Source organism: Oenanthe melanoleuca, chromosome 1, assembly GCF_029582105.1.
Source record: "Oenanthe melanoleuca isolate GR-GAL-2019-014 chromosome 1, OMel1.0, whole genome shotgun sequence".
NCBI lineage: Eukaryota > Metazoa > Chordata > Aves > Passeriformes > Muscicapidae > Oenanthe > Oenanthe melanoleuca.
Genome location: NC_079333.1, coordinates 78,497,184 through 78,633,939, shown reverse-complemented (window position 1 = coordinate 78,633,939; position 136,756 = coordinate 78,497,184). Strand labels below are relative to the sequence as shown.

The window sequence follows — 136,756 nt, the reverse complement described above, 5'->3', positions numbered from 1 at the left end:
AAATCAGGAAAATCTGTGGTCAGCAGGTCAATAAAGAAGGCTGCTAAACCTGAAAAGGGCATGTCAATGTGGAGAAGATGGACTGCAGTCAGACATGGGATCTTTTCTGCTTCCTTTACAGCTAAAATCAGAGTTTCTTTAATAGAGTGACTGCCCTCGATATGGGTGGAAAGCACACTAAGAGCTATTCAATATTAAGGGTTTTTAAAGCACTGTATCTTTTCTAAATATCTCATAGGAAAAATTACAGCTTGAAAAATACTGGGCAAATAGTTGTTTAAAAGGCTTGGAAAAAAAAGAGAAGCAGAATTTGCTTGCATCTCATGAACTTTGACAATGAGTCAATGAATGTGGTACATAGAAGAATAAAATAGGTCAAATACAAAGCTTCACTGTTAGAATGTGATAAGCCCAAGCCTTCTACGAAATACAGAAAGGCAGAGGAAGCACATAATTGATTTACTTCCTTAATATTTTCTCACACAAAACTCAGAGTAGCCTAGACAGGAAGTGACTTTAACACAATTCTCAATGTGAGAGAGTACAGGACTGGGTGGGAAAGAAATGCAAGTACTTATGTGCTGTAGAACCCCAATTTCATATGATGCATACCACCTTTCTAGGAATAAGCAGGTAAATGTCACTGCAACTTGAAAGGCAAAGGAATTCTTAATAAAGAATTTTCAATCTTTTCTGTCAAGATATTTTTTTTTATTTTCAGTGAAAATACATACACTCTAATAAAACAGCACCCTCCTCACCTGGTTCATTTTCATCCAGAAATAATCCATTTCTGTTCACAGAGTTTAAAATTAGCACAGAAGAGGTGAATAAAATATGCAGTTTTAATCCACACTTTAGAAATTAATCCCATTTTTGTTTTATATCCACTGTATGGAGCCTTAATTCTCGGGGAAAAAAGTACTAAATATTAAAATAAAATAAATTATTAAAATAAAATCTAGGACCAGATCTGTAGCTAAAACCTTTACCTAATCTGATACAGAAATGGGCTGGACAGAAACCTTCTAGCACAGTTTTGAGTATTAGAAAGCAGGTATTGTTTATTGCAGCACGCTGGTCACCCCAAGGGTATTTCCTCTAATCAAGTGTGCTGAGCATCAGGTGAACGGAATTATACACACTGATTATGTATTCATTAGATATCTCCACCTCCTTGGTTTTATTTTACATAATCACACCCCTCATTGGAAGCCCTGACGTGGTTCTTTGGGCTCTGTCTTCAATCCCCAGTGTCCTTTTTAGGTGGCTGTTCCTCAATCCATGTGTTTGAGTAAGCACAGTAACATTGCTCTGCATAACTTCTGCTTTGTCAGCCTTGCAGAGCTGAGCTGGCATCCTGCTTGCATGTTGCCTGATTTCTGTCTGCCTAAGTTACATCTTTATCTATTTCTTCAAGGCTATTGTTCTGTTCTACTGTCCTTGATAAGAGTAAGATCATGTTCTGTTCTGTTCTAATCCTTATCAAGTGAGGAAACTGCTGTTCTGCCCTACTGTCCTTATCAAAACTATTTCAAATTTTCCACTTTTTAAACAATTTGTTGTACGTTGACAAAAAGACTAAGGTGAAATGTTAACACCACAATAAATACTCATTTGGTTAGAGACTGGATTTAGGTTTCAAACTGTGGTGGACTCCAAATCCAATGTGGATTATTGCCCGATAAAATGCTCTGACAAATAAACCAGTTTGGCCCTCCAATGAATATATTAACTATCTAGTTTCTTTTAAGTTGCTATTTCTATAATTGCATGAATAAAAATCAGTCTAGTATAGCACCTTTACTTGGTGCCAAGTTTTCATTCACTGTATAGCCTTGTGTGACCTGGAGATCTCTGTTCCTACCCAGACAGCTGCAAATATGATGTGTCCATATCTGAATCACAGTCATAGCTCAGATGCATGAGGTTTGGAGAGAGTTTTCTGCAATCATATTTTATAGAGTAACAAAATCAAAGAAAGGTTCAGAGGGAATTAGAAGGAATTTTTAGAGAATTAGCAGGAATATTCAAACATTGTCTGGTGCAACTCAGCCCCCAACCTGATCTTGAGCAATTCCAATGAAGGAGCATCCACATCTTCTCTGAGCAACTTGTTCACAGAGATTGGGGATTGCCCCAACCTGGGAGCAGGACCTTGTTAATTCCATTGAGTTTACATGAGCCCATTCCTCAAGGCTGTCGAGCCTCAAATCTCCCTCTGGATGACACCACCTCCCTCTAATGCAACAACTGCACCACTCAGCATGGAGTCACCCACAAACTCACTGAAGGGTGCCCTTGATCCCACTGGCCATGGCACTGCTGAGGAGGAAAAATAGTGCTCAACCACACATGGACCTTTGTGGGACACCACTTGTTATGATTCCCACTTGGGCATTGAGGCACTGGCTCTGAGTCTTTGGATGAGCCCATCCAGCCATCTAACCATCCCTCTGTCAAACTGGCATCTCTCCAATTGGGGGGGAACCATATCAGAGGACTTACAGAAGGGATTTACATGGGGATGATTCAAAACTGAGTTTGAAATATGTGGGTAGAAATGTGTTTTAGGGTTTAATGCATAGAGTGACCCGAGGCTGCTACTTACAGAAAAATTTTCCTTCTGAAACTGTGTTTTTTCAGTATTTACAAGGGGGGAGAATGAAAGCAGAATAAAAAAAGACACAAACCAACGAACAGAATGTCTAAATAAGGGATGGCTGAGTGCCATCAAGAAGCAAAATTCTGCCCTCAGAAATCTCCAAGTGGCCCTCATCTTGTGTGCTCATCTTTCCTTGCTGCTTTCCAGGCTCAGTGAGCAATCAGCCTTTGTTTCTGTAACTTGGGAAGATTCTCAAAGTGGCCACATGATGGTAGCCTAGGATCAGGTACAAACAAGCTAAATCATGATAGTAAAGGAACTAAGGAGGAAAATTAATCCTTGTAAACTGAAATAAATGTGTGGATGAGTCATTGCCACACAGTGAGGACCTGAGCTGTATTTCAGCTTTCAGGTATTGCAATATCCAGAACAGAACTGCCAAGTGCATCTACTGGACAGCCCTATATTGAGACATGCTGTGTTTGGAGCTCTGCCCTCTTACAGACAAATTCATATCTAGTGAAGTTCTGCATACACTTTCCTTCCTGTTTCTTGATACCTCACATAAAAGGTCACTGGTTTAAAAAGATTAAACCACAGCAAGAGAATCAGAAATGTATGAAAGACTGTCTTTTGATTACTAGCCTCTTGATTACTGTTACTGCAATGTTCACTCATGGTGTTACCTGTGAAGAAAACTAAATGCAAATTGTAGAATTCTTATGTTTATTAAAGGCTACAAAGCTATTAATATAAAAGTTATAAAACTATTCTGGTTTTAAGAAGGATACAGATTGACCCCAGAAATCTGTGGTAAAATGTGCTGGTCTTGAAAAGGACTACTCTGGCATGCAACTTCCCTCCCTTTCATTAAGCAAATCAAATCATCCTTCAGTCTGCATAGCACCTAAGGAGAACTTCATCATCAGGTTGTCTGCTTGGTGAAAACATCCATGTCTAGGGCAAACACTGATTATGAGACTCTGACAAGGCTGGGGTGCTTGTGTAGTACCACAAATCCACTGCAGAGGTGGTCTTGGGTATAATCCTGACATCTTACATTCCATACAACTAATTAAATTGTCTATACTGAAACAGAGAGAGTATTGTTTACTCTGCATAAATATCAAATATTCCAATTTTTCCAATCTATATGAAAAATTTTATTAAGAAAAATTAGTTGAAAATTAATCAAGACTTCTATTCCAGCTCAGTTTCCCGTAACCTAATTCACTGGAACAGTTACACCATCACCCAACTTCTCTAGTGCTGAGACTCAGGGTTCCAAGAACAATTCTTTTCTGAGAACAGAACAGGGTCCAGTTTCAAGAATTACAGACACTGAGTAGTTACAAAAGTCTCAGCATTATCACACTCCTCCAGCAGACCTCTTTCAATTCCTCTACAGAGCAGCAATCATAGGTCCCTATTTCTGCAGGTCCTGGAATGAAATGTCACAGCAGGGTACATTACAGTGTCCTGCTGTTTACTGCTGTATGAATAAAACTGAGGAATTGAGACCTAGAAAGAGGAAATATCTCAAGAACCATCCCCTACCTATTCCTCTGTCCAGAAGAGCAACAAGAACTAAGACTGACGGGAATGAAGATGTACAAGGTACAGACAAAAAGAAGGAGGACAGATTTTATATGATTTATCACTCATCCAGTGAGATATAACACCAAAGAGTAGTACACTCATTGAACACTATAAATAATCAGATTTAAATGTTAAAATGACTTAGTTTTCCTGTTTAAATTATTTAAAGATGAAGAAGACTGAGGTTTCTGTATAGACTGTACTATGGAGTACATTAAAAGGTTCTGTGCCTCTCAGTTCCAGGAGACCAGCACAGACAAGTGACATACTGTTGATTTGGCAGACTCAGGAACATTTCATACATACAGAAATTTTCCTGATCTGTGCATTGAATTTAGCCAACCCAGAAAAATGTGTAAGCAGGAAGGTTGTTGAGACATGACATGGTTTGTTACCCACCTACAGGGAGTGAGGCTGGCTGGTGCAAAGCTGGGAGCAGCTGTCCTGCAGAACAAAGCAGTGGGCTGGTACTGCTGTACAGGGCACATCCCTGAGCAATAAGCAGAAAACAGTGGCAAGGCTTGTAGCAAGGATACCTGACCTACACCTGAGCCAGAGGGAACACCATGTTCATCTGCCTGTCAGGTGGTGCCCTGTTCAAACCTCTACGTGAAAAATGTGTGACAGAAAAGACGGAAAAATTACATAATTCAAGCAATGAAGAGGGTGTCCCTGTGCTCTGACCTACTTGTCTCCCAAGGCCGAGAGTGACCCTGCTTCTCCCCATGGTTTAAAGGAAGTAAGGGGAAAGGAAATGAGGCAATGAAATCACATTCACAAGAATATACCAAGGCAAAGTCATAGTTTCTATCCTTTTTGTTCTCCATTGCAGTGAGCACCACAGGGAAACAGGTTTTCAAGGAGGAGGTAGGTTTAATTTTGTTTGTTTTTCCTTTCTATTTTCTTTTCTGTTTCTCTTTTATTTTACTCCAAAGAAGCTAGGCAAAGAAATACTGAGTTTTGTCATTTCTGCTAGTTTTAATGTTAAAATAACTGTGATACACACTATCTGATAGCAAATGCCTGCTTTCCTCTGATGAATTTCTTAGCCAATATTTTGATGGCATAATTTTTTCAACAGTCTGAAAATAATTGTATAATTGTATTTTAAAATTTGCTGAGTTTCCAGTATAACTGGCCTCATCCACATAGCAGTATTTTGTTTGTTAAATTAAACCTGAATTACAGAATTGAGGAGCCTGTGTCACTTTCTCTTGAAAACACAGTCAAATTGGAAATGTTTGGATTTTAGGTCTTTGCATCCATAGAATAAAATCACTAAATGGAGTGAACTCTTTTAGAAGTACTGTATTTAGGCACCAGTGTCCTTTCTCTTTCATGATTTTAATGCTTCAGAAGATTTCATATACAGAGCTCCCTGAAAATGCTGCAGGAATGCAGGAATGATTTTACCCTCACAGCACATCCAACATGGAAGCAGTAATTTCATTTCATATTTTCCAACTGGCAAAAATGTCTTCTAAAATCTTTCAGAGACAAAGCTGGGAAATGAACTCAGAGGTCTAGTTTAATGTACTGTACTCAACACAGACTTCCCCTTAACAAAAATAGTCATATTAAAAACAAATAAGTTTTGGGGTTTTTTTTCAGTTACAAACCTTCCTTTTCATTGACTATAAAAATTATAGTGGGATGAAAATATGATAAAATAGATTGTTATGTGTTACTCATAATCAGCAGGATTATGGACAGTTTTTATTCTCATCTAATCAGGACAGTTTTTATTCTCATCTAATCACCTCTCCAATCAACCTAGAGGAGATTAGACACTGCAGTAGTATTTCAGCTTCTGAATTCCTAACATGACTATCCCTGTGGAAGGGTTTTAGGGTTCAGGCTTCTCTGAGAAATAACTTGTGCTGTAGCACAGTCTAGAAGTAGCCAATTTTCATAGAAACTTTATAAAATACAGTACAGGAAGGAAAAAACTTCACATAGAAATACAATTCCTAAAGATTTTAGTCAATAGTCTGCACAGGACTTATTTAAGATGTGGAAGGAAGTTTGAAAAATCTCTGGGGAAAATATTACTGTTCTTCTACTGCCACAGTTTTTCTGAAGAGAAGCAGCACATGATATCTGCACTGGTATAAAAATCAAGAGAAAAAGACATTTTCAATAATAAATTTTCAGTTGGGAAAATAATATTGGCAGTATTTTTGTTTAGTAATTACATGTGAGTTCCAGATGATGTAAGAAAGGAAAGGAATATAGAATAGCATAGAATTACAGAGTCCCCTACGAGCATCTATACAGCTTTTCAGTAAGTTTAGGTAAGACAAACTCCACCCCACACCTAACAGCATCTTCAGAATTAAGTTGAAAGTTAAAGTAATTTAATTACTTTTTAATTTTTTTTTTAACTTTCAATATCAAGTAAGTTATTTAACATCTTTTATAAAGTATCTAGCCAATTATGTCTAAGACTCAACAGTTTATGAATTTTTTTAAATTCAAGAATCCCTAAATAAAAGTGAAAATTGTATTGGGCTCAAGACCCAAAGGTGAAATCCTGTCCTTCCCTGCTAGTAATGTACTTGAAATAGTGGATTGTTATGCAGTTGTGTGCAATCATAATTGTCAAATCTCAGTTAAGTATCTTGCCTCTTTCATGAAAAGAATGTCAAAAATTTCAAATATATCTAAAGATCATAAAATATGTGAAAATCGGTTATTTGTCTCTGAAGCAAAGGATGTTTCAGAGGATATTAACATACTTGCATATGTATTTTACTATCATCATCAAATAATACAGATGACAGTTCAGAAGAATGAGTGCAATGCAGAGGAACTAAACTGGTTTTTGCATCACAGCTCACAGAAAAGACTAATAAGAATATGGTCCTACCATTTTTTAAGGAAATAAACATATGCAAGTGACAAATATGGGGCATTTCAGGTAGGAGTGGTTAAGGAAATAAAGACATTAGAAAAATTCAGCTGGTCCTCAGCATAAACTGGAGGAACAAAAATATCCATGTCTCTTTGAAATAATGTGAGATAAAAGCGTCATGAGGACTTAGCTCTATTTCAGGTGTTGCTAAAAATAAAAAGGTAATGCTGACAGTGTTGGATTAATAGACTAGGCTCAAAAATAAACCTTACAGAAAGTGTAGTGGTGTTTGTATATTTTGCTAGATTTTCTTTGGCAGAACCACAGAAATATGAATAAATAAAAAATGAAACATAAATGCCCTAAATATTTGGAAAAACAGTCCAGTCAGAAACAGTTATAGAGAAACTCATACGTATTCACAGCATATGCCTGAATATTTCCTTTGTTGTTGAACACTTTGACAGCTTGTTGGCCCACACAGGAATCAGGCTGTGAACTGATTTTAAATCAGAATAACCCTTTTTTCTTTAGATTACAACATTGCTGTAGGCTTGAGGAAGCCCATCTCTCTAAGACCTTTCCACAGCACCTGTGATCCTACTTCAGACTGCTGCATTTACCCAGCAATTTCTCTGTGGGAAGACAATTTCTCTATTTGTTTTGTAAATGAGGAAGTGAAGTGCACAGACTTGGTTGGCCCTGGGTCATAAAGTGAATCAGTGGCAGACCAGGGAACTGATCCAAGCTCTCCATCTCCTCATCACAGTACTGTAATCACTGAACTCTCTAGTTTGTTAGATATATATAAACTTACACATAAATTGGATGCAAACAACTCTATGCTGAGAGCTTTGGTACCTCTAGTGACTAAGTATGGGTCAGTATTTATTACAGCCAAAGTTCTCTTTGTTGCTAGCCCACACTGTCATCTCAGATGAGCTTGTTCCACTATTTCTGGTAGAGGATGGAAAAAAACCCAACCAAAAGGAAAAAATCTGCTGAGAGGAGCATTAGTTGTAATGATGATCACTTGTTTAAAGCTACTCACTACAGGGCCCCACAAGAAATAACATTAGCACAGCCAGGATGGAATCAGGCAGGATCAATGAAGGATGGGAAAACAGAGGGAGTGCTTAAGCCATTGAAGGAAATGCTGCTGAACCAAGCTCTTGAAAAAGTTTCAACCTTCCTCTTGGAAGAGAGAAAGATTTCCTGAAATCCAGATGTACTTTGATAACTTTCTCGTCTCTTTAAAAATTTCTTCTTATTTCCAAAGATGTGGAATTTTAGGGTAACTAGAGAGGTGCATGCAAAGGTTGTGTGCATGATGCTTAAACTCAATGAATAGTGGTTGGATTAGTCTTGGCAAGCTGTGTCTCAGTCCTTCAGTTCACACTGGTAGCTGTTGAGGTACTGAATGTTCATCATTTCATGTTGGAGATCTCACCTTTTGGTAGGAGAGAAATACACAAGGATTTCATTCAGATTGTCAGCACGGGTTGTGACTTAACTTAAGCAAGCTTCAAATTTCTGCTTCAGCTTTGTCTTGAATTTTGCACTAATTATACAGATATTCAGGCCTGTTTCTATCAAGTTCAGTACTAAGAAGACTCCTCCTATCCTTGAATCCAAAATATTGGAAGAGATCAACAGCCAGGTTCAATTCCTAATTGAGAAAATATATCACTCTTTCTTTGAAATTGCAACACTTCTGCTGGGATTATCTTCAGGAAGCAGCTTCAGGGTTAACCAGCTGTCACACAGAAGAAAGTGATGAACATCTTATTTAAATTATTAGTGCTTATTATAAAGGGTCAGAGCACTTCAGCACAGCAGAGAGAACTTTGCCACCCTGCTCATGGCTGTAGAATTTGCATTCCACTGTAGACTGGGGCTCAGCTAAACAGGGGATCTAAACAAAGGGCACCACAGTAACTGTCTCTGTTATTAACTTCCACTAAATCCCTGTGCTGGAGTTGATTAAAGACTCAGTTAAATCCCAATCACTTCTATGGCTTCTGGAACAATGATGGATAATCCTCATGGCTCAACACAAAATCATTGCTATCTCCAAGTCAGGATGAAATTACAAGACCAAAACAATTTACAGTCAGATTTGCCAAGCAGGTAGCTAAAAAACTGCTAAATGAGTTTGCAAAGATCTGTGTTATTTGAGCAGTTATTCACTCTTTCTGCAGAGTGGACATTGCATATTCTTTCTGTGTTTGCAGAATGAATGGGACAGCCATTGAAAATTTTGTCTGTGTCATTTTTAATGTTTCCTTCATGAACTGCACCTGGCATGTGGGCAGGTCTGCTACAGAAGACACACAATATTTCCTGTACTGGAGGCCCCCAAAGTAAGTAGGTCTGCTTGAATATTGGGAATTCTGATTTGTGGTTGGATGTGTGACATTGCCAATTTTTTATTGATGCAATATTTCATGTCAAGGAAAGAAGATGTCACAGAATGCCAAGATTATATCAAAGATAACTATGGCAGGCACACAGGATGTCGATTTCAAAACGTGGCAATAGAAAATAATGCTTATTTCCTGGTAAATGGGTCCAGCAGTGAAAAAAGCATTCAGCCATATGAGAAGACAATGCAGCTATACAAAATTGGTAAGCATTTTTTGTTTGATTTGATTTCAAGTTATATGATAAAAGAATGAAGAATTCATCACTGGGAAAAATCATACAGTTAAAAAATAGTGCTCCCCATAACAGGTTTTTTTCCCTTTTTCTCAGCCCTAAAGTATAAGAATGGACAAAAACTAATGAATACAGAAACAATCTGGACTCGTAAGTCAGAAAATTTTGAACGTTTCAGTCAAATATTTATTCTCTGAGAGAAAGGTGTCATCATTTAGAATTAACTAGCTATGGATTTCTGAGTGGGACTATCTAGATGCTGGTCTTAATATCTCATAATGCTGTTCATCCACAAAATGAAAAGTTTAATTTGAATATGGTATTTTAAAAAAACCCTTAAAGTCAAGAAATGAAACCAAGCCTTCATAAATCATGTGCTGAATTCAGTAAAATGTAATAAATGGCTTGTGTTTTAGTTTTCCTTATTGCTGCAGCTGGTGCTCCAGGCTCCTCAACTGAAATGTTAAATCAGATGGTCCTGCTTCAGAAAATGGGGACAATATAGAAATTCTGCTAAAGTTGCATTACATCTTTTTAGATCAGTTGCTTGAAGATCTACCTGTATTTTTAAAAGGCAGAGTGAAGAGAGCTATTACTAATCAATAGTATTTCTGATTATATTATTGTAGAAAAACTCACCCCTCCACTAAATGTCACAGTGAATTGTACAGAAGCTTCTCACAGATGTAGTATTTGGTGGCAACCACCTCGCACAAGTCATGTGAAAAGAAAAAGTTGTTTCAAATATGAAATTGTCATAGAAAGCAAGGTAAGAATTATTATGACATTTAATTGAATTTTGTTTGTCTCTGTTTCCTTTTGTAACTATTATGACATTTAATTGAATTTTGTTTGTCTCTGTTTCCTTTTGTAACACCGTATAACCAGCACCCTGTTCTCATCCCCTCCTTTTGAAAGCTTGGATGAATATGGAAAGTAATATCTCATCCTTCAAAAATAAAGTTCAAAATATTTGTCAGAATATTTGTGAGCTTGTTGTTCCAACAGTAAAAAATTTTAAAAAATTAAAAGGAGACATAACTTAGCTAATTAAATGTTTAAGAATGCAAAGATACATAGGCAAAAAAAATCAATGGAAAAAAAATTGTCCAAGTTTATTTGTAAATTTTAGATACTTTATTTTAACAATTAAAATGTAAACATTTTGTCAGCCTGAGCTTTTTTTCTTTGGTTGGTTTTTGTGGGTTTTTTGTTTGTTTGTTTGTTTTGTTCTGGGTTTTTTCTTTTTTTTTTTTTATTTACTGCTTTGATACTCAGTTCTGCAATCAGATTTAAATGGTACAAAATTTCAGAGCATCAATGGAGAGGAAAAAACACTTAGTGGAAGAACAGCTTAAATTTCACAGTTTTTAAAAAGGCATTTAAAATACTACATACACTTCTTCTTTCTGAAAATCAAACATTTATGAGAGAAGACCCTTTACTATATGGAAACAAAAAGAATAATCCTAAAAATTAAGCTTTTTCTCGTTACTAGGCTGATGCTGAGAAAAACACCAAACCCACATCTGAAACAGTAAGTCTGTTTTAATCTAACATTTTTGCTATATTGAAATGTCTTCTGTATCAGCCAGATTGGTTTGTTTCACATTGCCTGTTTCAATGTACTACACATGCTCATTTTTGATAAGTTTTCTAAATCTGAAGTTTTAAACTGTTGTTTATAAAACTTGGTACAAAAACACCTGCACATTGTGGAGTTTTTTACTTCCTAGCAGATTCCTATATATGTAAAAATATGGATCATGATTCTGTGTAACACAAGAAAATGTTGAGAATTTTTTCTTTTTTAGTGCACTCAGGAAAGGATTGAGATGTAAGAGGCAAGAAAATGTTGCCTCAAAGATTAGGCCAATATAAAGACGGCAGAAAAAAAAATCAACTTTTTACTTCTGTATAATCTGGCTATCAAACTCTATTTCACTTTTGAAAATATCCACTGTAACAAGGTGCCATAAATATTTTAAATATTTTTTTTCCTAAAGTCCCATTGCTTAGCACAGTCTAAAGAGCCAGGGAAGCATGTGGCAAATTTCATCTTCATATAACCCATAATAAAAGTGCTCAAACAAGAGGAACCAAGATGAAACAATCTAACTTACCAAGGGATGTTTTTCTACTCATTATGTCCACAGAAAGATTATATAAATGTAAAATATAAAATGTTATCATAATTATATAAAAATAATACAAAAATTCTGATTCTTATTCTCACTCTTATTTTGCATTTAGAAAGCAATCATTGAAAAGAACTCCTACCTATATGAAAGCTTCAGCTCAGGAAAAAGGTACAGCATCAAAATCAGAGCAACAGATGCAGGCTTCTGTTTAGTAAGCCCAAACTGGGGAGAGTGGAGCACACCTGTGGAGTTTGGTAAGATTAAAAATCCATTCCTTGACCTTGTTCAGTTATTATCTGTCTGCCTCATTTTTTACTTCTTGCTTAACACACTGATAATTGCACATGAATTTGTAAGGAAAAGAGAGCTGAAGAATTGCCATGTCTCTTAATACTAGGGGGGTCTCCAGTCATTCTTGGGAGACAGTTCTTGCACAGGGGTAGTGAATGAAGCAGACCTTTTTGAGTCTGCTACCAGCTGTTTTACTTCTTCCATCTTTGCTCCTGACTTTATAAACTCCTTTTTCCTGCTGTTGCTGTCTGCACCTTGGATATTTAAATATTCTGTCGGACTCAGTTCCTCAGGTCTCAAGCTCCTGAGGACAGCTCACGTGCTCTCAGCCATCCTATTCCTTCTCATGCTACAGGGCAGTGTGGTGCTGAGCTAAAGAAATCATTCCTTCACATGTGTTTGACATTCTGACACCAAGCAGATGGCACATAGCTGTGCAACCTTTCATGTCCTGTGATGCTAACCAGCATTTTGATGATTGCTTGATTTTCAGGAACACAACAGTTCACATCCACTTCATCATATATGCTGTTTCTGATACCAGGGCTGGCAGTAGGTCTCATACTTTTCCTCTGCATGACAGTGTAAGCCTTATTTCTTGTGCAAAAATTTTATTCTGTAGTTGAAGTAACCCTTCTTCCCCCAGCAGAAAATGTCTGGCTTCTTTTTATAGGAGACAAGGGAGGGAGAAAATTGACACTGAGCTACACTAGGAGCTGAATGTTCCTCAAGTGTGCTCTATACTTCTGATTCCCAACTTTCTTATCCACTTGATTAACATAACACAATGATTTCCAGTACTGAGACAAGGCCTTATATCAGTACCTCTTTCCTACCATCAGACCCTGCAAAGTAGATTGGTGGCATAGGAAAGTTTTCCCACATTTTGACAACATTTTCTTTTCATATACTTAAAAAAACAACATCCTATGATGTTAGTTTCTATCAAACTATGAGCCTTAGTAGGTCATAAAATAAATTATTGCCATCCAGATTCTGAATGACAAAATTGCAATGATTCAGCCTATGTAATTTTTAGCCACTTTTGAATTAGAAGAATACTACTTATGTCTTAGAGAAAAAAGATATTACCTCAGGAGCATTATTATATAGTACGTGTTTGTGTGTTTGCAAACTAAGTCTTTTCTTCACCAAACCTTTTTGTCACTGTAGAAGGGCTTATTTGAAAAAAACATCTGCTAGAGTACCACAGCCAAGAGACCCATTCCGTGAGCTCTCCCCAGTGGACTTACAGGTATGCTTTCTTTCCATTTGCCTGAAATTTTAAAATTTAGTCTCAAGGGTATGACCTAACTGTCAGAACAAGCAAGAATCAATTGTCTTTCTTGTTCTTGGAATATGGACAGAGAAAGTCCATATGCAAATAACTTGTCTGTTTTACCTTTTCCATTATGAAATAATTGTCATCTGTCCACCTGGAGCATTGGAATAAATACAGTTTCACCCTGCTCTCCCTATAAGCCATATGGTATCACTAAAATAATGCTGAGCATGAGGTTCTCAACACAACAATAATGCAGAATCAGGCAGGGAGAGAAGGGACAAATAAATCTTCAGTAGTTTTGCCATGCTAGTATTTGGCAATGATGGTAAAGGAGGTAAAAGTTTCTAGGGTATGGTAAGCAAGAAAGTAGAGCAGAATGTTGAGAGGTGCTGATTTGTGTGGAACGCTGGAATTTCTTGTGAGAAGGAGCAAACAGACAAACACTGCAGGAACTGCCCTTCCAGAGAGTGTGTTGCAGCTTGCTGCCATTTGCAAAGTCTTTAGTTGACTGCAGGCAGGTCTGGAAGACAAAATTTTTCTACAGGGACACACTGAATTATTGGCAAGCCTTATAAATCCTTTTATTTTCTCTTCCTTCATCATGTTAACTTTTCCATGTTTTAAAAGATTAGTTTTTCCAGCTTTTTAGTTAAAAAGTCTTTGTTCCTCTTTGGGAGCCATATTGAGGAAAGATCTAGACATGTCTACTTTGGTGTTCTAATTGACAGAGCCCTGCTACAGGTTTTATTCAACAAATAACAAATCTGAATGACAGGGGATTTGTAAATCAGGACCTTGTGACTAATCTCATGCATGAAATACTGACAAAATCTTATATTCTTCCTTTAATAGACAGAAGATATGAATCTATTAAAAAAACAAGGAGCTGAAGAAATAATGGATATTGAAGAAGTGATGGAATCCAAGTGAAATGAGCAACTTGATTCTTTTCAAGCTCATATACCTTGTTGGCAAAAATTAACAGATTTTCATATTCTGTCACTCCTGGAAGCAGGAAGAGCATTGACTGTAGAGACAATTGCCCAAAATCTATATAAATATAAAATATAATATAAAATATAATATAAAATATAATATAAAATATAATATAAAATATAATATAAAATATAATATAAAATATAATATAAAATATAAAAGCGTCTTTGTATTTGGTTGCATTTTCTATGAACAGTTAAGTTTGAACTATTTCTGGTTTTTATTACAATGAATATTGCAGTATTTAAGAAAAAAAATATTTCAGTATTGCTTTGGAAGTTATTATACTGTTTTTCAACACCAGGAAAAAGAAAAAGTAAGAACAAGCAAAATTAAGGGGTTTATTCAGGATCTCCATAGGTTTAGTGTCTTGAAAAAATACAGCCATACTGAGATTGTGATCAAGAATAAAATTTGACATCTGTATGAAAGCATGCTGTATGAAGACCAGCCAAGATCAAACCTCTTAAGAAAGATCACTTGCTCATGCAAAGTGAGTACTATTAAAGAGCTCAGGATACAATTTTGCCATAAGTCTATTTGTTGCCTCTCATTTTTCATCTCTTCCTATCTGTGTTAGATGAAAAAATTACTTAATATATGATTGCAGATGTACATGTGTATATGCATTGAGTGGGAAATGGTGGAAATGGAATATTTTAACTCTCCAGCAGGAGTCTGTCACTTACTAATTGCAGATGGCACAAGCCAGTTCTGTGTTTTTACAACACCTGGATGAAGCAGAAGTGTAACTGCCTGAATCCTCTGATGAATAAGGAGGTATGAGAGAAAACACTCAGTCTGGGGCTAATCATGTATCTTGACCTTCCATTTGTGTGAAATTGAATATGAATCAGTCCTATCCTGGCAGCCAGTGTCTTGGGGTTCATCAGGGACAGCATCACAGCTGGGCAAGGGAGGGGATTGTCCTGCTCTGCTCTGAGCTAGGGTGGCCTCACCTCGAGTGCTGGGGACAGGTTTGGGTGCCACATCATAATAAAGATATAAAGCCACTAGAGAGTGTCCAAAGAAGGGCTACAAAGATGGTGACAGCCCTCAAGAGAAGCTGTATGAGATGGGTATTAGGAAAATGTTCCTCACCCAGAGGGTGTTTGGTCACTGGAACAGTTTCCCAGGGCAGTGGTCACAGCACCAGCCTGACAGAGTTTGAGAAGCTTTTGGACAACACTCTCAAGCACATGGTGTGACTCTTGGGGTGTCCTGAGCTAGGCCAAGAGTTGAACTCAATAACCCTTGTGTGTCATTTCCAATTCAGGGTATTCTATGATTCTATAATTCCATCAAGCCTCAAGATGGTTAAAGTCATCTCAAGTAGCTGAAATCCTATTATGGAAAATAAAATCATCTCAGTGACAAAATTCCACTAGACCAGGGTACTGTCAAAAGACCATCTTTGGAACTGAATTTTTCTATGGTTCTGTGTTTCTAAATGTAAAAATTTATTTTTAAAGTAATTTTTAAACATATCCAGAGAAGGATCCTTCTACTTAAGTTATAATTTCCAAAAGATAAAAGCACCTGCATTAAATGGGAAAACTAAAGCCAACACTCACTGTAATCTAAGGACAATTAAACACATCCAGTCCACTGGATCCTCTCCATCCTGCTTTACATGGAGTTGATCATGGCCATTGGTGCACCCCTCACATCCCCACTGCTTTCTCTGTGAAAACTGCTGAGACAGAAAAGTCTTTAAGAAAACTTGTTCACTACCAGCACACTAATGAGAAAACCATAAATCATATCCATGAAACAGTGGAGGTGGCAGTAGGTGTGGGTGGGACTAAGGTATCTCTTTCCCATCCCTGGGCAAAGACCCCAAAAACTAAGTGCCTTGGATGCTCACACAGCAAGAAGTCCTTTATTCTGGTCTCCTGTGGCTATTCCTCTGTTCTGTGCTAAAAACTATAAAGTTCTTGCTGCAAGGAAAAAATTAAGGGTCTTGTCTACCGTTTGTATTTTTGTGACATCTGCAAAAGCTGCAACACACCAGAGCAGCAAAACACCATACAGTTCTCGTGAACACTCCTGGTTTTGTTGTAGCAATAAATTGTTCTTCAGGTTTCTGTGATTTTTAAGAAATGTTGGGTTTGATACTGTTTCTGCAATGATTTCACTCCCAGTAGAGCCAAAAGTCTGTAAACAGCCCTAGTGTGTCTGCCTGGGTTTCTCTTCTCTTCTTCATCCTTTTTTTCTCTTCCTCTTTCTCTTCTTCTCATCTTGCTTCCAGCTCCTGGTCATAGCAAGGCCACTCAAGTTCTCTGGTCTCTGAAAGATGACAGACTTTGGTAGCTCCCTCAGTAGCACTCTCTTTTCTTGGGAATTTTTAAAATATGTTTAATTTGTTTTCATTTTTGAAATTTTGAAATTCCTTAGGTAAGGAATTGCCCTAAATATAGACAAGAAAATAAATCCCCTGGGTAGAAAAGTTCCCTTTTCTGCAAAAACAGCACTGTCCTTCTGGGCTGTTTGGATTGTTCTGCTGTAGTAATTCAAAAACAAAGTAGCCAAATCCCAAAACCTCAAATTCCACTCTTACTCACTGTGTTTCAGAGATACATAATCTGAGAGAACACACAAAACACACTGCTTCCCTGCTGCCTTCTCTGCAGGCTCAAGAGATCTTCAGAGTGGGAGCATGGAAAAGCAGCCAAACGAAAATTCTGACCTCCCTCATTTTCCAAGTCCCGTTTGACTCTCCGTGACATTTCTTACAGCTCTGGTTTTATTCCTTGGCCACTTGTCACTACCCTTCTCCATGAAATGCATGTGTTACCACCACAAAATTGAGTGCTTTCTTTTAAAGATGAGGACACAATAAACAGTGAGGTTTCACAGTTTTGGAGATCAGTCCTTTCTTCTGTCTTTACAGGACAGTCAGTGTTCAAAAAAATACATACATGGTTATGTATTGAATTTATTTAATCTGGAAGTACAAGAGAGACTTCTGAAAATGGACTCTGAATAACTATCCTGGGCTCAGACCTGATGTCCAAGCTTTCATTAGCTTTTTCTGTTGACATCTACAATGTGATAGAGGTCACACTATGGTCATAGTGATTCTTACCAAAATGAGCTGCTTATTTGACTCAATCTGCTTTTTGGTAGAATATCCACCTATACATGTATGGTTGTCATTGCCACCCTTTGTCTCATAGATATGCTTCAGAAAAACTGTCACATTTTTATTCTCTACTAGCATATGAAGAGAGTGAATGTCCTTGGATTGGTCCTTATAGAGCCAACATAGCCTTGGATACTTACCTCTGACCCCACAAAATGTCAGACAAGGCTCTCTTGATTCTCTCATGGTTCTTGATTCCATGGATGACTGCAGTTTTTAAAGTTCTGGATGCTCAAAGTGATATATCCATCTCCTCAGTTAACACCAAGTTATTAAAAGATGTTATTAAATGCATGAATACAGCCATAGATTTCCACTTAATATGTTGACTCTTTTTCCATGTTTTGCTCTTTTTAGTACTGCATGTGAACAGAACTGAGGTAGGTTCTTTTTCCTCTTTTTTTCTTTTTTTTTTGGGGGGGGGTGGCTAGAAAATAATTTTTCAGTCAAAAAGTTTCCAATTTGATGAGTTCACTACATCTGTTCAGTTTATATTACATGAGTTGAGGAGAAGAATGCAAGTTTTCCTACAAGTTTTTAACTCCAAGCAGAAAGGATCTGTGTGGTTGTAAGAGGAAAATATTGACATATCTTGGTGCTTGAAAAATGTCATATTTTCTAATGATGCTTCAATTGCAATGTGAAGAAATTAAATTACTTTACATGGAGTTTACATCTCCATATTAAACAAATTACATTGTCTTCTGTGAAACAAAGCCTTTCAGCACATGGAGAAACCCCGCCTTCCATCCCCCAAAGATGGCTTGTATGGAGAGGTGCTTTCTACTTCTCATTATTTTTTAGAGCTAGAAAGAAATACCTGTAAAAGTAAATATTTTTATGCACTTTCTGGATTCCCAAACACCAGCACACTCTGGTGCAACAAAAGGGGAAATTCAACAAGCTAACTTCTTGTTCATGTTATAAGAAATCCCAAATTGGGCAATTACAAAATTTGCTATGAATCAGGGGGGAAGTGATGAACATTTATTTCGCAACGCTTCCGATGCTAAGATGGTTCCCCAAAAAACAAACAGCAAGGGAGACAGCCCTATTTATAGTTATACAGTCTTTTAAAATACAGTCTTTCCATCTTCTCTGAACCTGAAGACTATGATAGAGAGATAAAAGAAGTAAAGACATTTTGACATTAAAGGTAGGTCCGTCTTTTTCTTTCCAACTGTTTTGTTTACTGAGGTATTTACTGAATCTTTAGGAAGTCCAAGACTGGAGGGGTGTCTGGATGTCCCAGACAAAATCTGAAAAGCTGTCAGAGGAATATATGGAACTGAGATGAATGAAGTTTTTTTTTTTATAAATTAAGTACCTTCTGCATGCTAAGAAAGATCCAAGACACAATTTTGAATTTTTTCTGGGTTTGGTACTGAGTTTTAGAAGTGAGACACTGTTCCTCAATCATAGAATCATATTCACAGAATGATTTGGGTTGGAGAGGGCCTTGAAGATCATAGTCCCAAACCCTCTGGGGACCTGCTCCAGTACACCTGGGTGCTCAATGCCCCAACAAACCCAGCCTCAAATACTTCCAAGGGTGGTGCATCCAAGCTTTTTCTGGGTACCTGTTCCACTGCCTCACTGCCCTCACAGTAAGGGCTTTCTTCCTTGAATCTAATCTACATCCTTGAAAGCACATGAGCTAACACCCTCAGCAAACTTACCACATTCAGCATTGGGTAACTTGAGTTGATAAGACATTGCTGTGACCTATTTTGATATATTCTGCTTGCAGCTATTTACCCACTTGCCTGCCATCTATTCATCCTTAACCTTGTATACAGCAGATAGAAAAACAATCTTTAGACCTTAAAATAGCAGTCATTCAATGAATGTCTATAAAGTTTATGCAGTGCTCCTGAGATCACCTGATTTTTTTGTCACAAAAATTGTTTTGCTGCAGCTATAATTACATCTTTGGAGGATTTATCCATAAAAAATTCTCCATTCCATCAGGGCAAATAACTTTCAGTGTTAGCAAAAAAAAAAAAAAAAAAAAAAAAAAAAAAGTCATTCCTAAACCAAGCAATAACTAGCTGGAATCTAACATACCCAAGTGTGTGCCATGATCCTCCAGCTTGGAGGAGTCACATGATTTTTCCTCATCATGGATATTCCTGTGTTTGCAGGCATGAAAGGGTCAGCCATTGAAAACTTCTCCTGTGTGATTTATAACATCTTCCTCATGAACTGCACGTGGCAGGCAGGAAGGGATGCTCCAGCAGACACACAGTATTTTCTCTACTGGCAGGAGTCAAGGTAAGCAGGTCTGTTTGGTCCAGGGAATTCTGAATTCTCATTCAGCACATCACAGTGCCCATGCCTAACTAAAATACTTTGCTGTATGCAGAGAGGACAATCAGAAGGAATGTGAGCTTTACATTAAAGATGAAAATTTCAGAAATACTGGATGTGTCTTCCAAAATGTGAGAATAGGGAGTGAAAAAGCTTACTTCCTGGTGAATGGGTCTAGCAAAGACTCCCTGATCCAGTCCTATGATGAGCACATTGACCTGTATAAAATTGGTAAGTACATAATTTATTTCAGCTTTATTTTCATTATTGAATGAAAATAATTTAATTATTGTATGAACATAGCAGGGCATTTATCCCAAGAAAGAGCCATGTACCCTGTCTCACCTAGAGTTGAGAGTAAGAGACTGTAGCTTCCTCAAGAAAACCTATTCCCCAAGCAGAAGGCAAAGAGGGGAATTAAAAAGGAAAGCTCCACACTTGTGTTCTGTCTCAGGTTCTTTAGCAACCTACCCTTATGAGTTTTGGGTTTTTCCTCAAAGGTCCATGAGACTTTAAAAAACTGTGCCTTCCCCTGCTGCCCTTTCAGTGATGGCCAAATAACACTCAAAAGAGGAGAAAGGAGACTTATTAAAGTTTATCTGAGCACTGATTTCTGCTTTTCATTGCCAGTGGGGAGGACACACAGGACACCATACCCTGGAGTAAATGAATTAAGTCATGTACAACATACCTTACATGTGGTGCTGTGCCTGAAAGCATCTTGTGCAGTCACTGTTACTGCAGCAAAGTCTCACTGGAAATGTCACACTGGTCCTGGTATTGTGCCAAAAGAGTGAACAAAAAAGGCTTCATTCTATAAGAAGATATTGAGCTGTAATGTCACTCATGGCAGATAAAACAAGATTGTTCTTTGACCAAATAGCCCATCACAAACAGGCCAGGCTGTCCCTAAAGACTGATGTAAAATAACATTCTAGCTGATATTAAACTTTATCAGCCTTTTGTCACCCTTTTTGCCATGAGTGACTGTCTTTTGCTGTTTCAATAATCAAGTGGCAATGGCAATGATCAAAAGATAAAGGCCCTCATACTTTTGCTTACATTTGTGAAGAGAGGGGCAATACATGAAGAAATTGTCTAGGCTATTAAAAATTGAATGTCTTTCTTAAATTTGCCTTTCTTTTGCAAGGAGGAAATAAAGTGCACAGTTCACATTGAAGGCACCACCTTCATGTCACAGAGCATCCTGAGGAGGCTTAGAGAAAAAAAAAGATTTTTTAATTTCTTACTTCAGGGATAGCAGCAGCTAGTTCATCTGCAATAATAAACATTCTCTTAAAAAGAAGGCAGTGTTCTACCTTGTTCCTCTAGAAAAGTAAATGGAGGGGATTGTTTCTTTGTATGCTGCTATATCTTATTCCCTGTCTTAGTCCCTTTTTTTTTCTATGATCCTGTGTACATGATTTATGAAACTTAGTCTTTCAACTATTTCTAATAGACCCTAAGAAAAATAGGTACAAACTAGCATCTTTCTTCATAGAAGTGTTACTTGCAATTTCACTCTCATCAAATCAAAAAGAGATCAAGTGATTTCAATTATTTGAATTTTTGGTTATATCATTTCAGAAAAGCTCTTGCCTCCATCAAATATTACAGTCAACTGTGATGAAATTAAAAATGATTGCATGATTCAATGGCAACAACCCCAAATAAGTCATTCTAACAAAGATAAGTGTTTTAAATATGAAATTAACATAAAGTATAAGGTAAGAAAGTCTTCACTTTAGCTTTAATTAATATATTTACATTTACACATGAGTGAAAAGAAAATAAGTCTTCTTCTATGATGCAGCCTTCCCCACACATAGCACTTTATTCCTTTGTGACTGCACTTTTCAGGTCCATACCAAATCCTGCTATTCCATACTGCTCCATTTTTGTTTTTTAATCCCTGTCTCCTTGAGTAAGACACTGCTGGAGATACACTGGATGTCTGGAACAGTCCTGGAGGAGAAACATGGTTAATCAAGATTTGTCCAAAAGTTGAAGATTTATAATGATAAATAGAAAGAACATAAATGTGAGAGGAAGCAGAAAGGCAGTGTGATTAAGGACAGGTTAGTGGTGGGGTGACCTTGACTTCACAAGTCTTTTGGCAAGAGCAGATGTAAAACACTGCAGCAGAATTGCATTAAAAGGCCACAGGGTGGCAGACAGAGACTACAAAGGAAAAATCTTTCTGAACTACAGCCAGATTTGGCCACCTATTTAGTGGCTGATTGAAGGCGTTCTCTAGGTTTCTGAAATTTGGAATTTCTTGCTCTGTGTTTGGTTTACTATTTCACAGGTGAGTCTTTCTGCAAGCCCAGCTAACTGCCATGGAACATCATTACTTCTCTGAATCCCTTGGCTGTTGCAACAAAGAGACATTATTGAAAACTGATATTGAAATAAAAGTCTGTTGCAATAAAGCAATACATAGTGTTAAAGAAATTTCAATACATGTAATACTCATTTTATAAAGAATACTCAGTTCACATCTTGTCTGAATTTTCTGACTTTTTTTCATCATCATAAGCAGTTTTCACCAAGGTAATTATGGCAAGGTACAGCAATTATTCCAGCAATTGAGCAGTGTAGGCTCTTTTGACAGTTATAAGATGCAACTGTAATCATATGTTTCTAAGATTTACCCATAAAAATTTCTTCTGCCCAATGTATTGCTTTATCACTGACAGGTCTAAACTTGTGGGTTTTTACCAATACACTATGACCAACAAATGTATTATAGTCAGCCTTTAAACTTTACTTGAATTGGGAGTAAAAAAAAAAAAAAAAAAAAAATTGATGAAAATAACACCATGAGTAACATAATTTCAATCACTTTTTCATGTTTGAAAAAGTTTTCTTCTTCAGTGATGTTTTTTGTTAAGGCTTTAAAATCAGGATATCTGAGAAAACCAAAGGCAAAACTTAGCAGGGAAAACTGAGCTAAAAAGGCACCAAATACCTCTACCTCCCTTATGTCTTTTGCTCACCCAATTCAGTAAGCAACAGGCCTGCTTTCTCCATAGCTTCTCTTGCTGTCAATGAACTCATAAAAAACTTTCTTGCATTCACCTTCCTCACTAGTCTTGACTCCAGCTAAGCTTTGTCTTTCCTGACTCCATTCCTCTATGTGCAGATGACATCTTTGTATTCCCCCCAAATCCCTTCTTCTACCTTTTGTGTAATTCCCTTTAGCCTCTGAGATCAGGCCCAATCTTCATGTCCTGCCATGCTCACCTGGAGCACTTGCCTGATTTTCTGCACACCAGACTTCAGATGTGTCCAGAGAAGAGCAACTAAGCTGGTGAAGGGTCTGGAGCACAAGTTTTATGGGGCGTGGCTGATGGAGCTGGGGCTGTCTAGCCTGGAAAAAGAGGCTCGGGGGAGACCTTAATGCTCTACATCCACCTGAAAAGAGGCTGTAGCCAGGTGGGAGTCAGTCTCTTCTCCCAAGAACCAAACCACAGGACAAGAGGAGATGGCCTCAAGTTGCACTAGGGGTGGTCTAAATGGAATATTAGGGTGGTGAGCAAGCTGTTCAGGAAAGTGATGGATTCACCATCCCATGAAGTGCTCAAAAAACCACATGGCTGTGTGTTCAGTCCAGTTGTCAGAACTGGACAAGCCTCCAACAGTTGTGGTGCCTCACCACCAGCACAGTAAAGAATTTCTTCCTAATATTTGATCTAAACCTACTCCCTTCATCTTAAGGCCATCCCCCATGTGCTATCAATGCATACCCTTGTGAAAAATCCCTTTCCAACCTCCTGTAGGACCCTTTATGTGCTGGAAGGTGCTGTAAGCTCTCCCCAGAGCCTTTTCTTCTCCAGGCTAAACTGCCTCATGTTCAGATGCTACATGAGCATGCTTGCAATTATTTGAAAATGTAAGTCTGGATTAATTTGGTTTAATCTGAAATGATGCATTGAAAAATAATTACAAAGATACATAACTAGTTGTCTAATGGAGATTGTATAGTCTGCAGTCATTAGCTGTGTGTGGTCAGTACATTATGTGGTAGTTACTATGGCTAATCAAATAAGATGAGCAAATTTTATTCTATCTATCTATCTATCTATCTATCTATCTATCTATCTATCTAAAATGTAATGGAGAGTAACGTAAAATATCTGTGAATCCATGCCAGTACCAAATATTTTCATCTAAAAGAACACAAAATAATATTTACATTATATTTGCAATTACATATAGTGACACTTGTTGTAATATTAAAGCATTAGACGTGAATTAAAAAGTTTATTTCACAGCTTTTTTTATTTTTTTTTTAATTTCCTGGTGTGTGTAAGATTAAACTTATAGTTTTCATTTAGATCTCATTTGCCTTGTGTTTCAATCTGAAATAAAATTGGTATCTCAACTGTGATGACAGGGAAAACAAATATCTTTCTATAGCAGATTTAATAATTATATAAACTTGGCATTGTAGATGAATTAGATATTAGATACTAAATGTTAGACAAATCACTAGGTCTTCCAAACAAACCATGAGGTACATAAGAAAGAGAATGCAGAAAAAAAATGGGACAATAGATAAAAATTATTTATTATTGAAACATAAAGCAAGCAATGATAAAAATAAAGTTAGCTGTTTTTCTTTTTCCTTTCAATTTACAGGATAATCTTAAAGGAAAACCCATATATACCTCCATACAAGTAAGTCTGTTCTATTAATCAGCAATACATGTTCATTTCATTGTCAACTGTGAAAAGGAAATAGTATGTAAATACCTTTAAATCAGTATGTGCTCAGTGTCCTATGCTTTATGGGAACCTTATTTATGGATTTCATGAATGCATCAAACTGCTAAATCATCGTGGCATAATTAATTTATTATACTTTCAGGGGCAGAACTTCATTGTTTTTCTGTAAGTATTTTGAAAAATCTCCCATTTTTCATTATATTGTCCACACTCCTTCTCAAATATTTGGAACAGACTTTGAAGTTACACATCACTGACAGCAGGGAAAAGATAAACTATCTCCTAGGAATTCCATTTTGTTTATGAAAAACATAGACCACAAAAGCCCTTTTGGGATGGAGGCTGTCATCCAGGTATGCTGCACCTCCTTTTGATCAGTGCTTCTTGCACATCCCACCTCTGTGCAAAAGTCTCCAAGAGCAAGAGTAGAGTAAATTCTGGTAGCACTAAGTACTGCAGTCATCTACTTATTTTGCAGATTTGGCAAGAAAGTTATGCTTTTTCTGAAAATTCATAATGCAGAGACTGAGGCAGGAGCACAGACACCTTATTCCTCAAATCACGCAGTTGTAGCAGTACTAAAATGAGATGGTTCAAGAGGTTTTTCTACCTATGTGGTTAGGGAAATTATCAGTAAATCAAACCATAACACAGGTTATGCTTTTGTAGTGTAAAAGATGAAATGCTTCTAAATGTAAAAAGTTTAATGAGAGTCAGGTTATTTTTGAGATACATATTTGTGTATATATTATATAAATAATAATAATGATTTTCTTTTTCTCTGTAACAGCAGTCTTCTTTAATAAGCAATGCTTTCACAGCCTCTTGAAAGTTCCACTGGTTTCACATGCATATTGTCAACACAGCAATGGAACAAAGAAAAGCCACACAGTCTTTTTGGGGTTTTTGGTGGTTTTGGCTTTTTTGTGTTTTAGGAAGGGAGAAATAGAAATGTATATGTAAGATCCAACACAAGAAAGAAGTATATCTTGAGAATGAGAGCAGCTGGCAGTGCCTGCTTCGTGAACCCAGCCTGGGGGGAATGGAGTGCACCTGTTGAGTTTGGTAAGAACAAATCCATGCCTACTCTTCCCCAGTGATGTCCTGTCTACCTCACACATTGCCCCACACCTACAGATGTATGAAGGACTGGCAAATGTTTTGCTTCACACCACACTAAAGGGAAGAGTAGGAAGAGACTTAATCGACTTCTTAACATTCTAACACTGGAAGAAACATTAAAAATTACACCTTTGCAGCTGTAGTGGGCTCCTGTTACTGCAGAGAGTGAAAAAATAGGATCAATGTTAATTCTTCCCATCAGACATTTCTGCTAAAGTGATAAAAAACAGAATTCATTCTGATGAGGTGTTGAGGCACTGGCACAGGTTGCCCAGAGAGGTTGTGGATGGCCCATCTCTGAAAGTGTTCAAAGCCAGGCTGGGGCTCTAAGCAATCTGCTCTACTGGAAGGCATCCCTGCCTCTGGCAGAGTGGCTGAAATTATATATATGATCTCTTAGGGTCACTTCCAACCCAAACTATTCTATGTCCTGCAATTCTATGATCTGTTCCTTAAATGACTACTACTACTACTACTAATTTGTAATGTTTCCCTTTCAGGAAATGAGGAAATGATATCTTCTTCAGTATGGATTTTACTTGGGGTTGCAACACCCTTATTGGCGATCATCACAATCTTTTTCTGCAAAAGGTAAACTCAGTTTATACACTTATTTTTTCTGTGTGTGTGTAACACAAAGTTTTTAAACAAATAAGGTGGAGATGTCTCTGTAGGATAGGTAAAATAAGCCACATAAGTAGTAAGAAACAGAATTAGAAAGAAAGAGTATATTCTGCTATATGATGAACTTTGCATAGCAATATACAGTAATTCAGAGAAGATACAGCTCTCTCAACTTGTTAACATTTTTACCCCCACTTCTCACTGTTTGTAGTGACACAGCAGGACATTTGTTTTTCTGTCAAAGAAGGAAATTTACTACTAGCAGATCTTTAATGAAAAATGAATCTATTACCATCTGAATTATTAATATTTTCCTGACATCTGTTCATTCTGTGTTGAGTCTTATGTATAAGACTGAAGAGGAAGATAAGAGCTGTTTCAAGGGTGCAATGGTGTTGTCACATTATGATTATTCAATTTTAATTTTGTATTCAATACTTTTTTTATTTCCAGGACTGGTTGTTGGAAGGCAGCATTTCCACAGATCCCAGGACCAAAACCTGCTTTTTTTACACAGGCTGATACAAATCCAGAGGTATATTCACTTTCTTTTTTTATATTAAATTGTGAAACATACACATAACCCTACTGGCTTAATTTTTAAATAATAAGAAATACTATAGAGGATCATTCTTCTCTTTGCCATATTCTGAAGAAGAAAAAAAATAATCAGCAAGTGAGTTCTTTAAGGAAAGTCAAATGCAGTGCTTTTTCAGAACCTCAGGGTTTCTCCCATTCCAGTCTCAGGGGTGCACAGGTGGTCACACACAGCAAAAACAGATTAAATACTCTCAGGATTGTGCATAAGCAGAGGCTAACCTAACATTATGTATAAAACTGATGGAAGTTTCTATTTTCCTTTCAGCTGATGGAGAGCAAAATTCAGTCAATTATATCTGAAAATGAAGAGATAGTATTAGTTGCTGACATGAGGAGATAACCAAGAAAAATGGAAGAGTCTGAAAGTGCATTTCATAGACAACTGTGTATCCCTCTGTAAAGCCTGGAACCATATAATGGGCTTTCTTCAATTTCTGTTTTTTTCTTGTAGAAAACAGTGATGCAGCCAAGAGAGAATGATACCTCACATGCAATCTTTTTGAATGCCATTGTATTTGCTTTTAGTTTTGGCTAATTTTAACTGTTTGGATAAGTTGCCCTTACTGGATATCTTCTCTTTTGTAAATATGATTGAAATATTTTATTCAAGAAGTTTTAGTTACGTTTTAATCTTAAGGAAAAATAATTGGTTTCCTGTCTCGTATTAAAAAGATTAATAATTAATTTATTGAGATGAGTGTAATTTTAAAAATTCTGATGGCTGAATTCCATTGTTCTACTGTCAAAAATGGGCCAATTCATACTAGAAGTTTTTTTGGAGCTCTTCAAGTACATATGGGCAATGAGATAGAAAAATGAGATTCGCTCAGATTTTTACACTAGACATTTGAACGTTGCTACTTGATAGATGTTTTGTTATTAGACTAAACATTCCTGGGACTATTTTCTTGCACAGGGGCCAATTTACACATAAGAGTTCAGACATACTTTCTTAAACCCCTAAATAAGGTGGATACATACAAACTACCTTTAGAAATTAGCCCTGGCCTGAGCTAACCCCTGGACTATGTCCAGGAGCTGTTCAGGACATTCCTTGTAAATCCTGGCCAAACTAATGCTGGGAACAGTTGTTCCTGGACATGTTCCAGTGCTGGGGAGCCTTCCAGAGCTGTACTTTCCCCAGCTTATACCACAGCTGAACACAAACAGCTCTTGGCACACCTACTGCCTTTGACACAGTTAATGATTACCTTTTGGTCAAAGACTCACCTGGGAAGCTTTTTGCAGCAGGTCACAACAACACAGCAAATTTCTAAAAGAGGCTGAATTCGTGCTTGACACACTTGTAAACCATTTTTGTGTTTTTCCCAGTATGCAGCAGTGGTCAGAGTGGAAATTCTCACAATAACTTGTTAAAAGAGTGATGGGGTTGTAACTGCACTGGTTTATAGAACCTTGTGCAGTAATTCTCCTCTGGGGCAAAAACACCAGAGTGAGGCACAGTTTGGCTCCAGTCCACCAAAACCTTGCCATGAGCTGTGAGCAACCATTCAGTGGCTCAGTGTGAGGAAGGGAATAGTGAACTATAATAAAAACAGAATCAAGACACTCAAGAGATGGCACTGGGGTCTTGTTAAACAGAACCTAAACAAGCTCCTCATTTGTTTCCTGCTTTCTCCCAGAAAAGGATAACATACTTAACAGATTCAGGAAAGGTATTACAGACAGAAACCTGTTAAATTAGTCCAGGTTACAGTTCAAAATCATTGAATCACAGAATGATTAAAGTTGAAAAATACCTCAAAAATCATTGAGTCCAACCCTTGACCTAACACTACCATCTCTTCAACTAAGCCGTGCAGCTCAGTGCCACATCCAGTCATTTCTTGGACACTTCCAGGGATGGTGAGCCACTCCTCATACAGCTTACAAAAGGATCAGTTAAAACTAATTCAGCCACTGTTTGGGCAGCCTGGAGGTGCTGGCCAGGTGATACTGTGATAGCACCTTCACATCTCCTAGAACCTCTCCAGACATGCCATCACAACAGCATGCAAATCCTCTCATCAAAATCAGTCAGGCACACTGACACACACTTTGCATCACAAATATCTGTGACATATTTGATGGATGATGCTTTAGGAAAGTTACTCAAGGTGGCAGTGGCCACTGAGGGGGGTGGTGATACTCAAGTAGAGCATATTTGATGGATAGACAATTTCAGATCACACTGAACTGCGACTACACATGTATTGGATGTGTTTCTTTAGGCTACATAGAATAAGTAAATTAAGTCCTTTAGCGAGTAGAACATTTGAAACATACATGTGCTATTCCCAAGGTACTAAAAAGCTGATAAGGACTGAGCTATGTGATTCTAGAGACAAAATTCTGCAGCTGAGCCCTGCCTCACATGTGCTGTGACTAAGCTGTTACTCATTTCATCACCTAGTTTTTTCACCCTAGGATTTGAAAAGGAAAACAATAGTAACATGTTCTTCTAGTAGGCATCACTGGGTAAAGGTGGACAAGACTGAGCAGAGTGGACTGAAAAGCAAAGACATTTAAAATTTGAAGTCTGTGAAGTAGCAGTTGGTGGATCTGAGCACAAACACATTCACCTTCCTGCTATTGTGCCTGTGTTGGCAGTGGAAGGTAGGGGCTAACTAAAATCCTGCTTGCTGAAAACATCCAAGAACAGCAAGAAAAAAAAGAAAAAAAGAAATCTATTACATGCAGATTACATAACTGCATGTCAGATGTCACGTAAAGCAAATGGGGAAGTGACTAAGAGTCAGAGCCACATCTGAAGTTGGTGGAAGTTAAAGCAAACAGAATGGATTATGCCTCTCATATTTGCATGACTGCAAAGATTTTTGCAAATGTGACATTATGTTATTCAGGAAATGCTTTGGAGATTTTCTTTTAATTTCTGCAGACAGACACTTTTTCACCTAACGTGATATTGTAGCCTAAGACAAACCAAACCAAAACAACCTTGGGCAATAAGAAAGCTCAGAAATTTGGGTCTGGTGTTTTCCTTGGCATTTCTTTGCCTGCAAATATACAAGACAGAATTTTTTGGCTGTTTGTATATATCTGCTAAGGACTGATCTTCCTTAAAGGAGAACCTGGGCTAGTGCAGGGCCATAACCAACACATACAGGCAATCACTTTAAACATGGACTAGTCACACAGCAGTGCTATTATCTCCAGAACATATTATTTATGAAAATCTGTTCATTTATAGAAGTGGTATTTCTATGAGCATGTTGACATACTCTGATTCCCCTGAGTATTTATGTATTTTTGGGTAATGTGTTTGCACATTGTGACTATTAATGCTTAGCTCATCTGACATAACAGGAAGGGTTAGTTGCATGATCTCTTCATGTGAAGTTGTTAACATCTGCCAATCAGGAAACTTAAGGAAGCTCAAAAGCAACAAGGGAAATGATAAACTGAGCAGCTTCCTAACTTGCAGCACTTGTTGCTTAATGCTGTCATGCAGTAAAACAAAGCTAACTGGCAGAGCAAAGCACATACAGATTTCTGCATCTGCCTACAAGTGCACATTAAAGAGTCCTTGTTGCTGAGAACCAAAGTAAAACAAGATAAAAGAAGAGAGTTTTTCAAGAGAAGGTATGTCTCTCTCTGTTTTGTGTTGATTTTTTTTTGTTCCACAAAAGATTTCTTGCAGGATACGAGTATTTGCCAGGAATTAAGTTAGGTACAGTCATACTCGCACATGTACAAAATCTGGATTAGTGTCCTTTGAGTTTAAGGAATTCCTGAGAAAATTTTGAGGATTCTTTTGCCTATTTGATTAAAAGTAGAAATGTGTATATGCAAAATTTCTAAAGATTTCTGCAAGATCCAAGCAAGACTATGAAATGTCTATGATATCTATGGCACTATTTTGACATTTTTAACCTGACATCTATTTTTCAAAAATCATGGGATGGTTGAGGCTGGAAGGCACTTCTGGAAATTTTCCTTTCCCAAGCCTTGCTTAGAGCAGGGTCAGCTACAGCAGATTTCTCAGGGCTCTGTCCAGTCAGTATCTACAACACTGGAGACTTCAAAGCTTTCCTGGAAAACCTGTTTAAGTAGTTGACTACCTCACAATAAAAGGTGTTTTCTTGTGTTTAAATCAAATTTCCATTATTTCAGTTTCTGCCCATTGCTTCTTGTCCAGTCACTTGTCACAACTGAGCAGAGTCTGACTTTTTCTCATTCCCCACTGTTGCGTATTTGTGCACATGGATAACTTCCCACTGAGCCCTCATCCCTGTGGGATCAGCAATCCCACATTTCTCAGCCTCTTCTCATATGTCAGAGCCCTTAATCATCTTTGCTGGGCTCCCTCCAGCAGCTCCATATCTTTCTTTTTCTGGGGATCCCAGAACAAGACCCAGCACTCAGGAGCACCTCCCTTGACCCCCTGGCAGCACTCATGCTTCTGATCTTCTGTTCTGCAGGGGCTCATTGCTGGCCCGTGGTCAGCCTGTGCTGTCTCTGCAGAATTGCTTTCCAGGTGGATCTCAGCCTCACCCAGGACAGGTGCCAGTCCCCAAGCACAGGACTCAGCACCTTCCTCTGCTGAATTCCAAAAGATTCCTGTCATCCCATTTCTCCAGCTTCCCCAGCTCCCTCTGAAGCAAAATAGTCACATATCACCCACTTCTCCCAGTTTTGTATCCTCTACAGGAGTCAGAATACTGATCTAAAAACTGAAATAGTTGTATTTAGGCAGCAATTTGATAGCAATATTTCCTTGCTTGGTATGCATTGTGAAGTTCCTCTTTTTATTTTAGTGCTTCCAGGAAGGCTTAGCCAATGTATCAGTTTATCCTCACATTACCCTATGAGTAAAATACAAAGTTTTATTTCTGGAAGTTTGTCATAGGCAGGAGTAATTTTTCCAGAGACCATGAAGCAAATAAGTCAGTGGTCTCAGGTGACATTTTCTGGTACCATTCTGCACTCACAGCCTAAGAGCAAGGACAATAGAGGATAAGAACTGGTAATGCTTAAGTCAGTATTTAGTGCATGCTTTCTGTAGAAACCACTACAGACTACCTGACTGTATTTTACTTCTCACACATTGATAAGGTGGATAGATTGGGCTTATAACAAACTGTCCTGGAGAGAGCTAGGGAGTAAAATAAGAGTTGAAGGATGTGGAAATTGAGTACCCTGGGGCTCTCCCATATGTAGCAGGGCAGAGAAACACTTCTGAGGCTGGCCAGGGGAGACAGAGGAAAGAAGAAAGGCAGAAAAAATAATCCAATTTGGGCACTTTCATCTTAATAAATTCTATGTTACCACCTCCTCTATCACTCATCCTGCCTGCAGGCAGAGAAAAAGAGAGGGCCTGGCTATGCGATGGGGCATTCAGCTGGAATGGCCATTTCTTATGAGGAAGGTGAATGCTTACAGGCCCTGCTATTCCCACTGCATGCCCAAAGACATATCCAGAGTGGGGGGACAATGATGCCAGCAAACACTTCTCTAAGCACACAGGATGATTCCTGAGGCAGTGTCCCAGATGAGCATTTCCATGAGAAAGCTTGAAGGGTACTTGCACTATGGGGCTGCAGTCATGTGTAGGAAACTTGAGGGAGATTTTGAAAGCTCAGGAGCAATCAGAACAGAGAGAGATCTCCAGAAAAATGAAATTAAAATAAAGGTGAGCAGACAATTGCCAAAGAATAGGAAAACAAATGCCTAGAAAAGGAACATAAGATGAGGAAAGGAAGGGGAAAATGTTGAGTGAATGGGCAGAAGGGCCAAAATGGGTAAAAATATGATTAAAAGGCTGACTAGAAGGACAACAGGTCTCAAGGTTCCCATGTGCATTACTGGGGAGGTCCCTGAGAGCATGGGAAAGTGGAAATAACTATTGAGACCAATATCTCACAGAGCATTTGATGGCCAGTTCTCCATACTGTTTGCACTTGAGATTCTTCTGTATCACTTCCCAGCAGCCTTGGCCACATCCTTACTGTAGAATGATGACTTACAAATATGGATGCTGCAAGAGATAAGCAGGTTAAGTGAAGAGTCTCTCTGTCCTGGCCCAGCTGGAGTCCTGGGGACCATGATGGGTATGTCACATCAAGCCAGTTTCCAGGAAATGTGACATGCCTTCTGAAAATATCAAACTACAGAATGATTTGCTTGGAACATCAGGGTCTGTTTTTGCTTTCACCACAAGGGGAGTCAGTTTGATATCAACATTCTGAAGTGACCATTAATTTAGAAGATTTGACTAGCAACAAAATATTAGCACATTTATCTTTTTCCTGAGTTTGTAAGAATTTAATTCAGTTTTAGATTTATGCTTAGTACCACCTGCTAGCAAGACAATGCTAAAGCAAACAAAAATTTAATCAGAGCTGCTTCTTCATGTAGGAAAAAAAAAGAAAAAAAAAAGCTGGGAATAGAGAAATCTTTTCTAAAGAGTTTTAACCTCCTTGGAGAAAAAGAAAATTTTACATAAGATGAGAAATATTTGACAAGGGCTGATACCTGTATTTGACTAGCTTTGCTCAGTCCTCCACACCACATGAATGAACCTCCCCTTTGCAGGTACTCACACTTCCTTAGTAATTTAAATTGCCTGCAGTGATCTGGAACATCTGACTCCTTGTTTTCTGACTCTGAAGCAAGCGAAAATTTGAAGTAGACTGTTCTGTACGGATGCAAACCTCTAACAGTGGGAGTTATGTAGTTTGAAAAGTGGAGACCCAGTTGTGATAGCAAACAGGAAAAAATACTGTGGTGCCCTGAACTTGGATGGCCACCAGCTGCCCACCAAGCTTCTTTTTCACTCCCCCTCTTCCTTATTTTCTACTTCCCCTCAGCAGAAAATATCCAGCCACTCCCTGGGACAGGGGGCTGCAGTACACATTGCTTGGGAAGTCAAATGTCTAGACCAGAAATGCCTCATCCTGCCCCAATCCTTCCTTCCCCCAGGTTTTATTGCTGGACACGACACCATAAGGTATGGGATGTCCCTGTCTGTGGGGACAGCTGTCCTGGCCATGCTCCCTCCCAGCCTCTGCAGGGATGGTGGGATGGGGCTGGAGAGACAGCCCTGATGCTGTGCCAGCTCTGCTCAGCAGCAGCCAAAACACTGGTGTGTGACCAACACCACTCTAGCTACTGACACAAAGCACAGCACTGTGATGTTCACAGGGTGTGTATGATGGTATATGTGGGGAAAAGTAAACCATGGTCTCTGCACTGAATGCAGTGAGTGTGTCTATCATCATGAGAGTCTGTGGCCTCATCTCAAGCCACTTTGTTACAGGCAGTATCATGGTTATTCAGTTCTTTCAAAGAAGAGGTGCCTGCCAGACATCCTGAAACACACCCTCTGCTTGGCTTTTCTAAAGAATATTTTTAAAAATTTAAGTTTTGTAAAACAAAAATACATGTCAACATGAGTTTCCTTTCCTTTTTTTTTTTTTTTCTTATCTTTTCCTTTTTCTTTCTGAAGGTTCCACTATCTCTTTCCAGAGGAGGAAATATGTTTGATACTCTTGGACTCATTTGTATGATTTGGTGGTATATGATGCTATTTCATCCCTTGCATGCTGACTTCCAGTGTACAGAGTGTAAGTATCTTTTTGCAGATATAATCTGAGAAACAAGGTTGAGCTCTTCATGTATCAGAGATACTTGCAATGGAACTGGAAATTGCTATCTTAAGCCTGACAGACACTACCCTCTGCATTCAACAAAAGCAATAGCATATCCTACTGAATTTATGCTGCAACCCTTTCAGCAGATGCACAGGAATCACCTATTACAAATGTGAGTGTGGACTGGAGAAAAATGGAACTGTCCTGGGAGAGCAGCAGGAATTTCTCTGAGTACAGATGTACCATTGTGAACAGCGACATGGAACGTGCAGGCATAGAGGTAAATCTGCTCTTCAGTGGGATAAATAATTGCAACTTTCAGCAATTTCACTTATTTTGAAAAAATTGAATGTCACAGATATCTTAGGGGCTGTGGAAAGCCATCAGCAATGCCAGGGCACATTTGCTGTGAGATAAGTACCCAATGCAAACTAAAGAATTGAAATTCTGACACCAAAGCAGAAAGAAAGTGATAGCCTGAACTGCAGCTATGTTGAATCATGAGTAGGGATGTAGCTGCTGCAAAAGGGGCTGTGAGATTAAGTGACATTAAGTGAGATTAAGTGAGATTTCTAGAGACTTTAAAGAGACAGAGGAAGAGACCCCCCACAAAAAAAAAAAAAAAAAAAAAAAAAAATCCCAGAATCACTGCTGTAGATTATGGTTATCTTAAGTTCTTCACTTGTTTCCTAGTAAAGTGGATCATGCCTGTAGCACAGGTTATGTTATAAACCCACATTATCCAAAGAGAAAAATAGGAAGCTCAACAGAGATAGAGATGGTACATTTAGCCCAGCAAAGTAGGTGCCTTAGAGACACATCACATCTTTATTGAAGATTATATGTATAACACCATGGACACTTTTTAACCCCTGGACAGGTCAGATGAGGAATTTAATTTTGCTTAATATTTTGATTAAATTGCTTTGTGGCTCCCGATGTAACTTCTATCTTCTGTTATGCCACTGAGATACTATTAGTCTCCTAAAATAGTTGCACACTAGTGTAGTATCCAACCCCTGAGCTGCAAAGCTTTTTGTGGAGCTATGTTTTTCACCCCTCAGTTCCATTCTAGATCACCCTTGAGTGCTAAAGGAGAGAGACAGCTCTTGAGCCAAAAACATACACATACATGGAATTGTATTCCTGAGCTGTACTTCCATAGCCAGACTCATCTAACATCAGAAGAGGAAAAGCAGAGCAGTAAAATATCAGCATCTTCTCTTTTCAGGTGGATAGTCCACTGTGCAGCTTTCGAGAGGAGCTACAAAAGCCTCTGCACAAAGGGGTATCCTTCAACATTGAAGTGCCAAACACAAATATCTCAAAACAATGCAGCTTTCTCCCTGCAGGTAATGTATATGGTCAGGCTAAGGTTTTATCCATTTGCAATCTTTCAAAGTTAAACTTTGCTTTAGAAAACAATTACAGAGTAATAACTGCAGTATTTTCTATTAAAAAACTTTTTTTTCTATTCTGTTAAAATTATTAGTTCTCTATTAAATGTGTCCATCACTCTGCAAAAAATGTATTACTACAAATGTGTCCATAATTGCATTATTCTCTTTCATACTAAGGCTCCAAAATGCCAATAAACTACAGTGGATTAAGGGTGGATTCAAATAACTCTTCTGGCTGTTACAGATTAAGATGTTAGCACTTATTTATTTGAGTGCTTTTCTGCCAGGCTGTTGGTGAGTTTGTTGTGACCCATTTTCCCCCTCCTCCTCAGTTCAGAGTTCTCCAGTAAAATTCCCCAGCCCCCAGTGCTGCAGCAGCTGTGTGTAATTGGGGTATTTCAGACATGACAGAGGTGATGGACTAGCAGCTTTCTCCTGTCTGGGCAGAGAAATGCTCACTGCTCTTCTCTTCCTGTACACTTGACAGCAAAAACACTCATGGTGACCCTCAAAAAACAAACCAGGACTCACAAAACTTTGGTGTTCCCCCCTAGCTGGCCCTACCTTCCATGTGTGCAGCTCCCTCAGAGGATTCCCTTGTTCTTCCATAAGGTTGCCCTCTTCACTGGCACTGGAGAGGGCTGGAGTCAGTGGCTGAAAGAGAAGAGGGCAGAGCAAGCCTGCACAGCCCAGCCATGAGGGACCTTCAAAAGAAATGAGGTTCCCATTTCAGTGTGCTCCAGAAAAGCAAAAGAACAAATCACTCTCATCCACATGAACGTGGAAAGATCTAAGGAGGTTTAACAGTTTGACAGGTTTAACAGTTCAGAGGCAGTAAAGGTGGAGTGAGAGTAGAGTTTTCTCTCAGTTGGCATTCCTAAACCAAGCAATAACTAGCTGGGCTTACAAGTGTCTAACATACCCAAGTGTGTGCCATGCAGCTTGGAGGAGTCACATGATTTTTCCTCATCATGGATATTCCTGTGTTTGCAGGCATGAAAGGGTCAGCCATTGAAAACTTCTCCTGTGTGATTTATGACATCTTCCTCATGAACTGCACGTGGCAGGCAGGAAGGGATGCTCCAGCAGACACACAGTATTTTCTCTACTGGCAAGAGTCAAGGTAAGTGGGTCTCTTTGGTCCAGGGAATTCTGAATTCTCATTCAGCACATCACAGTGCCCATGCCTAACTAAAATACTTTGCCGTATGCAGAGATGAAGAAGAGATGGAATGTGAGCTTTACATTAAAGATGAAAATTTCAGAAATACGGGATGTATCTTCCAAAATGTGAGAAAAGGGCTTGAAGAAGCCTACTTCCTGGTGAATGGGTCTAGCAAAGACTCCCTGATCCAGTTCTATGATGAGTACATTGACCTGTATAAAATTGGTAAGCAATTGAACATTTTTTTTTATTACTGTTTTATAAATCAGGAAGTGGGGATTTTTTCTCTGAAAAGCAGATTAAAACAAAGTCTGTAGCTGTTGCAGGACCCTGCACTGCAGGGCAGACTTTGCTTCCAACAGCTGACAGAATATAGCTCCAAAACTTGCCTAAACCAGCCAAAGGCAGAGGCAGGAGGATAAAACTGCTGAGAGAAGAGGTGTGGACATAGTCATTGATTCCAAGTAATGAAACACAATGGTTAGGTTTTCAATGCCACCTTTCTCAAGGCCTTATTTTACCATCCTTTAATCTCTGAGAGCCATGAGAGCTACATGTCCTAAAACCAGAGTGAGGGCTCAGCTTCCAAACTAGGACTGTGCTAGTAAAATGTGTGGGTACCTCTGTGAGCTAGGTGCTCAAACTCCAAGAGAAATCAGGTCACACTGAGCCAACTATATTATAGGCACTGCAATTCCCATGCCTTGAAAGCATCATGAATAATGCCACACATCCAAAACCTTCCTTCCTTTTTCCTGTGGAAACTTGCATTGTCAATGTGCGGTTGGAAAACAGATGCAGAAGAAAATGGCACCCTGCTGATTGCACTGCTGAATTACACAAAATCTTTCCTACCTTTTCTTTACACAAACTTCATTGACTTCAGAGGTCCAAAACCTGCAGTGATAAATTCTCAAGTTTTGGTAAGGGATTTTCCTGCTCTTTACCAGATAAGTTCAGGTAGCACCAGCAGCACACAGTTGTACCTCAGCTGCCTCACCTTCATGCATTTTGTTGTGAAGGCATGAGCTGCAGCTGTTTACTGAATGTCTATATTAATTATTCCATTTTTCCCCAGAAATACTTCCTGCTCCATTAAATGTCATTGCTGATTGTCCCAGAGGTTCAGCAGATTGCATAATTACGTGGCATCCACCCTTTCCAAGTCGTCAGGAAGACGCAGGGTGCTTTCAGTATGAAATTAGCATACAAAATAAGGTAAAAACAATTTCTTGGTTTGCCTTTGGCACTGTACCTATGCTATGCATATCTATAATGGGTAAATTTCTGACTTTTTTATTTGTTAATTTTTCTCTCATAAGCTGCAGTGTCCTCCTGCTACAGTTTTGCTGATCTCATGTGCCACCTCTCATGAACTTTTGCAGCTCAGGAGCTTACCATGGTAGCAACTGCTCAGCCACAAGACCATTACAGGAAAGATCTAAGGCTTAAACATAAATATACAACTGCAGTAAAGCAACACATCATTAAATCTCATTTGTTCATTAAAAGCCATTCTCCACAACGCTGGCTATCCTGATATTACACATGATAGATGTTTCCAGGGCTCCAGCTTTTCAGTGCTCTCTGAGATCATTGCTAAAAGTCTCTGTTGTTGAATTTGTTCACTCATTTTTCAATCTATTCTTTCCTTTAAAATTCTCAGGTTCTTTGATCCAGGTCAATGTTTGACTTCAGTTAATTAAATTTTTGTTGCATAGGATGTGTAAGTAGCTCTTCACAGAAAGCCCCTGGGCATGGATAAGTCTAACAGAGACTTTGACTGGAAGGAGGGCAAATTTCTATCAATTTTCTGCCCCAGGTTATCAAACTATTGTGAAATCACAGCTTCCAGATCTGCTGTGTTTGTAGGATGATGTAATCGCTTGCATAATTTGGATATGGATGAGAATGCATAGTGTGTATAAAAATACCCTTAAGTGGCAAATACAGCTTCTCACATCTACTGCTAAATAACACAAAACTGAATAAAATGCTGTTATTCTGAGACATTACTGGAGAATATCTGACTGATTTTTCAGTTTAAAATAACTTTTTATCCTCAAAAGCAATAAAGTGAGAACAAAATAGAGAAATATTTGATTGATAAGAAAATAATAAAAATGAAGATTTGTCTTTGTTTTGCAGGATGAGCCCAAAGAAGAGAAAAGGCTTCTTCACGTGAGTATTCTTGTCACATAGAAATTTGTGCTTTTGCCTAGTTAATGATATAAATATCATTACAGAAAATACACTTACTTCTAGAACTACAGGTTTTGTAGCAGTGTGGCAGTAAGAACTCAGAAAAATATGTTCCTGTGATATCTTTAAACATAAACTTAATACATCCCTTTTGGATGGGGTATGCAAAATTTTCCATGCATTTCACAAAACCTCATACATTCCATCTATTGCACAAATACATTTTGTTTGTGACAGATGTGACATTTTGCTAAAAATCTGAAGCACTCTTTCTCATTGGAATACTACCATTGATAGCTCAGGACAGCTGGGCAAAGGGAGTTCAACAATCTTCAAAACTTGGGGAATTTAATAAATACTGTCAGTCTTCCCTTGAACAATTAGTGGTCTCCTAAGCCTTGCAAGGGTTTGAAAGATTCCAGACTTTGTATAAAGAATCATGAGGCCAAACATTATATATCTGTTATTGCATTATCTCAAGAACATTAAACCTTTTTAGCAATGACAGACACCATCCATGCCTGTTTAATCCCCATGCAGACTGTAAGGAGTTTACAGGGTAATTCTCAAATTTCTACTTTGTGTCTTTCAGATTTCTTTAGATTTTTCTTCAGATTTCTTCAGATTTTTCTTCCTTGTCCACAAACATGGACACACATACACACACACAAAAAAAAGTGTCCATAAAGCATAATAAAAGAAATCAAAGACAAAATAGACTTAAAAAAAATTTAACCTTAAAAAACCAGAGAGTTTTGCTGGCAAGATAGTAATATCTAAAAAAAAAATCATACAAATATATTTTTTTTTAATAGAAACAGTATTAGGAAATTTATTCTCAAACCTTAATATTTGCCTATGAGGTGAAAGGCAGAGTCTGATCATTTTCCTTTTAGGTGAATAATGAAAGATATGAATTCCAAGATTACAATAAGAAAAAAATATACACTCTGAAAATCAGAGCTCGTGGAAACAACTGTCTTGTGAGCTCAAACTGGGGGGAATGGAGTGAACCCATTGAGTTTGGTAAGACTATGGTTTTTATTTTATTTTTTTTAGTATTAACTTGTTTGCTTGCCTTTCTTCCTCACGGTCACAGAAATGAATAAATTCTTAATTTTTACCCAATTACATGGGAGGAACTGGATTTTATTAATGTGGAGGAGTAGCTGCAATACTGTGGCAGCAGAGCCTTTGATTAGTTGGGATTGTGAAGGCAGCAGGTGCTACAGAAACAGACTGAGACAGAACCACTCTTGTCTTTGGTCTCCTGTGATAAGGCTGCCTCTCAGTTCTCTTAAGCTTTTACCTTGAATATCATCTCCTTCCTTCTGCATCTTTCTTTTCACCTTTTCCACTAATTTTGCTCTATTAATTGTTCTGCAACTGCTTATTCTTCTCTTTTCCCAGATTTTTTAACAAATTCTCTAAATTTTAATTTTCTTAATTTTAAGTATTTGAAAAGGTTTAAAATGTATCAAGTCCATTTGCATTTTTTGGCAAAATTCTATAATGAAATGGAGTTGAAGTCCTCTAGAATATTAAAAAAAATGTAGTGAAATTCACATTCATTTCATCATATAGGCACAAAGGTAACTTTGTAACATGCTAAAATATTTCTCTTGGCTGTTTCAGGTGAAGGGAAAGATTACTTTATTTTTGTGATTTTATTTCTGATTGCACTTGGAACAATCTCAATTACACTTCTCCTGTATTGTCTTTTCAAAAGGTAAATCAACCTCTTTTCAGTAGACACTACTGACAGAGTATTATCTATATGATATCTATAGAGTATATATCTATATGATATATATAGATATATATATCTATATCTATATATATCTATATTCCTCCAGCCTCCTGCTTTCCTACCTGCAAATTTAAATAATCTGATTACTAGTGTTATGAAGAATTATCACCAGGATTGCTCTGGATGTCCCTTTGGCATGCAAAATCACTAAGTGGAAAAGTGTTGAAGTTATCAAGTGATTGATTCTGCCAGACCCTACAAAAGATTGCTTGTTCTTACTTTTAAGCATTTAACATCCAGGTTGCTTTGAAGCCATTGGCTGTATACAGTACAGCAAGAGGGAATCCAAATTAATGTATTGTTATTTGATAAAATTTGTCACTCAGAGGTGAAAATTATGTCACATGATTTACTCAAAGTAATTTATTAATAACATATTTACTGTGATTCTAATCACAGAATAAATTCTAATAACCCAAATGCTAAGTGTAAATGTAATAATAGTTACCCATCAGTTATTCCACTGAAAATATTTTATTTCTCATTTAATTTGTAGAGCAACAGATATTCAATCTTGAAAGTAAAAAAATGTCCTTAAGTTACAAGACAAAATGTTTGTTTAAGTTATATTAGCAGTATTTTCAATTTCTCCACATTCCCCTTTTCTACCCTTTCTACCTTTTCTAAAGGTGCTGCAGTTTCAAGAACCTATTTCCTCCCATACCACAACCAAGAGATAAATTCAAGGCATTAACTGATGAAGATATCCAGGTATGATTTCTTCTCAATTCAGTCAAATTTGTTAAATACAAATCACAACAGGCCAAAGACTAGAACTACTTATAAAAGTAAGAGTTAATATTTGGTCTGAAACAAATTTTGTCATGAAAGCTATGCTGCTTTGAAACCTGAAATGCTCTATGCCAACACCAAAACAAAAGATTGTCCTGGAGGTATTTGCAGACATATTTTAAGACCAGAGTTTTCACTTTTACTGAGACCCATAATTTTTCTGTATACCAGCTTTTTTGCAAGGTTGCTGTTCATATTTTAAAAATAACCTAAGTAAGGATGCATTTTCCCTTAGCATTTTCAAACATCAATGGTCATAATCTAATGTGAATATATATTTCATAAGCCTGACCTATACCCATGTAAAAATCCAGTCACACTCAGTGCAAATCAACAGGGCTGGAAAGACTTAAGTTAAACTAACCTTCCCCTTCTTCAACACAGGGTTAGCAATTTCAGTGTTTTGTGCAAATTGTATAAATATACTGTAGCATCCCTGTGCAGCCTATTCTGTGTGTTTATTTAGAGTTCCTTTTAAAAAGCCTTTTTAATAGCTTGGTTTAGTGCACTTAAAATCCATTACTTTTTACCCCTAATCCTTTTCTGTTTACACTATCTTACACACCTGCATACTGTCAACAGCAAGTAACTCTTGTCTTTTTGCCCACATCATGACAACCAGGCCTCAAACCATTCATGCTTCTCAAATCCATCCATTTGAGCAGTGGTTTGTATGGTGACTGCATAGTGAGAGGATGCTTTCTTTCAGCTGGCTAAAGCAAAGACATACTTGAAGTCAGTAAATCAGGTTAGTCTTTAATTGCCTAAAATTCAGTGGGCAATACCAATGAGGATCACAAAAGTGACACATAAACTTTCCTTCAATCCTTTACAGATTCCCCAAATCTCTGACTAATAAAACTCTCTAGTTTTGGTAATTGAATACCAAAATTAGATATGAGAGCTTGTTGCCCTGATTAATTTGTCTTTGGTCCTAGCACCTTTGGCTTTCATAGAGAGCAGGTAGGATGTGACTTAGGTTTCCTCATACACCTTAAGTCATAAATACCTGGTATGTCACTACCCACCAGGCTGCAGAGCAGCAGCAGCCACAATCCATCACATTAAACAATAATTTCTAGGAAAATAACAAGCAGTTTTTGGAAAATTGCATGCTGATTGCTTGCTTTTCCTACACTTGAGTGGCTTCCAAATTCCTGTGTGTACTACCAAACACAGTGTAACCACCCCACTGCAACCCAGAGGCTTTGTGGGTGAGGTCTGTAAATGTGGCACAGACAATTCCATGCAGGCAGCAGTGCAGCAGCAGTAGCTGCCAGGCTTAAGTGAAGCCCTCATGTTGTTACCTCACACTTGCCAACCAGCTGTGAAGATAATTCTCATGATTCTGGCATGTTTGATCTACTCTTGAAACCTAATTTTATTTTACCTCTTCTCCCAAACTCAGTACTTTTAACACTGATTGAATGTTGTAACTCTTCAAAGTTATTAAAATAATAACAAAGTACAAAAAGTATTTACAAAAGCTCTCCTCCACTGAAAACCAAACAATCTCCCTGACATTTAGAGCTAATGGATTTATTAGCTGTTTTGAAACCTGCAATATCCTTTGGTAATCACACCTTTTTAAAGCTTGCATCACCTCATTTTGCCTCTATTTACTCAGCAACCTTTCACATTTTCTCATCCTTTTCTCCTATTACACAATACTTTTCCCTAGATTGCTGGAAAAGTTCATGATTTAAAAAACCTAACTTTCTGCACTGCATTCTCAAAACACCCATGTTAAAGAATCCCCAATTTTATTTAAGATCCTACCAACCAAATAATTTTGCATCAGGCAACTTGCACTCCTCTAGTCCATTTTATTTTGCTCATCTTACTACAGATCAATGACTTTCATTCTCCCCCCCATAAGCTTTTCTCACCAATACTGAGTTTTATCACCTCTTGCCTGGAGTTAAATATATTCCAAGAACTCGCAAGACACCCTCTGTGAGTTTTTCTTGGAGAACTGTAAAGTAGTCCAAAACACCATGTCAACAAAGCCCTGCAGTGCTTTACCCATTCTTCAGCTTTCCTAGAGAAAAAAATTCCCCAGAAGACACCAGTTTGATGTTCTGCAACACACCCTCAGTACAACAGCAAGCTTGCTTTTTAACCTTTCCCCCCACCAGTACTATCCCCTTTTTTTTTTTTAAATCTAATGCCTATATATGAAAAATTCAGGCAATACTGACTGAATAAATTCCTTCCATTGTCCAGCTTATGTTGTCCAGTGTCTAAATCAGCATCTGTTCTTCCTCCTGCTGACAGCAAGTATTGATCAAACATATTGAAACATTTCTTTTCTGTCCTTTAAACTGTTTTCTCCTGCCTTGCAATCATTTATTAAGTATTAAAGGACCAAGATGGGATGCCTTTGGTACTGCTGAAACTAATGCTCAGAATGACACTAACAGCAACTTGTAACTTACTGCATGGTACAAAATTTTCTTTCTCTTTAGACAGAATATGTACATCTACCAACAAAACATCATGCTGAGGAAATAACTACAATTGAAGAATGACCCAGCTTTCCAAAAACACACCTGATACCCCAACTTGAAAGAAAATTATGGATCCTGCTGACAAGTACTTTAAATCAGCCTGTAAGAAAATATAATCACCTATAAAATTGTCCTCTTAAAGTCCACTTAAAATGGAGCAGATGAAAAAAAAAAAAAAGGAGAAAAATCAATAAAATTTGTTCTTTTCCCTTTGTTCAAACCCACAATGCCTGGCAAGCATCTATTTTGAAGTGCTTAAACCTTGCTAAGAGGTTCTTCACAATGTCAGACAAGCCCTCTTATCCAGAATAAAACTGTTACTTCTTATCATTACTATGGAACTTCTTTCATTATAATGATTTCCTGTAGGCTGACAGGCTTCTTGTATAATGCTACAGTAATTTTACTGTAATTTTTATATGCCCAGTTATTTTACTGTAATTTCTATATGCCCACAAACCAGCTATTGAGAATGTGTTTAAATCTGCACTTTGATCTTCCAATCAGTAACACCAAACTATCCCAATATATACAATTAACCTCATGCAAGACAAAAATGGAAAATAAAATCATAATTGTAAATTATAACTATTAATGTGGTCTGTCAATCAGCCATTTCATGAGCTCAGCACTGCTACTGTAAGTAGACCTCTGCAACATTGTGATCCTGTGCAGTGTTATGTACTTAGTGCACACAAATAGCATCTAAAGCCTTCAAAAAAATCTAATAGTTGTGAGAAACAAAATCTTAAATGTAAAATTTCCTTACAAATGCATTTGTTTCTCCCTTCAAAGGGTGCAAATGTTATTTCCAATGCCTTTTAAAAATAATGTAAGTTTTAGATGCCAGTATTTTCTTTTACAAATGCAGATGTTTTCCTGCCCATACTTTTCAAAATGAATGAATTTCAGAGTGTTTCAATAAGACAGAGAACAAATAGGGGTTTTTTTAAAAGTCTCATTTATTGTTTGCCTCTTACATCCCTAAACTGCATCACATTGGAAATCGCTGCTGCATGACTAAGGGAAGCTGTATATTTAAAAAAACCAAAACTGAACATCACAAATTAGTTCATATTGAATGTACAGCATAGGGAAACTGCAATTCCACTTAAACACCTACACTTGCATTTGTTTCTTTTCCTATTTCTTTTGGTTAAACCTTGTCCTGAAGGGGAGATTGGGTGTAAAAGTCCTGTCCCTGTCAGGGGCTGCTGAATTAACTATCATGTTTGGTTTCTCTTTCAAAGCTTGAGCCATATACTCACAGGGAGGTAGCCCATCATCTCTACCCTTGCAAGGCACTGATACAGAAAGAAACCTGATTAATGTGTTTATATAGACAAAATGTCTTTCCCTGCTCCCCAGCAAATTGATTGGCAGGGTTTACACCAAATGACCTGCCTACACTACAGGGAGCTGCCACTTCCACACAGGATGTAAGAACCACTTGCAGTAGGTATATTAAGTTTGCCATTAGCCTGTGTACAGAGTAGCTGTGTAATGTCCTTACATTCACATAGAGATGTTGAAAGCAGTGCTTGTGCAACAGTGAAAGGAAAAAGGTAAAGTACACTCCAGAGGAAGGTAATAACCAGCCAAAGCCAAGCAGGTAATTTAAATACTTCATCTTGAACAGCAATCTCAGAAGGCACAGAAGAACTCAAGACAGCTCAGTCAGCCTTCACTGAGTCACATAATGACACACTTTTCCTTTCTCAAGATATAGGGAGTTCTTAAAACATGAAGATTAACACCTTGTTTTCCTCTACTGGTCCCTCTACCATGTCTCTGCAGATTACAAAGTACAAAAGATTATATATACATATGAAGAACGGCACATAGGTATTACATTATCTCAAAGAGCAGTTAAAAGAAATTACTCAGTCTGGTCTTCTGACCATCCCTAAACATCAACCAGTTAATACTGAAGGCTGACCTACTTTGATCTATTATTTTACAGCTACACAGAAGCACACACATCCCTTCCCCCACACCCCTTCAACTTCACCTATTAGACTGCAACTCATTTCAGATTAGATTCAACCTTCCAGAGCTACTGACCACTGCTACAGCTGAGGCCACACAGTATCCTGAATGCCACAACCAACATTTCCAATCAGCAGCAACAATACAATACATATGTCACTCAGCAGTTGAAGGCATTTACTGGGTTCCTGGGTTTTTGCATGGATGCCATGATGTTTTCCACACTGATTTAACAAAAAAAAAATTTATTTTAGGCTGTTTTACCAAAAGGGCAAGAGTAACTTTTTGACAGTTGTTACTTTGGGTTTTCCTAGCACTACAATTGAACACCTCCCTCCCCCACCCATTTTAAATCACGTAAGTGTTAAATCAATTTCTAAGAATCATGCAAAAAGCCACTTGCAGCAGCCCATCATATACGATCAGGCACAAAGAATGGGAGTGGTTTCTATTAGTATAATCCATGCTTCCCCACCCCTCCTCTCTAAAGATCTCACATTTAATTAATTTTTAAAAAAGCTTATTTTGTTACAGAATGCAGTGTAAGGGTATCAGAGGACCCATGATCTGAAACAAGTTTTCAAATACAAGAGGCTTTCCCAAAGCTTTTATGTAATAATTTCAACACAGACCGAGTAAGTATGTTTATTGTTTTACAGCAGAATGCCCCAATTTAAGAACATAGTTGCTAGATGTTCAGCTGTGCAAAATGGTACATAGTGCTTCAGTACAAGTGGAAAAGAACATGATTTGTTAGCAAATGCTTTCAAATACAATTTTATGGTCCTAGAAGATAGGACTTGAAACTGGAGACTGATCCATAGGCAAATGATGTTTTTCTGCCTAAACTGGACCTAACAACTTTGGACCCAGAACCAACACCACTCATTCCTTACTGCTGTAAAGAAAAATTGCTACACTGAATTGCCAGATTCAGTGTCTTCATGCATGTTAGAGAGAAGTGGATCAGTCCTCTATGTCAGTTTCTAGCCCCATCTAGAAGTATCATCTGGCTCCGATAAATAAGACTCACAGGAATTTCTTGAAGGTCAATGGTCCATAATGGTAGTTATTCTACATGATCTGCTCAACTTGATTTCCAATTCTATTTAGGCTGTTTAAATTACTTTCTTGAATTCATCGTACAGCACAAGCACGAAAGCACCCCCCATGCCTCTGAGAACATTGGACCATGCACCCTTGAAGAAGGCCTTTCCTCCTTCATCCCTGGCAATCTTCCGCCAGCAGTCAATTGTTCCAGAGTACATGATATCAGCTGCAGGGAAAGAGCAAAGAGTTATTCTTAATTTCTGTTGTATCTCAGATAATTTTAAAAACCGCCCTGTTTCAGTTAACTGCTTTGTGAGGTCTCAAACTACTATTTAAGACTGTAACAATACTTACTAGAAGTATTCTGGGTTCTTTCTAATACCTTTTGATAATGCAAACATTTTTTTTTTTTTTTATTTCATGCTCCATAATGAAAAATCCTCAGCATAAATCCTGACAATTTTAAGTTGAGCCTTATTGCATTTCCTCATCTGAGTACAATGTAGTAAACCAGATTTATGGAACAACGAACTGTAACTGTGAGGATGGCTATTATTAAAAAAGAGCTCCATCGTGTTAATGCTATTTTAACAGCATTAACAGCTCCATGGATTTACAGCCTACCTCCTTTGCGTCCTGACTGCATCATCATTCTACGCCGCACCGTATCAAAAGGATAGGAAACCACGCCAGCCACAGCAGTCACTGTCTGGGCAATCATCCAGCTGATAACAATGTGAGTATTTCTGGGATCTGGGAGCATGCCTGCAATGGAACAAAAAAGTAATTAGCTTTTTACCTTGCAAACCCTCCTCTGGCTCCCTCACTGCATGATGGCTATTTTACTAGATGAATTAGTATGAAACATTGTAGACCCTACTCTAAATAAAATTGTAGCAAAACACTTCACAAACTTTAAACATACTGAAACCATATCTAGAATACTTAATTCTCAGTAATCAAAACAGGTTACCATTTAAGCACAAGCATCCTTTTTAGACTGGCATGAGAAGACTTGACTATTCACTACACTTTTAATAAAAAAATGTCATTAAACAAAGTCACTGTACATGTGGATAATGCTACACCATAAACTAGCATCAATGGCTTATTTGCCCAAATGTCAAGCTGAAAAATTACTTTGCAAAAGCACTGCTTAATCCCATTCTGCTAAACATACTTGGACTGGTCAAAGTGTGGACTGGACCAATGTAACTTCAGCATGCACTGAACAAAAAATAAATTATTCTAATTATGTCTGGTCACCAACATACTCCCCTGGCCTTAGGGGCAACTGTCTGAAGTACAAAACCAGTACTTGCAAGTAGGCTGCTGCCATTAATTCATGCACAAGTTTCCCCTTGTATACAGCAGTGTCACGAATGTGGCACTGATATCCACCTTCACCGATCCAAAACCAGACAGCACAGTTCTAAACACAGGTCCCCTCTGAAATATTACCTTTTGCTGTATCATAGATCCCAAAGTAGGCAGCTCTATAGATGATGATGCCTTGGACAGAGACATTGAATCCCTGGTACAAGCCACGCACACCATCAGACTTGGTGATTTTGACTAGACAGTCCCCAAGACCAGAGAATTCTCTGTCTGCGCCAGCTTTTCCAACATCAGCAGCCAAACGGGTTCTTGCAAAATCCAAGGGGTAGACAAAGCAGAGGGAAGTGGCTCCAGCTGCACCACCAGATGCCAGGTTACCAGCAAAATACCTCCAGAACTGAGTGTGCTTGTCTACACCTCCCAAAAACACCTGCTTATACTTATCCTTGAAGGCAAAATTAAGAGCTTGAGTTGGGAAGTATCTGATGACATTTGCCAGATTTCCTCTCCAGAACGACAGCACTCCTTGTTCCCTTGGAATACGCACTACACAATCGATGATACCCTTGTACTGCTTGTCAGCAGCAATCTGTTTGCTCGCATGTTGCACCTGCAAATAAAAACACAAGTATTGATCACTTGCCTCGACAGGTTTATGCTGCAGCTGAGCTTAAACCTGCATCTAATATAAACTGTTAATCCTCAATGGTCACTGTTGGTATTATTAAGAAAAAGACTTAAAATTGTTTCCAAGCTTTCTCAGAAATCGAGACTTGCCAAAAGAATAGGCAGCTGTGAGCAATTCCTCATATCTGAAAGGAAAATGTAGCAAGGTGGCAGCCAGCCTCTCCTCCCAGGCAACTAGCAACACAGCAAGAGAGCACAGCCTCAAGCTGTGCCAAGGAAGGTTTAGGGCGAATTAGGGGAGGAATTTCTTCAGGCAAAAAGTGATTAGACACTGAAATTGATGGCCCAGGGCGGCGGTGAAGCAGCCATCCCTGGAGGTGTTCAAAACTGGACGTGGCCCTTAGCACCAAATGTCCAATTTAAATGGTGACATTAGGATGGGCTTCATGATCTCTCTGAGGTCTTTACCAACCTAACTGATTCTGTGAGGTACAAGCGCAAGTATAAGACATACATCACGACAAATACACCTACAAAGAGGCGAGAGCCTTTACTGACGGACGGGACTCTCCGGAGAGAGCCGCGTGGGGCGGCAGAGCCGGCAGCCCGAGGGGCAGGGCAGGGCAGGGAGCGAGGAGGCGCCGCCGGCCCCGGGCCGGGCGCGAAGGTCACTCGAGTCACCTTGGGGCGCGCCGGGTCACGCCGGGCCCCGCGCGCCGGCGGCGCCCCGACCCCGCCCCGCCCGCCGCCCAATCGCGGCCCGCGCGCGCGTCACGTGAAGGCCGCCAAGATGGCGGCGGAGAGCGGCGCCCTCCCCTCCCCGCCGTGCCCTCGGCGCCGGCAGCGGGGTGGCAGGAAGTGACACCAGCGGCGGCCGCCTCCATCGGCCCGGCCCGGCCCGGCCCTCTCTCCGCTCCCCGCCCCGCTCGGCGGAACCGGCTCCGGCTTCCCCGCCGCCGCCCACGTGACCTTCCCGCCCGCCGCCGCCGGCTCGCTCGCGCCCTTTGTCCCGCGCTGCCCGCGGCCCCCGCCCCCGTCCGTCCCTCTGTCCTCGCCCGGCGCCGCAGGGGCAGAGACGGGCGCCGCCCGCGCTGCCCGCTCTCGCCCGCGCTGCTGACCTGAAGCAAGAGCTTGACCCGCTCGATGGGGGCCACCGCGGTCTTGCTGATGGCAGCGGCGACGCCGCCCGCCAGAAAGTCCTTGAGGAAGGAGATGGCCTGGTCCGCCATGTTCGCGCCGCGCCGGAGCCGCCGGGAGGGAAACGCTGCTGCCGCTCAAGCCGAAAGGGCGGGAGCGCCCCCGCGCATGGGCTTAATGCCGGGCCGCGCCGGCCACGCCCCCCGCCGTCCCATTGGCCGGACCGCGCCGGGGGCGTGGCTTGCGGCGAAAGGCCCCGCCCCGCGCCTCCCCTCGCACTCCGCCCCGCTGCGGCGCCAGTGTCGCAGCGCCGCGTCACCCGGGCGGCCCGGCCCGGCCCGGCCTGCCCCCGCCCCGCCGCCGCCCCGGCCCGGCCCTGCCGCCAGCCTGCGGGGCAGCGCGCTGCTCACACGATTGTCACCGCCACACCAGCTTTCCCAGGCGCTGCCCGCGATCGCTTGCTGCCGCTGGCAGTAGCGCCCGCAACCAGCCTGCACAGCCCAGCGGGTCCCGCACCGCCCGGCACGCAGGCTCTGCAGAGGCGTCTGCATCGATGGGCGCTAGTTGTGTGAGGTTCAACATGACCCAATGCCAAGTGCACTGGGGTCACAAAAACCCCATGCAGCGCTACGGGATGGTGGCAGACTGGCTGGAAAACTGGCCCGTAAAAGGGACAGCATCGGAAATGAGCCAGGCTGTGCCCAGGCGGCCAGGAAAGTCAGCGCCATCCTGGCTTTGAACCAGGACCAGGACCAGGACAGTAATCCTGCTCCTGCGCTCGGCACTGTGAGGCCACTCCTCGAGTACTGCGCCCATTCTGGGCCCTTTAATCCAGGAAGGACACTGAGGTGTTGGAGTGGATCCAGAGAAGGGCAATGGAGCTGGGGAAGGGTCTGGAGCACAGGTCCTGTGAGGAGCGGCTGAGGGAGATGGGGTCGTTCATCGTGGACAAAGGGAGGCTCAGGAGTGACCTTGTCACTCTAGAACCACCTGGAAGGAGGCTGCAGCCAGGCAGGGTCAGCTCTTCTGCCAGGCAACCAGCCACAGGATCAGAGACACAGTCTTAAGCTGTGCCAGGGGAGGGTTAGGTTGAACATTAGGAGGGGTGGTGAGACATTGGAATGGAGTGTCCAGGGAAGTGGTGGAGTCAGCATCCCTTGGTGTTTCTAAGGAAAGAGTGGATGTGGCACTTGGTGCCATGATCTGCTTGATGTGGTCTTGGGTCAGAGGTTGTACTTGATGATCTGAGGTTTCTTTTCCTATGTGACTGATTCTTTGATTCTGATTCTGTGAAGCTGAGTGTGAACTGGATCTGTGGGCCCACGCAGCAGTCAGTGAGCAGCACAAGCAAGTGAACTGGGAGGCTCCTTCTGTGGCAACTGCTGGAAGCCACTCTAGGAGGGAGACACAGCTTTCTGCATGGGGTCCCTGCGGGTGAGCAGCAGCTCTCAGGTGGAGGGGAGCAGATTTCAGGCACTGTCCAGGCACCAGTTGATTTTGTTCTATGCCCACCACCCTCTGGGTAATGCTGATCGATGGCATATCCTTGTTCCCAAGTTCTGTTCCCACCTTCTCCTTAGCACTGCCAGTGCCAAGGGTCACATCATGGTGCTTTTCTGTATGTCACTGAACTGATCCAAGACAATGGAATAGCAAAGGATTTAGCGGCAGTTTCCTGTGGGACAACAGAGGGACAATAGGATGGGGTGATTCCAGCTTCTTGTAAGGGCACTCCAAGTTAGATGCTGAAAAACCTCCTCTGCAGGCTGTCAGAGCAAGCACTCTGGCACTACCAAGACAGGCCTGGTTTCCATCAGTAACTGCTTATCTTACCTATACTGAAATTGATATTTTGAACCTGTCAAACTTCTATCTGAAATCATATATATTGTTTCTAAAAGTATTGAAATTGTTCTAGCTGGAGGGCATTAGTTCACATCACCTGCTTTCACTTTTAGTGGATGTTTCCAACCAAAGTAAATAAGGCCAAGCCTTTTTTTTGAACAGATGACTGGTGAACCACAAAGTTACAGTAGCTGAGGTGCCAGAAACCACTGCTTACACATGTAAGTCCTTTGTATGATTTCAAAATGAGAGCATGTCTCTCAAGAGGGCATGTTGTGAGAAGAAAATGTGCCAGGCATAGCCTTTGTCTCTCCTCTAGTACAAGATATGTCACTATACTTTTTTTCTGCATACCAGAAGATCAAAAATAAACTGTGTGCTCTCCTAAATCATAATACAGATAGAATGAAGTGACTCCTGTGCTCATAGAGGTTATGCACATAGAGGTTACAAGACCATATTTTGAACATAATTTATGAAATGCTGTGGTACATTCATTTAGATGGAACATTCATACCATACTTAGTGTGGTATTTTTTCCTTTTAAAAAAGCTCATAACTGAATGTTAATACTCTCTTAGCACAGTACCTTGTCTGCAAGACTGAGATTTTTTTTTCACCACACAATTTCCTATTGATTTGAAGAGGACTTTTTATTCTAAGACCCTTGAGTATCGTCAGTGTGAAAAATGAAAGTAAAAGGCACATAACTTGTAACAGGAAACTGTTCAGTCTGTAGTTGTCATCTTCTGTTCACCTTGGGACATCACCTGCATATGACTAGAGGAAATCCTTTTCTCTCTATTACCATGCTTTATCTTCTGTTTTTGCACCTTTTTTTTCCTCCTTATCTCATATTCTGCTATCCACTTTTGTAAGAGCTCACAAATTAAGTAGGGGTAAAAAGGTGGAGGATGATATTCTTGAAACAAACTCAGTGCCCTCACAAATTACGATCTGTGGTGGTAAACTGGCTGAGTTGTTTCTGTACATTGTCAGCAGGAAAGAAAATAAGTTGTAGGGGGAGGAGAAGTGTTCTAAAAGTTTTATTCTGGGCTTTATTATTTTTTCTTATAGTTTCTAGTAATAAAGTTTTTCTTTGTACCTTTTAAAGTTTGGGCCTGATTTGCCTTCCTCCTAATCCTATCTCACAGCAGGAAATGAGTACATAATCGTAGTGGCTGCACTGATGATTTAGCCAATGCCAAAACCTGCGACATAATCATAGAGGAAACTTGTGCTTTTATAGAACTGCCTTTTTTTTGGAAGCCTCTCTCAAAGCAGAGCAGTCTGTCTTGACTCTCTCAGGAAGCTGCTGCTCCAGTTCTTGTTTCCAATCTTACACCATTGCAGTAGCAGTTTCCAGACTTGATTAGGGAGTGTTTATTTACAGTACAGGGTGTAACATAAAATTATATTAAAATGGATGGTGATGGAGCATTAAAATTATACCAACATTAACCTCCTGGAACAGGCAAAGCAATGTGTGCTGGTCTAAAAACTACTGTTCTAATTTCACCAAGTATGAAGAAACTGATTTCTCGGCAGCATGAATACTGCCATTGGGCTGATGACACCATTTGTGTCCTACATGTGTTGTGCAGCCACAGAATCTCCTGGCATCATTCTACTGAAGCCTAAAATAAATGCAGTCTTTTCCCCCTTTTTAAAAGTAACACCACAAAACTGACATTTCTTGTTACATTTCGTGTTTATGGTATTGATGGGAAGTTGAGAATATATTTGGATAATTACAAAACATCAAACACAAGTATAAGACATCCAGACTAATACACTTTTTTCTAGGTCTTAACACAGAGAATGACGTCTAACAAATTTCCTGTTATTCTGATTTTGACATTTGTGAATCCATGTTGTTCCAGCAAGGCTTGATATTCACAGCCACTTCTCTCCTTTCCCTCTGTCTGCACAAGCATGTTCAAGGACTGCAGCAGAGCTGTGCTCCTGTTCTTCTTTTCATCATCCAACACCATTTCAGCCAGCAAAATTGCACAGCCTAATTTAAAAACAAATGCAGGAAAGAAAATTTCTGCATATAGAGGGGTGCAAACTACAAGACTTTGGGTGATTTCCTTTATAATTTATGGATTTGCTCTGCTATTAAATGAGCAATCCACTATTAAATGAATAATTCACTCCTCTCACAAACCCCAGGAAATTCCCTTTCACAGTATGGAGTGATCAAACACTCACAAGTCAAGTCATGTCTCTGTTTTCAGGGGAAAAAGGGATGACTTCTGTAGACTTGGCATGAGCACTATAGAAAACAGTAAGACAGGAATAGAGTTGTATCTCTTTGGGATATACTGCTGCTTCACATTCATACTGAAATGATGCCAAGCAGAGAGAAGAGTGGATGGCAAGCATTACAGGAGCTGAGAAGTCCATGTTTCTGTTCAATACATTCTATACGTTATTTCTGTAGGACTCAAATTCTTTGTGGTGGGACTGACCTAAGGATGAAAGTAGAACTTAAATGATCTGATTTACAGAGTTGTCTTCTCCATATTCAGACCTGTGAGGGGAAACAGAACCCAAGAGAGGGCTACTGATAAAAGCATTGCTATACATACTTGCCTTTTAGCTTTACCAACTCAGATCAAAACAGCAGCAGTTCATAGTGATTTTATTATTAAGTGCAGCATAATATTCATACCTTTCTGACCTTTAAGACAATTTCTTCAGAGCCATTCCAACTTGTACAGCTCAGACATTCAATAATCATCAAAAAGTTTTAAAACTTCACCCCCCTCACTCTTCATGCCAGGAAAATTTTTCTCAGTTATGCATATTGCTTAGAAAATCTTTTCAGTTTTAGACTATTAAATCCATTCCTTCTACCAGTCAGCAAAAGATATTCAAGGAAAGTGAAAAACTCATTTTGTATATTAGTAAGATGAGCTTATAATTCCTCAGATGACTGGGCTGCATCAAGGGATTGCGGAACACTGAGCCTGAAACACATCTCCAGTCCAGCTTCCTACTCAGAGCAGGGCAGCTCTACAATTAGCTCAGCTTCTTCAGGGCTGGCTTCACACACAAAAGCCTCCAAGGACAGACATTCCACAACCTCCCTGGAGTGCCAGCTCCAACACTTAATTATCCTGAGAGTGCAAAGCTGTGGTACATAACCACAGACACCATGCCCAAAGTGCTAATGCTTAGTGTTGTGCCTTAATCACAGGATAGATTTAGGCTGGGTGGTAGCCAAACACATTCTATTCAAATTTTACAGTCAGACATAGTACTTAGGGGCACAGTTTTAAAGTCTGTAACAGTTACAGGTGTGCCAGTTTTAGGATTTGATTGTTTCTAACTCAAACAGCTTAGAGCAGCTTAAAGAACAGCATTATGAACTTCATGAATAACTACGAGATGAGACACATTTGATTGCCAGAACAAGTCTCTCTCAACATACAAAACTTTTAAGTCAAGAGCAAGCTTCATGTTAATGTGGAAAAGAAACATTTTAAATTTATTCCTTTGGCCTTATTTATTTTAAATATCTTTACAGATGAGATCAGTTAAAATTCCACTCATAGAATAATGCACAGAAACCTGCTAAGAATTAAAAACCCCAATGTAGTAAAGTCTGACATTTCCCTGATTTTGTACACCTGAAATGCTCTGCAGGAAGCTTGTTTCTCCTTGAGTCTCCTTGAGTGAGTTGAGTCACTGTGGCACTTTACCCATTGGTCAAGGAGCAAAGTAACTCCTGATTAAGTAACATCCAGGCAGATGCAACTCAGCTTTCCTCATTAACCCTCTCTCTCATTTGCTGAGGTTGGTAATTCAGTATTGGTACAGCCTCTTGAACACTGTTTTATTGGGACTACTGCTGTACAAGTGACAGGCAAGAAACAACAGAGAGAAGAAAGTTTGTTTGAAAGTGTAATTTTGATTTCCAGAGAGGCTTCCACCACACTTTAAAAATAAAAAAATAAATATCAATGAAGTATTGGGAAAGAAGTAAACATTAGGAGAGGTAACATTAGTGAAAAATTACATGAAGAGTCTGGATACAGCATGCACTTCTCCAATTAAGGATTGAAGCATGAAGAAAGTTTTATTTTTAAGTTTTCATACAAGGTTTTATACATAAATCCTAAAACTCCTCTCAATTAATGAGACAAAAAGAATATATGGCCATTCAATCATATTCAGAAAACCTCTGAAGTGATAGTAAACAATATGAACAGCTTTCAGCTGCAGCCTGTGCAGGTACATACTGTGGCTGGAGGCCAGAGGCTGCTGAAATTCCTTCCTCTGTGATGTTACAGCTGTTGTAGGAACAAGTTTAAGGTTTGTTCTGTTTTCATTTTTGCTTATAGAAAAAGTGCTTTAAAAGACTATATATGGGAAGTTTTTCAGTCAACCCCACACAGCAGTGAAAAAGAGGACTAACATCCCCAAATTCAGGCAGATGGTACAATACTAACTTTTAATTTCTGATAAAAATTAGTAATAATCACTGAATACACTGCAGAGGGAGAATTGTCTTTAATTTTAAGGTCCAAGAAAACCAAGGTATTAATGTAGCTCAGTACAAGCTTGCAGTTTTAACTTGACATGCTATACACAGCTATGCCAAGCCTAAGCTTAATATAGTCTGCAGAAGAACTGGACATTAAAGTACTTCACATGCAGGAGTTTCAGCCTGCCCCAGACACTTTTTAAAATGCACAGAATTCACTCTGGCAGAAGCTGCACTCCAACTTGTATCCAAGGCCTGTAACAACTATGCTTCAGAGAAAGGGCCACAATGATTCTCAACTGCCAATACCAGCTGGTTGATGATGGGTATATTGCACAAGGGGTGAAAATTCAGCATCCCAGATTGCTTGTGGGCACACTACTGTGACAGACTCTTCTTGAAGCACAGAACAGCATCTAATAAGTTCCCTGTGATCTTAATTTGTACATCTGTGAATCCGTATTTCTCCAGTAGCTGTTTATATTCTGAGCCGCTTCTCTGCTTGCCTTCAGTCATACTGAGGGATTGTAGCACAGCTACAGAAGGGTGCATCTTCTGTTCATCAAGCACAGTTTCTGCCACTAGCAAGGCACTTCCTGCATTTCCAAAACAACCAAAGTGGTTCTGTGTAAGTGTTTTTAGCTTCAACTTAAATGGTTTTTTTTCAGAGCCAGTTACAGAGGTCCCATCAGATTGATTTTTTAAATGGTGTTCAGGGGAAATCAGTGAAAGGAGTTTACTTTCAGTGATCTCTTCCTGGAAGCAACCATTTAATTGTTAAAAAGAAGGGAGGGTTTAGAGCACTGTCTCTAGAAGTTCAGATCACTTCCTGTCTATGCTCTTAAACTCAGCCTTGTTTTCATTTGAACCAGACAACTCCTGTAAATATCTGTCCTAACCAAACTTTGCATAAGATTAAGACAGTCACCCAAAATTTTCTTTCATAATTTATAATCAGGATTATAGTTTATGGGCTAGGTCTTATTTTGCATGCTCTCCTCTGAAACAAACTTCAGACCTACATTTGCATTAAAGAATCAGATGATCTTAGTGGTCAGGCTTTTCTGCTCTTGGTCTTCTTTGATCTTTAATACTGCCTGAATATGAGTCAACAGTGTGCTCCAGCAGTCCAAAAGGACAACCATGTTCTGGGGTCCATCAAACACAGGATAATAAATCACTACACAGGTGATTGTCTTGTTCTACTCTGTGCTGGTACAGCCTTGCCTTGAGTACTGTGTGCAGTTTTGGGCACTACAATATTAAAAAATAAAATATTAGGCTATTAGAGACCATCCAAAGGAGGGCCACAAAGCTGGTGAAGGGTCTCAAGGGGAAGCCTTATAAGGAGCAGCTGAGTCACTTCATGTGTTCAGCCTGGAGGAGATTCAGGAAAGACCTCATTGTGGTCTTCAGCATCCTCACGAGGGGTAATGGAGGTTCAAGTACTGATGTCTTCAGTCTTGTGACCAGTGACAGAACTCAAGGAAATAACATGAAGCTGGGCCAGGGGAGGTTTAGTTTGCATATCAGGAAAAGTCAGTGCTCATTAAAGGTACATTAATATGCATGTTTAGGCTCACAAGGTGAAAAAAACATACCTGGTCTGCAAACAGCCGATATCTTGCTTAACAGCACATGTATCTTCTCATCAGGCCAGTCATGAAGAACACGAGAAAGGATGTAAAGATCTGCTTCTGGAAGATTATCCTTGAAGAAGTCACCTGTTGGAAAAGAGTTAGTACATTCCTACAGAAACCACAGAGTATATACTGCAAGAACAAGGCACTTCAGCAGAGTACAAAAGCAACAAGAATGAACAGGTACAGGTATGCCCTGATTTGCAGATAAGGAAAGTGTAGTTAAAGAGCAGATCATAGGCAAGAATTCAGTAACAAAAAATAGAAAGTAAATCTAAAGCAAGGAAAGAGACAAAGTTCTTTGAAGTCACCATACTGATCTTGTCTAGAAATGAAATATCTCAGACAAGCACATGCAGCCTCTGCTTCAAGCGGTATTAAAAAAAATTACTAATTCATACCTATTTAGCCACATTTTTTATCCCCACAGTCTTGAAAAATACAATGTCCCCATTTAGCATGGATAAACCTACGTTGCCTTGTACTAAGATACATTTGGGGTTGAAGCAGCAGCAAAAGAGCACATTCTGTGCTCAAGGATAACAGAAATCAGACAAAAGATTACGTGCTACATTTACCTGACACAAATGTCACTGGAGCAGCGTGTTGTCCTGAAGGCTGAAAGTAAGAAGTATTCGAAATGACTTCTGGAAGGTCAAATACTGTGACCTTGAGATTTGGGTATACTTGTACTAATTCATGAGCCAGAGCTCCAGTGCAACCTATTAAAAGTTTAAAGAAGTCAATCAGGTATTTTCTCCCAGAATTTGCAGCAATTTTTAAAGACAAGGCTGTATATAACATTAAAATAGAGACATACAGTTGGAACCAGAGGTAGACTGCTCAACAGCTAACATGGGCAACAGGACTTCCTGGTTGATCCAGAGCGAGGTTTTAAAGCTTGTGGAATGCAGGCATTACAAAGCACTGATACGTGAAATTTGACAAATACTCTCTAGAATAGTAAAGATTGTGAAGTTTTGGAGTCTCTGCAACGGTTGTACCACTACTGGGTTATGAGATGCTGTCTGCCTCCCCAGGCACTAAATAAAGTATTCTTCTTTCAGTGGATCTTTCCCTATGTAATAACACTTCCTCTGTGCAGCTCCAAGCACACGGTGAAAAAAAAGAATGCTAAAAAGCAGAGTTTCTTCATGTATATCATTGGTCTTCAACATTTTGGTGGATATCTTAGATATTAATAACTACAACAATACACAAAACAAACCCATTAGAAACTAATCAAAACTTTTGTTTTAGCAGTGCAGTGTTTCAAGTTGGACACCCCAGTAGTGGTGGCTCACTACTTTCATTACTTTTGAAAATCCTGGATGTGCCTAAGCAGAGCAACAACACTGCTGAAAATGGCACTTCCAGCCCAATGCTGTATCACCTGAGCAATGATCATCTTTTCTGCCTTGAATTGTGTAACTGATTGAGACACACCTTCTCTTTTCTTAAAGTATTCATATACCATTAAGGTAACTCTGCTTTCAATTAGCTGCACTGTTCTTTTATCCTGACATTGCAATATCAGAAAAATAACAGTAGATAATATTATTCAGTTCTAGTAAAAAATACATGTCTTTTAAGTAATAAAATGCAGAACTGAAATCAATCTTTTCACTATAATTTGTATACAAGTTCAATTACAAGCAATACCTCCTAAATCACAAGCAGATTTAAACTGTGAAAGATCAAACGCTGTAGCCACATCTCTTGCTGTCAGGTGAGCAATGCTGTGCATAGCAGCCATAAAACGTTGCTTTACCTCCTGGTTGTGATAATAGTCCTAAAAGGGGGGGAAAGTAGTGTAATTAAAGTTTATTTTCATTAGTTAAACTACGTACAACCAAGGCAATAGGTGAATGTGAGAATTCTCAAACATCAGAACATCAGAATTCCCAAAATGAAAATGTCCATTAAAAGTGCCACTGACTATTTGCTCATCCAAATCTTCTGCTGTAGTGATAAGGAGATTTTTGCATCCCCTCAAGAATTCTGATCACACAGACATCTTGAAAGGACAGATTTAGGAGACTGAAAGAAAAATTCTAGTGCTCCTTCTTGATATCCTCACAAATTGCTTGCATTTCACTCAAACATTTATTCTCCATGATGAGAAAATAATTAGCTAATTGGATCATATAATAAATCAGAAATGTTAAAGATTCTGCTTTTTTTGATTAGGGAAGAATCAAGCATTCAGTAGCAGAACCTCATGCCTTTACCTTTTCAAGGACACATACACACAAATCCCTTTATGTTTCACTTTTATACAGATTTCACCAGTTATGGCTGGCTTTGCAATTACCATGAAATGGAAATATTTCCAGGCTGTTGTGTGCACAGTGCCATAGGCAGCCCACAGATTCTGCTCAGACCATCCTGTACACATATGGAGCCCAGGTCCAAACTGGGCACAAGTATTACCCAAGCAAAGTTGATAATCCAGATGTTTAAGGATGAGCTCCAGTTTACATATATTAAACTACTTAATTTGTATGTAAATTTAGGCATCTACTGCAACAGCTATCCTAAAGCAAAATATCTTAACTCCCTCTAAAGACCCTTTGAATGATTTCCAATGGAGCTCCTGTCCTCCAGTTATTTAAGTGCTAACATGAGGCTAGCAGAGCTTTTAAGTCTCCAGAAGTCCTTATTTTGTTCCATTGACTCTACATGAAGGATACAGAAATCTCCTTCAGGACCTTCATCACCATCTTGAAGTTTAATACAAATTAAGGACCTCAGGATATAGTCTGAAGTACAATTTAAGCCAGCAGTGCTGTCAAAGACATTCTCCTGCTCACACTACCAGCTCTCTGCTTACACAGGCACAAATATTGATGCCTCTCAACCTGCTTCACCAGATGGGTATTTGACAAGTTAGGCTAGTTACAATCCTAAATGATTCTCCAGTCTGATCTCATCCACCTGGGCTAGCATTGGGAAAGGAATGCCACAGAATGCAGCAGACGGCAGGATTACAATTTTATCAGTAATAGGTATCAGCCTGAAGCTTATACAAAACTATAGAACTTCATAAAGGAGATTAGATCCCTTCTCCACTACATCAACACAAACCAGCTTTGACCACACAGCACAGCCTAAACTGGATGCACATCAGTATCAACTGACTGGCATCCAATATGGAAGGAGTACATGTGTGGTAAGGTACAACCTGGTGTTATAAAAAAGACACAAACGTAAATTAAACAGGCCCAGAGGTTGTTCCGAGAGTGTGTCAGTGGGATGAGCACCACTTCACCTGGAGAATTTTTGTCAGCACTCAAATTTCCCACCAGATTCTATGATTGCTCCACTACTTCACAGCCTAAAGTTGAAGGGAACAGAAGTCTTGAGATTGGTAAGTTGCACTGTGTTTCTACCATTTCTGAGACTGATAAACTTTCTTCAGACAGTTCTGTCTCCATCTGCCCCTAGATCAGTTCTGGGCTCCTCAAACTAATTTTGACACTAGTAAGAGTTTATATTACCTTAAATAGATCATCTGCTTTCTTTCCAAAGGCTCGATGATTCTGCCTGCTCCCTTCTTTGATAGCAGACTCCAAGTTTGTGAAGAGAGGCCAAAGGTGATCATTAGAATGGATAATGTAGCCATGAAGTGAGTATTTACCATCTGAGGTCAGGTAGGTATTTGCTGAGTCTGTATTACTGTAACCTTATGGGAAGAACACAGTTGTAACCAGCTTTGTTTCAGTACTTTGCAACTGTTATTTAAAATCTGAAGGCATGTTTCCCTGCATAAATAACTAGTAAATCCTGATCTAATGATCTATTACTAAAAATTTCACACAAAAATAATTAATTCTGCCAGTCTTGTCATTCTTAAAGGAGCAAGTATTTAGTGTCAAAAAAGAATTTAGATGATGGAAAATATAGATACTGATTTTTAAAATTATTATTATTTTAAACAAGACTACCTCTGATACCTAATATTCAAGGGACAGTATTAGAAGTTCCTCATTCTTGACTGTATATTTTTGTTTAGATTATGGTTGCTTGTTCCCTGAATTCAAGTTTTCTCCATTCTGTTTTGTCTTTAGGTCTTTTTCATTTGTCATGTCCTCAAACAGAGCGAAAAAGACTACTTTATTCTCTTTTCTTCACACCTAATCTTTTCAAGTCTTGCTATATAAATGATACACATGGAAACTTGCAACTACACAATGTGGACTGAAATAATCCTAATACTGATTCCCCCATTTACATACACTTTCAAGGACTGCTCCAGTTAGGAGCACAAAGAGGGACACATTGCAGAACTTTTCCCTGTCTTCTGCTGAAGACTGACAGCACTGCTGCAGGAAGAAATGGAATTTGACAATCATTTTAGATAGAAACACAGAATCACTTCAATGGAAAAGCCTTCTAAGGTTATCAAGTACAACCTTTAACTCAGCACTGATAAGTCCACCACTTAACCAGGTTCCCAAGTACATCTACACACCTTTTAAATACCTCTAGGAACACTCAGCCACTTCCCTGGGCAGCTTGTTCCAATGCTTGGCAATCCGTTCAGAGAAGAAACTTTTCCTAATATTCCATCTAAATCTCTCCTGGCATACCTTGAGGCTGTTTCCTCTTATCCTGCTGTTTGTTACTTGTAAGAAAAGACCATCTCCCACCTGGCTACAACATAATTACACGTAGTTGTAAAGAACAAGAAGGTCTCTTCTGACCCTCCTTTTCTTCGGGTTTAACACCCCCAGCTCCCTCAGCCACTCCTCATCAGACTTGTGCTCCAGACTTCTCATCAGCTCCATTACCCTTCTCTGGACATGTTGCATTCTTGTTATGAGGGGCTCAAAACCGACCACAGGATCCAAGCTGTGGCCTCACCAGTGCTGAGCACAGTCACTGCCCTGGTCCTGCTGGCCACACTATTGCTGATATAGGCCAGGATGCCACCTGGGCACATGCTGGCTCATGTTCAGCTCTTTAACACCACCAGGTCCTTTTCCACCGGGCAGTTTTCCAGCCACTTTTCCCCCAGCCTGTAGTGCTGCATGGGGTTGTTGTGACTCAAGTAAAGATGACAGATATCAGCCATTGTTTCCTGGGAATGTCCATGCAACCTTTTCTTAGAAATTTAGACAGTATTATGTCCAGAGAGCAAAAACAATCTAAAGTTTCCATATAGGAGACTTGAATGTGTTCATTACATAAAGCTTTTCCCCGCATGAAATGGTTCCAGCTACTAATAATGAAAGCAAAGGAATAACAATCTATCCCCCTCTGTCCCAAATCCAATTTACCCACAATATCTAGTCAGAACCTGTGACCTTAAAACCATCTCTTCCACTCCTGCCTGTCTTTCAGTACCATATGCAGTTGCAAAGAGGATAAATTAATCACCTTCTGGTGCTTTCTCCAGTAATCCAAGAGAAGCACATGCATCAAGGAGTCTTTCAGTTCCACACACAGAGGTTCCAACATCATTTGCAATATCCACAGCCTTCATTGGACCTTTACCTTTCAGATGATCAAAAATCTTCAGCTTAGAGGCTACAAACAGAGCCTGTGTGTGGTAAGAAATTGTTATCATATTGTGTTTAAAAAGACTGCAATCAAAAACCATAAGAATTATATTGTTTGCCTAGAATTATTCTACACAACTACTATTAAACTACTGCAATGCAATTTAACAAACCTCCTAAAAACTGCTCCCTTCCTTTTGAGAGGGTTTCAGTATCTTGGCCAAGTAGCAGAACTTTTAACAATGGTGTTTGGGAAAGAAAGGACCTCACAGTATTCTGGAATGCAGACTATAAATTTTGTATGAAGACCCACTTCTTTATTGAGATATTTTGCACCTCCCCATCTATATGACTGTTTGACCTAATGGAACATTCTTCAGCATATGAACCAATATCAAAAGATCAAATTAAACTGTATATACCCAAAGCATAAGGAACTCAAAACTCTCCACTAAGATAGCTTCAGTTGCTAAAATACAGGTTATTTTAGTAAAATTAAGGAAAAACCCAAAAAGATTAAGAATAAAAAGAATAAAACTTCATGGGACAACAGTACTACAGGCACACCTTAACAGGATGTGTAGACATGGAATGGGGACAAGAGAACAGTTAGTGCCTGATGGTGAAGAAAAGCTCATGGGCAATGGCTGCCATAAATTGAAAACCTTAGCTGAATTTTTTTAAAGATATGCTAACCAAACCAGAGAGTGAAGTTAATGAGATCTGGTAATATATACATCTCCATTCAAAATGAATTTGCAATTCTACAGTTTCTGTATGCTGAAGCAGATAAAACACCTAAATCCAAGGAACTTATGGAGTGCACAACAGTGGAGACAAATGCAACAATCACAGAATCCATTTCTTTACAACTACAAGCAACTATAATGAAATTTAAATCTAAAGGTAATGAAGGAAAGAAGGGCCTTGACATTCTGCTTAATAAAAATCAAAGGGAGAAAAAGAGATTAACTTTGAGAGGTAGGTCTGCTACTGTGTGTCTATATATTCTACCATTTTCACTTCTTTTTACAGTTTCCTTTGTTATTCTAATAAGTACATATATCTGGAATTTACTATAATTCAGGACTTCACAATACTGAGCCAATTACATCTAGTTTACCAGATGGTTTCTGAGACCTGCCCAGTCTTTGGACTGATACCAACTGGAAATTATTAGAACAGGAAAAAGAAGGTGAGAAGATAAGGCAGAAAACTTGGCTGACCTACCTATTCAGTAATTCTCAGCTCCAGGAAAAAAAAAAAAAAAAAAAAAAAAGAAAAAAAATGAAAGAAGAAAAAATGTCAAAGATCTAAGTACAGATCAGACTACGTAAATTTGGAACATAATAAAATTCAAAGTTTTTTAACTTGCAAGTATTTAAGCCTGATCCCTTCCTGTTCTGCAAAAGAGTGGTTCAGAGGAAATTAGGCAGCAATATCTTCACCTGCAAGAGATTTTACTCTGTTTTATAAAGCTCTTGAAGTGACACCCAAAAATCAAGATGAAAAAAACTTGGGTTTTTGTGGAAAAAAATGCTTTTGTGTACTTAAACCTATTCTGTAAATGGACTTTACACAGGAGTAGTGGGAAAGTAAAGCTCTTCCTTTTATTTCCAGCCTCCACTGTTTTTCAGTGCAGAAAACTATTCATCATCACATCACAGTTTATGTACAACACATGCTGGTGATTCTCCATATTTTTTTACTTAAATTGAAGAAATGCTAAGCATCATCTCACCCATTCAATTATGTCACTTCCTATGGATACACAAGAAGTTCACAAATGCAGCAATCTCAAAGCCACTTTATTCCAAACCTCCCAGGACAGCTTTGCATGCCTGCAAGCAGCACGCCCACAGAACCACACCACATGATCATACTGCAGTCTTCCTTCAGAGCTGAGCACAACTCCCCACTGTTTCAGCAAAACTACTGTTCACTGTCTGGTGTGCCTTCCTCCACTCACCTCAAAGTTGCTGGATCTTTACTTCCAGTTTGCACTTCACTACCACTTTAGGACTTTTTTGCAACCTCTTCCTAAAACTCAACTTGATGGAGACCAGTAATCTATTAGACTGATCACTGTTCATTTCTTCTTCCCCTTCTTCACTATTGTCTTTGCTACACTGGAACTATGTAGAAAATCTAGGAGAACTTAAAATGTCCAGCTATGCATTTCTCATCATGCCTGGCTGATGATAAACAGAGCATGTGACCTTGTTTGTAAGCTGATATGAGTACACCTCCATCAGATACAGCATGGACATTATGTGTTAAACACATCCAGAACACAGAACAGGTTATTAAAAAAAAACACATCTTGGAGAGGAAATAAAAAATTAAGATCTTACACCGAATTCTAATGCAAAACATTAAAAGCTACAAAGGAAATATATACAATTCTTGTCACAGTTTTAAATCAGGTGAGTTAAGCAAGTTAAATGCTTTCTTTGAAGAGTATATAATTCCAGCTTGGTTGTACTCTTCTGATCAGTAAAAAAAAAAAAAAAATTGGCAACTTCTTTTCTCTCTCAGCTCTGATAAAATTATCCAACATGTAACTGAAATTTCATAGAACACATTAAAACAAATACAAAAAGACAAACCCAGCAATGTTTGCAATGCATCAGAAGTTTTGGCTATCCTGAGATTCTCCAGAACATCAGTGGTCCTTTTTTACTACTTATTAATACATTCCTCCCCCAGCTGAAGTACTTCACAATACCTGGCACATACTGGAGTCCAGTGAAACAAATGTATCAGACAACAATGTAATGAGTAGCTTTATTTTTCCCTTACCTTTGAAGCTCTAAAACCATCCATCAGCTCTAGAATTTTGGATGGAAGTTTTGATGCACTCTGTGACACTCCATTCTGATTTTCCAAAGGCACTGTAAAACCAGGTCTGACAGTAGAACTGTTTCCAGAAGTGTAAACAGCTCCTGAGGAATGCATCCCACTGCTGTCCAACTTACTAGAAACTTTGTGCTCTGTGAAATTTGAAGATTCACTTTTTCTATCACTTAGGTTTTTAGAAGTGTCCACAGAATGGATAGAGTCATACTTTTTATGTTGTACATCATGTTTAGAGGGCGGATAGTACAATTCTGCTAGCTTTTTGCAGAAGTGATTCAGAGGAAATCCCACCACATTCAAGAAGTCTCCATGGACATACTCAACTAACATTCCACCAAGGGCTTGGATACCATATCCACCAGCCTTGTCCCTGGGAAGGAGAAAGCAAAAACAACATAGATCTAATTAAGGTTAAGAATAGAGATATCATAGAACACTAATAATCCACCAGTACTGCAGAGGCTGGAATAAAAACTAGTGTACCTAAGTTAGAGGCAGATTAAATCTGTTAGATAGACTTCAGTTTGTAAATCACAAGATAAAGATCAGTATTTCTACTAAGGGTGAGTAGCCAAAAGTCTTGATGCTTCAGACAATGCAGGTGACTGCAGTCAGAGTGTGTTGTCATAGGTTACTAAGTTGGGGCTACCAAAAAGGTAACACTGTCACCAAGCAACACTGCCACTGGGTCACTACAGCATACTGACCCTCACCCAATTTCAGCCTCACAAGAGGCTGAAAAGCCTTAAGGAATGTTACATCCTAAAAAAGCTCAACAAGATGACCTTTTAGAACTCAAATGATTATAAAATGCATCTTGCAGAGCTCAGTGATAGGAATACCTAAAAATGAGGATTAGGAAGACAGACTTTGGGAAACAGCAACCTATTCAAACAAGATCCATTACTCTATTTGGCCCTATTGATCCATCCATCTCTTGTGCAACCATCTGAGATGGAACAGAGCTGTGGTTCACAGCACTGTGCTCTTAGATGTCATGGTAGTACCAGTAATTTGGCACAGGAATGTACATGCACAGAAACTAACCTTCAAAATCTAATTTGTCTTTAGGTGCAATTATGCAAATTCCACAGAGTGGAATGGAAATACATAGAAGTCAGATAAGCTGCAGTGGACCCAACAATTTTACTGCTCTCATACAAGGAACAAGGCAGTTAAAAGTATGTTTCCTACATAACAAAAGAATCTGAAAGCCTACGTCAGCAAGCTTAACAACCAAAGGTCAGTCAGTATCAGATCTACTAACTTAAGGTAGCATGGATTTACAAAAACTGCTTGAGAAAGAAGGTTACTACACAAAAAAAAAAAAATATTGCTAATTTCTCAATCTTAGAAACAGCTCTTTATTTTTAGTACTTACCTCTGGATTCCCTTTCTAATAGCATGCTAAAGCAACCAGAGGAATCAGTATACCAGCCAGTAAGATTTTCTGAATTGCTATAAATTGTGGAATAAGAATTTTCCTTTCATCTTGCTTTGTAAGCACTACCTTATAACTTCGTCATTGTTTAAATTGTTTCTTCCTTTATAATATTCTTATGATTTACATGAACTAAATTAGGAATATTATAATGACTAAAATGTCTTCTCATTTTTCAGTGAAGCTGTAGTCATTTTGGTATATGCTTACAGGTAGGCAAAAAACATTATAACCACCAAAACAGTGGTATCATACTCCCAGCAAGAACATTAACATAACTGGCTATGTATTTATTTTTCTACAACATTTTATGTTCTGGGATTGGATCCTGAAAAGAACATTTATATTCTACATTTTATTCCTTCACAGTGAAGTGTGAAACTGTAGAGCTGCAGGCTCTGTCATCACTTTCCAGACTGCAGTAGGGTCCTTTGCTTTCACTGCCATCAGAGGACAGCTACTAAAACTACATAGGATTTTCAGGCTAGGAGTTGTAAGCAGAGAAAGTTGCTCATAAGGGAAAGATTACAAAATAAAAAGCTGGGTCAAAGAGGCTGGCAGAAACTAAGTCTACTCATTATACAAGCCCAAACCAGTTAGGATTACTGTGGTACAGCCTTCTTTCTACACATAGACACAAAAGAAGAAAGAGACAGTGCCTGCAAGCAGAAAAATCCTTGGTTAGAAAGAAGAACAGGAATAAATCAAAAAGCAAAACATCTTTCTGGAGCCAGAATTTGAGGTTTTTTTATGGCCTCCTCACAGACTACCTTGAGACAGCAATTTCCCCTCCTTCCTTACCCATAATTTAGGTCAGCTATGAATTTCTAGTATTACTCTCTGTCACCAGTGATTGACTTAAATACTATATGCCAATTTTCTTCTTGCTAGAAAAAAAATTCAATTTAATCCTCTTTTTATTTTATTTTTCATGTGACTATTAAGTCTTGTAGTATTTCAGAAAATTATTTTGTGATGTAATTTTTTTTTTTTTAAAGGAATGGTCACTTTTTGTTTAGAAAAACCTGTATGCATACAATTGTGTAACCTGTATGAGCGGATATGGAGGAGGGAACAAAAACAACCAAAAAAAGTGCTGTGAGATACTTTTTACTGTTTTGCAAAATTTATAGGACACTGTGTTTAGTAGCTCCTTTGCAAAGTCAGAACAAATGCTTCTTATCCTCAGGATTATATAAACAAAGATCAATTGGCTTCTGCCTCAGAGAGTAATGAAATACCTTTGCTCCCTCAGAAACCCTTGCTGTCACACACCCTTTTTTAGCAGAATGAACAGAACAACACAGCACTGCTCATGAGCTGTTTTGGTGCAGTGAAGTACTGCTAAAGCATACTTGCTTCCAGAGGAAATATTCAGAATATTCCAAAATAATTTTCAACCTCACATTGTTCCTAAAACTCCATGGTAATTTTTCCTTCAAACTGCAACTTTATGGCCCACTAAATTTAACATCATACTAATTAGCACAGTAAACATCATCTTCCAAGAACATATGTAGGAATTTATTACAAGCTGTAGTCTTGCCAAAACATTCTCTCCACATAACCCAGTTTAACATAGGTCTATTCAATAAGCTGTGAACCTTACATGTTCACAAAGCATGCCTCATTTACACATAAGCATTGAAGTATATCCAAAGTCTACACTGCTTTCTCTTTCCCCAGTAAAGCATCGATTTATTGTTTTATAGCACAAATTAGTTTAAAAACCACCACATTTTATATTCTTCCATGATCACAACTGAAGCTACAGGGACAAAAGTTCATATCAGATCACCTGATATGCAGTCTATAGTGCTAACTATGCCTTCATGTGGCTTCAGCTAACACAAAGGAAAGACAAATTCCTGTCCCTTGTTGTCTCCAAATAAGTACTTATTTTTTAATTTTTTTTTTTAAGCAATCTAGTGAACTTCATCTTAGGAGTAGTAATTAGGCATTCTGTTCTCATCCTATTTCTTCCATGGAATCACTGTTGCCTGGTATATTGTCTTTGTAAATGTTGCCTGGTATATTGTCTTTGTAAATGTTGCCTATATAGGTCAGTAACTATATAACCAGTATTGCAGAAATGCCTAAGCTGAAGGACAATTTTGGCACAGCAACACACACAAATTGTGTTTTTACTTTTCACAAGTATAAGTAAAAATTAAGCTGGTGTTGCTTGCATCAGAGCAGTGATTTTGATAAACTAAATACATAGAGTTCTAGCCTTCTTCCAATACAATTCCATTATGCCCTGATTATCCAACACTAACTCTTGTCACCTGTTTGTAATGCATTGTCTTGGGCATTGAAAATGCAGTAATGCCTCTGCTAACAGAAAGGTAATTGTATATTGCACAAGTGCTTGCTCTAATCTGCAGTATTTCAAGTTTTCCTTTTTCTAATTCATTAAGGGTCTAAAAAGGTAGCTCACTTTCACTGGAGAAATGACAGCTTTACACAAGAACAAAAGAATAGTGACCTTGCATCACCCACACTCTCATTTATCATACACATAGAGCAAAATTTCACAGAACGCAGGACAATGTTTTACACTGGCTTAATAGTGTACCCTAAGGCCTATTCTCAAGTGTTGTGTGGTGGCATCAGGGCCTTACTTACATTGGCTCCCCACTGTGAATGTACTCCCATAAGAGCTCCTCAGACAGCTCAGAAAATTTGACTTTAGTCTCTTCATAGAAATCAGTGATTTCCATCTGTAGCCGGTTGTCTAAGAAAGAAAAAGACCTTATTAGAAACAGTAATTGTAGTTTAGAGAGCATAGCATCTAGGTTGCATTTCTTAATCATTTGACAATTTTGCTTGAGAAAAATTAAATATATTGCATAGATGTATGAAATGACTGATGATGTTCTTTAGGGACAGTAGACTCAACTTTCCCAAAACAGTAAGAGTTTGCATTTTCAACCTCTACAGTCCTGACTCAGGGCTAACAGGCTGCTCTTCCTGTGTGCAATATTAATCAATTAACAATGCTTACACAATGCTATTTATGGATGCTGGCACACGCATCCTGCACTGTGTACAAAGAAGGCTACAGCCACCCTTCCAACTTTATGACTGTTGTCAAATAACTCTTAACAACATATCAGAGTTCAACATGTAGCTGTCATAAAAGTGGGTACGTGTAGCTGCACCTGCCCTTTAGACTTGGGTATCCAGCAGTCCCATCAAGAACCATTGCTGTCACCTTCCAATCATCTCTGAAGAGATTACAAGATTATTTCAGATTTCTGTAACTGGCAGTGGCTGAGAAAAGGTGCAATAAAGTACTGCACACCTGGGTATGGACCCTGCTGTCACTGCAGACAAAGCTTTTCCAAAACATGTTCAAAAGGTAACAGCCTTGCACAAATGAGTGTGCACATTACAGATTATTAGCTGTCCCTACTCTTTTCTATAAACACCAAGGTAACATCTCCTGTTACCACAGATATGGTAGCAGTGGAAATGCCTGAGGAGGAGAAAGAAATATCTACACTACAGACCAAGGGAAGAATGCTAACCAATTTTTAATAGTGATAGTGTGAAACCCAAATGAAAAAAAAGAAAAAAAAGAAAAATTGGTGCATATGAAGACAGATTACCATGTCTTTCAATACTGATAAAAAATTCTACTCAGCTTAAAATAAAAATTTCATCTTTAACAAGTTAAAAAACACACTGTAACTATAAACTGTAAATAAAAACATATTCTGCAAAACTGTTCTTCTGTCAATTGCATCTCCTGGGGAATCTGCAGACTAAAGGTATATTTTTATTCATCTGACTGTGATGCAGTTCAAATTTGTAAACTTCATAAGAGATGTGCTATTATAGCATCACTATCACAGTTGGGTGCACTTAACTTTCTTCCTAGAGTATACAGTTAAAGGTGTTACTTACATTGCTCACAGGTTGCTCACAGGAACCCCTTGGTAACATGTTTTATTTCTTTTGCAGCAGCTCTCCCTCTACTATACTAGCATATTAGCAGTACTGCTGCATAACTAACTTTAATTCTATTTTACAAGAGTTAAGAGCAACCATTCCAGAAAAGATTAAAAACTGTTAATTTGTGTACAGAAAGACTATGTCCAGAAAAATGTCTGCAAAAGCTTTACTAAAAGACTATTGGCACAATCATCAGACAATTCCCTTCTTCAAACACTCCTCAAATTACATTAATGGTACAGTTTCCACAAAAACCATTCACTTTCTCAATAAATTATAAGATAAAGAACATTGGTGTATTGCTCCCTACAGCTTCGCAACAGTTCTTAACAGTGTGAGGCATTAAGCCTCAAGTGGTATAAGCACAACACAGAATGAATTTGATACAGATCACATTCAGCTCAGCCTCACAGTCTGTAGTACCTTTTCTGGGAAGTCTTTAATTTATATTTTGATAAGGTTTATCTTGAGTAGAAAATCAATTCATATTGTCTATGAGACATTTTCATCCTGTGTCTTTACTTGTACAAGCTGAGATTAATTTTTAATACAAATACAAATATTGACTTGCAATAAAATGACACGTACCTTTACTGTGGCAGTGTATAATAGCCACCCCTGTGAAAACACTGTGCTCTTTCCCATTCAACCTGCCAGGGAAAAAATGACCATTAAGCAACAGTCTTATGAAATGTTCCACAAGATTATATTGCTACAGCCAGAGAAGCAGACCATTACATTAATATATCACTCAATGGATCTGACATGCATCCTGAACAAATAAATTTTATTTCAGTATCAGTGAAAAGTCATTGGCAAAACTAACAAAAAAATAGCCACATAAAAAACATTATCAAAAGCTGAAGTCATTTAAAGTCTGAAAAATATCACTTGTCCATGGTATCAGCTCATTCACTGTGCATCAGGAAGGTGACTATTCCAAATGCATTAGAAAAGGCCAGCTGGCATAAATACTACTGTTACAGCCATCTTCACTGGAAGTTGGCAATAAATATCTAGGTGATGCAATTCAGACTAAACATGTAATAGGGATCTAGAGCATATGTTCTCATTTCATCCAGACTAGCCCCCAGAGATCCCATGGGAAGCCACAGTGCAGAGGAAGAGACCAGAGTCCCTTATCCCTGGCTCTCTCTTGTAGTGGCTCCAGAGTGCCACGCAGTGGCCAATTGGTTCTGAGGACTTTATCTCCTGTGCAAGCAACAGACGTATAATAGCAGGGGACTGTGAATCTTTGAAAAGATTGTTTAAGGAATAGTCTCATATTGATTAGCCAGGGTGTTTTTGGATGTGATCAGAAGCATGTCACATGCTCTGTCCACCATAAGATTTCACACTGAATTGTAAGATGAAGCAGTTTGTGAAAATTTTCATTTGACACCTCGGATATTTGCAAAGATGCATCATCTTGTCTGTCTTTTTTCCTGGAACTCTAGAAAGCCAAATACTCAGTGCATTTCATATCCCTAATTAAGAGAGTGACCTACTAAACTTACAACAAATGAAACAAAATCCCAAAAAATATCTGCATGTATCCCTTCTGTGGAGCCCTTTTGAGAATCTAAGTGATGGAGAAACTGTATCTTATTAAAACTACAGACCTTGACAGCATCCTGTAGGCATCTTGCTTATCAACTGGTTTCTCCAGGATCTGCTCATCCACAGACTAAAAGAGAAAGACAGAGTGAGTGTGCTGCTTTTTCTCACTTTTCAGAAACTGAGGTCAGAAGTCATGTTTAAATCATGATTTCAGCCAAGGCTTCAAACTTGAGTGTATCTAGTAGAGCAAGAATAGATACAGTTACTTTGGTAGAACAGGTAATTTAGTGTCAAGCATATGAGTGCCTCTAACTCTCCAACAACTGCACCTCTCAAACAAAAGGATAATTCAACTTGTTCTTTTTAACAGTTCACTGTCTCTGTGAAGATGGTAGATATAAAATGATCTCCTCCTACAAGGCACAACACTGAACAGCTCACATAATCTGGACTTCTTGACAGACAAGTCATCTGAAAACAGAATTTCCATTACATCTTAGAGGATCCAAGGCAATATTTAGGCAGTATTAGTGTCCAAAACCAGCAGCACAACTTCTAGCTCTCAAAACTTCAAAAATTACCTTATTGGGAAAAAAACCTAAAAGCCCCATCAGCAAAACCCAAAAAGATATATCATAAAGCAGATGTAACTTCACAGTGAAGGCAGCTTTCAAACTTAAACGTAAAGATACTAGTGTTTTCTTCATTTGTCATAAATTAAAATAATGCTAAATCACTACAGACTTCTTACCACAATAGTGTCTGCTCCTATGACAACATCAGGTGTTATCTGATGCTTCTGCAAAAGCATAAGAAAGAAGGCATTTGTTAGAAGATGCAAGGAGAACAAAATCTTTTAAGACTTAAGGTAAGAAAATAGCAGTTTACTGATTTAGTAATAAGGCTCTACACTGACCTGAAAACAAGACAGTGTTTCTTCTTTTGCACTGTTTGCAAAATAGTAATCATTTATATCACCATAATAAATGTGCTTCAGCACACCATTCTCAAGCCACATCCTTGCCCAAATATGTTATTGATGAATAAATGCATCCAGGAAATAAAGTGCATTCTCAAAAGTCAATCTGGTCTTCAAGGTGACAAACAATTCCTTTAAAGAAAGTGCCTAGTGTTTGGAAGCCAGAGAATACAGCCCTCTAGGAACATTTTTCCAAGCAAAATTTTATTGAAAAATAAAACTCCTTTTCTAGCTACACTTTGTGGTTTTCTCTCAAAAGGAAACAGTCTATTTTTTTAAACATGAGAGGTAGTCATATATAAAAATTCCTTGTAAACCTTTCTTGACTTTAAACTGTACCTGTCCTTATAGCTAAGTTTTGATTTACCTGCATATTCTAAGGTACACTGCAGTTACTATCACACACAGGTTTCATGCCAATTTGTATGTGTGACCATTACAATAAAACATTTATAGGAAAGCAATTCTTCTAGACAAAGACTTGATGTGCTGTAAATTGTTTAGTATTAGTTCTACTAATTCTTGTATGAAGAAGCATTTTGAAATCCACTGAACTAGCATTATCACCAGCACAAGTGTTTTGCAATAAAAGCCCAAAGTAAGTAATTTAGTGAGGTTGGGTTTAAAATCCACTCTCCTATGTTGAACCATTGTCTGCAAAGTAATTGACAGAATCCTGGGTAACGATTTACATTGGAGATCATGCAATATTTGCTTTGCAGAATATAAATGAATAGTGTTGCCAGATGTCACTAAAGTGTTCAACACCCTTTTTCTGCTGCTAGAATAGGATCCACAAACACCCCTCTCTTTCAGAGGTATATTATTAAGAAATTATTATGGTCCATTTTGTGAGATTTAATCAGCTCAACTTTTAAATAGGTTCTGGTAGCAAAGAGCCTTATGTGTTCAAACAATGATCACAGCCAAGGGTGTAAGTCAAACACCACTGATAGTGTAAGTTGCATCACTGGTTTTGATAAAATTTAGGATACAAAACAGTTGCCTTGTGTAACAGAACCTGAAATCATGTCAACTTCTCCCTTCTTAAAATTAAACACAAATTCTGTTTTAAAACATTCTGGGCAAAACAGTAATCCTTTTTCTGCTTTCCTCCAGTACCTCCATACTCAGAATTTCTGACTATTCTTGTCACTCCCTCAGTGAAAGCTACAGCAAAGCATTAGACTCAAAACACACATCAGTGTATTTCTGTGGAGTCTGTCTCCACAATCAACAAACACCTGGAATGACATCAGCCATGCACCTGAGTGTTCAAAGGAACTATGGAATATATATATCCCACACAAGAGTAGGCATGATGCTGACAAAAGATGCAGGCCACTTCAGTTTGTGGAAAGCCTGAACTGCAGGCATGAGACTTTTGATTAGGCAATTTCAAGACACCATCTTTCACAAACTACAGGAAAACATCCATTAGCCTTCAGTGGAGAAAAAGGACTCGGGGATCACTTAAGCAGTGCAAGGAAATTCAGTCACAGCAATATGTACCACCTTCAGACAAAAAGCTCATTGCTGTTATAGTAACTTACTACATGCATTCTGTTTGCTACTTCAAGGGCTTTCTGCTTTGCAGTTTCCACAGCATATTCATATGGGGCTGTAAAAGATGACTTTTCAAGTGTCTCCTTAAACCAGGATGGAACCACCTCAAACCGCAGGCCCTGCAATACAGGAAAGTGACCCAGTCAATCTGGCTTCATTATTAAACATTGCTCCCAAGGCATATTAAGCAAGTAGCAAATTTGACATCTGCTTTATCCACTTTAACACATCTCCCTCCCAAACATACACAGGAAAAAAAAAAAAACAACCAGCGCTTCTATCAGTGTTTGCTTGCAAAGGATATGTATGCACTAATCTCAAACAAAACAATCAGAACTTGGAAACTGGTGTATGTATTTGATTTTACCCTTACTACAACCTAATCACATTAGTAACTGCATTATTCTTTTCATATGAAAACTAACAGTATAAACCTACACACTTCATAAACAGAGGATACTATTGGATTTTTTTAATTGAATCCCTCCATAGCACTTTACTCATGCAACAGCAGTGCACATCCTTACAGGAGTTTTACTGCACTTTTTGTGTCCACGCGATAAACAGGAAACAAAACCAGACAATTTCTAATTGGTTTCATCAAACAATGCCCAACTATTCTCCCAACTTTTTTGCCTCTGGGTTACATTTTTACATTTACCACACCTAGCAGGCACGCTGTTTCTAATAACTTAGTGCGTGACTCAACCTCGCTGCTTCTCCACACATTCGTATTTTGAAGTTATTTCTTTCACTTAAGTTCAGAGTATTGGCTGAATTACTAAGGATGGTAATACTAAGCAACCTAAGATGGACAGGTAATACCCAAGCGCTATTCAAAAGTCTCCCAGCGAGCGTCAGCGAGAGCCGCCCAGCGAGACCGAAAGGTTCCTCCGCACGGGCTGAGGGTCTGAACGCCAGGTTACGGCCCTTCGCTCCGCACCAGCGCACTTCAGAGGGACACATCTTCACTCCCCGCTCCCTCCCCGGTCTCACGGAGCGGGCGGGCCGGAGGGTCGGGCCCGCAGGCCCAGCCGGCACAGCCGCAGCGCCGGCCCGTGCGAGGCCGGCGGCGCCGGCCGCACTCACCACGTTGGTGAGGATCTCCTGCCGGCGCGGCGAGGCGCTGGCCAGCACCACCCGCTTGCTGACCAGCTTCCCCAGCACCGGGTTCAACACCATGGCGGCGGCCCCGGCCCTCAGCCTCCGCTCCGCGCTGCTCGGGGGCGGGGAGACCGCGGCGGCGGCCTTATGTGGCGGCGGGGCGGAGCCGGGCCGGGGAGGGAGCGGGAGCCTGGGGCCGTGCTCGGGAGGGAGCGAGAGCCTCGGCCATTCAAACAGCGGTTTGCATTGCGTATTTACACCTGTCTCATGGATCGTGTGTCTCATTGGAGCCAGGCTCTTCTCAGCGGCGCCAGCAGAAGCTGATGCTCACAAATTTTCACTGAAGTGTGAGGAAGAAGTTTCAAGTGCAGTTGACCATGCACTGGGACCGGCTGCCCAGAGAGATTGTGGTGTCTCCCACACTGCAGAGATTCAAGACCCATTTGGACACAATCCAGTGCAATGTGCTCTAGGATTGCCCTTCTTGAGCAAGGAAGTTGGACCAGATGATCGCTTCCAGCCTTTCCCATTGTGTGACTCCATGGTTTTTGTTAGGGGTTGCCAAATCTGACCGCCCAGTGGAGGTGAGGCTGCCGCTGCCCCGTGCCCCAGGTGCCCCCAGCAGCAGGGCTGAGTGTGTGTTCCATTGCCAGCAGGCAGACATGCACACCCTGTATGGCATGTGCTCTTGGAGACATCAAAATTTAAAGACATTTTTTCCCAATTGCTTACAAACTACAAAGAACCTAGGGAAATTATGCTGAATTAAAAACAGGGGTAAAAACCTTAGATTAAGTACAACTGTGAATGTAGACAGCTGTGCTCTGCAAATGCATAATACTGAATAGAGTTCTGGGATATCTGGAGAGCCAGCAAGGAAAATAGGGAATAGTCTGTGCTTATCCTCTAGCTTGTCAGAGCAAATTCACGGTTCCTTTTTCAGGGCTGTGGAGTGTGACACTGCTCCTTGCAAATGACAGGTCTGAAAGACATTGCAGAAATGAAAACTATAGTATCTTTCTTATGATACCAATATAATTTTTGATGGAATAAAAGGACAAGAATTCCATCAAGCAACAGAAGCTTATGTTTCCTGACACATACCAGAATAGATGTGTGTGTCACATCTTCAATGTGACTGCATTACTAACCGAAGAAAGGGAAATTGCAATTGTATGGGTGTTCCCAGAATCTGGGACACATTTCTTATCCAGAGTCATCTTTCTATACTATGCCTTGCTTTGTGTTGAATGTAAGCAAACATGATAAACTAAAATCAGACTTCAGAGGACTAAGATGATAATGCAAAGGCTTACATATCAAATCAACAGGCAAATTTTCTTCTTTTCCTCATTTTGTTGTCTTCCAATATAGTTTGGCTAGCATAGCACCAGAGCAATGAAGCTGTGACTCCATCCCAATCGGTGTGTATGAATAAAGGAAAGACCTGAGATGAAAAAACACCTGTTCCTGACAGCTTGTTTTGAGAGAAAGGAACAAAGACAGATATATCTCTAGACACCTGTAGAGCTTTCGGAGAGGCACCCTACAAACTCCTCTTTCTTAGGTTGTGGCATCTCATTAACTGAAGAGTAAAACAAGCCTGATTTGTTTTCCTTAACTGAATTCTGCTTTGCACAACAGACTTTTTTGAAACTTAAACTAATAAATGGAAAATATTAAATGAATTTCTATGTATTTTCCCTGAAAGTTAAGACAATGCCTAAAACCAGAGACCACCAAAAGAGTTTTCTACTTGAAGAAAATGAGATGTGGCTCTTGGATTACTATTTTTAAGGAGTGATAATTACTAAACTTGTTACTCTATTAAAATTACATGGCAAATGATGATTTTGTTTATTTAAAACACAAAACCACAGACCTGTTGAAATACATATTTTCATTTACAGTCTTTATGTGTTATTTCTGCTGATCTAAATGTCAAACTAAAGAACCCTGTGAGAAAAGCCAAACCACATCACATAAGCTGCCACGTCTGGGAGAGGTTTGAGGGAGGGCTGTTAGCTGCTCCACAGCAGCCTCACAAGCCAGGCACAGAAACTGTGAGGCTGCAGCTCGAGGGGAAGATCAATGACACCAGCAGTTATCAGAAAAGTTTGTGTCATGGCTGACCGTGCTAGTCAAAGATTAGCTTGCCCAAGGTTGGTTATGAAACTATTGACTTTTTCAAGTATCCAAGGTATTTTGAACAGGAGCAAAACAGCAGTTAAAGCTCTGAACTGCAGAGACCTCGATATTTTTGTTCTGGGCTTCTCTGCTTTTCTGTCTGTGCATTTCCTTGGTGGCCATCACAGTAACACCTTCAAGCACTGTGATCCATAAGTTCTTGTGCCTTCTTTTGTGTGTATGGTGTATGTATTTCAACCTAGATGTATTATTTGCCTGAGCCACCTGTGCAGGCACAGGATCATCTTGTTTGGGAAACAATGCATTTCCATTGTGAGGAAATTAATGAACCCTAGGGGCTTAGCTATAAAGTTGTTGTGAAGGGAATGAGCATTTCACCTTTCACAGGGCAGCTTGGCTTTTCTAGAATAATTTAATCAATTCAAAGAGCTCACACGTTTTTAAGGAACCTTTTTCTGCTACCAAAATCCTTGCCATTATAGTCTAATGTGTCTGCCTAACTTGTGAAGTAATTAATACCTCTTGTTTCTGTTACTGTAGGGGAAAAGATCTTTAGTTGTTTGCAGATGGATTCTATTTCATCAGGTAATCATCAGTAAATCTGTTTAAAATCATGGTGTCATTTGACATTTCCTGTCCTATATTTTATTTTTGCCCTTTTTATATACAGCTTGTGTTTAGCTAGCAGCCTTCTGAGCAGAATTACTGCTTCATATTGCACTCCATCTCCTTGATATTTTAAGATTGCTTTACATGTTCACCTAGATTTGTGGTTTGTAAAGGAGTGTTCTAGATTTTTTCAGACTCAGGGAGTGCTTTCAGAGCAGATATCCCAGATTCCTTTCAGAGTCTTATTACTTAGCTCTATGTTCTCATAGGCCATTTTTAAGAATTCCTATCAATTTGTCAGCTCAGGTCCAACTGCTTCTTCCTCTTCATCTGTCCAGTTTGGAAGGTCTGTAATATCTTGATGTCTCTACATGGCCACTTCCCAGAATTTCCTTTCTATTTGAAGTAGAGTAGTAGTACAATCATATAGAGACATTTTGTGGAGACCACAGGAAGTCAGATGAAATAAGATTTAAATAAACAGGCTGTAGAATGTGTAATGTCCCTGTAAATGTTTTTATATATACTTAATTTGAAGATTTTTGTCTTCATAGCATAGTTATCAAAAGACATCATACCTTGGGAAGAAACTTCACAGCTGTTGAGGAAGTGCAGTATAACTAGTACCAGAAGAATACCAGCTAATTATTAGGCAGATCCATGCTCATCTCCTGGGACAAGGAAAGCACTACATTAAACATGAATGTAGCAGTACCCAGAAGGAAGACATGGCCATTCACAAAGCAACTTTTAACAGTGCAGAAATAATTATCAAAGCTCCAAAGAATCATCTTTGGCCAGCACATTTAAATAGTGCAAAAAATATTCTTCCAAGAATAATTGAAGAAAGGATGTCAGGTATTTAGACTAACTACTTTGCTTTGGCCTCTGCCACAGAAAATATATTGCAGATTGGAGAAGCCTAGAGCCTTAAAGAAAATTTCAGCATGAAGACAACTAAATCCTAGTAAGAGAAGCACAGAATGACAGATTTTGTGCCTGTGCTGGCCAAGAGGATGAGCTGCCAGGTCCACAGCAGCAACACAAGATAGAAGAAAGGACATAATGCTTCCTTCCTGCTAGTTTCTACCTGATATCAAATATGTGCTGTATCCTCCTCCAGTATAAAGTGGAGTGCTGCAAGCACATCCCAATTTACATGACATAGAAACAGCATTGCAGTACACAGGCTGCCAGTGCTGACTTTCCCAGCTGTTGCCACAGCCAGTGTCTGCTGCTGAGAGCAACTTCTGGTCTGCAGCTTTCTTTCCCTGTGCTGTGAGCTTGAGGCCAACAGGCAGCCTCAGAAGGGAAGACTACAGAGTCTACTAACCCTGTAGTCTCTGGGACAGGAGGACAAGTGTTTGCTGACAGGATCCCTAGACATCTGTGTGTTTGTCTGTTTGACAGCCAGTGAATTGTATTGAATCCATGAGCCTCTCTTGAAAACAAATGTCTGGTTTTTGCTGCATGTGCAGGTTCCACCTCTAATCTCAGCATTCCCTCAGCTTCACTTTAATTAAGACTTACATAGTCTCTAGACAAAAAGAAGCTGTGTATCAGACTATAAAAAACGCTGGTTCTCTGTTATTTAAATTTGAAAAATGCATAAATGAGTACATGAAATATTTTGAGGAAAATGTGCATATACATAATATATATATTACATATGCATAATGCACGTTATCTCTGTGTGTGTGCTTATAAAAATATATGTACACATATGGGATGTAAGATCCAAATACATAGTTAATCTAAGTCTGGAAAATAAGTCCTTCTTTTTGTGCAGTATAATGATAGCTGCAAAGACAGTGGCATGAAGTTAGGGAAAATTAAAATAAGATGCAGAGAAGAGACTATTAATTGGCTCAGCTGCAATCCCAGCTTTTCCAGAAAATAACTTCTGAGGCTCCAAGATCAAGAGGGTCTGTGAAACTCCTGCATGTATTATCTGAATCTCCACCGGAGGGCAGTGCGTCCCATCTTTTTCCTGCGTGTGAACCTTGACTTTCATGAACCTTTTTCATGAATTCAGGTATTTCTAAAATGCTGGAACTTCTAAGAACTAAAGACCACACACCCCAAACGCCCACATCCTAGTTTTAATTTTAAGGATTACATAATAAAACAGCTTCAGGCCGTTCCTTCTCTCCTGTCCCTGGTGACCACAGAGAAGAGCTCAGTGCCTTTCCCTCCCTCCTCTTGCCTCGAGAGAAAACTGTGAACTGACATGGGCTGTGAATCCTCAGCGTCCTCTTCTCCAGGCTGAGCAATGGATGCACATCTGTGCATGCAGATGTGTACCTTTAGGGACAGACAGAGCTGATGTGAATGGCAGTATGTCCAGCAATACCTTGAAAGGGATGCATTGAGATTGGAGCAATAAAGACACACCATAAGCACACTAATGAGTGCTGAGATATGATTGCCACAGATCTTTGCCTCCTCCTGCAAATTCTCATGGTTGTAAAAACAGGAATATTTCTACCCTGTGAAACAAATACTTTTATTGAATATGGAAATAAACACTGTCAGATTTCTGTCTTCTATCATCTCAATTTTATCAGATGTATCAACTGAAGAAAAATTAAATGTTGTATTTTAAGTGACTTTTCTACTCGTTTAGAGGTTTAAAAAAAGCTTAAACATTATAGACACTTTCTGCGAAAGTGTACAAGAGAAATTTGCATTACTCATCAAAATGGATGGGATACCAATGCATTCTGCATATACTATGGAATGCAGGATGAAATAGGGAAAGGAAAAAATGTCAGCATGTTGACAATAATAAGGAACTGGGGAAACCAAGTCAGAGGTGTTGTGGTGCTGAAATTTTTTGAGGGAGAAAAAGTCATTGCACTCCATAAAGAGTTTCTGAGAAGGTGGACAGACTCTTTTTAGAGGTAAATGATGGGAAGAGGCTTTAACTTATACATTAACTTCTATATTTTCCTTTATTTTCTGAAGCCATGTGAGTTTGGGGAGGTAAGAAAGACCCACAGTCTGTTTAAGTGCTTGCTGGGATCCCCAGGAATATTACTGTAGCCTGCTGTTACAAACATGAAGATGGCAAAATTCAAAAACAGCTGTCAAGATGAAGATGTTAACAGTTGTGGAATACCAACATTGCTTTTGTAGTGTGTGTCTATGATAACACAGAGATCTGCTGACATCTGGATATCTGAATGCAATCAGAAACTGAAGCAGCATTGTTTAGGAAATGAAGGAGACAGTCATCAGTCATCATGAATGCTGCCAAGCAATAAGATGCTTAGGCAACACCTGATCAGGTAAGTTACACCTTTTGTGCATGGCAAGCCCACATTTCCAGAAGTTTTAGTCACTCTGTGAGATGTTTGTTCTGTATCTCGAGAGTGTTTATGTGTCAGTTTATCACATTCCTTTCCTTACAGCAGAGATCTGGAGATTTACTGCAGCTTCCAGCTTTTCTGCTGAAAAGGCGCCATGTTTCTAAAATGAAAGTGGCTGTTTATGAAGAAAACTATTTACAGACATTCTCTAACTGCAGATAGCCTATTGCAGAAACTAACTTCCTGTGCCTCTCTGCAGTCACTTAAAGTATTTCTCTGCCCAGCTGCCACAGAAGTTACTTCTTTAACCCGTCTCCCATCTCTAGCTTGAATCTCTTTATACTTCATGTAAGTCTGTTGTCCTTTCTCCTTTGATAAAGCTTCTCAGGTACACAGCAGAGGAGAAAAACCTTTAAATTTCCTCAGATTTAAGGCACTCAGCAAAACTCTTTTCCATTTTCCTATGACTTCACCATACCCAACAAAGAAATTAAGATTGTGCAACACACTAGGAAAAGCTCCAAAGGACAATTAGCCTTGGTGGCTCTCAGCAGGACAAGGGGCACTTTTCTTATGCAAATTGGGGCATGCCAGAGCCAGATCATGTGGGCAGTGGTGCAGAAACTGGGTGAAGAGAACCATCAGTGTCCCTGTGCTGAAAATTCCTGAAGAAGAAAAAGAGTGACTGCAAGACATCATCATGAGCTAAGACAGTCAACAGGGGAGTTGAGGTATTTATTTATACTAAAAGCTAGAAGGTATTCTGTCTGGCAGCTCTGAACTTCATGTTTTATAATTAAAGAGGCTTGAGAATCTCCTCATTTGGTAACATATTCCAGCTGTTTAGACTTTAAGGAAAAATACTAGAAGACTTGCAACTAAGTCATGAAAGACCAGGAGTTCAGTGGCAGTCCAGACTTTAGTTATGAAGGGTTGGAGTTTTTTGTCAAATAAAAAAGAAAGCTTTAAAACATGTATTTCAACTAACCATTATGCTGTATTCTATGATGCACTTTATAGGTTCAAAAAGAAAACTTACTTGAAAAACTTAATCCAGACTGAAAGTAATCCAAATATATCAAAAGAGTATGACTGAAATTTTCCTCTCAATAGCTCCTTTTGAGACTATGAACTGCAGCATAAATGAGGAAAGTGCATTTATTCCTATAAAAGATTCCTAGTTTTTTTTTGTTGTTGTTGTTTTTGGTTTTGTTTTGTTTTTTTTGGTTTTTTTTTTTCAGAATGGATTTAATTTCTAGGGACAATAACCAAGGCTTATATCCTAATCATTCTTGTGACAGTTATTTTACAATAGAATTTTCATTTGGGGCACTTAAAAGAACTGTAAATTTAGATACCATCTAAAGATTTTACCAATAAAATTGATTATTTCAATGGACTTTGCTAGGTTATAGCACCTTAAATTAGCTCTTTTAGAGAAACTTGTCAGGTCATTGAAAAATATTTTGTTACCTTATTTTTTGCAAAAAAGGTACACTACGTTGTGTTCGCCAATGTATTTGTGACATTTCATGCCAGAGAATTGTATTCTTCACTAATGCAGCTGTGAGCTTTCAAGAGTAGACTAGGATGCTGCCTGAGAAGTTAAAAAAAAACCAGCAACAGTAACTTGCCCTGCCCCAAGTGGACAAGAAGGTCTGCTGCTAGTCAGCTCCAGCAGCCTTTGAGAGAGGTGATGGAAAAATGAGACCAGAGGTGAGAAAATATGTCAGAAATGGAATTAATAATTTTGTGTTTTGAAGCAAAATGGATGAACTGTTACAAACACCTGGAGAGATTTGTTGAAGGGCAAGACACAAGTTCATCTTTACCTGATCGTGAGAGTGGGTTAGGAGGATTGGATATGGTGACCTGCAGAGGTCTCTTCCAGCCTCAGCCATCCTGTGATTCTGTGACCTTTCAAAAGGGCTAAGTGACAGACGGTCAAGCTTGTGTCCCAGGCTCTCCTGACTGTGGAATAGCCTCTTCCAAGATGGTAGCAGGCTGAATTCCCTGCTGAAGCCCCTCTGGCAGCACCCAGCAGGCAGGGTGGGAGAAGCCAGGCTCCAAGGTGATTCTGGCAGCCCTTAACTGGGAGTGTGATGTGGACCAGAGCAGAGCCAAGGACCTGGTCTTGCTTATGGTGTCCTGCCTCCAACACTGGCATTTCTGGAGAAGGGAGAACAGGGCAATCACATACTCTGATTTCCTCTCAGTGTTATTTTAAACAATTTGAACAGGATAAAATGACAAAAAAGTGACGAGCTGACTTCAGGATAATCTCTGGTTCTCTCATGTATCAGTATATGTAGCCAAATGGACAATGACCCCAAAATGAAACATAGCCAGTCTGGGGATCATTTATGAAAGCACAGCATCACGAGCTGGTTGAGTGAGGTGATTGTCCTGCTTTTCTCTGTGCTGGTGTGGCCTTACCTTGTGTCCTGGGTGCCACAATATAAGATAAACATGGAGTTCTTAGGGAAAACCCAAAGGAGTGCTACAAAGATAGTGAAGTGTGTAGAGGGGAAGCTTTATAAGGAGCGACTGAGAGCACTTGTTCTGCTCAGCCTGGAGAAGAGGAGACTGAGGGGAGACCTTATTGCAGTTACAGCTTTCTTATGAGGGGAAGAGGAGGGGGAGACACTGACCTCTTCTCTCTGGTGACCAGGGATAGGACAAGGGATTGGCCTGAAGTTGTGTCAGGGGAGGTTTAGTTGGATATTAGGAAAATAATCTATATCCTGAGGTGGTTGGGCACTGCAACAGGCTCCCCAGGAAAATGGTCACAACACCAGCCTAACAGACTTCAAGGAATATTTGGACAATGCTCTCAGGCACATGGTGTGACTCTTGGGGATGGTCCTGTGAAGGGCCAGGAGTTGGACTCAGTGATCCCTGCAGATCCCTTCCAACTTGATATGTTCTATGATTGCATGACTACGGACCCTGACTGTCCGTTCCCAGTTTCCTCCAATACCCTGCTCCAGGCTGGGGTGGACAGGCTTTGACTGCTAGGCTCCTTTGCAAATGCATAGAAATTAAAAAATATATGTATCAGTGCACCTATTGGGCAAGGAGAAAGATTCAAGTTAGCCAACATCTCATTAAAATATTGATGCTATCTTGGAAAAAAAGATCTGAAAAAAGCTGAAAAAAATCCACAATAACAATGAGAAACAGATTAATTTTATTTCATAACTTTGTTTCACTGCCCTCTTCTATGTTTGGAAGTTTTTCACGCATGACAGATAAAAACACAGGAATGAATCTTAAAATCTTAAATCATGGCTTTTTTTTTTTTTTTTTTTTTTTTTTGTTATTATCATTATATGTAAAAAAAAGTTCAAGGACATTCATAGGTTAAATTTCTACACAGTAATTAAAAAATCAAAACCCAACACAAACTCCCCTCCAAATCCCAGAAACAAACAGAAGCCTTTACATTCTTGTCTTTTCAGTTAAGTTACATTAACTATATAGTAATGCTTACCAGTAAGTAGGTTGCCCAGGACCTGTATTCCCCAAACTGAACATAATATGGACATGAACTTCTCAATAACCTCACAAATTGCAATGTACAAATATATACATATTTATGTCCATATATTTCTATGTGTATATATATATATAGATGTCAATTTACACTCACAGATCAAGGAGCATAGAAGCCATTATTCTTATTATGCTCCAGAAGGATATGTTTCCAGGTTCAAAGAACAGTATGATGGGCCTCTTTTAATGATAATTTATTCTTTTCCTCTCTAATAAAAACTCTCCCAGACTTCACAGTATGTGCCATCAGACTTGAAGGATTGGTGTTGATGGGTTCATTTTTATATTCCTTTCTCAAGGAACAATCCCACTGACCCAATCAGGAATCTTAGCTACTAGAGGCTAGTTAGTCAAATGGCATGAAGTGTACTCAAATGAGGCATCCTTCTTGTTCCTTTTTAAACATTTTCAGAAGAGAGATGAAAGGTTATAAAGAGCTGCATGAGGCTGGAGAGAACATTTTCAGGCACTTGTGAGCATCTTTTCTCAGGTGAAAAAGGAGCAATTCACTATTTTTCAAAATATAGCAGTTGATGTCTCAAGTGCCAGGTTTCTGCCCCTTTGGCTCTATTTTGTGTCAGTTATAGTTCAGGCACTTTGAAGCATATTTTAGGAGGAACTATGCACTTGAGGACCATGTTTAAGATAAAATAAAGTCTGCCTTAGATGTAGAAGTAAAGGCTTTCAATGTCAAAATATTTCCATGTTAAAAGAAAAAAAAGGAGAGAGATTTCAGGATAAACTTCAAAAAATTTTCTGCCACAACAAAATACAGAAAACAATTTAATAATTGTGATAGTAAGAAAGCTGGAATAATGTGAAAGTGAATAGTGAAGAGTAGCTGCCAGGCAAATTAATGGGAGGGTTTAGGTGAGTTATGTATCACTAAGGTTGGCCTTGTACACAAAAAATGTGCAGATCAATTAAAGCTAACACTGTGAAATGCTACAAAGCATTGAATGTTCACATTGGCTCGTGAATGGTAGTGCTAGGTCCACTTACATTGATTCTGCTCCAAAAACTGACAATACATTAGCAGGATATTCAAATATCTCACTGTGCTTGTTGTGGTTTTCCACCCTTCACTGTGAAGAAATTCTCAGTGACTAGTGGTGGGAAATTGTTTTATAATCATGAGATAGCCAAAGAAAAATGAAAAATTTTAAGGGCCTTGGGTGTTGCTTATTACTTAGGCACAGGAGCTCAGGAATCAGTGCAGTCTGAACCAGCTATCCACAATGCTGCATGCACTTCCTCCTCAGTGCTGGTTGGAGTTGCAGAGCAGCAAAATGTGTAGCTTTGTCTTGCTTGTGAGGGGGACTCTTCTGGTCTTCTCAGGTGGTTTGTGTCTCTTCTCTGCCAATGAGTGTCAAATACAGTAAAAAGCTGTAAATACTACAGGAAAAACATATCTTTTGTCTGTCCCCAGTGCATGTTCTGTAGCAGTTGTCTTTCCAAGCACACAGGCTTGAGATGTGAGAAGAATTAAACATGACACAGAATATGCAAACAAGCTGTAGAAAGATATTTCAGAGGAGGGCTCCAAGCACAGGACTGCTCTACCCACCTGCCATAACTTATTTTCAGGATGTTTGGTACAGCTCCCATTCTCAAGTCTTATTTTCCTCTTTCTTTTCTTCTTTCTTCTTGCCTGCCTGAAAGAAGCATGTTTCTGACATCTGGCTGTCAGGAAAATTTTTCAGCTGACACAGAATGACTCTCCAGTCTGTGGTTGAATTTTCATTTATCCAGCTGAAAATAATCTGGTTTATAATCTACAGCACCTCTGTAAGGAAGAAAAACTCACTCTCTAGGCACTATGTAAAACTAAATTCTGCTGAGGGGGATTGTTCTTCTATGTGTACCCTGCAGTGAGTTGGTGAAAATGACCAGTTGATACTAACCACATACAAGCAGCATAGGTACTGTAATAGGTTAATGTGGGAAAGCCTGTTTCCTTAAATAAACTGCTCCCCACAGTCCTGAGAAATTAAAAACATAAGAAATGCAGCAGTATTTGAAAATGTTAGCTTTCCTTTCATTGTATGAGATGTTTTGCTGTATAAGATTGAAATAAATTATATGAGTCAACCTAACCTTTTCAAGCGTCAGTGTGGTTTGACTCTGAGAAGCAGTTGGGTGAGTGTTGTGGTGATTTCACAGTGGCTGTGCATTATGCATTGATGGTAATATGCCATGCTACTTTTATTCTTTCTTTTATAAAAATACAACAAAAGAGAAAGAAATGTAATTTTAAAAAATCCCAAAAACAAAAACAAAGCTTAGCACATTGCTTAGAAAAACCCAGCTTTGGCATATGCTCTAATTCATGTACAGTAATACTTCACATTCACTGAGAATCACAAGTATTTGGTTAACTATCATACATCCTGAGAGCAACTGTTCTAAACCTATCCCTCAGTCTTAAGCAGCAAGGCTGCTGTTTCCAGGCTGACTGTGTTTGATTTGCTTCAGTGCCTTCTTGAATAAATTCAGTTCCTTTAGTACTTCCATTTCTGACCAGGAGATGCTGAAATGCAATTTAAGTACAGCTTGAGTTCTGTCACTGGAGCAAGGTCTTTTGAGTGTGGCCATTCAAAAGGAAATGTTTTCTGTGTCTACTCATGAATTTCACAGGTGTCTTTCTTCTGAGAACATCTAAAGCTAAAAAACACTTTCCTGCCTTTGCAAATTGACCTTTACTCCCTCTAACCCATCCATAGGTCCACTTGACATCGATCTGGCCGACATGGTCCTGCCAGAGAATAAACTTTCCCTTCTGTTTTCCAAGCTGTCGCTGAGCAGTACATTAGGGCGAAGTATTTGCATGAATTTCTGGTAAAATTCCTTTGATGCAAAATAATAAATGAAGGGATCTAGGCAGTTGTTGAAGCAACTGAGGCACAAGGTGAGCTTGTAGGCAGGGTACAAACTGCTGCTGTAAAATAGGCGGCTGATCATATGTGCAAGTAGGATGAAGTTATTGGGGGCGAAGCAAGTGACGAAGCACAGAAGGACAATTACAGCCAGGTATATGGATCTAGTCTTTTGCTTATTACCATATCTGCTTGATGTCTGAACTAGCTTCCTAATGATACCAATGTAGCATCCAACTGTTATAACAAAAGGGATGAGGAACAGGACAAAAAATAAAGTGAGGAGAAAGGCTACCCAAGCTCCAAAGGTGGGCAGCATATCCCATTTTAGGACATCAAAACAGGTTATAATCCCTAATTCTTTCACTTCATAGGTCAGGTCTGTAGTTTCTAGTGGGTAGAAGGCCAGTAGCAAGAAAATCCACATAACTATGCAGGCAGCCAAGGCATATCTTTTTCTTCTCCACTTGATCCACTTCATGGGGTGTACCACACCCATGTACCTCTCCATGCTGATAAGGGTCATGGTCAGTATGGAAGAATACATGTTGGAGTAGAACATCACTGTCACAAGGCTGCAAAGAGTCTTGCCAAATATCCAGTGATTGCTTAGGTAGTGATAGCAAATCTGGAAGGGGAAACAGCTGGCCAGCATAAGGTCCGTGATGCTTAAGTTGATCATGAAGATAACAGAAGGTGTTTTGGGTTTGATGTGCCAAAAGAGCACCCAAAGGGAGAAAAAGTTTCCAGGGATGCTGACCAGAGCCACCACTGTATACACAACAGGGAGGGTGATGGAGACTGTTTTATTCTGCAGCATTGCCAATGTCAAAGCATCCAGGTGGGATTCGTTTTTGACCATTATTCACAAGTGGGTTGTCGATCTCTGTAAGTCAGCTGGATCATATCATGAACACTGGGCTTGAAAACCTGGAGGAGAAATGTCAAGTGAGAAAAACAATACATCAAAACAGAAATTAAGTATAGAAATCCTGTATTAATCAACTAAAAGATTCTTTAGTTTGACAGATTTTCCTTGAAAGCACTGAATCCATTAAAATTACTTTCTGAAAAGTTGTGCCTTCCTCCAAATCATCATAATATCTTACCAGTCTGACTTCTTCCTATCTTGGAACAGCTACCTTTTCCCTGCTGAATGCTTTTTTGATACTTAGAATCATAGAATCATTAAGGTTGGAAAAGACCTTCAAGATCATGGAACCTTTGAGCAAGCACCACCATGCCAATTAAATCATTGCACTGAGTGTTGTTAACCAGCACTCCCAGGTGCTTTTCCACTGGGCAGCTTCTCAGCCACTCTGCTCCAAGCCTGTAGTGCTGCATGGGGTTCCTGTGACCCAAGTGCAGGGCTTAGCATTTTGCCTTATTGAACCTCACACCACTGACTTTGGCCCATCAATCCCTCCCATCCAGATTGCTCTGTATTCTGTTCATTACCACACCCCCTATGTTACTGCAACATAAAGAAAATCACATATCACAAGTTGAAATTCAATTGATGTCTGTGTGAGAACATTAGTCCATAATTTCTCCATGAACCAAATCCATTGTATCTACTGTAGGTGTCATGACCTTGATTTCTGTAGTGAACAATATCTTCTGACCTTTCCCCTCCAACTAAACTATGATCTATGACAAATAATGGCTGGAATTTAATTTTTTTTCACTTTCGTTTCATCTTAGGGAAAGGAGGACATGCATTCAATCACTCTTGCTATATTTATAATATAAACATTATAAGGAAAGAAACATGAGAACCAGGGACAAACTGCAATTGCTTGGACTGGTTTACAGGCTGGAGAAGCCCTCTTCTACCAAGGAGAAAAAAAACTATTGAACTTCAGTTTCTGCAAAATGTAAGTTATTTAAAAATGTTCGGTTTGCAGCTGCCTTATTTGCATCATCTGTAATTCTGCAAAATTAGTTTCAGTTTTGCAGTCTGCAAAGGAGATCCATGCTTTCACTGCCTGGTTTACATAGATCTCTCTTGGCAGATGCAATAGCTCATGGTTTATATATTTGAAGCAGTGTAGTAGCATTCAGCAGCTGCAGGAAGGAACCCACACCTTAATGTGTGTGCTTGCTTTCATTAAGCTTCAAGTACAGGGAGGCAATTTCACAAAAGTACAGCATTGAAAAAGTGAAGAAATGGCAACAAATGCCCAGAAAGGCAGAGGATAGATCTACAGTTGGTTCTGTGAGGAGTTACAATAAGGGCTGAAGAGGTGCCAGGCCAAGTCAGCCAATAACTGTGAGCACATCTCTGCTGTTAACAGCAGCCAGAGTGGGGGCTCAGGCACACTGCTGCTTCTGGACTCTCATCACCTGCATGCTTTATCCCAAGCATCTTGTTGCAAGACAGCCCTGCGGTAGGAGGTTAGCTTTAAATACATAGGTGCCAGTTGGTGTCACTTAACCTCATATCTTGTTAAAAAAGGGCTTTAATTTGTGTGGTCAAAGGCTGTGAGTAGTGTAACAGGTCAAAGAGCCCAGCCCCTGGTGCTGGGAAACACTATAGGTGGAAATAACCATTCTGACAAAAACTGTGCTTTCTGAGGGAGGCTTTTACTGAAAAACTGGATTTCTGAACCACTTGTGATTCCTGAGACCTGGCAAATGTGAAGTCTCTACTGGAGGCTGCAGTGCAGTAAAGAGATAATCAACTCAGAAAAACCTGAGTGCAGATCCAGAAAAAAGTACAGCTACAGCAGCAAGCAGCTCAGTGGGGCTTACTGAGGTCCTTTCTTGACCTGATCTATTTGACATAGTTCTTCAAATGTCAGGTAAAAATATTAAGAAGTGGTGAAGGCCAAGACCAAGAAAGTTATATTGATTAATTTTGCTTCCAGCTGGGTTGTTGGAATCCTAGATAAAGAATCAAGAAAATAGGAATTGCAACATTAGAGATGTCCATATATCACACACATGACACAGAGCAAGCCTGTTTCAAGTAGTGAAGTGGTCATCAGATGGGCACAATTGCAAAAAGCCCTTTGAGACAAATGTGTTGCAAATGAAATTCAGTTCATGTCAGGGGAGTTCTGTCAAGAATGAAACTAATTCTTCATTTCTCAGGCTAACTTGAAAAAGCACTCACTGTCACATAACTCTTGGGAAAAAAAAGCCTTAATGCTCTCTATTTCAGCTTATCTGTCTGTGATTTACCACTGCAAATACTTATTCATGAAGTGTGTTGCCTCAAAAATCCTGCTCTAGTAGCACCCCTTTGTGCCTAACAACTCTATACTTCTCAAAACAAACAGAAAATTGTTGTGTGTATCAGTTACTACAGAGCTGTAATAATATACCTTTGCAAGTGAAAGGTATTTGCTATCACAGGCCCCTAGATGCTATTCCTATAGAAATTACAGGTACTTGGGAAAGTAGGAATATAGTGAAAATTTCCATTAAATCTGTCACACTGGTCATAAAGCTATCTGATATGTCTCACATTTTGGTTTGTGTTCATCTCAAATGTATTTTCTTCTGTACTTGCTTTTTCTGAGAGAACATCTTGATAAAAAGGAGATAAAAGGTGCACACATAGATGCTGCTGAATGCATAACAGTGTCAGCATTCATGGCTTGACTAAAGGCAAATTTTATGCACTCATGGAATGCTACTGTCAATAAAACATAAGTGTCTCCAAATATAGGCACCTCTTGAATTGGAGTTGAAAGACAGCAGGCTTACTGATTACTTGCCTACAAAAGCTTTCCAAAAAGGGTAAATCTCCTTGACATCATTTTCAGTAATGAAGATGTCCATCACAATGAGCAGAGAATGATGGATGGTTCATTTAGAGACTTCTGCAGGGAAGAAGGGGGCATGCAAAGCACACAAGACTGAGGTGCATGTCATTCTTGAGGGCAAAGTGCCTCTTGAGGGGATGTGGAGTACAGAAAATCCTTCTCCCAATTTCATCTTTCCTTTTGCCAGATTCTCTCACACTCTAATCCTGAATTCCTTGTCAAGAAAACCCGGACCAAAAGAAATTCCTGCTGTGATTCACTCTTTCTTGTAATGATTTGCTTTTTAAATGCCCAGGTGTGTGAAGTTTGGCTGGGATAGAGTTAGTTTTCTTCACAGTGGCTGGTATGAGACTATTTTTTGGATTTGTGCTGAACACAGGGTTGACAATAGAGAGATATTTTTGTTATTGCTGAGCAGAGCTTGCACAGAGCCCCCACATTGCTTTTTGTAGTGCCACACTGGCAAGGTGGCTGGGGGTACAAGAGAGGCTGGGAGGAGACAGACAGACAGGTAGCCCAAACTGACCAAAGGGATATTCCACACTCTACATCATCATTACCAGTATATAAAGTAGAGGGGAAAAAGAGGAAGGGGAATGATTTGGAGTGTTTTTCTTCCCAAGCAACCCTTACACATGATGGGGCCCTGCTTTCCTGGAGATGGCTGAACACCTGCAGCCCATGGGAAACAGCAAATTAATTCCTTGTTTTGCTTTTCTTGTGTGCATGTCTTTTGCTTTCCTTATTAAATTGTCTTTGTCTCAACCACAATTTTTCTTCCTTTTACCCTTTCAGATCTGTCCCCAATCCTGCCTTAGTGGGGGAGGTGAGCAAGTGGCTGTGTGGGGCTTGGCTGCTGGCTAGGGTGAAACCACAACAGCAGTTTAAGCACCATTTCAGTGTCCTTTATCACTCCCACTGCTGCATCTGTTGGGGTTTAGTTAATGCTGTGTTTACATTTTCCTCTTGTTCAGGGTAACCATGTCCTTCCCCCACTGCACCCACCGTCTCTGTCTGTCTCTTGTGGTTTAATTTGAAAATGCAATACATCAAGAGAGAAAATAATCTCTCTGTAGAGATTTAGAATTAGACTCCTCTTACATTTTATGAATTTTTTCCATTCAATTTCAGGCTTCCAACAGAATTCAAATCAGTGAAGCTTGCATGGATTTTAAAACATCCACCCTAAGCTATGGTTCCATATGCATAATTTAAAAAAATATAGTTCTGTTACATAAATTTCCCTTTTAGAAATACATAGTTTTGGTTTAATTTTGGGAGACCTGTATTTACAATATGACAGACCAATGAACATACAGCCAGACTGAAAGAAAAGCTCAGTAAGGATTCTTTAAGTGACATGATCCAGTCTTACTGACATTTTCATCAGTCCTCAAGATTGTGACATAGAAGGAGAAATGTTAAGCTTTTCTGCTTGCCTGATTTCTGAAACATTTAGTAGAGGGATGTATATTAGTCTCATATTAAGTACTAAGCCTCAATAAATCCATGTAGGACTTTTTTTGCTACTCTTTGTACTCACTGGCTTATGGCACTCTGCACAGAAAGCTCACTTGGAAATTCAGTGGCATCAGGTTTTCATCCAATCTGCAACCATAAGCTAAGGTGACAGGTGCTTAATGCTTTTCTGACAGGAATAGGGATTTCTTTCCCTTCAATTGACAAAAGATGATAAATAAAATATTAAAGGGTGTACTGAAAATCAAAGACTAAAAAATCACAAGATATCTGTGTTATTTCTTTGCTGTGGAAGAGCAACAGTAGAGATGTTTCTATTTTTAGAGAACTGCTAAATTAAGCTGATGTGATTTCTCTCTCACATCTCTTATCTTCCTGTTTTCAGTGTCAAGTGCACCTGTGAAAAAAACTGAAAAGCCTTTGAGGAAAGTCAAAATGGGAATTGACAATTTATAAAATAATTGAGATTTGCTTTGTGGTTTGAGATGGAAAAATAACTTAAAACATGTCATGCAGCAGAAAGACTTCCAAAACCTATTGTGTTTCATAATTTTTGGTTCACTACATGTCAAAGCAGTATTGCATAGGGAAAAAAGTTCTTATTTCATAAAATCTTTGATATTATTACACTTTTAGAAAGACACTCTTCTAGCTGAAGAATATAGGATGACATATTTCAGATTACAGGAAAAACAAGCTGAAATGCAATTGCAACTCAATTACAAATAGATTTAGAATGAAGCGAAGTGAAAGCACAGATTTTATTGTAAGCACTTAGAAAAATCCTGTTAATAGTTTTTTATCAATGCAAGTGTAGCTGAAGAATGTATTTTGTTTTTCTTAAAAGACTGCATTTTAGTATTTTTTTTTTTTTTTTTTTTTTTTTTTTTTTACTTACTCAGTTTGATTACAAGGCAGTAACAAGAGCTAAAGGGTTAGGATAGTTTATGTCTACCTAACAGCAGACAAAACTAGAGAAAACTTAGGGGTTCTCAGCACAGAGTGCTCCTGCTGGGTTTTCAAACCCTCCTGGACTGTCTGAATTACTACTGATATGACAGAAGTGAGTAAAAGCACATAAAACTCATAAACAAGTGCTTAATTTCTCTTGTAGACTGAGTGTGAGGAGAAGAAGGAGTCAAGAAACTAAAGAGCCAAGAGTCAGTAATCTTGAGCTGTGGGAAAAATGACAAACACTTTGATATTTAAATAAAGGAAGGGATTTTAATATGAAGAACAAGAAGAAAAAGTTCCCTTTTGTAACTCATCTCAAGTACAGTTCCTTAAGCATCATTCATGTGATTCAGAGAAACACTTCTGCAAATGTTCAAGTTCAGCAAACTGAGGAATGTAAATGAGACCATCTCCACCTGAATGTTTCCTAAACTGAATATGGGCCTTACTGAAAGAGGCTGCAGGTTTTGTCTTGATGCCTCTTTCTCACCTTGCAATAAACCTCCCATGCAAATTTTAGCTTGCAGTGTTACATCTCTACATCTCTAAAAGCCAAGAGTCTGATTTACTCAGTGGAGATATGAACCTAAGTCTTCTAAGAAATTTCTTTGTATTTGAGCTTCCTTGTTCTTTTGGCTGATTTTTTCCCTATTGTTTTGTTCTGGTATCAATTTTGCAAAGGTCAGAAACTGTTGCCAAGCTTGTAGTTATGTTATCACAAAGGCAATATTTGATGTTTTAGCTTACCTTCTTTTAAGAAGAAACACATTTAGGAAATGGCACTTCTACCCTCTGTGCACTTGTGTGTGCAAGTATTGGTGAGCAAAGAAAACAAAACTGAAAGCATCTAACTAGCTATGATATTCCTGACCTTCCATGCCATTTAGCTTTAAAAAAGTAAAACTCTTCTTTATTTATTATTTTTTCCCAAAGTTCACTCGGATAAAGGACGTAAGTAAACCACATGTGTACCTTCACTGCAAAAGTTGGCATATTTTTTACAATGAAAAAGTTAAGTTATACTCATTATATTAGTCAAAAACTTTCAGAGACAAATGTCAGTCTTTATCTGGGTACATACAGTCAAAGTAGACCCTATGGTGGTTATAGCTCTGACCTCAAACCATCAGGGCAAGGTAAAACAAGAGTGTCTTCTCTCCACAAGGATTTCACATTGAGGGGTAAAAACCCTCTGCTTTTTCAGCAAGAAAATATAGAAACATTTCCAGCTTTCATGTACTGGAGGGGTGTGTACCTCCACCTGTTAGACTTGTTAGCTGTATCAATCTAGAGAAAAACTACTATTTAAGTGAGGAAAAATAATGTTGTCATTTCTGCCTACTAGGGAGTGTGTCTGTTCTCCAGCCTGACAGAGTGAAAACAGGCACTTTCCAAGACTGAACCAAAAAATTTTTACTGAGAAATTTAAATATACAGATAAGAGGCAAAGAAACTCCATAAGCAAATACTGCATTGAATCTTCAGAATTAGCTAAGTAGTAAAATTAAATGTAGATACTTACTTTCAAATTTCCTGTGTCTGTCCTGGATTATGCAGTTTTGCTGATAGTTGAATTTTAGTTCACTTAAACCTTCACCTTTTCTAAGTATGAATCAGCAAAGTTGGGATTCTCTGCTGGTGTTAGCAACATTCACCCTAATTTAGGTAAGATTTGCATAAACAGAGCCACTGTCATCTGTGTCAATGAGCCAGTTCAGAGTGAAACTCATCAATGTGGTCTTTAAAACTTTAAAAGTTTATTTCTGCAGTAGTCATGTTCTTGGAAATAGTTTGTCTGTGGGCCAGTATCGACAAAAATCCTCTCAGTATCTGAAGTATGCTTTTACAGCTCAGGTGCTACTTAGGTTGCAAAATGAAGCAGTTTGCAGTTTTCTTTATCAGTCCACAAGTCAGCTTATAAAAATGCTGTGCACAAAACCTTAGGCCAGTTGAAACCCAAGTTGTGTGACTCCACTGGTAAATTTTGTAGGCTGGTTTAAGTTTCAGTCAGAATAAGCATCCTAAAACACTTTTGAAGAGGCTCCAATTTAGGGGCTAACAGCTAGAATATTATAAATACATTGATCTGTCCTACATATGCAGACTTTATAAGCTTAAATTTTTGAAGACTAATATTTTAAAAAAGATTAGCAAAGCTAATGCAACAGAAGAGTTCAACATATCAGCTCAGGAATTCATTCTATAGGACAGGGAGTCCTCGGTGATCATTGCCCATATGCACACTCGTATTTCCCAAGAGCACAGGTAATTTTTCTCTGGGTGAAACCATGCACAGGGAGGAAGAGCCATGCAAGCAGTTCCTGAAACTGCTGATTCCTTGCAGGGACCCTTCACTTAGATGGACCACAGTGTTTGTCAGATGGTGCAGGGCCATAAACAATCAGCTTGTAAACCTCCCTTTAACTGCCCTGGCAGACATCCTGCATGGTGTGGAGTTATCCTGTGCCAGAAGATCCTCCTGCAGGTACCTTGGCCTTGACTCATGGCAAAATGAAGACACATGTTTTTATAGAACTTTGATGAAATTGCCTGATCTAGTTGAAATTTAAATAACACATGAACTGATTTCCTTTATAACTTTAAGTTTTTAAATATTGTCTGTCTCCAGGATTGACAGACAATGGCTTCTGGTCATGAACATCAACTACTTCCCTCTACAAGTAATTGCCTCTCATAGCTGCTGTGAGAATCAGAGGAAAAGGTGTAGTTGATCATTTCCCTTCTGACCTCAAATTCCAGGAAAAGAATTTAACAGTTTATTGGCACAAGGCATTTGTGGTCGACAATATGACAGATTCCTAACAGAGAATTCCTCAATCTTCAGAAACTTGGTTGTCTTACACTTAATCTGTGTGCTGCAACTGGCATTTCTCAGCAAACAAATATACATAAATATACACATGTGTGAGCATATGTGTATATATATATATTCTGTTTGAAATCTCTACTTTCTATCTTTTCATCTCTCTTTTCTGTGCAGCTCTCTTCATGTGTTTCCTCTCCTGATCAGTCTACAAAGGAATTGAGGTAGACTTGCTGCATGCTCTTGAAGATTATCTTTAGAGATCAAAATTTAAAAAAAAAAAATTTACAAAAAAGATCCTTAGATGTTGCTTTTTTCATACTTGCACTAAGGATATGATGGTCTGTAGCTGTTGATCAATTTAGCTTATGATGAAGCCCATAAACAGGACAGGCCACAAAGGTGTACTTGAAAGGATAATTTGGTGTGGTATTTGGGAAGTGTTTTGAGCAAACAATGTAGAGTAATTCTAACAGCCATATAACATACTGGGAATAGAAATTGGAAGCAATATTTGTAGGGGTGTATTTAATAACTTGGTTGAGCATGTAAGCTGTCTTCAGATGGGCCTTTTTCCACTGCTTCCACTAGTTGGTCTCAGTAGATTCAAAACATCTTTCTACCTCCTAGATAAATAGATGCCTGTGCTGGATCCCTAACAACTGGTGACTTGTAAAAACACGGGATGAATTTTTGTTCCTCCTATTTATTAAGATCTACACAAAGAGGCAAAACTCTTTCCACAGCAGTAGTACTAAGTGGTAGGATTTGGGTAAAGATTTCCTGCCTAGTCTTTGCTACTGCTATGGATTTATCATCCATAGAAACCTAAGTGTCTATTTTAGGATGAGCTGGAAGTGTTTACTGTAATGGGCAGATCTCCAGTGACTGTAGTATTTGCATACGTAGTGATGACTTCCACAGTAAATGCAGGTGTTTGAAGATTATTCCAGCCTGTTTTAAACATCCTGTTGATTCAGATCCTGATTTCCTGCAGGCCCATAATTTCCTGGAATCTGTCAGAATCTGTGCTAGTTCACTAAAACATAATTGACCCCTTTAACACTTGGATCATTCAGCTGCTACTTTTAAATGAGCAGGTCAGCTTTTGTCACAGGATAGGATCAAATGCATTGTTTTACCTGTATCCATCTTCTTCCACCTGTGTGTTGAAGCCTACAGTCAGTTTTACATAATCATAAGAACTCAGAATAAAAATTATTTTGCCTTCTTCTGGTCCTGCTGCAGTACTTGCTCAGCACATACCATTTACCCTGACTGGCAGACCATGGAATGGACTGACCACTGCTGTCCCCCCAGGTGCCTCCTGCAATGCTCTGGCAGTGAACTCCTGCAGTCTGGGCATTCTCCTGACTCTCAGGTCAGTTTGGAGTAATTCTCACATCAGTGCTAAAGAAAACAGTCTTGGCTGAAAAGTATGAGACTGGAGGCTCTGCAGGAGATAAACAAATGTGCACTGTGCAGCTTTCTTGCTTTTCTTATTCCCTGCTCCTGAAAGGGTTAGAGGAGCTAGATACACAGAAAGAATGAGCCTTGCTTCCTGTCAAAATTACTGGAAGGCTTTGATACAGAAATGGGCTGCTGGAGGCATTTTGGCACAACTGGAACTGGTATTGCATGCAGCCATTCTCCTGCACCTCTTGTCAATACCCACTGAAAATAGGTGACTGCATGTATTTCAGGAGCACAGGTGTGCCTGGGCTGACAAAGGACCAGGAGGCAGAAATGTATGCAATCCAAGGCAGTGGGAAATGTGAGCTCATTCCCTAGCACTTTGGACAATGCTTCCTTTCCAGCTTAGTCTGAAAGGACTGGTGGTTGGGACTCACCTCAGGTCATCTCCAGGAGAAATCTAAGGCTGTCGCAACTCTTTCTTTTGCCCAGTTTCTTTTACTGCTTACTGTCATGGCTCAAATTGTGAACCCTGAATTGTACTATTGAGCTATATATGAGCTGTATTTTTCCTGAGTGAACTTCAGTTGTTTATGTATGTGGTCACATATAAGTGATTGTGGTTCTCTGCTAGAGAAAGTTTCTTCATTTTTTTAACCAGTTGCCATCATCATTCAATAGTATTCAAGCTGCAGTTATGGGGTACCCTGGCTGATTCTGCCTTTTAATTAGGGTGATAAAATCTATTAAGTTCCAATGGCATGACCAGGATGCATTTCTCTCAGGAGCAGGTCTGGTATTCATGCAGCCCCCAGTGAAGTCTGAGGCAGCTCTGTGTGTTGTATGCCCTGCACCTCAGAGCTCTTTGCTTCGTAGGTAGAAGCAAGATCATTGTTTCCAAGCCTGTGTAAAATCGCTTTGTTCACATGTAAGAACTGAAAATTGGCTTCTCTGCAAAGGCTCAACCTTCTGCTGAGGATCAGTAGCTGCAGCTGTGCTGCTTGTGGCTGGCACAGGGCACAGTATGGACTCACAAGTGCCTGGGCAGTGCAGAGCTCACAGGGCACAGTATGGACTCACAAGTGCCTGGGCAGTGCAGAGCTCCTCCACACAAAGGCACAGTGCACAGGTAACAGGAACCTCAGAACCAGCAGACATGATCTAGTTTTAAAAGCAGCATCATATGGGTGCAGAAAGGAGGAGTGAAGAGCCAACATAATTATTACTTTTTTCATGACTTAACACTATTTTTTTGATTTCTCCTCAGCTTGGCAATTTGATACCTGTTCAAGCTATGACTGGTAATGTACAAGAAGTAGACATTATAAAATGGGGAAAAAAAAGAAAAATATTTCTAAGAAAATCTTCCTTTAGCCCAGTGTCTATCTACATATGTATCAGTGTGAGCTATCACACATACAAAGAGCTATAAAAGGAATAGCACCCTGAAACTGCATCTGCTTCACTTCTCTTAATATCCTTGGGTACAGGTGAGACAGGAAGTCAAAGTTCAGCTTTTGAGCTGAACCTGACTGCAAGTGCTATGGTATTCAGGGTTTGGTCATCTCTCCAGTCCTCTCTGCACTTAATTAAGTTAAATGCATAATAAGAGAGAAATCGGATTCTATCCTTGTCTAACTTATTCTTTTTGCTTGGAGAAGTATGATAGTGCCCTAACCATAGTCAGATATATGCTGATACATTATTATAATGAAAACTACCTGTGAAATAATCACAGAAGTCAAACTTTCTTCAGCTGGTGTATGAGGGGGGAACCAGTCCAGGTCTCAGAGGCAGACAGCACAGCACCCTGGTGTATCAGCCACTCCTCCCAGTCACTGTCAAATTCACAGAGGCTGCAGTCTGTCCCTTCACCCAGGTCATGGATGAATAAGTTGAACAAGACTGTACCCAGTGCTCACCCCTGTGGAACACCCCTAGCGATAGGCTGCCAGCTAGACTGCTCTAAGGCAATTTAATGACTGGTACAGTTATGCTTCAATAAGACACATGTAGCAGTAGAGCACTAGGAGACTTCTTTGGGCTGTTAGGAGCCCTAGAGATCTCTAAGTGATGTGCTCTGAAACATAACCACATTCCTGCACTTTCAGTGTGTAGCCTGACAACAGATGCACAGATAATTGATATAGATGCACTTAAGAATGAAGGCAGTGTTTGGTGCAGATGGTGCCATCAGGAAAATATGGTTTGACCTAAACTAAAATAGGGCAATGTTTCTGTTGCTGAAAATTAATGTTATAGTTTCTAAACTAAAAATTAGAGAGAGTCGACTGGCACAGAAAAGTGTATAGGTCAGGATGACATGCATTTAGTGGTGGGAATGTTATTAAATCCTCTGCAGTCTTAATAAAAAGGACAGGAAAAGGTGTTAATAAAGTCCAGGAAGGAACTAGACAAGCAGTTGCTACATGTGAAGTGTGTGAAGCACATCACATAAAACAATGAGCCCCAAAAAACCCAGATACATAAAAAAGCAGTTAAATGAAAAGTGTAAAAATGCTGAGGCTGATTGCCCTGGTTTTCAGCTGGGAATCTGATCTTATTTAGGTATCTGAGAAGTCTGATGACAGAAAGTGACTGTTAGGAATGGTATGGCCAAGGCACACACTGATACAGCCCTGCCAAAATGGGCTGTGCTCCTTCAGGATCATTACTGCTGCATTACTTGGGAGCTTTGTGTCACATCAGTAAACAATTCAGCTACATAAACCCAGGAGAGAATTTCTGTGGGCTGGAGACTGTGACTGGAGGACTGCATCATCAGTTGAGTAACAAGGATGGTAAATGTGGCAGCAATGTGCTTGGGATAGAAACATCAGGTGTGGCAGCAAACAATACAGAAATAACAAAACCTTTCAAGTACCCCTAACCAAACTAGGAAAATACACTCTGGAGATGTGTGTCTTCAGGCACATCAAATGTGATTCCTTGTGAAAATCAGCTGTTCAAGCTCAGTGAGGAGCTCCTTACAAGATGAGGATTAGCAGCTTTTGGCTCGTGTCTTTGCCATCCTGAGTCTCCACAGTGGCAGGAGCACTCACCCAACTGAGACACCAAAGAGCTTTGGCCTATGAACTATTGCAATAAATTTCTACAACTTCAGCTGCTTAACTGAGAATTGTCAGCAAAAGGGCAAGCTTGAAACCTGGGCTCTCATGAGGGCTTCCCTACCAAAAGGTTTTGGTTCCCTCTTTCCCTCTGCTGTAGTGCCATAGATGGTGAAGGAGAGCTGCTGCTGGAAGCTCCTTTTCTGGCAGAGACCTGATGCTTTGGCAGTGGCTGGCATGTGATCCAGCCTCCACAGCAGCCACCTTCTCTTCTGGAACCCCAAGGATGCCCTCAGCTACCTGGGAGCAGAGACAGGATAGGTCTTTTGAAAATGCAGCCTGCTCCCCAGCTCACAGTGCAGAAACATGGGCACCAACTACTTTCTCACTTCTCTTTCTCAGAGTAGTGGAGGTCATCTATTTTTTACTATTACTTGTTTCCCAGCTGTTTTGGGACTCGTTGCTCCTGCTTCTCATGAGAAGTTCAGGGCTCAGAGCCATCTCGGGGTTTTCCCACAGAGCTGCCAGGACTGTGCTCTCCCCACCCTGCTGAAATCCCCTGGAGCCTTGGCCCTTCCTGCATGTGCATGTGGCACCCAGCCAGCACCTCTGTGCCATCAGCTGGGCAGTGGGGAGCCCTGGTGGGATAAGAGAGGTGAAGTCACCGTGCTTGTGACAGTCACTGAGCACTACAGCCTGCAGGGGGGTTAATGTGGTTTGGCAAGCAAATGAAGGAAAAGGGCTTGAAGTGTTTTGAAGCTCTTTCAGGGAACTGAAGGAAACAGACCTGAGTGCTTTTTATTTTAGCATCTCAGAAAGACTTTTGCAAAAACTTAAAGGCAATGTATATTTCAGGAGAGAGACTTTAGTTTCCTTTCTTCTGTGTGTGTTTCTCTATCTTACATTGCCTTGTCATGATACAAATATACAGAGAAAGAGAGAAAAAGAAATGGAAAGGAGTTTTAAGCTGTAAAATAAATCCATTTTCTTGAGGATTGAGGTTTAATAAAGGTTGTGCATTACATTTCCATAAAAGAGCCTGGAAAAGCAAAATAAATTCTCAGAATCCCTTCTAGCCCCATCCATCCATGCAGGTGAGCAAAATGTAGTGCCAACATACTAAAGATAAGAGTGCAGTGATAAAAGATGTTTCATCACACAATATGGGGAAAGTTTTTTACAAGTTAGGCTTAGCTGCTCGATGTAGGTTCCTCTTTCCATTCTCTGAAATGCTTTAAAAAAATTGCACACACAAAAAAACAACTTTCAAAAGCAGTTTCCTCAGTTCAGCCCTCCCTTAACTCCCACACCATCTCTATAGATGCCTCTTAGATGTACTATAAACTGTGTGTTACAGTTACTTGTGTTTGTGCTGTGTGGGTTGATAGTTTTTAGAGCATTCTGTTACAGCATGATGTAAACTAACCTACAAAAGCTCTCAAGGCTTGTCATTTAGTTTTGTTTACTTGTTTCTTTAATGCAAAAGAAATCTATCCCTTTTTTATCAAGACTGGTAAAAAGAGGAGACCTAGCAATTCACAACCTCAAACTTATCCTTTCATTTTAAAGGTTATACAATCACAACAGGAAATATTTTGAAATGGTCACACTAATCACAAGACAGAGTACTTTTAAGTCTGAACAAGTGTTTGTATTAGTCCCCTATTTTTAGGTCACATCACATGCCAACTCCTTGCCACTGCCATTTGTATTAATAGTGTTTTTTCCTGGGTTTTTTTCCCCCCCATTTCTTCACACACCTGATGCAAAACAATATTTGGAAAATATGCTAATTCTGCCTTAAGTCCTCAGGAGGCATCAAAACATTTTAGGAAGCAGTCCTTAGCAGTGGCATTCCTGACCAGTTTCCCTTCACCCTTCTGCAAAAGCAAAAGCAAATGCAAACTTGTCTCCTGCTGCCAAAACTGTCAATGAGAACATCTCAACAATACTGTGACCAGTATGTCAGTGGCCTCTCCACAATGCCATGATATCCAAAGCAAAATGATTTTCTGGATTAGAGTAAGGAGCCACCTTATTGAACATGCCTGTGTAAAAGGATCTGGCACACCAAACCACTTCTAAGGTGCTGGGATGAAGCAGACTGAGGGCAACACTCACAGTGAGCTTCCTCATTATCACTCCTGCAGAGAGCCATGGTAATAAGGAGATGAAAATGTTAATGACTTCTTTGTATCTCCTTGTGAAAAAGCCTCCTTGCAATTACAAGAGGTAAATGATTAAGAATCAGGTCTCTTCTGAGGGTTGACTGGATTGACAAGAGTTGACAAGACTGTAGGTGTGTTCTTGAGGATGATAAGAAGAATATCTTCACTTGCACAATGCCTTCTAAAAGTCACTTTCCTACTCTGATATAATTTTTTCTTTAAATCATACTAATATTTTTGCACAACTCAGTTCCCTTGCTGCTGCTGGTTCAAGGAATACTAGTCTTGCTTTGTAAATGCTACAGGAGTTATAAGGAGAACACTTTAAATGGCTTTTGAAATTGAGCACTTCCTTGAACTTTAACTGATGATATAATGAGACTTCCTAAATAAATTATCAAAATAAAAAAAGCATGTATATATATATAAAGTGGATATATTTTCTGCATGAATTATAATGCAATAATATCCTAAGAGGAAAAATATCCACAAATTGCAGGGTAATATAAGATTCTGTAGTTCTCTAGTGACTGAACACCTCATTATAGAATCAGTGTATTATTTTGTATACTGGATTTCTGATGTCTCCTTGTTACCAGTGAAGCAACAGTTCAGCTGAAAACCAGGCGAAAAAATTTCTTTAGAAACTGGGTGTAAAAGAGATTGTGGTTAGATTTTCTCAATCACCAAAAAAAAAAAAAAAAAAAAAAAAAAAAAAAAAAAAAAAAGAGACACAGGAGAGCAGCAAGTACCTAGAGGAGTGCGTTTCAGGAGTTTCCATGGCTCCATCTGAGATGTCCCCACCTCACCAGCTCATAGTTGTGCATTTTACCATGGGATACAGAAAACCAGGACACTGAGCAGCAAGAAAGCTAGACAGAATCACCTTAGTCTCTGAGAAAGCTTCACTTTTTGACACTTTGTGGAGGGTTTCAAGAAGATCTCTAGACACAACCACGTATCCTGAAATTTCCACTGCAGTGAGACGTTTGCCTCTGTCTTACCTCATAAAACCCAGACATACCCAAACCAGCAACAAGAGTAGTATTCACAGTTTCTAAATATCACACAATGGGGAAGTGGGAGATATGAATTTATTTCTGTCTTCTAAATCTACACCCCCCCCCCCCCAATCAAGGCAACAGGATTTTCTATTAGTTACTTCACAGAAAATATATAAATTACATTTAAAAAGGAATTGCATTTTGGATGTCTTCTCCTCCCAAGTACTAAACAAAAACTACAGTTTGTTTTTCTCACTCATGGAATTTGTATCCCTGTGGTACCATGCAACCTGGAAAAAATTCAGCTGCAGGAGTAAAGACAGGTTGTAGATAAATAACATTATGATTAATGCATTTTTGCAAGAATGCTTGGTTCCAATCAGGCCAGGTACATATCCATAGTCTGTAGGGAGTGCCCTAAGTATCCACAAGACTAAAGGGCACATGGCATTGACATCTTCCTTCTTTCTGTGTCCCATGAAGGATGTACTCCCATAAGTGTTTTGGCAATTTATGGTTCTCAAACTGGAGCACCACAAGGAACAGTCTTCCCCCCCCTCAACAACTGTGGTTCATTTCAGCCCTTCAGCCTGAGCTGGATATTTGGATATATGGGCTTCTGAGGGGTTAGTGACTGGGGTTCATAATTTTGATAATGGCACCTTTAGCAAAAGCTAAGCAGCTGAAGACCTCTGTCTTGAGTTTTAGCACTTTGTGACAACAAAAGAGTATTTAGGCTCCTAAAGCCTTTTCCAGTGCTAGCATAAAGGTCAGAAATTGGAAATTCCACCAATGACATTCCACTGGTGACAGTTTTCTCCTTCAGTATAGGGCTGGAGTGGACCCCAGCAAGTAGATCAGGCATATGAACATGCAGGGGCCTGATGCTGGGCAAATAATGTGAGTCACAAATGCACATTTGCTTAGCTCTGCCTCCTGGGATTATGCTCCTTCTGCAGAAGAATCTCTTATGCTCCTAGCTAAATCATCCATTGGTGAGCATAGTCCCACACTGGATGGATGGTCTTCATCTTCTGTTGTAAGAATCACTGGCAGTCAAATAAAAATACTTGCCTTTTCTGCTTTTATTGCAGTCCCAATTGCTTTTCTCTAGTTCAAGAACCCTGGCAGGTCTTCCAGAATGTACTGCCACTCAATCAGTCTTGCAGATCATGGAGTTAAAATGTCTTGCTAAACTATTTGAGAACAGATATCCTGTCTCAGCAGACTAGGAAAGACATTTAGCATAGAAAATCTTCCTGGCTCAGCTCTACATTTTTGCACCATTCCCCCAGGCAGATATAAGGTACTTGTGGAAGTGTGTAAGGGTGAGTTTGGGAGGTGGGTGTGATGCTTTCACTGCAAATCACCTGGCTGAGGGTTCATGTATCGTTTCCCCCTGTGGTAGGCAAGGGTGAAGCAAGGCTTGTTCTTGTTGAACAAAAGTTCCTGATTTCCTGTGTTGGTTAGATGGATGATCTCATGATGATCAGTTTCAGCCTACAGGAGTATAGTTATCTATGTCTTGCCAAGATCCTTTACACATTCCCCCTTCCTGGCTGGAATGGGAGAAGAACAGTATAAAGATCCCATACTTAACACTGACTACATTTTCCTGCCATGAGGGGACAACGACAGGGAAATACCTAAGAAGCCAGGCCAAAGAAGAGGACTCCAGTGAGAATGAAAGCCGTGCTCATGGAGCTACAACAAGGCTCAGGCTGTCCTCAGAGCAAAGAGCAGCCAATGATTCTTTAACAGAACGAGGCTCTCAGGACATCCATGGAGGAGATTAAACACTCCTCCTTGTGCCAGCCCATGATCTCAGCCATCTCTTGTGACATCCTGTCATTGCTGGCATGACTCACTCCTACCAGTGGGCATGGGGTACATCACTGTGAAGGATAAGGTTTGAGGAGCAGTGGATGATCAAGTCGTTTTCAGTGTTGTGTGGTCCCCTACTCCTTGCCAACTCTTCAACTCTTATCTTGCTGTTCTGATGAAAAGCTTCCCTAAATTTTGCTTGGCTTTCACAATCCCAGTTGGTTGGAAGGATGCACAGATCGACTAATTCATAGACTAAATGAGGAAGTAAAGCACACGTAGAGATTCTCTATTAAAGAGTTAAGAGGAAGGGAGGAGAAATAAGGAAGTAGTGGTTGAAACAATCTGCTTTTAAGCAAAAAAAAGAGAAATACTTGATAACATTTTAAATGGTGTATAAACAACACAGAAGATCCCCAGACTAGGTAGTGGTTTTTTGTTTTGTTTTGTTTCTTTTTCCCTGGGAGTGTAGGTGTACATAACCAGTGGAAAACGCAATGAGAACTTCAGAAATGGAAACACTACACTTTTAGCCAAAACACAAGCAGTTTTCTCACCCAGTCAGACTAAAACATGAAGTGGAGGGATTATTTCTAATAAGGAGAAGAGAGGTTGGTTTCCAAAACCTTTCACTGTAGGGTAGCACAATTTTTTTCATTTAGTTATTTGAGATTGAATGGATCAAAACTATATAAAACAGAGCAAGCACATTAAAACCCTTTGTGGGGTTTTCCACAAAGGACACCAGGACTGTCAGTGTCAAAAAGATAAATACAAACTGATTTGCAAAGAACATTTACATACTCTGTAACTCTGATCTGAGAATGCTCTGTTGGCTTTTTAAAACTTGTACCATATTTGGCTGTTTCTCCACTGGGGAAAAACTCTTGTCATTTGTCATGATTGACAGTAGAGATTCAGCAGCAATACAATCCTTGTAGCCCTAACATATAAAAAATTAAAGCATAAGAGACATTGCAGATGTGTTAAAGAAAATGATGCCATTTGCAACTGTCTGTATGTAGGGCCTTGGCAAAATCTGTGGCACATTTCTCACCAATGTGAGCTGCTGTGGAAAGGATTTAGATTAAGGATGGTTTAGGACAAATTAATTTCACAAGTGAAATAAATGTGAATAAAATAGGTATAAAATAAATAGATAAAGTTGAAAACATTTTATCTTGATGTCTGAAACTATTCAGTTTAATTGCTGCAAGTTTAACTTTCTGCTTCTATATAATCCCATTTAACACTGTGCATGAAACAATAAGGCAGTGAGTAACAGTCTGCAAGATATTTATTTACCAGCACTACTGTGAGTTATTTATCTTTGATGTCTTTGATGGCTACACATCAAGAGACTTTAGCTTTGGCTCAGATCTCAGAAAAGGAAATAAGCCCCCACAAGTCTCTCCAGTGCATTTCTCTGGAGGAGGAGGAGGAGAGCATTGAGACAATAATGTCCATGCAGAAAGCTCAGCCTGAATCTATTGTCTTCCTCCCAGAAGAAAGTAAAAGGGCACAGTGATGCTGGCTGCAGAAATGGAAGGTGAGGGCCAGGGCTCTGAGGAGAGAACCTGCACAGAGATGCTGGGCCAGGCAATTGTTCCCGTGAGTCAGTCAGTGAATGCTATTCACTGAAACCGAGTGGGCTGCTTGGACCTGGCAGTGAAAGGCTCTACTCTACTATTTCATAACATGAACATAACATTTCATAACATGAGCATGCAGCCTCATCTGTGGTGGAAGGATGTGATATGGGAGAATCCAGAAGGGAATTGGGAATCCTGGGCAACTGTCAGGCAGAACAGCTATCAAACACTTGTTCACTTTATTGTTCACATAGAAGCAAGAATGTAAATAAAACACAGAGAGCTGCTGAGCCCAGCTGCTGTCCAGCTTTGTTTGGAAAGGATCTTTGATCTATATGTGAGTCTTTATTTCTCCTCTCTCTCTTCCCCTCAAAAAATGTGAATTGGCTGATACAGGGTGAAAGTCCCAAGATAAGTTTCTGAGCACTGCATAGATTATTTGGCTAACTGGATGAAAGCCTGGAATTCAGACATTTATAATTCCACCTAATGTTTTTCAGCTCCTTTCCCTGATTAGTGCAATTACAAATGGTTTTCTGTGTTCAATGGCCATAATAACTCAGGAGAAGTTTGTAGATGTGTGCAATGGCAATAAGGATAATATTAATTATATATTATCTATTGTAAATCACAGTAATAATATAGACTAGTGTTTTCTGCTGTGCCCAGAGCACTGGATCCACACATGTTGGGGTTATTTCCCCTTATGGGGCAGTGTCACCAACTTTCCCAACTGTTCAAAATGCCTTTTACCCATCCCTTTCTTCTGTCTAGGGTCAAAACAAGGAAAATATGGCTTAGGATAGAAGAAAAAGTATTTCTTGTGGATACAAATGTCAGTCTGTAAATCCTACACCAAATCCTGCTTGATCAAACATGTGACATGCCCAGTTTATGAATGAATCATATATTTATCTTCCACTGAAGGAAGTGAAAGCATTTAGCATTCAGTTCTCTTGGGCCCATAGCTGGACACCAAAATATCTTTAATATATAAGCATGTCTTTATTTCTAACACCTGGCACACTTTGAATTTCTGGCCAGTTCTTTGTAAACATACCACTACTTATTTTCTTCAGATTTACTAGAAAAGTTTAAGCTGATGATACACAGAGGGTATGAACTTTTTTACTTTGCTGTGGCAGGTGTGGGCAGGGGAGCATCTACAGCTCCTGTAGCATGAAAGTGTGAAAAACAAAATCATTGGCAACAGCAAGCTGCAACACTGAGGTTTTTATCTCACACTTTAGAAAGTCAAATCTCCAGGTGACCACGTGTGCTTTTGAGGATGGCAAAGATTTTCAGTTTTGGGCCCCTTCCTGTAAGAAAGACATTGAGGTGCTGGACAGTGTACAGAGAGGGACAATGGAGTCTGGAGCACAAGTCTTACTAATAACAGCTGGGATGCTGGGGGTGTTGGGTCTGAAGAAAAGAGGGGACCTTATCACTCCCTACAACCACCTGAAAGGAGGCTGGAGCCAGGTGGGGCTTGGTCTCTTCTCCCAAGAAACAATTGATAGGAAAAAAGGAAATGGCCTCAGATGGCACCAAGGGAGGTTTACATGGAATAGTAGGAAAATTCCTTCATGGAAGGGCTGTCAGGCATTGTAACAGGCTGCCCAGGGAAAGGATGGAATCACCATTCCTGGAGGCACCTAAAAGATGTGTAGATGTGGCACTTCAGGACATGGTTTAGTGGCAGACATAGCAGTGCTGGGTTAAGGGTTGGACTTGAGGGTCTACTCCAACCTAATAATTCTGTTTCTGAGCCCCTCTTTTTCCTTCTACACTCATGACTACACTAATCCCAAAGACAAGTTAGAGCAGTCAGAAAAACAGGCACAGCCAAAGGAATTTATTTTTCTGTAATATGGTTGATTCCTTTCTCTCAGCTCCCCTGCTGCTAACTGGCATAGCAATAGTCTTTCCTATGCTGGTGTTCCACATTTAACAAAGTGATTCCCAGGCACTGCTGTGAGAGTTTGCAGTTGGTTTTTGCAGTACTGGGAGGTGCTGGGAATCCACCCCACTCAGTGTAAACATTTCCAAGCCCAGGGTAGACCAATCATATTTGTTATTGATATTCATATTGGCTATGATCTCTGCCCCTCTCATGTGGGGGTAATTATGTACTCAACCCACAAACATTAGCAGAAACAGACATGTGGGTTGAACAAACCTGTCAGCCGACTACAACATGTAAAAATGTGCCATGTCCTGTTAGTTTCTCAGAGAGGAGCTATTGGTAGGAAACATTTCACTTAAAAAGTTCAACAAATAATTTTCGCAAGTATATATGGTTTTAAATGTCAAACATTTAACGTGCATTTCACCATAAAAGACCTCAGTGATGAGTTTGTGAGGCTATTTTATCCGCCAAGACCCGATTTTAAGACTATTTATCTGCACTGCTGAGAATTGCTGAGGTTACAAAAGTCAGACAGGCAACAGGAAACTTCATTCTTTATCCTCTTAGAGGTGTTAAAGATATGTTTGTGCCCCATGGATATAATCAGTGACCAAGAAGGCACATCTTCATGTGAAAGACTGAGTTCCAGTGGTTTTGTTTTTTTTTGACATATAATTTGCTACAATTTTTTAGGATGGTTGATAGAATAAAAACACTTCCCTTCCCTGTCTGATTGATAAAGCAGAGGTTAATTTCAGGAAATAGATTCCTTAAGCTGCCCTCTGAGTCTGACCATGGGACTTATTATCTGAGCTGGAGATTGCTTTGGCCACAAAGCTTCTGCTTACTGCCCATCTTTCATACCAGAGATGCACACTAAAAAATGATCAATACAACAGCTCAGGGAAAGACAAAAACCATGAAGGAGAGCAAGAGATTCTCTAGTCTAGTGACAAACACAGATATCAAGCAAGTGCTCCTGGCCTGGAATCTATTCTTTAGTTTGGCCTTTGGAGTTACCCAGTAATTACTGTGAAACAGTGTCTCTGAGGACAAAACTAGTGATTTAGTCCTGTTTTCCTTGCTGTTCCAGCTTCTCCTGGCTGGGTGCAACTCAGCCCAGATCACAGTTCTAGCATACTACCTAACTAGCAAGGAAGGAGCTGGATCAGCCTTTAAGTACTTTCCAAAGACTGAGTTGAATATGCAAGCTCTTTCCCCTAGGAGTGTGCTCTAGAGAAGGAGTTGCACTATTTCCTACTCTTGGACTTTTTGAAGAGCAAGTACTTGTATTTGTGAAGAAGAAACAGTTTCACTGACCTTCTTTAAGCATTCTCCTTGGTGGCACCAGATCAGCTCTCTCAGTCCTGTAAAAATCCATTTGTTCTATAATTGCTAATGGCTATCTTCTCTATATTTGTCTCTAAGTATCTCAAGTACTGCTATCTTGTGTTATAAGAAGCAACTGCTGTGGATAATTCCCCAGCAGTCAGAGGCTGCAGAATTAGAATTTTTCCTGTTCCTTCCATCCTAGCTCCATTTCAGGCATTTCACAGGCATCCTTTTCTTAAGAAGGTGACCTTTTCTCAGCATCACAAAAGCCTTTCTCAGCATCTGCTTCCAGGTAGAATCAGTGGCAGAATTGTATTTCCCAGAACATAACTCAGTCACTAAAATCTCAAGGCTGCTCTGCTTTTTCCTGTAGTTCTACATCTCAGTCAGCAAGTGTCCTCCAGCAGCAAGTAGATGAGAGCTGAACAGAGACAGGAAATGGTCTCCCACTAAACAGGTTGTTTATTGATTTTTTTGTGCTGAAATATTATTCTGTAATATTTACCCTTAGGACTCTGAGGCATATACCATCTGCACAAGGGAGATTTTACTACATGTAAAGTGGTCTGTTACAGTTCTGGCATGGTTTTGTCTCACACCAACTAATGCCCTCTCAAACAACTCTGAGCCACAATCAACTTCTTGTGTAGTTCAGGAGTTATGACAGACAAAAGAGCATCCCAGAAATGAAGTTTGGATGCAGCCATAATGTTGGAGAGGCTGAAAACAGTTATTACAGGTGTATCAAATAAGCTAGAGATGAGGATATTGTCCCAGCAAATGAAGTGGAAAGTTACTGCTGGGTAAAAACATTTTCTGTGTAGCCCAGCAGAGGGTGCAGACACCCTTGTGCTGCCTCCAAGAGGGCCAGGAAGAAAGAAAAACTCTTAACAGAGAAATAACAAAGATTATTTCTGCCTTTGGGCTTACTCACCTACTCAAATCTTGTGTTCCTGAATATTCCCTTATTGCCTCAGCAATTGCCTCATACAGCTAAACTCTGCATGGAACATCCTGCCAAGGAAAATGCAAAACTTCTCATCCTAAATGTTGACCAGACTTACAGGCAGCTCCCTAAGGAATTTGTCTCGCCATCTCACCGCTGATGTTTCCGTGCTGCAGCAGATCAGATTTCCTCTATGAGTAAGATCTGCAGAAAGGAACAAACAAGAAATCTTGTAAGAATAAAAACAAACCAAAACAAAACACACACACACACAAAAACCCCTAAACATACAAAAAACCCCAAAACCCCCACATGTCTAAAGATAATTGCAAACAGTGGGACAGTGACAAGCACTGATAACATTTTCTGTTTTCTTTCACAGCATTAAATATATGGCTCACTAGCTGTAAAACATACCTGTGCAGGACTACTAAAGCTTCAGAATACGGACATCTGAAGATGAAGAGAAGATAAAAAAGCACATGCTTCTTGTTGGTTTGCTATTTTCCCTTCTCATTTTTGCAGATGTGAATCAGCTGCAGTGTATCTCACAGTAAGTAGCCCTAGCTGCTTCTTCATGACTATAGCAAGGTGTAATTTCTGTTCTTATTTCAAGATTTTGTCAGCAGTTGGGAGAGCAAGGATTTTCAGTTCACCAGCTGCTGAGCCCAAATCCTTCATGCAGTAGTGTAAAAATGTGACAAAAATGTGCAGCTCTTGATGACAAAGCTTACAGGTCCCTGTCCCCAGCCTGACCAACTCTTGGACCCTCATCAGTCTGTGTGCAAAAAGGCAGAATCTCTGTTAGGATATCAGTGCCAGCTAAAACCCAGTATTTAATTACTGAGCTGTTGCATGAAGCATACACACATTTGTCTCTCTCTTCCTGTGAGTACTTAGCTTTAGTTAAATATTCATCAACACTGAAAAATATGATTACCAATGGAAAATTTCTGTAAGGACAGAAGGCTTCCAATCAAAAATGTATGAAAAGAGACTGGATCAAACTGACATTACAGAGTTCAAAGGTATAGAAAATTAATCCTGTGGGGTATTTCTGATTGATTAGCAACCAAATTTAGACAAAAATTGGATTATATTACCCATTTTACACCTATTTTAAATAACAACCCTAACTCTCAGGCTGAATCCCTCTCAGGTTTCCTGTGTATAAATAGTAAGCCCAAGAGGAACAGCAGCTTGACTTTCCCATTTGAGAGCTGGCAGTGAGAATAATCAAGCCAAAAAAACAATCCAGCAGACATTTATTTATAAATAGAGCTCATTTCATCCAGGAATTCTGGAGGCAGTAGTCAAGGTACAAACTGTAATGTCGTTTCTCAAATGTCATTTTCAGAGGAGAGCTACATTTTCAAGCTCCTTTTGCACGCTGTGAAGAGCATGGAACCAGTCAATAAATATGCCTGATAAGGAAACCTCCTTTCTGTCCAGCTGAAAGCTTTTGCAAAAGGTTAGTTGTCAGCAGCAAAGCCCCCTGAACTTGTGTTTCAAAACAACTTTTTAACTGGAAACTATGCAAATGTGAAGTTTTTAAGTGGCAATATATGTGCAAAACACCAGCATGGTGTCATTTAGATGCATGGTGACAGTCTCGGTGTGCCTTCATTTTCGAGCAGGACAGGGGAGTCTAGCACAGAATAACTTGTGGCTGAGTTGTCTGGGTTTCTCCCCTCAGGCCACTTGACCAGAACTCAGCAGTTACTGTGGCAGACCAAAGTTACCTACAAGGAAGGACCTTTCTAGTATTTGTCTGTTTCCAGTGCTGCTGCAGATAACCACTGCACGTAACCCATGCCACCCTCCCACGGAGGAGCGCTCCCTTCTCCCACATCAAACAGAGCTACTGATGCTGAAACACAGCACTGGCAGCAACATTTTAAACCACTTGAGCTGGCCTTTTCTGCACAACAGCCATCAGTGAAAGCCTAATTTTGTGCACAGGCAGGCACATCTGAGTTGAACCCAAACCCACGCTGCGAGACAGAAGGTGAACACACAAGGAGAGGGTAAGATGCTGGCTGGGGACAGGGGATGCCTGGGTTCAGCTGGCTCTTCCCACAAAGCTGCTGAGCACTTTCCCTTGAGCCCTTGGGAAATGTGACTGCAGGACAGTAGGCACACCTCAGCCAGCTTTCCTGCAGCAAACTGTGGTATAGGCTGCAATTATTTACCCGCCAAGGCCATACAGACCTGTAAGGAACAGCAAATTTCTTAGCATTGATGTTCAAACTGAGAAGACTAAAGCTGATGCAAATGCTTCTGCCCATGCTACAGCCTCTTCCCTAGCAGAATGGGGACATGCTCTCTGATTGTTTCTAAACTGACACAGCTGTTTGCAAGGGGAGACTGAGGTTCTTGATCAGATTGCCTGCACTGGGGAGCTGCAAAAACCAGGGCACGGGTCTGGCATCCGCTGGGATTCTTATGAATTACCCATCCATAGATGCAGTGACAAAACTTCAAGTGGATCATTGGGTCTGCTGAGGGTAAAATTCATTACAGAGGTCCAATTGCTACTCTAACAGAAATTTTACAGGTAAAGCAGAAATTATTTAGGAATGAAGCACCAGTGTGGATGGAAATTTTGTGTCTGAATCAAACCAATGCTCTTAAAAGTCTCAACTAGATTCTCCTGGTTACTATGTATAAAATCCAGAAAGTGTTTAAACCAGACATTCACGCACTCAATGTCAAAACATTAAAAGTGATTGCAAGCAAAGATTTAAAAACCCACAAATGCCAAAAACTCTGAGTCTTAAAACAACCACAAATGCCATACCAGTATATGATTTCACTCAGGAATCAGCATGGCACAATTTCCCTTTCTGTATGGTGACAGGGTGACAGCACATTAATACAATAAATGCTTAACAGATGGCTATTTTATGCTTATTTCTGAACTATTAAATAAAACAAAAAAAGTTTTCACACCAATATTCTCTCTCCTTATCTACTAAGAGGCAACAAATGCCGTACACAAAAGTGCACTGTGCCTGCACTTCCTTCTGGTGCCTGTCTGTCTGGGTCCAGCTTTTATGCATCAAAAGACCCTGGTGAAATTTTATCATTTTATGATATTGCTGCACACTTCTGTGTGTATGTTGAGCTGTTGCAAATCTCCGGAGCAGTCTCAGGATGAATATAGTACATGGCTCTGTGATAGCTACAGATAGATATCAGGTCCAGATTTACAACTAAAACTGGCCCAAAATTGTCTGGGTTTGATTTTTTTTTCTGTCCCCCAATATGTAGAAGCTTAATCTTCCCCTTTTTAAAAACAGAGTTGAAGACACACTATGATTTTTGCTACTCTCCTCACTAAAGCAAATTGTGCACCTGAGAACTCCTTATTTTGTTATCTTGCAGAGATAACTCCTTAAAACTGGCGATAAGTTTTCTTTCTCTTTTCCTGCAGCATTTGCCACAATAATTCTGACTTCCAAATATGTGCAACATAATTTCTTAATTATCTTTGCTCTATTATTACACCACACAGTTCTTCCTTTATTTCTACAGCTCACAGTCATCTGGCACAAAGAGACACAATGTACTTTTTGGATTGCAATGAACTTTCTTCTCGTTTCAGATGTAAATAATAGGAGGGAGAAAAAAAATCAGTCTTGACTGAGTCTGGCTCCTCTGAGAAACTATTACGAATAAACAATGAAGTGAAAAGCTGTACTCCTTACCTGGTCTGAGAGGTACCTTGGAAAGCCTCTTAAATGACACAGAAGAAATAGAAATAGTTGAAAGTTTTTACTCATCCAACCAGAGGACTCAGGAAATGACTATTTTTGCAATGATTAACTCCTTCCTCACTTTGAAGTCTTTCAAGTACAGTTCCACTGCCGTTTGGCAACGAATGCTCTGCCCTCCTATACATGATTTCTGTTTCACACTTAGAATATGCAGGTGGCTGGAGGAAAAGGCATTGATCACCCCTGTGGAAGAGAAAAACTGCAGTGTCTTCTGCATGACTGTGACCAAGTATATTTTACTGTTGAGTGATGCTTATGTAATGAAGTACAGAAATGACCTAGAGTAATGGCTTGACCTCTCAACTCTCATTTTTAGAAGAGTTTAGAGCAGTGGTGCAATATTGTCAGCATGAATTCAGTGTTGTGGTGCACAAGAGAGCAAGGTGAAAAACCAGGTTATTTGAAGGAGTGGCATCCACTGCAGCCTGGACAAGCATTTGATATACATACAGTGCATGATAGTTCTATACACAGAGGGTCTCCAGCTGAAAAGTCAGGCACCCTGGAGCATTAGGAGTTAATCCTCTGCACAAAACACTCCTCTGTGCATAAAACCTGTTTCCCTTGCCTAGATCTATCTGTTTGACTAAAAGGCATTTCTGAGGCTGAAAGCCATTAAAGGCCAGCTGCCCACAAGAGCACAAGCTGCTTCTGGTCAGTGACACCTCTGTACAGAGCCCAAGGTGGCACCTGAGCTTCTGAGCCTGTGGAGAGAACCCGTGCTGGGGTTTTCTGGGGTTTTCTGAGTCTTACCTAGCTCTGGGCATTCACACTGGAGGTGTCTACACCACAGTTTGTCATCAAAGGCACTCTTGAATATAGGCAGTGGAAAGAAAAAGACCTGTGCAAGATTCTTTACCTGGGAGTTTTAACATCCAAATAAGAGTTCCTGCTGCTATATAGATATATATGCTCACATGATTTTTTTTATGCAATCAAGATTTTATAACTACTACTACAAAAAAATCCTTATTCTCTGCAAGTTAAGTTTTTTTTGTTTTCCTAATGATTATTTCCAGTAACTAAGATTCAAGAGGCATTCTACCACAAGACACTGATGAGACTGGTCTGCACTTGAAGTTTACTCTTTTGCAGTTTGCCACAAATATAATGAGGATACTCAAGATCCTTGATCTGAGCAGGTGCTTAGCTGCTGTCTTGGAATGGAGGCCAAAACATTTTTGTGACCCCCTCAAGCTATGGCTATTGCTATAGCTTCATCTGCAGAAACACCAGGGCACTTTACTTTGAACATGGTTACAGGACAGAGGTTCAAGTTCTTGCTTTAGCTCCTCTCACTTCCACGTAAAACATATTGAAACCAACTGTCAGTATTCTCACAAGCTCACAGGTAAACAGGAAGAAGTTTCAGTCTCATAGCTTCAAAAAGTGTAAAAATTATTGAATCAGACCCCCTAAAAACTCCTCTAAAAATGAGATTTGGTTTGCTTCTTTGGTTGTTTTTGTTTTTGTTTTTAAATCTTCTTTTAGTTCAAATATAGCAGGCTAGAAACAGATCTTTTCATTTTGCACTTTTTGATCCTTAAGGCTACAAATAATTAAAATTTTGCAAGTTTTAATTCACTACCATTTTAAAGAAGCTTTCCTCTCTAAAACTAGGGAAAAAAAACTTTCAGAATGAAAAGAACCAGCATGTACTTTTCCCAAAAAATCATAAAATTCTACAGTCCTGGAGTAGAATAATGAGTATATGCAGTAATTAATGCTGCAGTACAATATATTGTGATGTTTCATAACATATTATAATGAAATGAAAATTATTTAATAATTTGATAATGATAATGATGATTGCTACTACTTCTACGAGGTAATCAATTTGATGACATTCATTTGGCCATGCTGCAATTTCCTCAGAAAGCAGTTAAGTGCTAAGAAAGCATCCCTCTAAAGGCTGGTAGTATCTTTCAGAATGATTATGAGCAACAGTGTGAACTTTTATAGATGCATTTCCTTTGGGTGGAGCCCTCATTTAGCTTCTCACTGAGCTCAGCAGGCTCTGGGGTTCACTTTGAGAGTCCTCCCTGGAGCTGTCTCAAGCTGTCTATGAGTATTTGGGCTCCTGCCTTTGTTGTTAAAAACCTGCAATTCGGCTGTGTTCTCCTGGGAGACAGGGAGATGACTTTTGTGTAAGATATTTTAGTCTGATGGCATTTTAGACTTTTTTTTTCTCCCTAAGTGATGTTAGAAAGCTCCTCAGTATCTCTCCAGTGCAGAGGTCTCCCTCTAGGGTCAATCTGCAACAGCCTTGAGGTTGACCTGAATGTGGCTCTGGTTCCTGGAGCCCAGAGGAAGCAGATGCAGATGGGGATCTGATTTGCACAAGGCCCTGAGCCATATGGCCTCAGGCCATACCAACCCTTTGCATTAAAAAAAAAAAAAAAAAAAAAAAAAAAAAAAAAAATATATATATATATATAAACGGTTTAATTTTATCATTCATTAGCAGCAATGTTATTTCAGAGAAGCAAATGTTAGATTCTCTTCTGCAGCAGAGGAGGATCTGGAGGAATGCAGAATTGCAGGATAAATACAGGACCTGTTTTGGGGTCTCTGATGGACCTAGCCTGTCATTCCATGAGCAGAGGAAGGTGTAACAGTGGGAGGACATGGCACAATGTTAGCTGTGACAGGAAAACAAGAGATGCAAGCTGTCATTCCACCTTCCCAAGGGGCTCCTCATCTCAGCTGGAGCTGAGCTGTGCAGCTCTGGTTGGAGCTCAGCTTTGGCTGCTCTGGGACACAAAGAGATCAGCAGCTTGCACAGGTGGTGGTGGGAGGTCTGGAAGTGCAGTGACAGTAGGCAGCCTCCAAAAAGAAGTCCTGTGATTTGGGAGTGAGAAGGATAAATCTGTGTGGATGTGAGAGAAGGTGGCAGGAGCAAGGGAGGCTGAGAGAAGGAGTCCCTGAACTGTGGAAAGAAGAGAAGCAGAACAGAGAGGGAGGAAAGAGGGTCTGGTGAATCTATCCTGTGTCACAGGAAAGGAGAAGAGTTTTCTGAGAACTTCTGCTTCTCTGTCATCCAGCACCAGGAGGCCTTGAGCAGATCTCCAGGTCTCAGCTCCATTCCAGACAGGTGAGATAACCATGGCATGAATTGTCCCATAGCAAGGTGAGCTTTTGTAAGGGATGAATGCCAGGCAGGAAAACAGTGAAAAGAATGAGGAGAATCCCTAACTCAAAACCAATCTGATATCTCCAATCTGTGTAACATCCACCCCCTCTCAGAACTCAGAACTGAGTTGTGATGCCAAAAATGATAGGAAAGGCAGAACACATGGCTGGCAGAATACATGACTTTGGTCATTGTCAGGTGGCAAAACTCATTTTTGCCCAATGCTGTGTAACCTGTGTGCTATGATGCCATTACACATCTGAAGAAACTCCTGGCCTCAGTTATGACTGATTGTTCATTTTAGTGCTAACATGAAATCACCTGTGGAGCTCTCCAGAAAGGAGACATTCCTATGAGCTCTGAAGGAATAAGCAGATATCTTGACCAATTACTTCTAGTTAGATTCATTACAGATATTCTAGGCCCATGGAGGGGTAGTATGGTGAGAAAGAAAACATATCTAACAGTTTTTCCCTGCAGTTGAGATGTGACCTGGTTCTTTCCTCAATGTCACAGCCTCCAAGGATCAAAACATCTTGTCTGTCAGCTATTCAACCCCCAAATTGCAGGCTCATGTAATGTTGCCCAAGAGCAAATGAATGGGAAAACTCAAAGCAAAAAAAGTCATGCCAGTGTTTTCAAACTGACATCTTTTCATTTCAGCATAGGAAATTTCTGTCATAGGAAATGAGAGCTGCTGCCTAATTGAGTGGCCATGATAGTAGTACATGATACAGGTCTTTGCTTTGTTTTCAGTCACTGGACTGCCTTTTGGGCCAGGATCTCTCCAACTACATCTGTTCTACCATAGCCAGGGGAACTTTCTAATTTTCACACTGAGGTGAGTGTCCTGGTCACACCTCTGAACCAAACTGTCTCAAGACTTTCAGAGTCTCAACATCTCCTCCCCCTCCAAACACACTCACACTTTCCTCTTGGTTTCTATGCAAATCCAGAGGGATTCTCCAAAGCAGACTCCTGGCATGATTTTTTCTTGCAGCAAAGGCTCAGGTGAATGAGACCTTATTGCAAGCAAGGGGTGAGAAAAAGTCTGTGAAGGAAGAGAGGGACAGTGATGACAGATGGCAGAGGAGAGTTAATACTCCATGATGTGCAAGGGGGTGGAGAAACAAGGGAGCAGAGAAAAGGGGAAAAGCCCTTTTGGGCCCTTTGGGTGGGATGAAGCAGGGGGCACAGCCTGCAATTCAGGAATAACCAGGCTCATCAGATGCATTGTGACATGCATCAGAGTGCAAGGTCAAATGCAGCATTTTTCTTTCCTGCTCAGTGTTGTACAAAATATTGAATACTCTCAGTGCAAAATAAATCTGTGATCTGAGGATGACTGCTCCTGGGAGGGAGGTGATGCTTGGAAAGAGAACAAGAGGTGTCTCAGTTTCCTGCAGCTAAATCCCACTTTGTGAAACACCAGAGCTCTGTTTCCAGGTCTGTAGCTACCACCTCACAGTACTCCTGTGAATTAGCTGACCCTAAACTCCCTAAAAACAGTTTTAGAAAAAAACATCCTAAATGAAAAAATGCCTCTGGACCGACACTAAAAATTTAATCAGCACAAAACAAAGTACACATTTCTTGATCTAGTAGAAATTAATGAAATTTTTATCTCTAATCCTCACCATGGCTATGTTTTTAAGGTTCTAATCACTCTGTCATTGCTGTTTTGATCACTGCCTCCATTGTGATGGTTCAAAAGCTCAGTCTGAATAAATCCACCTGCACAGCACAGCTAGAGCCTTAGCTTGAATTGACTCAGCTTTAAGAAAACCTTTAACTGCCTTTGAAATAGTTCAGAAAATTGCATATTTGCTGACAGACTGCTGGTCTGACTAACTCTTACAAGGCAGATTTCAGTTTGATAATCCTGATACCCAGTCAGCCCTTAAAAGTGACTTCCCCTTGCTCTTATTTTTATTTCAGGGTTTTATCCCTACATAAATGAGTCTCCTTTAATTTTCTAGTCATTGCAAAGGAGGAGGAAAAAAAAGGCACAGGCATCAGGATTTCTTGCCTAGTGTGTAGTTATAGGAAGTATTTTTCCACCAGTTGTGTAAAGTCCAATTATGTTTGTCATTTGTAATTTTTTTAAAAAAATGCATATAATTTTCACCCAAAGGCCCAGACTCAGGACTGAGAACCTCAAATGTTAATTCTGTAGGAGAAATGTTGGAAGGAGGCAGGATCCATGACCTTGGTCTATCAGGTTACTGCATTTCACAGAAGGAAAGTTCTATCAGACAGAGACAAGCAGAGTAATCAGAATTTTACCCAAGGTAACTTGGGTTGGGAGAAAATGTCATCAGAAATTGCCATTTTCCAGGTGTCTGTTTGAGCTGAGCCCCTAACAGGCAGACATGGCCACATGCCCCACTGCTCTGAAGCCCTCCCAAAGTCACCTCAAGAGACAAATCTCTGTGGTCCTGCAGAAAGAAGGGGTCCCTCTACACTCTTGTGGTAGAAGGAATTGAGTGTTACCCACAACTGAGCTTTGTCTTGGGTGTCTGGCCCTTAGGAGATGCCAGTAAAACCATGTCAGCCAAAGCAGACACATTCTTGGGTCTCAGTTTCTGGGGTCATGCCTTGACTCACCAGGGACTGACCAGCTGAAATCAGCATGGGCAAGGCTTTGGTCACAGCTGTGTTACTAGGGACAGAATGAGTTCATCCAACCAATTCCTGCTCCACTGAACAACTCACCCTTTGAGCCCACCTCTCTCCAGCTTGGAGAGAAAGGATGGAGGAAGGGACCATGTCAAAGGCCCTACAGAACCCCAGACAGACCTGATCTCTTCCCTTGCCCATTGCTGCAGTCACTCCAGTGACAAAGGCCTCCTGGATATCCAGGCAGAGCTTGCCTTTGATGTCCTGTCACCTCCCTGCCCTCCATGTGTCTCAGCACAGCTTCTGGGGGGATCTGCTCCATGATCCAGGCACAGAGGGAAGGCTCACAGTCTGTAGCTCCCACAGTCCTTTCTATCCTTTTAAAAAATGGGTATAGTGTTTTCTCTTTTTCCAGTTACCAGGAAATTCACCTGATTGTCATGAATTTTGGAATATCATAGAGAGGGGCTTGGCAACTGCAATGGCCAATTCCCTGAGGACTTGGGATGCATCTCATCAGTTCTATGCACATTGCACATTGTTCTATGCACAGCCAAGTTCCTCAAGTGGTCACAAACCTGATCTCTTAGAGTGGGATGCACTTTGCTCCCCCAGTCCCTAGTTATCAAGGCTGTTTGGTTCCTTACCCACCAGACTTGTTTCCTGACACACCTCAGTAGCCAGCCCAAACACTTTAGTGGCTAGTGGGCAGGAAACCAAAGATTTCTGTTTGCCTGTTCCCTGATTAACCAAGGTGCTAGATATAATACAAGGTTTGGGTTGGAAGAGACCTTTAAAGATCACCTAGTGCAATCCCAAACAAAGCATATGCAAGTGGGAAAGCCTTTCCTCAGGCTGACCATCTTCCTAGATCCTTGTAACCACTCTAACTCTTGGAGAAAACCAGCAGGAAAATGGTCAGCTCCTGCAAAAGTCAATACCTAGGGAGGCAAAGTATCTTAGGTGTTTGAAAAAAAAAAAAAAATAATGCTTTGGGTTAGTTTTTGCTTTTTGTTTTATCAACTGAAGTGTTTCAGGAGTTGTTTTTTTTTTTAAGCTATTTGAAAAGCGTTTTTTTTTAAATGTGTTGCCCCATGTACACGTGACAAATTGAAATATGGTCACTGGATGCTTGAGAGCAGCTGTCTGCTCTCAAGCAGAGGGTGCTGAAAAAGGAGGCTGTGGCTGTTGCAGACAGGATGGTGAGGTCCCTGCAGGCTTTGGTTGTGTTTTTCCCCCTTTGTCCCCATCTTGCACCCCACAGCTGCTGGGAAAATGTATTCATCCATGTTTGGCTAAGCAGATGCTGTCAAGTCTTGACTGCCACTGTAAATACCTTGAAGACAAATCTACTTTTACCCCCAAGACAAGGTGTGCAAGAAGCAAGCCTGCCTGCTGAGCAAGAAGAGAAAATAACAGGTGAAACAGTTACCAGCTGGTCAGCACCAGCAATTCCACCTACCAAGACAGGGGGTTGACATCAGGGTCTTTAAGAAGACTCAGGATTAGGCCCACTAGGGAGGTGGGAAAATGCCTTTTTTTTTTTTTTTTAACTGTTAAAAGGTTGTTTTTCAGATGTTGTATAAGACATCCTATTTGTCTCTCACTTTTCACTCGTTACAAACAGATTGCAGGAAGGAAGTACTCCACCCAATTTCTTAAATTATCATGAACCATTGCTTAAAGGTGTCATCTATGTCTCAAGACAAGTCTGGTTTTGCCCCTTCTTTTTAAGAAAAAGAGGAAAATAAAAAAAACCCAGATGATCTTACTACTCATTAATTATTTATTGTGTGGCTATTACACTCAGAAAAGCTCTTGATTTTTCTAGACACACATTTGCTAAGAAATCTTTTCAGCGAGTTACAAAAAATATTTTGTGGCATTTATTGAAAAAGGGAATGGGGTGTGTGAGAGGAGGAGGTTAGGTCATGCATATTTCCAAAGGGCTCTGTATTGCAGTTTAAATCAGGAACCTGGATTCTATTCCTACGATAAATGCATCAATCTTGTACTTTGAGTCTTGTAATTACTCCTGAGACCATCACACACAAAAAAAAGTGAGGGTCCAACTATGTTCCCAGCTCTGCTAAGGTGCATGGCAGCTCCTGGAATACTGATTCCAGTATTCCTGGCATCCTCAGGGGGCTATAGCCTTGCTCCTGACATCCTCATTGCCATTGCTTGCAAAGCTGTGCATTCAGAATGCTCCCATCAGGGCAGGGCACACACCTGGAGGTGGCTCAGGGAAAAACCTGCTTGCTTATGGCTCCTGCTGGAAGGGCTCTGGGGAGGGAAGGAGTGAGGAAGTGAGCAGCAAGGGTGAGGAAGGCTTTATAGGAGTGCCCAGGCAGCTGGGGAGGAGCTGTGTGGCACACTTGCTGTGCCAGGAGTCCTTTTAGCTGCAGGTTTCCAGAGGAGTGGCAGCTTGCCATGCAAACCTGCTGCTTGCACAGCCACAGTGCTCCAGCTGTCCCCTAGGCACAGCTACAGCCCTAGGGGATGCTTCTGTGGCTGGGGCTCCCTGGAGCACACCTTGGGCAGCAGGTGAGGCTGTAAGTGCCTGGAGGGAGGAGAGGTGCAGAGCACCAGGCTGATTTTCTGCTGTGCCCTGCTTTGCCATACACTTCGGATATTTGGGGGTACATAACATGGCAGGCTGTGCCCAGAAATGGCTGATAAAGCACAAACATCATTAGGAAATGTACATGAAATGTGTTAACACTCAATGATCAACAGCACAAACACTGATTGCAAAGAGGAAACTAAATTTACGTAGGCAGATTGAAGATAATCTGTGGCTCTTTCTGCCATTCAGTTTTTAACTGCAGGCGCTGTCAACTCATCTGCACTTACCCTTGACCCAGGCAACAATGAATTTCGCTCTCAGTCCAGATATTTCTTTGCTCCATGGCTGAATGTTTATTGTATTGTCTTGAGTAATTTCCTTTAGGAATGCAAAAGGGAAAGAAGCTTTGGAAGGATTTTTTTAAGCCCAAGAAATGTAGTCCAACAGGGTGCAGGGCGCCTGCAATAATGTACACCTTGCATTTCTAATTCAGAGACGTCCATGGTCTGCAGTGTGATGATGCCAAAAAATATCATACTGAGCTGTTTTGTGGTGGTAATTGTCCTCCAAAGAAGTTGCAAGTGTTCTGGCAGAGAGCAGCTTGATGTCTTTTTTGCAAATGGAGCTCTGAAATAGCAGTCTTTTCCGGTCCCCAAAAAATCATGAAATGTGTATCTACTCCAGATTAAATGCATTTTCAGTTCTGCAATTCTTTTCTTAGGACGTTCTCAGCATATCTTCATTGCCAATGCATGTGTCAGGAATGTATCTGCAGATCTTCATTTGTGCCTTTCATCAAAACTCTTTGCAGCACAATAACAACCACAGGATCAAAGTGGAGATTGTTTAATGCCATCAGAAGCTTATACAACCCCAAACAAACTCTTCATTTTGGCAATGTAGGCTCACTGGGTTATTGTTATCACTGTTTCAGGCATATAGCACATCACAAAAATCCTGCACAATACAAAGTTGAAAGCACCAGTGTGCTTTTTGGCTTCCCTGAACTGTGTACAAGAGGATGGGAAAAGTTTTCAGTAAGAAGTTTTTGAGTATTGTGATGCCATTGCTAGTGAGCAGGGAGAGAGTACAGAGACCTGAGAGCCAAAGCAGCATCTCTAATGTAAGCAGTGTTTCTTAAGGAAAATGTAGGTCAGAGAAACAAACACATCAGTTAGCTGTTGTCTGTCATTCCTGCACTGAAAAGTGTGGTGCTCCTAAATTAAAGAGTTGGAGAAGGTGCACACCAGAGGAGCAGATGTGAACACCTCAAATGGTTGCAATGTCAAGTGACCAATTCCTGGGCAGTGCCTGAGGCTTCTGTGTGCACCTGAGCTGGAGCATCACCTCCTTCTGCAGAAGGCAAGAGCTGCAGGGTGACAGAGAGCAGGGCTAGGAGCTGGCTCTCTGCTGGGCACAGCAGGCAACAGGGGCACTAGGGCTGTAAAATGAAGGGCTGCTGATCAGTTTGTGGGGGAGTTTCACAAAGGGAGCCCAAGGCATCAGACAGCTGCAGGATTCCTGCCAGAAGCCTGGGCTGGCAGGGGAATGGACAAGCAGAGGACTGACTGCAGATTTTGGTCTTGGGCATCTCCTGTTTTGGCACCTAATGCTGCCACAGTTGTAGGATGGATTTTGTGATCTCTACTCAAATTGCTTTACAAAGTAAAATAAAGAAGGTCTCTTTTTAATGGAAGAAAGCCAAATGAGTAAAGAATAAACCAAATATTTTTTAAAAATTTATATATTATATATATATTTTTAGGAACAAATGCTCTTACACATCAGAAACCTTTTCACTTCTTCATTTTCATCTCAGAAAAGAATATAAATTTTCATCCATAAATATTTTTAATAATAGTTTTTTGTGTCATTTAATATATGGAGATATATGAAATGCCATTGGTGCATAATGTATCACAAGATTGAGTTCTCTTAGGCACTCTGAATAGCTGTTCTACCAATTGAATATTTCCTTTAATGTATGTTTTTACCCCCAGTCAAGGTATTTCTTTCCCTGGAGGGGAAGCACATGCTAACACTGTGCTGGGAACAGCTTTATGCTCTATGCTTGAGGTGTCATTCTCAAGAACAGAGATGGGCAATCAGCCTGAAGCAACCTCTGGTTTTACACCATCCAGCTGCCTATTTTCCCGTGATTCCCATCACCCCTCTGAAGGTGGGGTGCTTCTCACCCCACAGTTTGCCACAACAGAAAGAGGAGGAGAGAGGTGAGAGGAAGTTGGGGGTTGAGAAGCTCCATCCCCATGTGACTTCAGGGAAATCCCTCCATTTCCTCCCTGTGCATTATGTGGGTGCTCACTTTTTCATCCATCCTCTAAAGAGGACCCACCTGCCACCTCAGAAATTCTAATTTTCACTTGCCACAGCTCCTGCTGCTGCAAGGTTAGGGAGGTGTAAAGGGGGTCTTGGGCCAGCATGAGAGAAGAGAGGTAATGGTGCTTCCTGGTGGCCTCTGCCATGATGCTGAGCTCCTGAAGCCACCAACACAGATGTCCTTAGCTAACTATTGGGCACCACATTCTAAGAAAGATACAAAACCATTATAAAGTGTCCAAGGGAGGGCAATGAAAATGGTGAAATGTCTGGAGGGGAGGCTGTGTCAGGAGTGGCTCAAGTCACTTGGCTTGTTTAACACATTTTTGTTAGAAAATAGCTCTAATGGAGACATGGGAAGCAGCAATAGTTAAGGTAGCCAACCTGCTGGCCCACTGTGAGCCACTTCTCCTACATGACCCAGACACCTTCAGGGATGCTGGATCCAGTGGAAGAAAAACAAGCCTGTTTGGCTTACTGGGAGCAAAAATTCAGTCCAAAAGCATCTGCAGCAGCATTTTCTTTGACCAATTCAGCACTGAACAAACTCCTAAGAAGCAGCTAGAAACCAAATGAGAAAAGCAAAAAAGAAAATATTCAAGAAATTCTTTGTTTCCTACATAGTGGGCACTATGGCTTTGTGAAAAGGCTAAGATCTAAAACAATTTTTTCTCAGGTTTGATTTCCTTTTGCACATCTAATGTTGAAGTATCTTTAACCTTAATTTAAGGTCTTGATGGAAACTTAAGGATTTTGACCTTGCAGTGGCAGCTAGATTTTCAAATCTCTGAGCCCATGTAAGCTTCCACAAGAGCAAAATATTTTGTGTTTCCCAGTTCCCAAAGCATGAGCTAATTTGTCCTGGATTTTCTATCCTGTGGATTTCTCCTGCTTCACCTTAGATGTGAGGACATTACTGAGCTTCCTTCTCAACTTCCACACACAGATAGGAGTGGCTGCCCCAGCTTTTACCAACATATCTAGTGATCTGTAACCTCTGTTCCTAGAAACATACCTCAAATGTGAGAGGCTGAATCTTTAACAGGCCCATGGTCATGGGTGATAAGGCATACTTCCTGCAGATTTCAGCTCCATCTATTGTTTTTTGTAACAATGGAGAAAAATGAGATGTGTTTTTGAAATCAGCAATTTTATGACACTTTTAGTTTGCATTTCCTACTGAGGAAGCATTAGGGAATACCAACACTTATAAAGGAGAAGGAATATGAGCAAACAGGATAAAAAATAAGGTGCATCACTAATTGCAGCTCATTAAGCTACAATGAATACGCATTTAAATTTAATTATTTGGTAGGCTGATCACACGTGTAGAAGCCTCAACTGGCACCCTGTACAAGAGCATGGACCTTCATGAGCATCCAGTCCTGAAACTTTGCTCCCACCTGCTGCAAGATCCTCCTTCTGTGCAGAACTTCCTGCTGCCCAACTTCTGAGATGTCTATCACTCCCCAGCTGCTAGGATTGATCCAGACTCTTGCCTTTTAAACTGTTTAATTGCCATGACTGAATCCCATCCTCTGTGTCTTACTCCAGAAAGGAAAGCCTTAGCTCAAAGGCTTTTTAATGATCTAAACTCATTACAGCCATTGCTGAGCATATATTCAGGATGTAGGCTCCCAAAACAAGCCTTAGTATGCTCAGTCTATGAAACTGAACTACTTTAGACTGAATCTTAGATGAAATCTGATAACAGATGAGTATAAAAGTGATTTTCTCTCTCCCATCTCCATTTCTCATAAAGTGATGCAACTATGACATTTCTGGGGATGTATACATTAGAAAAATTGAAACAAGAATCTGAGTTAGTACCAGATGGTGCAACTGATGCTCTAGCAGTTGAAGTTTGTAATACTGCTAGCTGTGTGTAGAGGTCTTTCAAATTAAATGTGGCAGAATTAGAGAATTGGATCAGAAAGCAATGCTTTTTTTATTCTTAAACACGTTTACCTGGAAGTCCTACTGCCAGCCTCATGCATCTAGAAATCCTAGATGTGATAAGTACTAAGAGATGTTTTTAAATTATTTATTTAATATTTATTTCTTAAATAATTACTTTATGGGTTGTCATTCACTGAGATCCATACCTTGAAACCTTTTCCTGTAACTATAGGGATGGGAAACTTTCTCTTAAGAGCAAAATATAGGTGAAGACAAAAGTTCAAGATATAATTAAAAAGAACCAATTAGTGCAATTAAAAAAAGGATCTGAGGTAATAAGGAGTTTAACCTAAACCAGTTTTGTTTATCCACAAAAGACTTCTCTTTAGTGAAATGAAAAAATCCAGCACCACCAACAGTTTGGAATATGAGCTGGTGGAAGAATCCCAGGCAGCTGCACTGACACATCATGCTGCTGTTGCAAGATGTAGGAGAATCCTTCTCTGAAGGATATTGTGGCAGCTGCAGCACAGAGATATACACTAGAAACTAAATGTTTCCAGAACAACAGGAAAAACCAAAAGGAAAGTGAGCACTCATTAAATGTAAAACGACACTTTTAGAAGCAGCTTGGAATGTCAAATTGTGGAAACTAGGAGATAATAGCATGGAAACCACTCTCCCCTGCACAAACACTGTGAGAAAGCTTGCTCTTTAAGTACATAACCATATTCCTCCTCTTCCTTTGACCTTGGTCAGAGGATGCCTATTTCTAGGCTACCTTGGCTCTACTTGCCTCTGTGGATGCACAGGACTACTAATGTCAATCATACATGCCAAAAAAACAGGGTTTTCATTAGAGCAGGAGCTTCATTAATGCACTTCCAGCCCCCAATTCCATTTCTTTTGTGTCTTTACAAAAGACTCGGCACAGTTTTGGCTCAGTATCTACAGGTAATCAGACTCAGTTTGCAAGGGGACGAGCCTGGAGCACACTTGACCTCACCCGAGCCCCATCCTGCTGAAACCTGGGGAAGAGCAGGACGAGGGGACAAAGTTTTGAGGACTTGGCTACGCCTGTGCCCGACCATGGACCGGGGTGCAGGTGTATCTGGGCTCCACTGAACGACCAGCCCAGGGCAAAATGCAAAAGCTGTCCGGGGAATGCCATCCCAGGGATTTGGAAGCTGCAGGGATGAGCAGGTCCCACCAGGTGGTGCCATGAGAGCACAGGACCTGCCATCCCTGCTTTACAGGGTCCTCCAGCAGGACCTTGGCTCTCCAAACTCCAAATTTGAGGGTCTTTCTATTTTTTTTCTTTTTTTTTTTTTTTTAATTTTGTGTGTGTGTGTGTGTGTGTGTGTGTGTGTGTGTGTGTGTGTGTGTGTATTTTTTTTTAAAGGCAGAAATCAACCCTAAGAACTAATTCTTGCAAAATCTGTTTCTACACTGCTCTTTGGAGCTGTATTCTATTTTTCAAGGAACAATGTAAAGTAATCTTGAAGGAAAGAATGAGAAAGAAACTACTACTGCTACTATCAATTAATAGCTTTCTGACCCTGTCCCCATGTGCTTTCTTTCTCCTTTTCCCTGAATACATGAGCATGTATTCAGTCCTGAGATAAAAGTTTCAGTTGATGATTCAGAGTTGAAAAGCTTGTGCTTATCAACCATGAGCAGGAACTGATGTTACAATAATGGAAAAGTTCTGGGTTTTGGTCAGTGAATATCAAGACTGACAAAATACAGCCTGGGATGGAAATAGGTGCATCTGCAGTCCCAGAGTAGGAGATGAGCTCTGACATCCAGTAATTCTCTCTTTCTTCCACTTGTACTCACAATTATTTTAACAAGCATGCCCTTCCCCTTTTCCTCTCCTTCCCCCTTCCCCCATCCTAACAATTTTTTTCAGAAATCAAAAAGGTTATCTTCAATCCTTGGCCTTCCATTTCCTTCCTGAACTCCCCAATAGGACTGTTTACTCATCTATACCAAGCATTTGACTTCCTTTCCATTTGACTCATTCCTCCCAAGTGTCTGTCATCCCTTTCTGGATACAGCTGATCCTCAGAGCAAGGAGCCACAAGCTGTAGGAAAATCTGGTAATTTTGAAGTCAGGAGACAAATAGTGAAGTTCAGGCAGAAGGTGAAAAGGGATTCTCAGTGCATCTCACTTTAGGGTGGTTCTTTGGGGTGTTTGGAGATTTGATGCAAGTGAGGAAAAAACTGACGAGTCCTGATAGTTTCACCCTGAAGTATAATTAAAAAAGCTTAAAAAAAATTAAAAATGTTGAAGTCCAAGAAGCACTGGACCACAGTACAGTTCTCAAAGTTCAGTACCATCCAAAGAACAACTTCAAAGGGAGCCAGTCCAATTCACAAATGCTGCAAGGGATTAGCACTCACACAAAGCACTAACATAACATGCATATAGCCCTCCGGAAGCAGGACCCTAAATACTCAGCTGAGGAGTGACAAGAGTGTTCAGATGCTGAAAGCAAAACCCTTGCACCTACCTCAGAGCTCCTGGGACACTACCAAGCCCAGGGCTCAGTGCAGCTGGCTTGTCTGCACATCAGAGACCCTTGGATGAAGGTGCCTGAGCCTGAAGGACAGAGGCAATGCCCCCACCTCAGCCCATCAGAGAGCTGCCTCAGCTTGGGCAGGGTCACAGCAAGAGGTGCAGCTCTGGATTGCTGAGCCTGGGGCTGTGGCACCTGCTGAAAACCCCTGCTGCTCACTTCCAGGGAATTGCAGCCAGAGCAGGGCAGGAAGAACATGCTTAATGCCATGGCTTTGTATGACTGAATTGTCAGGTTTCTGAGCCCCAAGTGGAGAGTTATAACAAAGCTCACTCCCATATTACTGTTCTAGTAACAGTAATAAAACAGCCAAGACACCTCTGAAGAAAGGGACTTTTTTACTCTGACTCAGGCCAGGTCCCTTAAGCCTTTTCATGTCAATGCTGTGGCTTCATGCAGATTTTATGCTGAGCTTTAAACCCATAAATACAACACAAGGCAAAAAAAATAGCATTTGTGTTTCCTTTTGCTGTGTGTTCTGCATAGGTAAGGACTATGAGCATTTTTTCAGCTGTGTCACAAACAGATTTTGAAAAATGGACTTTGCATCACCTGAACAAGAAGGCAGGAAAAAATGAAACTGTGCTTACACTTTCAACAAAGTTCTGTTTCCTCCCTGTAGGATATCACCAGGAACAAGATGATGTTAATTTTCACTTTGTTGTGTACAGCTGAGGCTAGAGCCACACCTCTGTGGCAAGCTGCCTGAAGTAAAAGCCACTTAGGAGGGGTCAGATACACACCAGTTCCTGGAATCCATTAAGACTTTTATATTGATGTGGTTTTGGCAATGCAGCTGCTTCTTCACAAAAAAATTTGTGAAAAATAATATCCGTACACTTGCCTGTGTATGGTGAGGTAGGGATAAATATATAAAAAAAATCAAAAAGCTTCTCTGATGAGAAACTAAAAAGCCTTGGATTCTTAATTTTAGATCTTTTACCTGAATGTAACATGAGCTACATCACTGCCTGGAAAGAGACTTTAACATCTAAAACAAGTGATATGAAGCTCATTTCCACACTCATGACTTATATCCACAGCAAAATTTTTTCACACTGAAGTATCAGGTAGCACATTGAAACTTTGTATTGGAATATAAATAAACCACACTATTATCAACTAACATTTCTGTTATGGTCTGAAGAGAGAGATTTTAAAACTGTCTGCTTTTATCCCTTCCTGTTACCAGTAAGTCCATACCACAATAAAGAAGTCATTATCTTTGTGGCTGTACGAAGTAAATGCAAATAAGGGTTATCTCAGCATTCAGGGCTTTTACCTGTTCCAATTTTTTCTGCCTCATTACAGCTTGAGAGTCCTGTTTTTCTCTATTGTGAAAGTCTTTTTTTTTTTTAATTTTTTATATATATATTCTGTGCTGTAAAGTTCAGTTACAACCACAAGAGAACAATGTACTTCCTGAAAATAACTTGTGCAGAAATCAATTCTTTTTGTTCAAAAGAACAAAATGAGTGGAAACAAAATGAGTGGCAGAGCAAGCCTTCTTACACAGATGACCAGAAAGGGTTCTGAGGTTTCTGGGAAGTTCAGGTGCTCTTAAAATTTGGGTTTGGTCTGAGTCAGAACAAAACTAGACACACAATGATATACCTTTTTCCCTTCATTTCTCAAAAAACAAAGATTCCAAGAAATTATGTTTCCTCTGAGGAAACACCCCTTGGGTGGTGCCCTGCCTCCAGGAGCTTGATGCTCCTGAGAGTTTCAAACCCCCAAGGATTTTACTGAGTATGCCCCTTGCCTGCTGCACAAACACCTTGAAGCCTCCATCCCCAGCCCAGGCTCCCCAGGCCATGGCCACACTGGCCCCACTGGACCCTAAAGCTTTTTCACACTGCTGGCCTCATACTCCAGGACACAGAGACCCCTGCTTGGAACCCAGAGACTTTGCTGATAATGCAATATGCTTCCAAAAAACTCTTCAGGTAATACAACAGCATTTCTCAGCGATATAAGAAAAATTCAGTTCCAGCTTTGTTCCTGAGCCCCCATTCTCCCAGACCAGGGGTGCTGCCCCTGGCTCTGCAGCCTGGCTGGGTTCACACTGCTGGATAGAATCAGGGCAGAAGGAGCCAGGAGTATCACTGGGGTAGCTTTACAGCTCCCATCTTCTTGGGAGCTGCATCCATGCCCAGACCCTCAGCCCAGGTCCTTTCCTGAGCTACACCATGGTCTGTGCCCAGCCTGTACCTGCTGGCCATCACCTCACTGGGCTTCACACCTGCCCCACCACTGGGGCCCTGCCAGGGCTCTGGCTGGCCATGATCACCATCCCTCTCTTATCCCTGCTCCCTGCTGGGTGCTGATGGAGTCACCTGCCACAGGAGGCATGGCCCTGCCAACTCACTGCCAGCAGAGCAGCCCAGCCCACAGCAGCTGTGACATCTTCATGGAAGCAGAAAGGATGCTTTTCTGCTCATGTTTTAGCTACTGTCATTTGTGAACATCTCTGCTTTTACAGGTTCCAGTAATTTCCTAAATAAAAATCAGGGAACAAAACTGAGGCAAAAAAAGCCCAGAATACAGCTACTCTGTGTGTGCATGAAGATGCAAGCACATGGTCAAAAGAGCACAGCTGAACAGAAAAGGAAGTATTTTGGATATTTCTCATTAGGATTCAGCCTTTCGCCAAAGAGGTATAGGTACAGGCTATGATGTGAACTCATTAGCTCTGGCATCATATCAAACAGAAGTGGAAGGCAAAATCTGTAAGACTCCAGGTCTGCTTTAGTCCTTTATTGGGAGTTTTTACAGAAGGCATCCATTTCCTTACATAACATTTTATCCTTCTAAAAACAGTAATACAAAAACCAGTGAAAACCATTGGACTTTTTCACTGGCTCCCTGGGGTTTATCCTAAATTGTCAAGTAACCATCCTGTGAGGAAAACAGAGAAGACAGAAACCAGACTTTTTCACTTTATCTCTTTCACAAGAAAAACAGCTACCAAAAAACTACTTCTATACTAGCCTTTCTCTTTGGAAAGAACCTTTTGCCTAGTTATAATTGATTTATTTATCTGAAATCCTTGAGAAGCTCTATATATTGTCAACCTGAGTATTCATAATCTCTTCATGCAGGGAATATTAATTCAGTAATGACTTCACAATGTTTAAAGTCACATATGTCTTTCCAGGAAGTGAAAGCTTTCCACAGAAAAGTCAATTTTCTCCCCACAGCTGACCATGGTGTGTCAACACCAGCACAGGCAATCTCCCTGTACTCCACTGTCCCTCCAGCAGTCACATCTCACCCATCCTCCTTTGCTCTCATCATCCCAATTTGACTTTCCCTCTCAGCTTGTTGGATTCATATGCATTCAGGAGGACAAGAACAGCCCCTCCCTCTGCAGCAAATCTGAGAAGAACAAGCAGAATAAACTGAGCAGCTCTCTGAGTTTTGGGTTTTGTTTTCACACAGCCCTCGTCCCACTCACGTCTGCTGTTGCAGGCATCCTGCCCACGTTTAACACTAGCAGGTCTTTC

General features: G+C 39.9%; 6 protein-coding genes across 11 annotated transcripts; 3 read left to right on the top strand and 3 right to left on the bottom strand.

Annotated features, from left to right (window-relative positions):
- The first annotated feature begins 4,990 nt into the window (after positions 1–4,990).
- Positions 4,991–14,505, top strand: LOC130251486 (granulocyte-macrophage colony-stimulating factor receptor subunit alpha-like). The gene is made up of 9 exons (XM_056488143.1): positions 4,991–5,071; positions 9,293–9,421; positions 9,514–9,686; positions 10,346–10,485; positions 11,215–11,253; positions 11,970–12,111; positions 12,642–12,732; positions 13,322–13,403; positions 14,286–14,505. The coding sequence occupies exons 2-9, from the start codon at positions 9,294–9,296 to the stop codon at positions 14,361–14,363; spliced, it is 873 nt and encodes a 290-aa protein (XP_056344118.1). The 5' UTR covers positions 4,991–5,071; position 9,293; the 3' UTR covers positions 14,364–14,505.
- A 4,080-nt stretch (positions 14,506–18,585) lies between these two features.
- On the top strand, positions 18,586–27,645 carry LOC130254256 (granulocyte-macrophage colony-stimulating factor receptor subunit alpha-like). The gene is made up of 9 exons (XM_056493623.1): positions 18,586–18,730; positions 19,719–19,848; positions 19,940–20,115; positions 21,472–21,611; positions 24,529–24,567; positions 25,551–25,680; positions 26,238–26,328; positions 26,815–26,896; positions 27,227–27,645. The coding sequence occupies exons 2-9, from the start codon at positions 19,721–19,723 to the stop codon at positions 27,299–27,301; spliced, it is 861 nt and encodes a 286-aa protein (XP_056349598.1). The 5' UTR covers positions 18,586–18,730; positions 19,719–19,720; the 3' UTR covers positions 27,302–27,645.
- A 2,765-nt stretch (positions 27,646–30,410) lies between these two features.
- Positions 30,411–44,787, top strand: LOC130254223 (granulocyte-macrophage colony-stimulating factor receptor subunit alpha-like). Of its 4 annotated transcripts, none has more exons than XM_056493581.1 (12): positions 30,411–30,564; positions 34,430–34,547; positions 34,721–34,854; positions 35,806–35,926; positions 36,968–37,097; positions 37,189–37,364; positions 38,218–38,357; positions 39,288–39,320; positions 40,238–40,367; positions 40,977–41,070; positions 41,781–41,862; positions 44,412–44,787. In XM_056493581.1, the coding sequence occupies exons 2-12, from the start codon at positions 34,460–34,462 to the stop codon at positions 44,472–44,474; spliced, it is 1,191 nt and encodes a 396-aa protein (XP_056349556.1). In that variant the 5' UTR covers positions 30,411–30,564; positions 34,430–34,459; the 3' UTR covers positions 44,475–44,787. The 4 variants fall into 4 exon arrangements, with proteins under 4 accessions (XP_056349556.1, XP_056349548.1, XP_056349563.1 ...); XM_056493573.1 differs by having other exon boundaries at positions 34,718–34,854; XM_056493588.1 differs by lacking the exon at positions 40,977–41,070 and having other exon boundaries at positions 34,718–34,854.
- A 2,286-nt stretch (positions 44,788–47,073) lies between these two features.
- SLC25A6 (solute carrier family 25 member 6) lies at positions 47,074–50,857 on the bottom strand. Its single transcript, XM_056493608.1, has 4 exons — positions 50,576–50,857; positions 48,954–49,440; positions 48,117–48,257; positions 47,074–47,718 (listed from the first exon to the last, which is right to left on the bottom strand). The coding sequence occupies exons 1-4, from the start codon at positions 50,684–50,686 to the stop codon at positions 47,561–47,563; spliced, it is 897 nt and encodes a 298-aa protein (XP_056349583.1). The 5' UTR covers positions 50,687–50,857; the 3' UTR covers positions 47,074–47,560.
- A 3,274-nt stretch (positions 50,858–54,131) lies between these two features.
- ASMTL (acetylserotonin O-methyltransferase like) lies at positions 54,132–77,768 on the bottom strand. 2 transcript variants are annotated; one of them, XM_056482074.1, is made up of 13 exons: positions 77,533–77,768; positions 76,431–76,562; positions 74,650–74,697; positions 73,961–74,025; positions 72,927–72,988; positions 71,007–71,115; positions 66,881–67,307; positions 63,957–64,119; positions 62,075–62,259; positions 60,237–60,366; positions 59,153–59,296; positions 58,536–58,658; positions 54,132–57,530 (listed from the first exon to the last, which is right to left on the bottom strand). In XM_056482074.1, exons 1-13 carry the CDS (start codon positions 77,623–77,625, stop codon positions 57,313–57,315), a joined length of 1,899 nt encoding a protein of 632 aa, XP_056338049.1. In that variant the 5' UTR covers positions 77,626–77,768; the 3' UTR covers positions 54,132–57,312. The 2 variants fall into 2 exon arrangements, with proteins under 2 accessions (XP_056338049.1, XP_056338058.1); XM_056482083.1 differs by having other exon boundaries at positions 54,132–54,456; positions 77,533–77,755.
- Positions 77,769–86,966: 9,198 nt separating this feature from the next.
- P2RY8 (P2Y receptor family member 8) lies at positions 86,967–118,200 on the bottom strand. Of its 2 annotated transcripts, XM_056499222.1 has the most exons (3): positions 118,043–118,200; positions 114,451–114,536; positions 86,967–90,976 (listed from the first exon to the last, which is right to left on the bottom strand). In XM_056499222.1, exon 3 carries the CDS (start codon positions 90,906–90,908, stop codon positions 89,835–89,837), a length of 1,074 nt encoding a protein of 357 aa, XP_056355197.1. In that variant the 5' UTR covers positions 90,909–90,976; positions 114,451–114,536; positions 118,043–118,200; the 3' UTR covers positions 86,967–89,834. The 2 variants fall into 2 exon arrangements, with proteins under 2 accessions (XP_056355197.1, XP_056355205.1); XM_056499230.1 differs by lacking the exons at positions 114,451–114,536; positions 118,043–118,200 and adding an exon at positions 114,321–114,444.
- Between the last annotated feature and the right edge of the window lie 18,556 nt (positions 118,201–136,756).

Bases quoted from the DNA above. Each gene is read 5' to 3' on its own strand.
- LOC130254223 (XM_056493573.1), top strand. From the start codon at position 34,460: ATGTTTGATACTCTTGGACTCATTTGTATGATTTGGTGGTATATGATG. The intron at 38,358-39,287 runs GTAAAAACAATT...TTTGTTTTGCAG, and splicing joins AAATTAGCATACAAAATAAG to GATGAGCCCAAAGAAGAGAA. The intron at 39,321-40,237 runs GTGAGTATTCTT...TTTTCCTTTTAG, and splicing joins AAGAGAAAAGGCTTCTTCAC to GTGAATAATGAAAGATATGA.
- LOC130254256 (XM_056493623.1), top strand. From the start codon at position 19,721: ATGAAAGGGTCAGCCATTGAAAACTTCTCCTGTGTGATTTATAACATC. The intron at 21,612-24,528 runs GTAAGAAAGTCT...TTCAATTTACAG, and splicing joins AAATTAACATAAAGTATAAG to GATAATCTTAAAGGAAAACC. The intron at 26,329-26,814 runs GTAAACTCAGTT...TTTTATTTCCAG, and splicing joins ACAATCTTTTTCTGCAAAAG to GACTGGTTGTTGGAAGGCAG.
- SLC25A6 (XM_056493608.1), bottom strand. From the start codon at position 50,686: ATGGCGGACCAGGCCATCTCCTTCCTCAAGGACTTTCTGGCGGGCGGC. The intron at 49,441-50,575 runs GTCAGCAGCGCG...TTTTATTTGCAG, and splicing joins GGGTCAAGCTCTTGCTTCAG to GTGCAACATGCGAGCAAACA. The intron at 48,258-48,953 runs GTAATATTTCAG...GTTCCATTGCAG, and splicing joins GATCTATGATACAGCAAAAG to GCATGCTCCCAGATCCCAGA.
- ASMTL (XM_056482074.1), bottom strand. From the start codon at position 77,625: ATGGTGTTGAACCCGGTGCTGGGGAAGCTGGTCAGCAAGCGGGTGGTG. The intron at 71,116-72,926 runs GTACGTGTCATT...TTTCTTTCTTAG, and splicing joins TATACACTGCCACAGTAAAG to ACAACCGGCTACAGATGGAA. The intron at 57,531-58,535 runs GTATGTTTTTTT...TTGGAAATGCAG, and splicing joins ATCGGCTGTTTGCAGACCAG to GAAGTGCCTTGCTAGTGGCA.
- LOC130251486 (XM_056488143.1), top strand. From the start codon at position 9,294: ATGAATGGGACAGCCATTGAAAATTTTGTCTGTGTCATTTTTAATGTT. The intron at 12,733-13,321 runs GTAAGCCTTATT...TTGTCACTGTAG, and splicing joins CTTTTCCTCTGCATGACAGT to AAGGGCTTATTTGAAAAAAA. The intron at 13,404-14,285 runs GTATGCTTTCTT...TTCCTTTAATAG, and splicing joins TCTCCCCAGTGGACTTACAG to ACAGAAGATATGAATCTATT.
- P2RY8 (XM_056499222.1), bottom strand. From the start codon at position 90,908: ATGGTCAAAAACGAATCCCACCTGGATGCTTTGACATTGGCAATGCTG.